This window comes from Salvelinus namaycush, chromosome 3 (genome assembly GCF_016432855.1).
Source record: "Salvelinus namaycush isolate Seneca chromosome 3, SaNama_1.0, whole genome shotgun sequence".
Taxonomy (NCBI): Eukaryota; Metazoa; Chordata; class Actinopteri; order Salmoniformes; family Salmonidae; genus Salvelinus; species Salvelinus namaycush.
The window spans coordinates 14,364,397-14,508,575 of NC_052309.1; the positions used below are offsets into that span (position 1 = coordinate 14,364,397).

At 43.0% G+C, this 144,179-nt stretch overlaps 2 protein-coding genes across 2 annotated transcripts; one reads left to right on the forward strand and one right to left on the reverse strand.

Annotated features, from left to right (window-relative positions):
• The first annotated feature begins 24,734 nt into the window (after positions 1-24,734).
• LOC120044812 (relaxin-3 receptor 1-like) lies at positions 24,735-25,991 on the forward strand. The gene has a single exon (XM_038989483.1). The coding sequence runs from the start codon at positions 24,735-24,737 to the stop codon at positions 25,989-25,991; it is 1,257 nt and encodes a 418-aa protein (XP_038845411.1).
• Positions 25,992-49,711: 23,720 nt separating this feature from the next.
• Positions 49,712-89,033, reverse strand: LOC120044813 (alpha-methylacyl-CoA racemase-like). The gene is made up of 8 exons (XM_038989484.1): positions 89,017-89,033; positions 88,056-88,072; positions 87,828-87,965; positions 76,630-76,790; positions 64,803-64,923; positions 57,245-57,421; positions 49,868-49,986; positions 49,712-49,717 (listed from the first exon to the last, which is right to left on the reverse strand). Exons 1-8 carry the CDS (start codon positions 89,031-89,033, stop codon positions 49,712-49,714), a joined length of 756 nt encoding a protein of 251 aa, XP_038845412.1.
• Between the last annotated feature and the right edge of the window lie 55,146 nt (positions 89,034-144,179).

Consider the following 144,179-nt stretch of genomic DNA (forward strand, 5'->3'; position numbering starts at 1 on the left):
ATATCGTAGTACTTCAAAAGGCTTGATGCACCCAGCCAGTCTCATTCCTTTTGCTGAACCACTAACAGATTCTATGACTGGTCACCTGCAGTTTGGCCAGGTCTCAAGTTCTCTCCTGACTGGCTCTGTGGTCAAGATGCAGCTATGGATTTCTGATTGGTGCCTAGGATGGAGCAGCCTGGATATAACCTGGTTTCTGGGAATGTGCTTGGCCATTAACCACAGACGGACTTACTGAGACAGAAAAACAGGGCTCTCACTTTTGTTGCTGTCGCCAAATAGGCTTAGACTAAAATGCTAACAATGTCTTCACAGACACAAAAAAATGCATGAGCTCTTCTCCTTTAGTATGACCTTGTATAGCTAGGAACTGTAAGACACCTGCTACTGTTTTTTGTTGTTTTTTCTTTACCGGTGAAACTTCTTTTTAGACATGGCTTGCTTCCTGATATAACAGTTTCCTTCATGCAATATTAAATGTGTTTAATACTAGACTGGGAGAGTACATTTACACCACCTGGGCCTGTCAATACATGTCTACAATAAATGATCCAGTTCCAATTTGGGTTTTGAAGGCGCTTGCATTTCATAACAGCCTCAGGTCAATGCAACACTGTCTAACCTGTATGAAACAGTTGCAACAGGATCTAGCCTAACCAGTAAGATAAAGTTGCAGCAACATAGGCTAACCTGTAACAGACTGGAGGTGTCAGGTGAGGACATGCCTTTAGAGGATTACTGTCTGGTCTGTCTCCTATTTCAAAACATAAAAAGATGCACTTGGGCCGTGAGAAACAGGGGGGCGGGGAGGAGGTGCAGAGGGAAGGGTAGCTGGGACTAGGATGTACTGTATGAACTATAAAGACACAGCTGGAAGCGCTGAGCAAGACTTTTTAATTACTGTAGACACAACTCCACTTAATTCCTGATCATTCTTGATCAAGTATGTTTGTTTATTCCATGTGTAACTCTGTGTTGTTTTGTGTCGCACTGCTTTGCTTTATCTTGGCCAGGTCACAGTTGTAAATGAGAACTTGTTCTCAACTAGCCTACCTGGTTAAATAAAGGTGAAATAAAAAATAAATGTAAATTAAATTAAAAATTCTCAGCTGAGTTGCTCATTAACTTGAATCCCTATTGCAGGTAGATCGTTGTAGATTAAAGGGATCCTGAAAGACTTTTAGCATTGATTTGACACTAACATTGTGGTAGTCCTTGGATAAAATAACTATTATATTACAAGGGCTATTTGGCAAATGGCTGTCTTCATAAAACTATTTATACTGGCATTCCAGATCTCCTTGTTTGTGAAAAGAATGAATGTCTGGCTCCGGAATGAATTCCACTGCAAGGTCAGGCTGACACATAGCCCTAAAATAATCAGGATATTTTGTTTCTATTGCTCTTGATGAGCTCTTTATAAAAAGCACATTATGTGGTATTGCTGAAAGCAAAATGAACGTGGTCTGTGGAGCTAGGTAATCCACAGTAATCCCACTACTACAGTATATGCGGAGGGTTTTCTAAGTCAATAGACATAATGACACATTGGGTATGGTATTGACTAAGGCTGTCCATCTATAGGCCACATAGAATATGTAAGGGCCAATAGCTCAACTTGAAAACCTCTAATGAGCCACTTCTCAAAACTAGTAAATTCATATGATGGGGTGAATTCTATGCAAAACCAGAATTCAACCAAAACATAATAAATCCATTATTAAAAGGCAGGTCTTCAACTGTTTTTTTCATGAATGAACACTTTGGAAAGTGCGTTTTAATGTATTCAGTCCAAGACTCTTCCACAACCGCCAATGACATGTTTTGCCGGGGAGAATGAGAGTAGACTATCGGATCACAGTTTAGGTCATTTTCTATCTACTAACACTAAGGCCACCAGTGGAAACAGTAAACTGTAGCCAATCTTGTGGACAGAAAATGATTTTTTTTAATAGCAAAGCAAGTGTGAGAAGTGGTTATGTGGGTGTGAACTATCAAAGTAGATGGTTACAGAGATACAGACGGACTGTTCCTAAGCAACCTAAATGTGAAAAACACCCACGGGTTGCAACTCCCACTGTTAAAATACATTAGTCAGCCATAAGCAATGGTTATGTTTTAAAACAACAGCATCAGATACAATACCCTGTTATTTGTGGAAATAATATTTGCATATAGTCTCTCACTTTTATCATTACAAGCTAATAAAGGTTTCTAGGTTTATAATCTACGTATGTCTTATCTTCCGTATGTCATATAGGCACATTAATAGTACTAAACACAGAGTACTTTTCCAATAGACAATCACACCCCAAAACTGCTTTGGGCATCTTGAAAACTCTAAGTATTCCAGTGACTCAGAAGGAATCTTCAACTCCTACATATTTCAGTGAAGGTATTCTGCCTCAAAAATCCGTCTGTCAATAACATTGGAACAGTTCTGAAATGTACATTGATTTATGAAATGTAATGTGTTCAAAGAAAACAAACTCTAGTTGCCTGACTTTTGGTTTATCCCCAGCTTCCAGATTAGGTACGTACTCATCCAAGATGACGGATGTACCCAATTTAAAGTGTTTAAATCACCCCCTTCATAGCCACACTTCCTCTCTGGCACTGATGCCGTCTGATTATAGTCTCTGTTTTAATTTTTTATTTAAACTTTATTTAAGTAGGCAACTATTTAACTGTGACTACTGATGAGTCACACTCAGTGGAAGTTAGTCACTCCCTGTAGGATCTTTAGGAAACACAGTCTGGAAAAGTCACTCCCAAATGATTCAGTCACAACTATGGAGCAACTACCCATGGAGGCTGTTACTGAAATAACTTTATGGCAGAGGGCTTCATTGCTATGACAGTCACAGAGCCATACGGATCGATGAATGAATGAAAACATTCTGTCAGGCAAGAACATACACCCACCACCGCAAAACCCCATTGTAAAGTAATGCATGTTCTTACATCGCTCTTCCTAAACTTTGCTTTAAAGCTCTTCATCTTAGGCCTGGTCCATACAGTTTCCCACTTGTCCAGGTGAGCCTCTGAAACAAAAAAAATGAGTTACACATCTTATACTTTTAATAAGTCTAACTGCTGAAAATTAAGTTAGTCTCTAAAGTGCAACAGGGAGAGGCAACATGTACAAACGTAACACTTTTCTCTGATTTCATGGTAACTTATTTGAGAGTTGGCCCTTGTTATTATGCATGTGTAACTGTGTAATATTAACCATTTGCAATATAAACGTGTCTTGCACTCATCCGCGCAATAGCCTACCCAGCACTAATGAATAAAAACAAACTATGGGACAGAACGTATAGGCTGATACAAAGTATCCATTGCGAGTCCCATGGCACGGTTTGAAGTTATTTTCAGGTGGTTACAGTAACGTTAGCCTGTAGCAATAGATGTATGTATATAATTGCTACAATTAGTGCACAACGTTCAACGGCAACATATTTTATTTTTACTCCGATACATTTGTATCATTCAACCACGCTTGCTCGTTAGCGAAAGATAGGAACAGCTAGCAAGCTAACAATTCAATCTAGCATCAACTTTGTAAATAATGTATGAACACACTGCACACTTACCCTTTAAAAGTTGGGACTCACAGTAATATTCTGTTCGACAGCCTAACGTTACAGAGTTGACTAAATTGTCAGTCGGTATAAATATATTATAATAGAATCGACAAACAGAAAAGGAATAGCTAGTGTCAACAAATAGCCCGCCTGGATAGGCTATGCTGGCTAGGTTCAGGCTGAATACATTAAAAGTTGGACTATTCAAGTGCCTATCGCTTTGCTCGGAAGACAGCTCACTCTGAGTGTTACTCGAGTTGAAATTGTGACGTCATTCCTCCCCCGTGACCAAATATTTCTGCATATTCCCAATCATGAATAAACATTTTGTAGGCTAAATGTGCAATTGAATTATAGTCTTGTGTTTATTGTAATATTTGACAACAATTACAACAGGTAAACACTGTTTACAACACCAACGTGACTGATCACACTTCTCTAATAGGTAGACAGCAATAGCATATACGCAAAAGCACACTACATTTCTGCGAATTCAATTTCTCCTAAAGGCTGCACCCCATAGGTATGCGCAAAAATAGCAACACTACTGTATAAGCTAGAAATAGACAGTGGTCTGCCCTTCTGTCTATTTTTCATATTTTCTTCAATGCAAATCTATTCTATCACTGTTAACATTAATTGTTTTACTTCTGAGATGGTTTCTGTCTGCTTTAATGCTCTGTCTATCCCATGTGACCATCTGTGATATCATCAGGCTCTTGATCTCTCAGCTCAGCACAATGGTTTACAATACTATACAAACATTTAGAAACCATACATCAGTGCAATCTAGCCTCACCAGATATATAGGCTATTTCATTGTAGACGTACAGCATTTGAATCATGCATGAAGCCATGTTACAAAGACATTTGGCTGGATTAATGAAACAACAAAAGCTGCCTCAGACAGTGGCAGCCTACATCTGTCCATCTAATCCACATTGCCATAAAGGATTTCACCAGCCTGGTTAGATTTTTGCACATTGCACATTTGCACATTTGTGGCCTGCTGGAGGTCATTTTGCAGGGCTCTGGCAGTGCTCCTCCTTGCACAAAGGCGGAGGTAGCGGTCCTGCTGCTGGGTTGTTGCCCTCCTACGGCCTCCTCCACGTCTCCTGATGTACTGGCCTGTCTCCTGGTAGCGCCTCCATGCTCTGGACACTACGCTGACAGACACAGCAAACCTTCTTGCCACAGCTCGCATTGATGTGCCATCCTGGATGAGCTGCACTACCTGAGCCACTTGTGTGGGTTGTAGACTCCGTCTCATGCTACCACTAGAGTGAAAGCACCGCCAGCATTCAAAAGTGACCAAAACATCAGCCAGGAAGCATAGGAACTGAGAAGTGGTCTGTGGTCACCACCTGCAGAACCACTCCTTTATTGGGGGTGTCTTGCTAATTGCCTATAATTTCCACCTTTTGTCTATTCCATTTGCACAACAGCATGTGAAATTTATTGTCAATCAGTGTTGCTTCCTAAGTGGACAGTTTGATTTCACAGAAGTGTGATTGACTTGGAGTTACATTGTGTTGTTTAAGTGTTCCCTTTATTTTTTTGAGCAGTGTATATAGGAACTCAGTTAGCTCTCAACTTACTGTTGATAGTTAGAACAGTAGACTAGTGCAAGGTTGGAATTTGGTTGTTCATCAGCAGTTTTTCTCTTGTTATGTCAGTCACTGACAGTCACTCAATAAGCTACAGTATGTCAGCTAACAATTTTAGATTGGTAAATTAGTCAAACCAGCTATCTAAACTTGTAGTAATCATGGACGAATACCAACTGGGCACGGAAGTCACGTGCACAGGGGACTTCCAGTTGGCTCCGATTGATTTTTGTCACTCTCACTCAGATATTTTCAATATGGCATTAGTCCTGGCAAAATGTGTAGAATTGCAAGAAATTAGCTGTAAAATTGCACATTTTTTCTCTCTCCCCCATGGCAAAATGAGTAGAATTGCATGAAATTTGTTATAAAACTGCAAAATGATCTCTCTGCCCCATGGAAAATTGTGTAGAACTGCAGAAAGCTTGCTTTAAAACTGCAACACTTTCTCTACGTCCCATGGCAAAAGGTGTAAAATTGTAAAATTGAAGGACATTTTCTTTAAAACATTTTTTTTTCTCTCTCTGTCATCAACAGGAGGGACACTAAAATGTTTTGCACGCAAGGTAGATCTCGCTCAGGGCCCGAAAAGGCTAGGGCCGGCCCTGCCTACAATACTGGGCTGGAACAAAAACATGCACACCCTATAGGTCTCAACACAACGACCAGTACTGAAGAACAGCCTCTCCCAGTCTGACCTCAACTTTGCCTCAGCATGTTGGATATTGAGCTAACTCTACCCTGGAGATTAAAGGAGCATCATTGCTCCAGTCTCATTCATGATGTAATAGCAGTGAAATATCATCCACTGAGAGTTTTATGGCAAGACTTTAGCAATTGACGAGGGGCATGAGCAAAAAGGGATTGAATAGTATCGGTCTACACCTTTTTTTCCATTCTGTTTGACTGTTAACAGAGATGGGCAATTACTGCACCAAAACCCTCCTTCTATGTGGGCTTTGTAGTCAGGACTGCATAATACCCGGAGTGAGATTGCATCAATGCTGCACGCTCTGCAGGGATTACACTGTTGGTGCTGTTACACTATGGGAAGTGCTTTCTATATATCTGTCCAGTAGATGGTGGTAATGCTCTGTAATTTCCTCTCTACTCATTCATCCCCACTATGGTTCTGAGATCGTGTAGGGGCATGTGGGCTGTAAAGTGCAAGATGCTCTGTCTCTAGAAATATATACACTCAGTGGACAGTTTATTAGGAACACTCATCTAATACCGGGTCAGACCCCCCATTGCCTCCAGAACAGCTACAGATACGCTGTGGCGTTCAAATGTTGCTCAATTGCTATCAAGGGACCTAATGTGTGCCAGGAAAAAATGCCCCACATCATTACACCACCGCCACCAGCCTGTACCGTTGACACCAGGCAGATTGGGGCCATGGACTCATGCTGCTTATGCCAAATCCTGACGCAACAGGAACTGGGATTTGTCGGACCAGGCATTGTTTTTCCACTCCTCAATTGTCCAGTGTTGGTGATCGCGTGCCCACTGGAGCAGCTTCTTGTTTTAAGCTGATAGGACTGGAACCCGGTGTGGTCGTCTGCTGCAATAGCCCACCCATGACAAAGACCAACGAGTTGTGTGTTCCGAGATGCCAGTCTGCACACCACTGTTGACCTGCGCTGTTATTTGCCTGTTTGTGGCTCACCTGTTAGCTTGCACGATACTTGCCATTCTCGTTTGACTTCTCTCATCAACGAGCTGTTTTTGCCCACAGGACAGCCTCTGACTGGATGTTTTTTTATTATCTATTATCGGTAAACCCTAGACACCCTTGTGTGTGAAAAGCCCAGGAGGCCGTCCATTTCTGAGATACTGAAACCGGCGCGCCTGGCACTGACGATCATATCACGCTCAAAGTCACTTCGGTCACCCGTTTTGCCCATGTTAACGTCCCATCTAACAGCAACTGAATGCCTCGATGCCTGTCTATCTGGCTATTAGATGGCCACTCTCTGGCCTCTCTTGGCCTAGAGATGAGATTGCTTGGCTCGGTCATAGTGGGGAGACTAAAAAGAAACTCCTAACTTGTAAAACGACTAAACAACATCTAAAACGGACCCTTACCTTAACCATAGCCTTAACCAAACCCCTAAACCTAACCTTAACCCTAAACCTAAACCTAACCCTAATCCTAACTTTAAATTAATTTGAACCAATTCGGTAATAAAATGTTGGTTTGCAGGTCAGGAGTGTCCGTATAGCCTTTTCTGTCATAGTGCCTGAACGCACCTTTAGGCTTCTACTTTTGGATTTAATAAACTGTCAGCTCTTACATTGATTGAAGCCTTTTCGGCGAGCATTACTTTGACATGACACATCCACAAAAAAGTATCTCATGACAGCACAGCAGTCATATTTCAACATTTTGTATGTTTATTTTGATATTTTCCACCAATTTCCACAGGTGTTTTGGGAATAAGATTTGTACTGAAAGTCCTGCTGCAGTCCTCCAGCAACGAGAATTCTGCTCCCATGAGTCTCTCTTCTCATTAATATTTTAGTCCTTTTCATCCATCCTTAGTCTGATGTTGGTGTTGTAATATTTGGAAATTCAAGAATACCACTATATTCGTTTTAGAAATAATGGTAGACCGAGAATAGTGCTATTGTTGGAGAAAATAAATCCTTCAAACTAGCTGCTTTTCTTGTTTTATGGATTTTGTAAATTATTAAGTGACAGGATCTGTTTTACTGCATAATGAAATATATTTTGCAAACAAAACAAAAGTTAAAAGTTATTATTGTGCTTGTCCTTGCTGTGGTCTTCGCTGTGCTGTGGTCTTTGCAGTTCATTCTTGCCCTGTGAATCTTCACATCTTTGCATAATGTCAATATGTGCTGTAGGCATCCAAAATCTGTGTGAACAAAGGCAGCGACTAGCATGTACAGCTCCCGGCCCAATGCTTAATGTTTACCTCACCTCATCCATGTAGCTTACCTAATGGAGCCTGCCTAAGTTTCAAGTCAGCTTGAGAATGCATTGAAAAGCCCACTGAAAAGCCCCTCTCTATTTTTCATTGAACCATGCATCCTCTAGAAAGAAAAATAAAACTGTCAGGAAAAAGTTGGCACCACTGTAGTTACACATTTGACCTTTCATGCAAAGTAGCTAGACCTCATGGCATCTGACTGGTTCAAAAGGTAATTCACCATGGAAAAATGCCCACACAGTATGCTGCAACAAAGTGGTAATCAATAGAGTTAGATCTATCAGTTCCCCCACACACCATACCTGGCAAGCGTCTGCCTTTGTTGTCTTGACTCTGTTGTGCCAGACTTTGAAAACTCTTTCACTTTCACTGTCTTGCCGTTTGTCTTGACTTACGTCTTCAGCTTTAAGAACAAAAATACCCCCCTACTGTTTAGCATCAGGTAATTATCTTGTGATGATGACATCCAGACTTTTTCTTTTAAAGGTAATATACTATACCACATCCTATGTCTGAAATGGATATTGGTGTATCTTGCGCTACATGATGCAAGCGTCCTCATGGCATCTTCAATAAACAAATACATCCAGACATCAACCTGAATAGAATTATTGATGCTGCATGTCCTACTAATGAGGCCCTAATGTGTCTGCAGTTGCTGTGATTAATTCAACTTGATCAACATGATGTTTTCTGTCTATGTTTTGTCACTGTAGGTGCCCGGCATATAGTACTCCTCTATGTCCACCCACTGTGTGTCTTTGCTGCTCGTCAGAGAGTGAGCTCCAAGGAGGGCTGTCACTGATTTCTTAGACTCCCCAAAGAAACTGCAATTCAAGACATAGTTTTTCTTGTTCACATTATGCAGTATACTTTCCTCTGAACTGGCCATTTCTAAATACTATAATCACACACAATATAAATGAAAGCAAAAAAACTATTATTTTTACAGTACGGTGTATGTATGGTGTCCTTGCCTGAACTCTGTAAATAAGATACTGTATTACCATGGTGTTAATACAGGCTATCAGTCAATTAACCTACCCCTTACAGTATCACCGCCTGGTACGGCAACTGCACCGCCAGCAACTGCAGGGCTCTCCAGAGGGTGGTGCGGTCTGCACAACGCATCACTGGGGGCACACTGCCTGCCCTCCAGGACACCTACAGCACCTGATGTCACAGGAAAGCCAAAAATATCATCAAGGACATTACCATCCGAGCCACGGCCTGTTCACCCCGCTACCATCCAGAAGGCGAGGTCAGTACAGGTGCATCAAAGCTGGGACTGAGAGACTGAAAAACAGCTTATATCTCAAGGCCATCAGACTGTTATATAGCCATCACTAGCCGGCTACCACCCATTTATTCAACCCTGCACCTTAGAGGCTGCTGCCCTACATACATAGACATGGAATCACTGGTCACTTTAATAATGGAACACTAGTCACTTCAATAATGTTTACATACTGCTTTACTCATTTCATATGTATATACTGTATTCTATTCTACTGTATTTTTGTCAATGCCACTCTGACATTGCTCATCCTCATACTTATACATTACTTAATTCCATTATTTTACTTTTATATTTGTGTGTATTGTTGTGAATTGTTAGATACTACTGCACTGTTGGAGCTAGCAACACAAGCATTTCGCTACACCCGCAATAACATCTGCTAAATACGTGTATGTGACCAACAAAATTGAATTTGATTTTATTTGAGCTGCTGTTAGGTCCCACTGGTCTTGGATCAGAGTCCCTCCACAAACGTGACTATATCGACCTGAAGGGACACCATCTTTATAGACCTCATTATAGACCTGAAGGGACACCATCCATGGCTTGGAGTGAGGCTTGACCTCATGTTCTCCCATGATGGTAACCTCAGAGCAAGCTGAGAGAAGACATCATCATCATCACAATGTGTCACAGTAGATACAGTACAGCACAGTGCTTTAGAGTAACACAACGTGACAGCCACGGACATATTGAAAGATGGACATAAAGGTAACTACTTGCTAATTTCCAAACAGAGGCAATCAAGAGGGTGGTTTGCACTAGTGTTCCCCAAAATGTATGATTCTGCTGAATCTCTCCATCCTGTGGCCTGGTAGAGCAGCCCACTGAGTCCATGGAAGAAGGCACCTTGTATGAGTGTTCAGCAGGAGGGGTGAGGGGGCTGAGATGAGATAGGGCTCTGCTTTTGCTGTGGTTATTTTTTTTCTCTTGTGGTTTTGATTTTCAAGTTTGGAAAATACAAACACATAGCCAATATGCTGTTCACACCACCTGCAGACAATGCCTTGGTTTTGACACCTTTGACTTGAAAGATGTTTTCTCAAGACTGTGTTTCTGGTCTCTTTCCAACTGTTACACCGCTTGCAAAATGTGTGAACTTGAGCTGGAGAAATGTGTCATGTGTTTTAGCACCTAAAGTATTTACAGTGCCCTCCGTAATTACTGGGACAGTGAAGCATTTTTTATTATTTTAGCTCTGTACTCCAGCATTTTGTATTTTAAATTATACAATGACTACAAGGTTAAACTGCAGTGTCAGCTTTACTTTGAGAGTATTTTCATGCATATTGTGTGAACTGTTTAGAAATTACAGAACTTTCTGTACATAGTCCCCCCATTTTAGGGGACAAAAAGTATTGTGGCAAATTCACTTATATGTTTTTTCAAGTATTCAAAAGTTTAGTATTTGGTCCCATATTCCTATATTCCCATAAATCAAGCTTGTGACTCTACAAACTTGTTGGATGTATTTACTGTTTGTTTTGGTTGTTTTCAGACTATTTTGTGCCCTTTAGAAATTAATGGTAAATAATGTATTGTGTCATTCTGGAGTCACTTTTATTGTAAATAAGAATAGAATATGTTTCTAAACACTTCTACATGAATGTGGATGCTGCCATGACTAGGGAAAGTCCTGAATGAATTGTGAAAAATGATGAGTGAGAAAGATACAGACGCACAAATACATAGATAACAACTTGTCAAGACGCTGACTACCAGACCTGTCCACGTGGTCACTTTTAAATGTTTCTAAACACTTCTACATTAATGTGAATGCTACCATGATTACGGATAGTCTTGAATGAATTGTGAATAATGATGAGTGAAAAAGTTAGACGCACAAATATCATACACCCCCCCCCAAAATGCTAACTTCCCCTGCTATTGCAATGGTGAAAGGTTAGCGTGTCTTGAAAGTATGATATTTGTGTGTCTGTAACTTTCTCAGTCTTAATTATTCACAATTAATTCAGGACTATCCATAATCACGGTAGCCTCCACATTAATGTAGAAGTGTTTAGAAACATAGTCTTTTTTAAATTTACAATAAAAGTTAAACCAAAAATGGCACAATACATTATTTACCATTATAAACTGGGTGGTTCAAGGTTGCATCGTGCCTAAGAACAGCCCTTAGCCTTGGCATATTGGCAATATACCACACCTTCTCTGGCCTTATTGCTTATTTATAAACTGGGTGGTTCGAGCCCTGAGTGCTGATTGGCTCACAGCCGTGGTATATGAGACTGTATACCATGGGTATGACAAAACATGTATTTTTACTGCTCTAATTACGTTACTAACCAGTTTATAATAGCAATAAGGCACCTCGGGGGTTTGTGATATATGGCCAATATACCACGGCTATGTCACATTCCTGACCTGTTTTCTTTTGTCTTGTATTTATTTAGTTGGTCAGGGCGTGAGTTGGGTGGGTTTGTCTATGTGTGATTTTCTATGTTGGGATGTTTGTGTTCGGCCGGGTATGATTCTCAATCAGAGGCAGCTGTCAATCGTTGTCCCTGATTGAGAATCATACTTAGGCAGCCTGGGTTTCACGTGTGTTTTGTGGGTGTTTGTTCTTGTGTCAGTGTTCCGCCACACAGGACTGTCACGGTAGTTATTTTGTATCGCATATTGTTGTTGTTAATTATTAAATCACTATGGAAACTAGCCACTCTGCGTATTGGTCCGATCCGTCTCGCCTCTCCTCGTCCGAGGAGGAGGATTACGACTGCCGTTACAGGCTAAGAGCTGTGTCCAGGCACTCCACGTTGCATCGTTCATAAGACCACCCCTTAGCCATATGCCACACCTCCTCGGGAATTATTGCCCTAATTATACCATGGCATTGTTGAATACTCCTTTCTGATTGCCATTCTAGAACATATTATTATTTCCCTATAACGCACAGTGTATTTGCATAGTAGAATTCAATGGCTATAGTTCATTTTTACATGTTTTGTTTGAGCTGCTTTTAAAATCAAAAGTCAAATTGAAAACAGTATTGGTATTGTTGAATTTGATTTTCATAATAGCAAGCTAGGACTGACGGTTTGGTAAGCCAAACTAGCAAGTCTATGGTTACCACGGCAACTACTGTAGCTATCTAGTAAACTTGCTAGCTACTTCAGTGGATGTTGAACACATTTCTACCAGCAACTGAACACATTTCTAGTGGCAAATGTGTTAAATTATAACCATGGTATAAAAGGGATAATCAACTCGGGGCTCTATGCGTTCTCTGGAAAATAATGCAACTCCGTGGAAGGTCAGTTACACACCTTCCACGTTTTTCATTATTTTCCAAGGAACAAACACATAGCCCCTCTTTGATTATCCCTTACTTAGTTTCTATTGCGAACCAAATCATCTGAAACACAACCAAAACAAACAGCAAAGGCATCCAACAAGTTTGTAGAGTCACAAGCTTGATTTAATCATTGAGTGCTTGGAATACGGGAAACAAATTCTAAAGTTATGAGTACTTTAATACACATAAGTGAATTTGTCCCAATACTTTTGATCCCCTAAAATGGGGGGACGATGTACAAAAAGTGTTGTAATTTCTAAACGGTTCACCGGATATGGATGAAAATACCCACAAATTAAAGCTGACAGTCTACACTTTAACCTCAGAGTCATTGTTTGATTTAAAATCCAAACTTTTGGAGTATAGAGCCTAAAGAAGAAAACATTATTCACTGTCCCAAAAATTACAGAGTGCAGTGTATGCAATGCATTCGGAAAGTATTCAGACCCCTTGACTTTTTCCACATTGTGTTACGTTACAGCCTTATTCTAAAAAAACTACACACACTACCCCATAGTGAAAAGAGAAAACAGGTTTGTAGAATTTTTTCCAAATTATTTCAAATAAAAACAGAAACACCTTATTTACATAAGTATTCAGACCCTTTGCTATGAGACTCGAAATTGAGCTCAGGTGCATCCTGTTTCCATTGATCATCCTTGAGATGTTTCTACAACTTGTTTGGAGTCCACCTGTGGTAAATCCAATTGATTGGACATGATTTGGAAAGACACACACCAGTCTATATAAGGTCCCACAGATGACAGTGCATGTCAGAACAAAAACCAAGCCATGAGGTTGAAGGAATTGTCCGTAGAGATCCTAGACAGGATTGTGTTGCATTACAGATCTGTAGAAGGGTAGCAAAACATTTCTGCAGCATTGAAGGTCCCCAAGAACACAGTGGCCTCCATCATTCTTAGTGGAAGAAGTTTGGAACCACCTAAACTCTTCCTAGAGGTGGCCGCCTGGCCAAACTAAGCAATCTGTGGAGAAGGGCCTTGGTCAGGGAGGTGACCAAGAACCCAATGATCACTCTGACAGAGTTCCTCTGTGGAGATGGGAGAATCTTCCAGAAGTACAACCATCTCTGCAGCACTTCACCAATCAGGCCTTTATGGTAGAGTGGCCAGATGGAAGTCACTCCTCAATAAAAGGCACGTGAAAGCGCGCTTGGAGTTTGCCAAAAGTCACCTAAAGACTCTCAGACCATGAGAAACAAGATTCTCTGGTCTGATGAAACCAAGATTGAACTCTTTGGCCTGAATGCCCAGCGTCACATCTGGAGGAAACCTGGCACCATCCCTACGGTGAAGCATGGTGGTGGCAGCATCATGCTGTGGGGATTTTTTTCAGTGGCAGGGACTGGAAGACTAGTCAGGATCGAGGGAAAGATGAGCGGAGTAAAGTATAGAGAGATGCTTGCTGAAAACCTGCTCCAGAGCGCTCAGGACCCCAGACTGGGGTGAAGGTTCACCTTCCAACACGACAACGACCATAAGCACACAGCCAAGACAACGCAGGAGTGGCTTCGGGACAAGTCTCTGAATGTCCTTGAGTGGCCCAGCCAGACCCCGGACTTGAACCCGATCGAAACATCTCTGGAGATACCTGAAAATAGCTGTACAGTGACGCTCCCCATCCAACTTGACAGAGCTTGAGAGGATCTGCAAGAAGAATGGGAGAAAATCCCCAAATACTGGTGTGCCAATTTTGTATCTTCCTACCCCAGAAGACTCGAGGCTGTTATTGCTGCCATAGGTGCTTCAACAAAGTACAGAGTAAAAGGTCTGAATACTTATGTAAATGTGATATTTCAGTTTTTATTTTTCATACATTTGTAAAAAATTCTAAAACCCAGTTTTTGCTTTGTCATTATGGGGTATTGTGTGTAGAAAACCATTTAATTCATTTTAGAATAAGGCTGTAACGTAACAAAATGTGAGGAAAGTCAAGGGGTCTGAATACTTTCCCAATGCACTGTCTCATTCAGACCAGACTCAAATTGAAATAGTGTAAATGATAAGTTGATAAAAGTTTGATTTAAGGTGGATCTTCTGAAACAACACTTGTCTAAGGCTGTAACTTAAGGTTTAACACTGTTGTTTTAATAAATGTAACAACATGTAATCTAAAATGTAATCTACGCAGTGCTGTAAAGTACTTAAGTAAAAATACTTAATTAACTTTGTCGCTGTTTTAGGCCTACCTCATACCTGCAGATTATACACATATTCATCTTTATACTTTCTGTGGTGATCTTTTAAACTTCAAGACACTTGTATTTTTGTTTCCCCATTAGTTCTATCATAGACAAGCAAACAGACAATTAATGGCCAGATTGTTCTTTATGCTGTGTCAGAGATGTACAGCACACCATCCAATCCGGTTCCTTGGTCACTCAAAGTTGACATCTAAGACATTGTCAACTCAACTGTCCTTGAAAATGTTTCCAGTTGTAGACACAGATATGGACTGTTTTGTTTTTGTGCAATAAGAAATATAATTTCTGTCCTATGTAGTCACGGGCACACACATACAAATCAAATCAAATGTATTTATATAGCCCTTCTTACATCAGCTGATATCTCAAAGTGCTGTACAGAAACCCAGCCTAAAACCCCAAACAGCAAGCAATGCAGGTGTAGAAGCACGGTGGCTAGGAAAAACTCCCTAGAAAGGGCAAAACCTAGGAAGAAACCTAGAGAGGAACCAGGCTATGAGGGGTGGCCAGTCCTCTTCTGGCTGTCCTGGGTGGAGATTATAACAGAACATGGCCAAGATGTTCATAAATTACCAGCATGGTCAAACACACACACACACACTTCATTGACGAGGAAAAGACTAAGCAACTACAGTTCAGTATGTCTTTGTTCTACTTTAACTACAGATGCTCCGGGTGTATGAACAATGGTTGGCGAAGAAACATCACTAGAGGAAATGTACTGCAGACAACCTTTATAAAAGATGAAGAATGTCAATTGCAACTTCTATAACTGTTGCAACTGCTTATGAACGATTGAAGGGGCCAAATGTTAGTTGCTGTTAGACACAAAAACATGTCAGATGACCTGGGACCAAGAAAACTGCCATATGACAAAGATAATAATAACTGAGGGGTGCTTATATTTGTCCTGTTACACACAAGTGTGTAATGGAAACATTTTCTTTGCATATTTCAACTCCCAGGGGCTCCATTGTACAGCACCCCTGGATCAATTAGGGTTAAGTGCCTTGCTCAAGGGCACAGCAACACATTTTTCAAATTGTCAGCTCCAGTATTTCAACCAGCGACCTTTCAGTTACTGGCCCAACGATCTAACCTCGAGGCTTCCTGCCACCAGTATAGAGTGTGAGGTTAACTGTTCAAACAAGGTATAGGGACTATGTGGTATGTATGAGTAACTTGTGGTCATCAACCCTCTTCCCAACTTCTGAGTTGAAGATGACAGACACATAGAAACTAAGAGTGTACAAAACATTCACAGTATCTTTCTCTCACTGTTTTATCTGATGACAATAACAGTACAACTAAAATCTCACGGGGAGGCTAGCTGGCATTATACCTCATAAGAAACTGATAGCAATACACCAATAGGCAGGTAGCCTAGTGGTTAGAGCATTGGGCCAGTAAGTGAAAGGTTGCTAGATTGAATCCCTGAGCTGACAAGGTCACATCTGTTGTGCTGCCCCTGAACAAGGCAGTTAACCCACTGCTCCTAGGCTAGTCATTGTAAATAAGAATTTGTTCTTAACTGACTTGCCAGGTTAAATAAAATATTTAAAAATAGTGTGGGGGGAAGTATATGCGATTTTTCCTAAGGAGAGAACAGGAAGGATAACAGTCCAAAGTTTGGAAGAAGAAGATAAGAGACACATTTGAATGCCCATGGGACACAGCTCCTTCTCTGACCGACCCTATTACCATGGCCATCCGTTAGCCTCGAGGTAAAAAAAAAAAAGAATAGTCTGAATGAATTGACCAGGCTGTCGATCAAGAGTCCTCGGGGGGTGGGGGTATTCTTTTTCTTTTTTTGTTGTTGAGAATACCAATTATTTTAATTGGTCCAGTATAAAAACTACTAAGCAGAATACAAATTGGCAGCTGAAGATGTTTCAGCTGAATATCTGTTTTCAAAGCAAGCTGCTGTTTTCAAAGCAAGCTGGAACAATTGAAGCAAGGTGACATATTTTAAGTTGCAATGCCTCAAGAGTATATGACATAGGTCGCCAGGTGACAGTGTCAGAAAATAATATTGCTGGATGTGAACAATTTTTAGAGGCCACATTCTCAAGAGGAGGCGATGGTAAATGATAACAAGCAGGCTTTCAAGTAAGACACCTACACAACACAATGTCCTTCAAACCCTTCTACTGGGATTGCTGTGTGAGTGTGTGTGTGTGTGTGTGTGTGTGTGTGTGTGTGTGTGTGTGTGTGTGTGTGTGTGTGTGTGTGTGTGTGTGTGTGTGTGTGTGTGTGTGTGTGTGTGTGTGTGTGTGTGTGTGGTGAACAATAATAATAATAAAAAAGCAATTATTGTAACCTGTGTTGTATCACCTGAAGTTAATTTAGGCTTTCTCTTCACTACTGCCAAATGCGTTACTTAATTGCTAACGAAATATTACAAATTGGGAAAAGTGAACAAAAATAAAAAATAATAGGAAAAGATCAAGCTAACTACCTCTAGGGTATAATTTTGCCATGGAAATATTATAGTTTAGATGTGAAATAGTAAATCAAACCTCACACACTGTATTTTGCCTCTAGGTAATTCATATTGTGTAAATTATTAATGTAGTTTTCTGTACTCACCTGAATAAAAACAGCAGAGAAAGCACTCTATTCAACTGAAAAAGTTATATTGCTTTTTCTCTTCTTCCAAGTCTCTCACTGAAAGTATTTTCAAAACATGGTGGTGTCCAACTGTCATCTTCCCAGGGCTCATATCTAGACCCATTGACTTGTGGTTGATTTTGCATAGCGAGTAGAGCAAAAGCACACTGGCAAATCTTCAATTTTACATATCAGCTGGGTGTCTCTCCACAACATGCTCTTAGATGTCCCTGTGTTCAGCGCTGTAGCAGAATTCACTGATTATTCTCACGCTGTCATGACATACTCTTGAATAAATAATGCAGTCTGAAGGATAAAAAACAAACTTGTTTGACATTTTTACTGCATTAGGCGCTAGTAACACAAGCACTTCGCTGCACCTGCTATAACATCTGCTAAACTATGAACACAACCAATAAACATTGATTTGATTTAAAGATGAAGGTACGATGTCATCTGAGAATTTAAGTGTTAAAGAGAGTGCAGCATAGAGGAACATGAGGTGATATAACAGAGACTAGGATCAAATTGTCATAAATGTAATACATAGTGTAAAGTTCTAAATCATATTCATGATAACCTTGGGTTGGCATTAGGACAGAACTCAATTTAAGTGTAACTGAACTTTATAATCTTTCACCTGAGGCATTTTTGTAAATGTTTGTATATAACGTACACTCAGGGATGGGGAGTAACAGATTACAAAAAAAGTAACTGTAATCCGTTACATTACCAGCAACAAATATTGTAATCAGATTACAGATACTTTTGAAAAACTAGATGATTACTTCAAGGATTACTTTTAAATTCAGAAAGGATGTCTGAGGAAAAAATCTTTGACACTTCTCTGTTTTCTCAATGACATTCAAATCAGCATTGAAAAAAAAGGGCAATTTTAAGTTTGTTCCACCTGAGCGAGTCTGACCACAAGTCATAGACCACTACGATGACACACCAAGTGTGTTTGATGGATCGCAGGAAAAGGCTTTTGTAGCCTACAGTCCAAGCTATGTCTTCCAATGGTACGACTGCTGTCAGCATCCAAAGATTATCCAACTTGAATAAATGCTTGGAGATAAGAATGAAAGCAGTGGTTTAGTCTACGGCGATACGGATATCACTTATTACTGATATCCAGTGGTGGATTTAGGTATAGGCGACATGGGCAGTCACCCGGGGCGGCATCTTGCCGGGGGCGGCACGTGGTGCCCGCACAAAAAAAAACGTAATGGTGACATTTTGCGCAATCGGTTTTCTATCGCTCAGGGAGCCATACAAGCTAGAACCGCAGCTGACTACATACAGTAGCGCACTGATGTGAATCACACTGCTAATCTCTCATTTAACTATTTGCGCCTTACTGATTGTGGTTGTTGTGGATGGCTGTTCACAAATCTAAATGTGTTTTTGAACACAATAATTGTTGAATTCAAGAAGTTTAAGCTGCTTGTCAATCATTGTTTTTGACACCAGTGGACAGCCAGTGAAAAAAATGGCTCTTGCAACAGCTGCATAGTGTGGTTCCAAGCCTATGGAATAAAAGTGGGACTTTTCATGCTCAATCTAATTCATGCTGATCGAAATACTAATAATCCATAGGCCTAATGGACTCATACTCAAACTTGCACACTTTTGATAGACTTAAAAGAGCAATCAGTAATTGCTACATACATTTTTAGACTTATAAATTATAGATATATATACATTTATTCTTGAAGAATATAACTTACATACTGTATATACCTCTTGAGCTTAGATCAACTGTCACACTACATGAGAACCCAAAATATAAGCTTGTTTTATTCCAATGTTTGTAAACATTACAAATGTAAACAAGCACTGTATAGCCTCATAACATGGTTAAAACAATACTTTTTATATCATGGATGGTCAGTCCTATTAATCTGAAAGTGGTTACATTTCTTCAGGCCCATCCCTCAGCTTTTTTACCGAAACAGAGGCGGGACAACCGTTTTGTTATTGTTTCATCTCTGGATTTGCCCTCTAAACAGCTGCATATTACCAAGATATCAAAGTGTCACCAACAAAAAGGTAAACAATAGGCCTCTAGCAAATGCAGCATTTGGCATTCTTTTTTCACATGTAAATAGCACTTTTCAGTAGTGCACAAAGCATGCCATTCCATGAGCGCAGCATTCATTTTTCAACTTGAATCAATGAGCCCAATCAGTCCTCCATGACAACCAAATCACAAACAACAGAGTAAGGATGGCTAATAAGTCCTTAGTTTTGGGGTCATGCTCATGTAAAACAATTTGGCTAATCTATACTTCCATATTTCCAAGTCCTATTCTTGAAGATCAAGGGGTATAACATTTATTGGAAGGACTGGAATATTGATAGACTTTGGATTTTAATGTAAAGATTAATCGTATTATTTAATCGTATTATTATATGTAGTAGAAAGCGATGGGTTAGAAGCAGCCTACTATACACAACCAACCCATAAAGTAAAATGTAACATCCATTTATGGCCAGCTATGTAAACTTTAACATTGATGTATCCTGCAATAGATGACATTCAATTGGTAACATACATTTTTGTCTTCTTCTAATGCCTCTTAAGGGGAAAGTAATGTAATTACATTACTGAGTTTGGGTAATCCAAAAGTTACGTTATTGATTACAATTTAGGACAGGTAACTAGTAACTGTAACAGATTACATTTAGAAAGTAACCTACCCAACCCTGTGTACACTTACAGTTTGTGTCACAGTAAAGGCCTTATGTCTCCACAGGTGACAAGGGGCTTTATGTAAGTAAGAGCGCCAAAGCCCTTATTCTGGGTCCTGTGATGTGAGACCCTCAATAAGTATTGTGGTAAAACAAGAAAATAAAAATGATGTCCTACTAAGCGGAATACAAATTGATTCGACTGAGTATGTGTATTAAAGCAAGCTAGTACAATTGAAGGAAAGTGACTTATTTTAAGTTGCAATGCCTCAAGAGTATGTGACAGAGGTTGCCAGGTGACAGTGATAGAAAGAGGATTGCTGGATGTGAACTATTGTTAGAGGCCATTCTGAAGAGGAGATGGTAAATGATAACAAACATGCCTTCAAGTGAGACACTCACACCTACACAATACACAAAGTGTGTGTGTGTGTGTGTGTGCGCGCGCGCGTACGTGCGTGCGTACGTGCGTGCGTGAGTGTGTGTGTGAGAAAGCAAGAGAGATGTGGGGGTCTTGATATGGCCTTTGGACATGTGTTTCTACCATCGAGGAGCAGGTATCATGCATGTTTTTCTCCCCGGGGCTAAATCAAAGCTTTTTATTCAGAGGTGAATATAATCACACTGTGTCGCTCAAAGGTTTTACCAGCAAAGCACAGTTCTCTGTTAACCCATAAGTTAACCTTTCGATTTCTTTTATTTGAAAAACAACTGCTTTCTTTTTCTTTCAACTCTTACTTTTCATCACTGCTCAAAGTACAACAGAAAGGACAAACCACCCATAGCCATGGGAAGTAGGGGTGCTGAGGGTGCTGCAGCACCCCCTGAAAAATCGTGATATTTAATATACACTGCTCAAAAAAATAAAGGGAACACTTAAACAACACAATGTAACTCCAAGTCAATCACACTTCTGTGAAATCAAACTGTCCACTTAGGAAGCAACACTGATTGACAATAAATTTCACATGCTGTTGTGCAAATGGAATAGACAAAAGGTGGAAATTATAGGCAATTAGCAAGACACCCCCAATAAAGGAATGGTTCTGCAGGTGGTGACCACAGACCACTTCTCAGTTCCTATGCTTCTTGGCTGATGTTTTGGTCACTTTTGAATGCTGGCGGTGCTTTCACTCTAGTGGTAGCATGAGACGGAGTCTACAACCCACACAAGTGGCTCAGGGAGTGCAGTTCATCCAGGATGGCACAACAATGCGAGCTGTGGCAAAAAGGTTTGCTGTGTCTGTCAGCGTAGTGTCCAGAGCATGGAGGCGCTACCAGGAGACAGGCCAGTACATCAGGAGACGTGGAGGAGGCCGTAGGAGGGCAACAACCCAGCAGCAGGACCGCTACCTCCGCCTTTGTGCAAGGAGGTGCACTGCCAGAGCCCTGCAAAATGACCTCCAGCAGGCCACAAATGTGCATGTGTCTGCTCAAACGGTCAGAAACAGACTCCATGAGGGTGGTATGAGGGCCCGACGTCCACAGGTGGGGGTTGTGCTTACAGCCCAACACCGTGCAGGGCGTTTGGCATTTGCCAGAGAACACCAAGATTGGCAAATTCGCCACTGGCGCCCTGTGCTCTTCACAGATGAAAGCAGGTTCACACTGAGCACATGAGCACATGTGACAGACGTGACAGAGTCTGGAGACGCCGTGGAGAACGTTCTGCTGCCTGCAACATCCTCCAGCATGACCGGTTTGGCGGTGGGTCAGTCATGGTGTGGGGTGGCATTTCTTTGTGGCGCCGCACAGCCCTCCATGTGCTCGCCAGAGGTAGCTTGACTGCCATTACGTACCGAGATGAGATCCTCAGACCCCTTGTGAGACCATATGCTGACACATGCACATTTGTGGCCTGCTGGAGGTCATTTTGCAGGGCTTTGGCAGGGCACCTCCTTGCACAAAGGCGGAGGTAGCGGTCCTGCTGCTGGGTTGTTGCCCTCCTACGGCCTCCTCCACGTCTCCTGATGTACTGGCCTGTCTCCTGGTAGCGCCTCCATGCTCTGGACACTACGCTGACAGACACAGCAAACCTTTTTGCCACAGCTCGCATTGATGTGCCATCCTGGATGAACTGCACTCCCTGAGCCACTTGTGTGGGTTGTAGACTCCGTCTCATGCTACCACTAGAGTGAAAGCACCGCCAGCATTCAAAAGTGACCAAAACATCAGCCAGGAAGCATAGGAACTGAGAAGTGGTCTGTGGTCACCACCTGCAGAACCATTCCTTTATTGGGGGTGTCTTGCTAATTGCCTATAATTTCCACCTTTTGTCTATTCCATTTGCACAACAGCATGTGAAATTTATTGTCAATCAGTGTTGCTTCCTAAGTAGACAGTTTTATTTCACAGAAGTGTGATTGACTTGGAGTTACATTGTGTTGTTTAAGTGTTCCCTTTATTTTTTTGAGCAGTGTATATACTGTGCATTCGGAGCGTGTTCTACAGTTTGTTAGATCACAGCCTTATTCTAAAATTGATTAAATGAATAATGAGGGTAAATGAGCAAGACAAAATACTTAAGTGCTTTTTAACGGGGTATGAATCAACTGTTTCCAGTGAGTATCAAGAATGGTCCACCACCCAAAGGACATCCAGCCAACTTGACACAACTGTGGAAAGCATTGGAGTCAACATGGGCCAGCATCCCTGTAGAACGCTTTGACACCTTGTCAATATTAGGAACGTGTTCCTAATGTTTGGTATACTCAGCGTATATAAATGGTTTGTATAGACAATATGGACAGATATGAATAGAAAAGGTGTGTACAGCAGTAGTTATATAGGATGAGCCATGACAGAATTCAGTATATTCATAAACAGTGGCTTAAACAGTATGTAAACATTATTAAAGTGACCAGTGTTCAATGACTCTATTTACAGTGCATTCAGGAAGTATTCAGACCCATTACATTTTTGCACATTTTGCTACATTACAGCCTTATTCTAAAATGGATTAAATCGTTTTTTTTTATTAATAAAAAAATGTCTAAGCAATCTACACACAATAGCCCATAATGACAAAGCGAAAACAGTTTTTTTGAAAATGTACGCCACGGCAAAATGTCTGTAATTCAATACATGCCATAGATAATTTAGCCTTCGTGTATCAACATTTTTTAAAACAAATTATTTAACAAAATATAGAATTTCGCCTGAATAACAAATTCATAAATGGCTAAAAAGACAGTCAAAAAATAAATAATAAGAATAAGGTTTTGAAGTGCCTGTCCTATATCTAGGAAATGTTTTGGTTTTCTTGGACACATATTTAACCCTTTATTTTGTTGGCACAAAATGACCTCCATATTTCCATTCCTTTGTATGGATTACCTTCAGAAGGAGAGTACCATCGTGTTCGTGAGAATCTCCCCTTTCCATGGTGGGGTCATATTAGTTTGTAGCTCAAACGGTTCATACGCTACAGACAGAAGTTGCCATATCAGCTTTACCGACTTCAGACGAGTCCCGAGACACGTGTTGGGGACGTAGAGCAGGGCGACGTGCCTGGTAAAACAGATGAGGATAAAGATAATTATTGTTTTATTATCTCACTTCATCAAATCAATCAATTACATTATATGTAGTAATCCCTTTTGCATCAACAGCTGTCAAAAAGGGGTTTACAGTTGATGATTGAGATAAAAAAAATATTTATAATCAAAATAAATGTATGTAATGTACTGTAAAGCCTAACTGGAAGGCATGGCTCTCTCACACAAGTGCAGATCACATTGCTGTGGAATTGAAGCCACAAACTTATGTTTACCTCATACGTTTTGCAGGTGATATGGAGCTCTCCAGGATTAATGGCAGAGTAATACAAGTATGGGTCTATGATATAATGCATGAGCTCAAATGGTTTATGACTCCCTTTTCGTTCCATTAAAGATGTACTGCAGCGGGGAGAAGAGATTTGGATAGATCCATTTGATTTGCATAGATCCATGTAAGCAAACTACCTAAAACCAGCACTGCGGACAGCGCCATAAGTGCACATGCGTAAAAAGGCACATTGTCCAATCCCTGCGGCGATGTTTAAATAAGACACGTCCCAGGTAGATCCTTTCTAGTCATACCCCACTTAACACTCAGAGGAAGGGTCCCTTAATTTCTTCATGATGATATAACCGTTCACACAATATTAATGCTTTTACGCATTATGTTTTATTGATAAAAAATGAATAATTTAGTTTTTTTATTCAAAACTTAATAATGGATACATGTATGAAAACACTTTTACTTTTATGTTAGTTGTCATCTGGGATCGGGATTCGACCATTTCAAAGCGGATTTGGCATCTAGCAGGTTGTTGTGTGTGTTTCAGCAAGACGCAACAAGAACACTACCCATAACATTGTGAGAGAGACCAAGCTGCAGCAGGTGCGTCTCAACACTTGGGATACCCATAACATCCACGGCAACTGTCAGGACATGAGATGGATTTTCTGAGCGGCAGCAGTGCAGGGCTGAGGTCAGAGATGCATGGGGAACAAACCGAGGAAGGTTCAGGATTATATCCTGTTGCTGACTTGAACTTCTCTTTCATGTTTAATGAAACGAACCAGTCCTTTGGAGAGTACGCTCACTTGTCTGATTTGGAGAAAAGTGATTTATTCGGGGATGGATCCGCCGTCCTGAGAATAATAATCTCTGTGATTTACTCTGTGGTCTGTACCTTGGGGTTGATAGGAAACATCCTTGTCTTATACCTCATGAAGTCTAAACAAGTATGGAAGAAATCGTCCATTAACCTTTTCGTGACGAGTTTAGCATTGACTGATTTCCAGTTTGTATTAACTCTTCCTTTTTGGGCAGTGGAGAACGCTTTGGACTTCACCTGGCTTTTTGGAAAAGCCATGTGCAAGATAGTGTCTTACGTGACAGCGATGAATATGTACGCAAGTGTGTTTTTCCTGACTGCTATGAGTGTGGCACGGTACTGGTCAGTTGCATCGGCTCTCAAGAGCAGGCGGCGCCGTCACCGCTGCTGCTCCGCGCGCTTTATGAGCATTGTCATATGGGTTGCTGCTATGTCCGCAGCTTTTCCCCATGCGGTGTTCTCCACAACGGCGACTGTCTCCAACGAGGAACTGTGCCTTGTTAAATTTCCAGACACTATTGACGCACAATTCTGTCTTGGACTTTACCATAGCCAAAAAGTACTGATCGGGTTTCTAATACCGTTGGGGATCATCTCCGTCTGCTACCTGCTGCTTTTGCGCTTCATCACATCCAGGAATGTGAACACCTCAAAGAGACGCTCCAAAGTGACAAAATCTGTGACTATAGTGGTTCTGTCATTCTTCCTCTGTTGGTTGCCGAACCAGGCACTAACGGCGTGGGGGATTCTCATAAAACTCAACGTTGTGCATTTCAGTTGGGCATATTACACCACGCAGGCATACGTATTCCCAGTGTCTGTCTGTTTGGCGCACTCTAACAGCTGTCTAAACCCCATATTGTATTGTCTAATGAGAAGAGAGTTCAGAAAGGCTTTGAAAAAACTTTTTGGGCAAATAACTTCTCCATCCGTGACCAACATGAGACCATTTACGGCGACGACCAAGCCAGAGCAAGACGAGCATGGACATGCGTTGGTACCGTTAAGTCCGGCAGAGCCAGCTTTGGTTTTCTATCCACCTGGTGTTGTCATTTACAATGGGAGAAACGATATGCTCCCGAACAGTACGTAGCCTGTCTTAATACATGCAGCCTACCAAGCTGTCAACGGTGCCAAGTCGATTTGTTTGGATGTATTAATGTGTTGATCGATTTATTTATTTATTAAATATGTATACATGTATTTATTTATTTCTATCAACACTATTTTTGTCAATTTTACGCATCAGTGAGAAGTGACATGCCCTGGACTGATTGAAGCCAAAACTTGCCTAGACAGATTCAGAAATGTGTTGTAGAGACCTTTTCCAATGCCAATCAATCGTGTTACAACTGAATTTCCTTCTTCGAAATGTGTTTCATAGATGCACATCATTCATGTGTAAAACCAGTCAGTCGGTTAATCTTATGTAAATTGTGGGCTTTAATGTCTATGTGTGGCACATCAAAATAAAGACCTGGATCATCTTGACATACACAGCTTGATAGATTACAACTGTGATGTGGTAAATAAATCTTACACATGCTCCTTGATTTTACATGACTTGCACTGCCTTTTTACAATTACTGTGATATATCTAACCGGTAGGGAATGTATTCAGTTGTGCAGAATCTATTTAAGTTGTGCAAAGATGTTATAAGAGTAATTGAAGTGGAAACAAACAGTGGGCTATCTTAGCCTCTTCTCTCCCCCCACATTTATTTGAATATTCTGTCCTTCAATGTCTTTCAATTTAGAGGTACAGTGTGTGAGATAGTTATTTCACATCACTTGTAATCATGACTATTATAAGAGCATACACCAGCAGTTAGTCCTTTATTCTGAGCTAATTGCTTCTTGGAAAAATTGGCATGCCAGAGGTGTGCAGTGACCTGTAAAGGTGCTTATGAAAGGTGGGGGGTTGACAGACACCTACTCACACCTACTCACTCGCACTGCAAGGGGCACATCATTGACAAAGACCCTCAGGGCAGACCGCATGACATACTGCATCTCTGTGGATGCATACCACGCGATAAACTGCACAATACATGCTTCTGTGTAAATCTCTTTCAGAGGAGTTAAACTTCTTAATTTTTATTAATTACATTTCGATTTATGTGCTTGTCAGAATTCATCTGGAGCCACTTGGTTCACGGAGAGTAATCAGGTTAAAAGCCTTGCCTAAGGGCACAACATTAGAATGCCTCATATGTTTTTATCAAGATCTTTTTGAGAACATCTACACCGGAAGAGAGGGAGGTGGAATGGAAATCATTGATCTGCACACAGTTCTGCCTTGCTCAGTAACATATACAGTTGAAGTCGGATGTCTACATACACTTAGGATGGAGTCATTAAAACTAGTTTTTCGGGGCCTCCCGGGTGGCGCAGTGGTCTAGGGCACTGCATCGCAGTGCTAACTGCGCCACCAGAGTCTCTGGGTTCGCGCCCAGGCTCTGTCGCAGCCGGCCGCGACCGGGAGGTCCGTGGGGCGACGCACAATTGGCATAGCGTCGTCCGGGTTAGGGAGGGTTTGGCCGGTAGGGATCGCGCTCCTCCTAGACGCTCCAGCGACTCCTGTGGCGGGCCGGGCGCAGTGCTCGCTAACCAAGGGGGCCAGGTAGACGGTGTTTCCTCCGACACATTGGTGCGGCTGGCTTCCGGGTTGGAGGCGCGCTGTGTTAAGAAGCAGTGCGGCTTGGTTGGGTTGTGCTTCGGAGGACGCATGGCTTTCGACCTTCGTCTCTCCCGAGCCCGTATGGGAGTTGTAGCGATGAGACAAGATAGTAATTACTAGCGATTGGATACCACGAAAATTGGGGAGAAAATGGGATAAAAAAAATAAATAAAAAATATATATATATATATATATATATAAAAACTATAGTTATGGCAAGTCGGTTAGGACATCTACTTTGTTCATGACACAAGTCATTTTTCCAACATTTCTTTAAAAGACAGATTATTTCACTTATAATTCACTGTATCACAATTCCAGTGGGTCAGGAGTTTACATACACTAAGTTGACTGTGCCTTTAGACAGCTTGGAAAATTGCAGAAAATGATGTCATGGCTTTAGAAGCTGCTGATAGGCTAATTGACATCATTTGAGTCAATTGGAGGTGTATCTGTGAATGTATTTCAAGGCCTACCTTCAAACTCAGTGCCTCTTTGCTTGACATCATAGGAAAATCAAAAGAAATTGTAAAATAAATAAAAATTGTAGACCTCCACAAGTCTGGTTCATCCTTGGGAGCAATTTCCAAACGCCTGAAGGTACCACGTTCATCTGTACAAACAATAGTACGCAAGTTTAAACACCATGGGACCATGCAGCCGTCATACCGCTCAGGAAGGAGACGGGTTTGGTCTCCTAGAGATAAACGTACTTTGGTGCGAAAAGTGCAAATCAGTCCCAGAACAACAGCAAAGGACCTTGTGAAGATGCTGATGGAAACAGCTACAAAAGTATCTATATCCACAGTAAAACAAGTCCTATATCGACACAACCTGAAAGGCCACTCAGCAAGGAAGAAGCCACTGCGCCATAACCGCCATAAAAAAGCCAGACCCACTGGGAATGTGACGAAGGAAATTTAAGCTGAAATAAATCATTATGTCTACTATTATTCTGACATTTCACATTCTTAAAATAAAGTGGTGATCCTAACTGACCTAAAACAGTTTTTTTTACTAGGATTAATTGTCAGGAATTGTGAAAACTGAGTTTAAATGTAGTTGGCTAAGGTGTACGTAAACTTCCGAATTCAACTGTATAATGCAGCATTTGAAGCCATTTACAAAACCCTTCAAAGGATTTAAAGAATAGAGGGAGACCAGATTAAAGGGTCTTCGTATTATCTGGCAACAGCTCTGGTGGACATTCCTGCAGTCAGCATGCCAGTTGCTCCCTCAAAACTTGAGACATCTGTGGCGTTGTGTTGTGTGACAGAATTGCACATTTTACAGTGGCCTTTTATTGTCCCCCAGCACAAGGTGCACCTGTGTAATGATCAATTAGCTTTTTGATATGTCACACCTGTCAGGTGGATGGATTATCTTGGCAAAGGAGAAATGCTCACTAACGGGGATGTAAACAAATGTGTGCACAATATTTGAGAGAAATAAGCTTTTGTGCATATGGAACTTTTCTGGAACCTTATATTTTAGCTCATGAAACATGGGACCAACACTTTACATGTTGCGTTTATATTTTTCTTCAGTGTAGTATTAGTTTGCTATGTCTGACAAGTAGTATGGAGCTGTGGCAAATAGTATTGTTTCTTCATCCTATGTCCTGTATTCTCAGTGAGTTGTGGGATTTGTTTTCCTCTGTTCAGAGAAATTAGTAATTGAAGATACTATGTTTATGTCCCATCCTACATCCTAATATTAAGGATAGTTCACCCAAATTACAAAATGACATATAAGTTTCCTTACGTGGCACAAGTCCAATGCAAGTGAATGGTACTGTACCTACTGTAAATTAGCATTTTCGTGCCTCATATCCAAATCATCTATAAGTAACACAATTGAGTTACACAATACATTTTTAAATACTTTTTGCTGATTTGTTTATGAAGCATGAACACAGTAATATACAGTGCATTTAGAAAGTATTCAGACCCCTTCCCTTTTTCCACATTGTTACATTACAGCCTTAATCTAAAATGGATACAATTATTTTTTTTCCCTCATCAATCTACACACAATGCCCCTTAATGGCAAAGCGAAAACAGGTTATGAATTTGAGCAAATTTATAAAAAATCTAAACAGAAATACCTTACTTACGTAAGTATTCAGACCCTTTGCTATGAGAGTCGAAATTTAGCTCAGGTGCATCCAGTTTCCATTGATCATCCTTGAGATGTTTCTACAACTTGATTGGAGTCCACCTGTGTTAAATTCAATTGATTGGACATGATTTGGAAAGGCACACATCTGTCTAAAACAGGATTGTGTCGAGGCATAGATCTGGGGAAGGGTACCAAAAACAATTCTGCAACATTGAAGGTCCCCAAGAACACAGTGGCCTCCATCATTCTTAAATGGAAGAAGTTTGGAACCACCAAGACTCTTCCGAGAACTGGACACCCGGCCAAACTGAGCAATCGGGGGAGAAGGGCCGTAGTCAGGGAGGTGACCAAGAACCTGATGGTCACTCTGAGAGATGTCCAGAGTTCCTGTGGAGATGGGAGAACCTTCCAGAAGGACAACCATCTCTGCAGCACTCCACTAATCAGGCCTTTATGGTATAGTGGCCAGACTGAAGCCACTCCTCATTAAAAGGCACATGACAGTCCGCTTGGAGTTTGCCAAAAGCCACCTAAAGGACTCTGACCTTAAGAAACAAGATTCTCTGGTCTGATGAAACCAAGATTGAACTCTTTGGCCTGAATGCCAAGTGTCACGACTGGAGGAAACCTGGCAGCATCCCTACGGTGAAGCATGGTGGTGGCACCATCAATCTGTGGGTATATTTTTCAGCGGCAGGGATTGGGAGACTAGTCAGGATTGAGGGAAAGATTAACAGAGGAAAGTACAGAGAGATCCTTGATGAAAACCTGCTCCCGGGCGCTCAGGACTTCAGACTGGGGCAAAGATTCACCTTCCAACAGGACTACGAGCCTAAGCACAGATCCAAGACAACGCAGGAGTTGCTTTGGGACAAGTCTCTGAATGTCCTTGAGTGGCCCAGCCAGAGCCCGGAATTGAACCCAATCAAACATCTCTGGAGAGACTTGAAAATAGCTGTGCAGCGACACTCCCCATCTAACCTGACAGAGCTTGAGAGGATCTGCAGAGAAGAATGGGAGAAACTCCCCAAATATAATTTAGGTGTGCCAAGCTTGTAGCGTCATATCCAAGAAGACTCGAGTCTGTAATCGCTGCCAAATGTGCTTCAACAAAGTACTGAGTAAAGGGTCTGAATACTTATGTAAATGTGATATTTAATCTTTCAATAAATTTGCTAAAATTTCTAAAAACCTGTTTTTGCTTTGTCATTATGGGGTATTGTGTGTAGATTGATGAGGGGGGAAAGTATTTAATCCATTTTAGAGTAAGGTTGTAACGTAACAAAATGTGGAAAAAGTCAAGGGTTCTGAATACCTTCCGAATGCACTGTATGTACAGTTGACTTGCGAAACAACATTTGAAACAGTGGCCAACAAAAGTATCCGATTGTCACCTAATAGAGGGAACACCACCATCTAGTGGTCAGAACCTGGTAATATCAGGATGTGGGGTGGGACATAAACCTAACAACTTCAATTACTAATTTCTCTAAACATCACCAAATTCACTGAGAATATGTTACATAGGGTGAAGAAACAATACTTTGAGCTGCAGCTCCATAATACTTGTCAGACATAGAGAACTGATACTATATACTGGTTGTTATGGTAGGATTGGCGTGGGGTGTCCGTGGGTGGCTTTTCATCATTTCTTTGGATTCCTAACCCATTCCTAACTCAACTTCCCGCCGAAGTTGGCTCCCCTGCCTGTTCGGGCAGTGCTCGGCGGTCGTCGTCACCGGCCTACTAGCCGCCACCGATCCCTTTTTCCTTTTCTGTTAGTTTAGTCTTATTAGTTGCACCTGTTCCTATTTGTTTTTTCTTGATTTTCTAGCCTATTTAAGCTTGTTAGGCCCGCTCTAGTTTGTGCGGGATTATTTTGTGTTCACGTTTAGTGTTGGCTGTGGTTTGGTGCTCCGGACCGTTTTTACCCTGTGTTTTGGGTTGGTCAGTGTTTTCCGCCCTGTGTTTGGGCATGACCGTTTGTGCCGGAATAAAAGTGCCTATTTTTCTTGAACCCTCTGCTCTCTGCACCTGACTCCTACCTTCCACTCCTATTTATCCGTGACAAAAATCATGTTGCAGGAATGCTAATCTATCTGTTTCTAACAGAAAGATTTCAGAACAGTCTGAGATGGTGGGTGTTGTCATGACGTTGGCCTGGGGGTAGGTTTATGACAGTCATAAATACCTCTTCCCCCCTTTTTCCTCTCCCTTTCCTCTTCCTCTCCCTGTGACATTAGAAAACCCCTTGGTTAACATAGAGATTCTGGGAACATCAGAAGTTGGGGGGAAATGAACTATATTCTGGTAATCCGACCAATTGAACATATGCGGTGGTACTTAAGGTATATTATGTCAGTTCGGTTGTCATCTGGCACATTCTCATCAATGATAGAATGACATAAACTCTACTGTAGAAAGTCTACACATTAGAGGTATTGGATTCACATGGAATTGTTGTTCAATTCAAATGTTTGAATATGAAATTATTTGTGAAGAGTTGAAATGTAATTTTAGCTTCCAAATGAGAGATTTGGGTTTTCATAAGTTTAGGGCTCTGTGAAGAGACATGGGTTATAAACTTTTCAGACACACCCTTCTCCCTCCACTATATAAGCCATTGACGAAAATGTAACTTCCTGTTCCGAGGATGTGAGGACGACGGTCCGATGTCAGAATGGTTCAGATAATAACTACAGAACGAAGCCAACATCATAGAAGGGATACCCCCCCTATAGAAGGGATACCTCCTAGACGTTGAGTTAGCAACAGCAGCTGCAAACGTAAATTAGGACAGACAGAGTATCCCGTCTACCACCCAACGACGTTACTACAACGTATTCAATTTACCAGCAGCAGCAGACACATTCTTCAAAGGACAAAGGACCCGGTTGGGCAACACGGCCTTCCATCTACCACCAACATATCGAAGCGCAGCTCAGAGTAAATATTTATTACATTTTCCTTTTCCAAACGGGCGGTAATTTAGAATGCATAAGATATTGTATTTTCGATAGCACAGCTTCGCCCTTTGTTCCTCAGTCTTCCCGCTCTTTCACTCAAACCCAGACCCTTTTCTTTTGTGTAACAAGCTGTCATATCTGTTCCGCCCGCTAGGGACGTTTTCCTTTATGACGTAATTTGTAATCAAGGTATGATTCATTCTATGTATATGTAATTCTGTGTGATTAGTTAGGTATTTAGTAAATAAATAATTAAACCCAATTTTGTATTGCTGATTCAACTTGTTAGCCAGGGTTCGTGAAGATAACCAAGAATTTACAACTTTCAGATGAGACTGAAATAAGGTGACGATTAATATTGACTGCTATTGATGTAAAATATTACTAGGTCTTTAAGAGTTTATTCGGAAGATAACAGCTCTATAAATATTATTTCGTGGTGCCCCACCTCTCTAGTTAATTACATTTACATGATTAGCTCAATCAGGTAATATTAATTATGGAGAAAGTATTTTATAGAATAGCATGTCATAACACTTAATCCGGCATAGCCAAAGACACGAAAGTGTTGAAATCTTCTTTCTTGTACTTTTTGAGCTGGGATGACCCATCTGCGTTAAAGTTAAAGGGTCAATCAGCAGTCGCCACATACATTTTTGGACTTATGAATTAATGATATGTACCCAAAGCCTCATGAGCTTTGTCCATCAGAACCCCAAATAACATCTTGTTTTATTTCAACATTTTTGGTCAGTCCTTGCATCCATAGCTCTGTCTATGAATTTGAGAATGGTTTAAATTTCTCCAGCCCCATCCTTCAGCTTTTTACCAAACCAGGGCCGGGGAGACGGCTTTGTTATTGTTTCTACAGCTGACTGCTGATTTAAGGAGAGGAAGACGTTGTCCTGTCTGTCTTATAATATAGGGTGATTCTATGCCAGCATGGCCTCAAGAACATTTTCACATAGAAAACTTCATGGGTAGGAAGGATGTTTGATATACTTTTTACATTTGTAACAAACAGGTTTTTTAGAAAATCATGATGAAATTAGCCATTTTAGGCCCTTTTTAGACCTATACATGTAAGACCCAATGATCCTTGAACCGTACATGATACAGACAGCACCTTCGTGTCATTAGACACCTAATAGTGTCCTCTAAAATATAGAGTATTGCTACATTCTGAAATACAATTTTACACATTCATTTGTTCAAAATTAAAAGTATTAATATTAACAGGGGTGCAACTTCCACTGGGGACGGGGGGCGGGGGACAGGGGATGGGGGGGACATGACCCTCCACATTCTAAAATTGCATTTTTGTCTCCCCCAGTTTTTTCATTGCACTGTGATACCAGAAGCGCCATTGGTGTGCTTTAGGACCATGCAGATGCGTCAGAGCAGTCGGGTAGGCTGTTTGGCGGTTTCAGCAGGCTGGATAGATTTAGTACCACGCGGACACCACAGAGCGTGCAGATAGGCTGCGTGAAGGCAAAGCTTCTGAAAGACACTGCAGCTGCTGTCGCTGTGTGTGTTGAGCATTTTCTCTTAGTTGTAAAAGCGAGCAGAGCAGAAACTGGCTACTCTTTATTTAACTGATGTAGCTGGCGAGGTAACTGCTGAACTAGTAGTGTAACTGACATGTAACTTTAGCTATGGTGATGTTTCATCCTTTCTCGACTGAAGTTCTGTCTGAAGAGAATGAACTAACTAGCTAGTTAGTAGCTACCACAGCCAGTGCAGCTCGAGCTGTCTGTCTGGTAGCAGTATCTAACAGCTGTGGTGTGTATGGAAATGTTTTGTATCCTTTTTGTCCCGTTTCAACAGAAGGCAATTAACTTGGCTAGTTTTCGTCAGTTGATGTACCATTAGAGCTAGCAATAAGTTGGCAAACATTAGCTAGCTATCTTACTAACTTTAGCTATTATTTTTGCCTCAATCACACTAGACCTGAATCAAACAATGCAACCAGCAGCCAAATGATTGAAGACCGATATTCTGACTTTTTTTGACAGCGCAATGTCAGTTTTTATTGGAATCAGTAAAGCAATGTAATGTTGTTGATCTTTCAGTTTCCCTAGCTAATTCCCTACTTTTCACACTGACACGGTATAAACAGCTCTACAGGCTATGCTGTCATGGTGCACAGTCAGTACATAACACTATTATCATCATGTCTTAGCAGGATCAGATGGTGACAGGTGTCCCAGCAGGGTCAGACAGCCAGGGAAGACCAGTCTACGGAGAACAGGTGAATTTTGCAGTGTATTATAACAATCAATGAATGCATAAAGTTCCTTCTTGAGTTGATGGGTGGGCTACAGTCTGGGATCTGGGAATAATGCTTATTTCAATTATAGAACCATTTATTCTATTATTGGATAAAACAATGTATAAATGTACACCAAGGTAATTCGTTGTCATGCCTCATTTGAGCAGGATCAGATGGTGACAGGGGTCTCATCAGGGCCAGGCAACCAGGCAAGACCAGTCTGTGACGTCGCTGAGGTGAACTTTTGCAGATACAACACTTTTTTCTCTCAGTGCAGAAAACACTGGACAAGCCAGAAACTTCAAAATTTGAAACTATTTTAAGGCAGTCTGACAAACCTCAAGTTGATTTCCGAACTGCATTTAAGGTTGATAGAGGCTTTCCCGATAACACAAAACATGTCAAACAAAAATGTGAGGAAGACCTGGGAGACACTATTGATGATGATGAGTGGATACAGATCTTTTTGAATGCCCAGTCATGTTCATATCATCTCAGACATAAATTACTGCAGATTAAGGCCATCTATAGAACATACTACAGTATCTGCCAGTGAAACTGAATATCATATCACTCAGAAATGTTCTTACGGGCTCTCGAGTGGCGCAGCGGTCTAAGGCACTGCATCTCAGTGCTTGAGGTGTCACTACAGACACCCTGGTTTGAATCCAGGCTGTTTCAAAACCAGCTGTGATTGGGAGTCCCATAGGGCACAATTGGCCCAGCTTCGTCCAGGTTTGGCCGGTGTAGGCCGTCATTGTAAATAAGAATTTGTTCTTAACTGACTTGCCTAGTTAAATAAAGGTTCAATAAAAAATTAAATAACATTTGTGGGCGATATGGCGTTGAACTCTGAGCTGTAGTCAATGACATGCATTCTCACATAAGTGTTCCTTTTGTCCATGTGGGAAAGGGCAGTGTGGAGTGCGATTGAGATTGCATCATCTGTGGTTCTGTTGGGGCGGTATGCGAATTGGGTCTAGGGTTCCGGGATGATGGTGTTGATGTTAGTCATAGCCAGTCTTTCAAAGTACTTCATGGCTACCGATGTGAGTGCTACGGGGAGGTAGTCATTTAGGCAGGTTACCTTCACTTTCTTGGGCACAGGGACTATGGTGGTCCACTTGAAACATGTAGGTATTACAGACTTGGTCAGGGAGAGTTTGAAAATGTCAGTGAAGACACTTGCAAGTTGGTCCGCACATGCTCTAAATACACATCCTGGTAATCCGTTGACCTGTTTAAAGGTCTTGCTCACATCGGCTACTGAGAGCGGGATCCCACAGTCATCCGGAACACCTGGTGCTCTCATGCATGCTTCGGTGTTGCTTGCCTCGAAGCGAGCATAAAAGCCATTCAGCTCATCTGCTAAGCCTGCGTCACTGGGCAGCTCATGGCTGTGTTTCCCTTTGTAGTCCAAAATATTTGCAAGCCCTGCCACATCTGACGAGCGTCGGAGCCGGTGTAGTAGGATTAAATCTTAATCTTGTATTGACGCTTTGCCTGTTTGATGGTTCAACTGAGGGCATATCAGGATTCCTTATAAGCATCTGGATTAGTGTCCCGGTCCTTGAAAACGATAGCTCTAGCCTTGAGCTCGTTGCGGATGTTGCCTTTAATCCATGGCTTCTGGTTGTGATATGTACGTACGTTTACTGTGGGGACGACGTTGTCAATGCACTTATTGATGAAGCCGGTGACTGAGGTGGTATACTCCTCAATGCCATTGGATGAATCCTGGAACATATTCCAGTCTGTGCTAGCAAAACATTCCAGTAGCGTAGCATCCGCGTCATCTCACCACTTCCGTATTGAGCAAGTCACTGATGCTTCCTGCTTTAGTTTTTGCTTGTAAGCAGGAATCAGTAGGGCGGTGGCATCATGGTGGTGGCATTGTCATGCTGGGGGGATGTTTTTTAGTGCCAGGGACTGGGAGACTAGTCAGGATCAAGGGAAAGATAAACGGAGCAAACTACAGAGAGATCCTAGATGAAAACCTGCTCCATAGTGCTGCTTCAGGACCGCGAAGGACCGTGAAGGCTGCTTCAGGACCTGCTTCAGGACCGTGAAGGTTCACCTTCCAACAGGACAACGACCTTAAGCACACAGCCAAGACAACGCAGGAGTTGCTTCGGGACATGTCTCTGAATGTCCTTGAGTGGCCCAGCCAGAGCCCGGACTTGAACACGATCGAACATCTCTGGAGAGACCTGAAAATAGCCATTCAGCGATGCTCCCCATCCAACCTGACAGAGCTTGAGAGGAACTGCAGAGAGGAAACTCCCTAAATACCCTAAATACTCCATAAATACAGGTATTCCAAGCTTGTAGTGTCATACCCAAGAAGACTCAAGGTTGTAATCACTGCCCAAGGTGCTTCAACAAAGTACTGAGTAAAGGGTCTGTTTTTTTTATACATTTGCAAAATATTCTCAACCTGTTTTTGCTTTGGCATTATGGAGTATTGTGTGTAGATTGAGGAAAAACTTTTTTTAAAGCTGTAACGTAACAAAATGTGGAAAAGTCAAGGGGTGTGAATACTTTCTGAACGCACTGTGTCTCTCTTTGGACCATTGTGAATAGTCTGTATCCATAATAAAGTGTATCATCACTGCGTGAGACATACATGTATGTGTTTAAATGTCTCTTTTGTGTTCGTACATACTGTATGTAGGATCTTAATTTGGTGGTGAGAATTGTCCTGCAGATGAGCTTCGGAAAATATATAAATTCACTGAAAACCCGCACTAACAAGTGGTAACCCATCATTCAGGGCAGAGCCCTACCTGTTTTGAGCCCCACCTGTTAGCTGAAAGAAATACATCTCTATTCTTTTGCTTGTTTTGCATGTTATCCTTTCAGTGATACCCATCCCGGATCCGGGAGCATCCTCATCAAAAAAGCTGACTAGCATAGCCTAGCCTAGCCTAACGGGACAGGGATATCATATAATATAATTTCATGAAATCACAAGTCCAATACAGCAAATGAAAGATAAACATCTTGTGAATCCAGCCATCATTTCCGATTTTTAAAATGTTTTACAGCGAAAACACAATATGTATTTATATTAGCTAACCACAATAGCCAAACACACAACGGCATGTTTTCACCATGTTTCCACCGCATAGGTAGCTTTCACAAAACACAGAAATAGAGATAAAATGAATCACTAACCTTGAACAACTTCATCAGATGACAGTCTGATAACATCATGTTATACAATACATTTATGTTTTGTTCGAAAATGTGCATATTTGAGGTATAAATCGTAGTTTTACATTGCAGCCACCATCACAAATAGCACCAAAGCAGCCAGAATAATTACAGAGAGCAACGTGAAATACAAAAATACTCATCATAAAACATTTATGAAAAATACATGGTGTACAGCAAATGAAAGATAAACATCTTGTGAATCCAGCCAATATTTCCAATTTTTTAAGTGTTTTACAGCGAAAACACATTATAGAATTATATTAGCTTACCACAATAGCCAAACACACAAAGCTATTTATTCACCGCCAACATAGCTTTCACAAAAAACAGCAATAGAGATAAAATGAATCACTAACCTTTGGACAACTTCATCAGATGCCAGTCTTATAACATCATGTTATACAATACATTTATGTTTTGTTCGAAAATGTGCATATTTATAGCTGACAATCGTGGTTATACATTGTGAATACGTAACAACAATTCACCAAAATCTCCTGAGATATTTTGGACAGTCACCTAATCTAACCAAAGAACTCATCATAAACTTGTTGTATGGCAAATGAAAGATACACTGGTTCTTAATGCAACCGCTGTGTTAGATTTTTAAAAATAACTTTACTACAACATACAGCATGCATTATTGTGAGACAGCGCTCACCTATTCTCCGCCGTGTCGGAGCCAACATATTACACAGAAATACGAAATAACATCATAAATATTCTCTTACCTTTGATGATCTTCCATCAGAATGTTGTGCAAGGAGTCCTAGGTCCAGAATAAATCGTTGTTTGGTTTTAGAATGTCCATTTCTTCTGTCGAATTAGCAACTTTGGCTAGCATTGTGGAGCGCACGTGTCCATCATCTCTTGGCGCATGGAACGAAAATTCCCAATAAACGTCGAATAAACTGGTCAAACTCGGTTGAAAATCCTACTTTATGATGTTCTTCCCATATGTATACAATAAAATCAGAGCCGGAGCAAATCGTAGTGTATACCGAACGCTTTTCAGAAGACAATGTGAGGTTCCCCGGCGCTCAGATGAAAACTGACAAAAGAGCAGACCTGTCACTCCAAAAGCTCTTATTCGGCCTCACATCAAGCTAGACACCCCATTCAACCTTCTACTGCCTGTTGACATCTAGTGGAAGGCGTATGAAGTGCATACAGATCCATAAATAAAAGCCAGTTGAATAGGCAGGCCCTGACACAGAGCCTCATTTTCAGAATTTTCACTTCCTGTATGGAAGTTTGCTGCCAAATGAGTTCTGTTTTACTCACAGATATAATTCAAACAGTTTTAGAAACTTCAGAGTGTTTTCTATCCAATAGTAATAATAATATGCATATTGTATGATCTAGAACAGAGTACGAGGCCGTTTAATTTGGGCACGATTTTTTCCAAAGTGAAAACAGCGCCCCCCTATTAAGAAGAAGTTATTTTGGCATTAATACATGTCACATATCAGTTTGCAAACAATAACAAAAATCATTGAGTTAGTAAAGGCGCATATGAACATGGTTTCCTTTTTGCTTTCTTGAGTAAGGCAGCTCCAAACTGCAGGTGTTTCAGCCTAGCTCAGTGCTTTCCGTGGTGGTGGGGCAGAAAATACGGAGCGTAAGGGTTGGTAATGTTCTCTAATTGCGCTCTGATTGGTTGGCTCAGTGTTCTGTCACTCATGGGGATGCTATGTCACTGCAAAATCTACAGGGAGAGCTCAAAAATTCAAACCCCTTGGGTGCTACCATAGAGTTAAATTAGAAGTGCCCATCCAAGAAGGCTCAGGGTCATTGGCCACAGATAAAATGAAGTCAAATCACGTTATATCTACCGTAGCTTTAATTGGACTGATCATGTCAACGTCATACATTCAAAATCTTAGCTAGCAAGCTAGACAAGCAGTCGTCTTCATGAATAACGTCGACAATCTACTGGAAAATGTTTTTTTTAAATTACAGAAATTCTATATAAAATGTATCGATGCTCTATGGCCATGGGACATTTACCATTACTCAACAAGTTGGAAATCGCAAATTCAACAATTTGTTTCTTTGGAAGGAATCAGTGGCTAACTGCAAGTGTTGCAAAGCAATCACTAGCCTTCTATTCAGTGGAGTGGGTGTGTGGTATAAGTTGGGTTTAAGGGTCTCTTTCCCAGGCTTAAAAGGATAAGCATTCAACACCATGGGCCAGAAAAGGTTGAATACATTGGCCATGCTGTCAATCCAGCATGACTTCTCCGCATTTAAAACTACTGGAAACTTGGAACTGGGAAATCTCAGAATTCAGTGAGTTCAAGACAACTGGGAACGAGCTCCAACTGGGGACATACATTTTGAATGGTCATCCAACTTTGAATTCCAAGTCGGGAACGCGGTCCTCTTTCTAGATCTCCGACCTGAAGATCACTGAAGTCATGATTCAACCATGTTTTTTTTAAACCCAGAGAATGCCAGACTTTGATGACAAAATTTGCCCACAAGGACCGCCGTTCCACCTTCCTGCTCAAGTGAGCACAGCAAGGTGAGTCCAAAAATGTCTTGTATGCTGCTGCATAAAATATACCAGGGAGATATGTATACTGTAGCAAAGAAAGTAATACTAAGTGTATGTTGTGTAGTAAAGTGTTAGAAGCCCATGTGCCTCACCCTAATGATCTTCCCCCCTCATCACTTAGCCTACTGTTTTGACTTGGTGTAACGGCAGCCTTCCCTCTCTTCACTAGAAGAGAGAGTGTAGCAGGGATCGGACCAACACGCAGCGTAGCCAGTGCTCAACATGTTTAATTAAACGAAAAAAAAGTGAACACTTACAACGATATAAAACAACAAAATGTGGCAAACCGAAACAGTCCTATCTGGTGCAGACAAAACACAGAGACAAGAAACAACCACCCACAATCCCCAACACAAAACAAGCCACCTATATATGATTCTCAATCAGGGACAACGATTGACAGCTGCCTCTGATTGAGAACCATATTAGGCTGGACACAGAAACAGACGAACTAGACACACAACATAGAATTCCCACCCAGCTCATGTCCTGACCAACACTAAACAAGCAAAACACATAAGAACTCTGGTCAGGACGTTACAGTACCCCCCTCCTGAGGTGCGGACTCCGAACGCACCCCTAAAACTCTCTGAGGAGGGTCTGGGTGGGCATCTGTCCGCGGTGGCGGCTCCGGCGCCGGACGAGGACACCACTCCACCACTGTCTTTGTCCCCCTCCTTAGCGTCCTTTGAGTGGCGACCCTCGCCCACGACCTTGGCCTAAGAATCCTCCCCAAGGCCCCCACATGATTTAGGAGGTAGCTCAGGACAGAGAGGTAGCTCAGGACAGAGAGGTAGCTCAGGACAGAGAGGTAGCTCAGGACAGAGAGGTAGCTCAGGACAGAGAGGTAGCTCAGGACAGAGGGGCAACTCCGGACAGAGAGGCAGCTCTGGACTAATGGCAGCTCCGGACTGAATGGCAGCTCCGGACTGAATGGCAGCTCCGGACTGAGTGGCAGCTCCGGACTGAGTGGCAGCTCCGGACTGAGTGGCAGCTCATGACTGTAGGGCAGCTCATGACTGTAGGGCAGCTCATGACTGTAGGGCAGCTCATGACTGTAGGGCAGCTCATGACTGTAGGGCAGCTCATGACTGTAGGGCAGCTCATGACTGGAAGGCAGCTCATGACTGGAAGGCAGCTCATGACTGGAGTGCAGCTCATGACTGGAAGGCAGCTCATGACTGGAGGGCAGCTCATGACTGGAGGGCAGCTCATGACTGGAGGGCAGCTCATGACTGGCGGGCAGCTCATGACTGGCTGGCAGCTCATGACTGGCGGGCAGCTCATGACTGGCGGGCAGCTCATGACTGGAGGGCAGCTCTTGACTGGCTGGCGGCTCTGGCAGCTCCTGACTGGCTGGCGGCTCTGGCAGCTCCTGACTGGCTGGCGGCTCTGGCGGCTCCTGACTGGCTGGCGGCTCTGGCGGCTCCTGACTGGCTGGCGGCTCTGGCGGCTCCTGACTGGCTGGCGGCTCTGGCGGCTCCTGACTGACGGACGGCTCTAGCGTCTCCTGACTGACGGACGGCTCTAGCGGCTCCTGACTGACGGACGGCTCTAATGGCTCGGGACAGACGGACGGCTCAGATGGCTCGTGGCAGACGGACGGCTCAGATGGCGCTGGGCAGACGGATGGCTCAGATGGCGCTGGGCAGACGGATGGCTCAGATGGCGCTGGGCAGACGGATGGCTCAGATGGCGCTGGGCAGACGGATGGCTCAGATGGCGCTGGGCAGACGGATGGCTGAGATGGCGCTGGGCAGACGGATGGCTCAGACGGCGCTGGGCAGACGGATGGCTCAGACGGCGCTGGGCAGACAGATGGCTCAGACGGCGCTGGGCAGACAGATGGCTCAGACGGCGCTGGGCAGACGGATGGCTCAGACGGCGCTGGGCAGACGGATGGCTCAGACGGTGCTGGGCAGACGAGCAGTGCAGGCAGCTCAGACGGCGCTGGGCAGACGAGCAGTGCAGGCGGCGTTGGGCAGGCAGGCAGTACAGACGGTGCTGGGCAGACGAGCAGTGAGCGGCGTTGGGCAGACGGCCGACTCTAACCTGCTGAGGCGCACAGTAGGCCTGGTGCGTGGTGCCGGAACTGGTGGTACCGGACTGGAGACACGCACCTTAAGGCTAGTGCGGGGAGCAGGAACAGGGCACACTGGACTCTCAAAGCGCACTATAGGCCTGGTGCGTGGTACCGGCACTGGTGGTACCGGGCTGAGGGCACGCACCTCAGGGCGAGTGCGGGGAGAAGGAACAGTGCGTACAGGGCTCTGGAGACGCACAGGAGGCTTGATGCGTGGTGCCGGAACTGGAGGTACTGGGCTGGAGACACGCACCACAGGGAGAGTGCGTGGAGGAGGAACAGGGCTCTGGAGACACACTGGAAGCCTGGTGCGTGGTGTAGGCACTGGTGGTACTGGGCTGGGGCGGGAAGGTGGCGCCGGATATACCAGACCGTGCAGGCGTACTGGCTCCCTTGAGCACCGAGCCTGCCCAACCTTACCTGGTTGAATGCTCCCCGTAAACCGTCCAGTGCGGGGAGGTGGAATAACCCGCACTGGGCTGTGTTGGCGAACCGGGGACACCATGCGTAAGGTTGGTGCCATGTACACCGGCCCGAGGAGACGTACTGGAGGCCAGATATGTAGAGCCGGCTTCATGGCACTTGGCTCAATGCTCAATCTAGCCCGGCCAGTGCGGGGAGGTGGAATAACCCGCACCGGGCTATGCACACGTACAGGAGACACCGTGCGCTCTTCCGCATAACACGGTGTCTGCCCGTACTCCCGCTCTCCACTGTAAGCATGGGAAGTGGGCGCAGGTCTCCTACCTGACTTCGCCACACTATCCTTTAGCCCCCCCCCCCCCCCCCCCAATACATTTTTGGGGTTTCTTCACGGGCTTCTTACCGCGGTGTCGTGCTAACCTCATTCGCCGGTATCCCTCTGCACATTGCTCCATCGAATCCCAGACGGGCTCCGGCACTCTCCCTGGGTCAACCTGTCTATTTCCTCCCAAGTGGTGTAACCCAGATCCGGCTCCTGCTGCCGAGCTAGCTCCTCGAAACGCCGCCTCTGCTTTTGCTGCCTCCAGCTCTGCTTTGGGGCGGCGATACTCCTCTGGCTCTGCCCAGGGTCCTTTTCCGTCCAGCTCGTCCTCCCATGTCCATTTCTCCTGGTCCCGCTGCTGCTGCTGCTGCCGCTGCTGCCCGTTGCTACGCTGCTTGGTCCGAGTTTGGTGGGTGGTTCTGTAACGGCAGCCTTCCCTCTCTTCACTAGAAGAGAGAGTGTAGCAGGGATCGGACCAACACGCAGCGTAGCCAGTGCTCAACATGTTTAATTAAACGAAAAAAAGTGAACACTTACAACGATATAAAACAACAAAATGTGGCAAACCGAAACAGTCCTATCTGGTGCAGACAAAACACAGAGACAAGAAACAACCACCCACAATCCCCAACACAAAACAAGCCACCTATATATTATTCTCAATCAGGGACAACGATTGACAGCTGCCTCTGATTGAGAACCATATTAGGCTGAACACAGAAACAGACAAACTAGACACACAACATAGAATGCCCACCCAGCTCACGTCCTGACCAACACTAAAACAAGCAAAACACATAAGCACTATGGTCAGGACGTGACAGTACCCCCCTCCTGAGGTGCGGACTCCGAACGCACCCCTAAAACTCAAGGGGAGGGTCTGGGTGGGCATCTGTCCGCGGTGGCGGCTCCGGCGCAGGACGAGGACACCACTCCACCATTGTCTTTGTCCCCCTCCTTAGCGTCCTTTGAGTGGCGACCCTCGCCCCCGACCCTGGTCTAGGAACCTTCACAAAGGTCCCCCCTAGATTTAGGAGTCAGCTCAGGACAGAGAGGTAGCTCAGGACAGAGAGGTAGCTCAGGACAGAGAGGTAGCTCAGGACAGAGGGGCAACTCCGGACTAATGGCAGCTCCGGACTGAGTGGCAGCTCCGGACTGAGTGGCAGCTCATGACTGAAGGGCAGCTCATGACTGGAGGGCAGCTCATGACTGGAGGGCAGCTCATGACTGTAGGGCAGCTCATGACTGGAGGGCAGCTCATGACTGGCTGGCGGCTCTGACAGCTCCTGACTGGTTGGCGGCTCTGGCAGCTCCTGACTGGCTGGCGGCTCTGGCAGCTCCTGACTGGCTGGCGGCTCTGGCAGCTCCTGACTGGCTGGCGGCTCTGGCAGCTCCTGACTGGCTGGCGGCTCTGGCAGCTCCTGACTGGCTGGCGGCTCTGGCAGCTCCTGACTGGCTGGCGGCTCTGGCAGCTCCTGACTGACTGACGGCTCTAATGGCTCGGGACAGACGGGCGGCTCTAATGGCTCGGGACAGACGGGCGGCTCTAATGGCTCGGGACAGACGGGCGGCTCTGACGGCTCGGGACAGACGGGCGGCTCAGATGGCGCTGGGCAGACGGATGGCTCAGATGGCGCAGGTCTCCTACCTGACTTCGCCACACTACCCTTTAGCCCCCCCCCCCCCCCCCCAATAAATCTTTGGGCTTGACTTACAGGCTTCCTACCGCATCGTCGTGCTGCCTCCATTCGCCGGTATCCCTCCTCACACTGCGCCAGAGAATCCCAGGCGGGCTCCGGCCTTCTCCCTGGGTCGATCGCCCACCTGTCGATCTCCTCCCACGTAGTGTAGTCCAAATTTTGCTCTTGCTTCCGTGCTGCCTCCTCATACCGCCGCCTCTCGGCTTTAGCTGCCTCCAGCTCTTCACGAGGGCGCCGATATTCTCCAGGTTGTGCCCATGGTCCTTTACCGTCCAGTATTTCCTCCCATGTCCAGAAATCCTGCGATCGCTGCTGCTGCTTTTTCCCACGCTGCTTGATCCTTGGTTGGTGGGTGATTCTGTAACGATTGTTCTCCTCCTCGTCTGAGGAGGAGCATGGATCGGACCAAAACGCAGCGTGTTGTGAAGACATGATGAATTTATTTAGACAAGACGAACACGAAGTACACTTGAGAAATTACAAAAACAATAAACGACGTAGACTGGACATGAGAACATGAGGACATGAGAACTTACATAACACGAAGAACGCACGAACAGGAACAGACTAAACAAACGAAACAGTCCCGTGTGGTACATACACAGACACGGAAGACAATCACCCACAAACAAACGGTGTGAACAGCCTACCTTAATATGGTTCTCAATCAGAGGAAACGTCAAACACCTGCCCCTGATTGAGAACCATATAAGGCTAATTAACAATGAAACTAAACATAGAAACAAACAACATAGACTGCCCACCCAGCTCACGTCCTGACCAACTAAACAAAGCTAAACAAAGGAAAATAAGGTCAGGAACGTGACAGTACATCAAGATTACTCTAGTGTAATGTCATGTTGGTATAAAGGGTCGGGAGACAGGCGCAGGAATGCGTAATAGGGGTTTTTATTTCCCAAATTACAGTGTGCCGTGTAAAGGCACGGGGACGAAGACCAAACAAACACGTATACAAAACACAGTGTAGAAACCCAAACAAAAGAGCGAGGAATACCTCAAATAAATACACAATCGCACAATGATTATCACACGGGACGAGACCCGTGATCATCTGCACAGTATACGTGGCACGAAAGCCAAAACAACATAGCACAGGTACTCACACGAACCATCGGACATTGGAACAATAATCGACAGGACAATGGTAAACCAAGGGCACACTTATACAATTACTAATCAAAGGGAATAGGGACGAGGTGTGCGTAGTGACAGTTCCGGAGGGATCCGTAACATGTGATCATGTTCTTCCTAATAAACACTGATGGCACTAAACACGGATGTCTTTCAAAGGATTTTACATTTCACAGGTGTGTGTAGTTTCATAGACAATCGCTTTGTGGTGTTGTCTAAAATACGATATTCATGGTTGCACGCTTCGTCACAATATTGTTTTGAACATTCATTTCAGGACTGATGCCTAGCTAATAATTCTACTCAATGCAGTCTCAATGTGTGCTGATGAAGATTTTGTCTAAAGTGCATTACAGTGGCTTGGAAACATGATGATATTTAAAAAGGCAAATAATTAGCAGGATACGTTTTTGCTATCATTGTGATATCGCCAGATTGACATTAAATGCAGTACAAATGTATCTATCTAGCTAAGATTGAGGGGCGAGTGCAGACATTTTTGCTAGCTAACGTTAGTATTGCTAACATTTACATATTAACTTTGCTAGTTCATGGCAACATTACCATCTCTCTAAAGTTAACTTGACCACGTCATAATGATGGAAAAATGATATTGTACTAATTATTTGTCTACTTTAGCAAAGTCATTGTGTTTCTAGGTCACTATGGTGTAAATTTGACGAAGCAGATCAGCCCCCATTCAGAAAGACTGAGCATCAACCCTCCGTCAGTCATCAATATGCTGCGGCATCTGTACAACGTTGATAACAATGGCAACGACGCGAGGTGCAACCCATGCATTGGTATGAAAGTCTGTTAATTATCTATGCATAGCCACTTTATCCCTACCTTCATGTACAAATGCTCTCAACTAACCTGTACCCCCACACATTGACTCAGTACCGGTACTCCCTGTATATAGCCTCGTTATTGTTATGTAATCTTACTGTGTTACTTTTTATTTTAAAAAATTGTTTATATAGCAAATATTTTTTAACTATATTTCTTGAACTGCATGGTTGGTTAAGGGCTTGTAAAGTAAGCATTTCACGTTAACTTCTTATGGCTGCAGGGGCAGTATTGAGTAGCTTGGATGAAAGGTGCACAGAGGTGCCCAGAGTAAACGGCCAACTCCTCAGTCATAGTTGCTAATATATGCATATTATTATTGGTATTGGATAGAAAACACTCTGGAGTTTCTAAAACTGTTTGAATGATGTCTGTGAGTATAACAGAACTCATATGGCAGGCAAAACCCTGAGAAAAAATCCAAACAGGAAGTGGAAATTCTGAGGCTGGTGGATTTTCAACCAAGATCCCATTCAAATCACAGCGAGATATGAATGAGTTTGCACTTCCTACGGCTTCCACTAGATGTCAACAGTCTGTAGAACTTTGTCTGATGACTCTACTGTGAAGGGGGGCCGAATGAGAGGAGAATTAGTCACGTCTGCCATGAGGTGACCCTTCTTTGACCATGCACGTTCACATGAGAGGGAGCTCCGTTCCATCGCTCATCTGAAGTCAATGTAATTCTCCGGTTGGAACGTTATTCAAGATTTATGTTAACAACATTCTAAAGATTGATTCAATACATTGTTTGACATGTTTCTACTGACTGTTACGGAACTTTTGGACATTTCATCAGGTTTTAGTGAACGCGCTTCGTGACTTTGGAATTGTTTACCAAGCGCGCTAATGACATAAATAACGGACATTATCGAACAAATCAAGCATTTATTGTGGACCTGGGATTGCTGGGAGTGCATTCTGATGAAGATCATCAAAGGTAAGGGAATATTTATCATGTAATTTCTGGTTTCTGTTGACTCCAACATGGCGGCTAATTTGACTATTGTTCTGAGCGCCGTCTCAGATTATTGCATGGTTTGCTTTTTCCGTAAAGTTTTTTTGATAATCTGACACAGCGGTTGCATTAAGGAGAGGTATATCTATAATTCCATGTGTATAACTTGTATTATCATCCACATTTATGATGAGTTTTTCTGTTGAATCGATGTGGCTATGCAAAATCACTGGATGTTTTTGGAACTAGTGAATGTAACGCGTCAATGTAACTCAGATTTTTTTATATAAATATGAACTTGTTCAAACAAAACATACATGTATTGTGTAACATGAAGTCCTATTAGTGTCATCTGATGAAGATCATCAAAGGTTAGTGATTAATTTTATCTCTATTTGTGCTTTTTGTGACTCCTATCTTTGGCTGGAAAAATGACTGTGTTTGTCTGTGATTTGGCCGTTTGTGGTGCTTTCGCTGAAAATCCTATTTGAAATCGGACACTTTGGTGGGATTAACAACAAGATTACCTTTAAAATGATATAAGACACATGTATGTTTGAGGAATTTTAATTATGAGATTTTTGTTGTTTGAATTTGGCACCCTGCACTTTCACTGGCTGTTGTCATATCGATCCGGGATTAGCGGGATTGCAGCCATAAGATTTTTTTTATTTTTTTTAGGTCTACACCTGTTGTATTCGGCGCATGTGACAAATTAAATTTGATTCGAAGTCAGGATTTCATACTGTACACTGTAAAACAAATACAAATAATAATATTCAAGGTTGTCAGAGCTGCTAGGAGTACTGGGTGGAGGAGTCAAGCGCAGAGAGCAGGGTTTCAAGAAAGTGGATTTATTTTCCAATTGACAGGGAAAACGATCATGCCCTAAACACACGGGCGCATGAAAAGACGAGTCCAAAAACACCGGACTAAACTGTCCCGAGAAAATAATAAAATCCACATCACAAATCCAACACCAAATAACAGATAAACAAGCCCGCACAAAAGCCAGCGGGCTACCTGCCCTTAAATAGCCTACCCACCAAACTAAACTCAAAACAGGTGCACCCAATCAGCCCAAACTAACAGAAACAAAAAGAAAAGAATCGATGGCAGCTAGTAGGCCGGTGACGACGACCGCCGAGCGCCGCCCGAACAGGAAGAGGCACCATCCTCGGCGGGATTCGTGACAAAGGTACAATTGTAATGCTACCAGCTGCAATAAGATTTTGAGTTTGCTCAACAAAACATTTTGTTGAGCAAACACACAACAAAAAGTTGGTGTGTGACATTTTTGTTGCGAAAACTCACAATCCTATTGCAGCTGGTGCCTTACAATTGTAAATTTAATCAACAACTTTCCCCCCCCACAGTGTAGAGAATGTCAGCCAGACTAGACTCCTTCCTGTGTCTATGACAGACCTCTTTGTTAGGTTGTTTGGAGCTGGATGTGACTGAATTGGCCTCCGTCAGGGCAGAGAATGAACGAGGCCGGCGTTCTGGCTCTAACTCTTTGGACATGGAACCATGCAGGGATCCATAGCCACCACTGCTACTGTGTGTGATGAGGAGGGCATTGGGGGGTAACAAGTCCAAACTACCGTCCTTGACCAGTGGTGTCTCTTTGATGCTGAAGAGATAGATGCACAATGAGGAATTACCGTCCAGGTCAGAGCAGAGAAGAAGTAGATGACCTGGTACTCTGACCCCAGCAGTCGGCCCAGGGACGAATGACCCCAGTCCATGGCTCCCACGAGGTACCCAAAGGCACCCCCTAGCCCTGCAACAGACAACAGGCACAATACCGATTGGTTATCAGGTCAGGTGATGGGTGCCCAAGGCCACCAGTCATAGCCCAGGTCCTGTGTGGCTCAGTTGGTAGAGCATGGCGCGGTTCCCACGGGGGACCAGTATGAAAATGTATGCACTCACTACTGTAAATTGCTCTGGATAAGAGTGTCTTGCAAATTAAACGTTCTCATAAATTACGCATTTTGTGTACCACGAATGTCACTGCACTACTCCCTGACTATAATATCAAAAACCCTCTCTAGAGCCATATATAGAGAAAGACATGGTAGGCTAGGTATGTAATGTATATATAGTATCACTGGCCCCCTCTAGGGAACTTTCAATAAATTCCCTGGTTTCCCAGAAATCCTGGTTGGAGAATTCGAGATTTCCTGTTTATTCCCTTCTTAATCTGAAAATCCTCCAACTGGGATTTCAGGAAAACCAGGGCATTTATTGAACGTTCCCGGAATTTTGCAACCCTAGCCCCCTCCTTCCATTATGGTAAACGGTATGGTATTACAGAGAAACTAGTACAACTTTATCCATTTTGTATCCATCCAAAGAAGCTGTTTAGAAAAAGTCACATCTGCATTACCATAAAAAATCAAATAAAAAGTCTCAAACAACCGGGCAACAGCATAAATTTCAGCAAATAATTGCCTGTTTCAAATAAACACAGAGTCTACATGAATTGTTTATAAGTTTACCATTAATTACCATGAATTTTTGAGGTTGTATGTTTGATTTGTAACATTAAATAATTGAGTAATGACAACAACAACAAAAAATGGTGGCAATCATCCGTTTTTATCGCCAGTAAGAAACTGCTAGCCAATGGCTGCTAACAGCTGAGAAAGTGAAAGGGGATACCTAGTCAGTTGTACAACTGGATGCATTCAACTGAAATGTGTCTTGAACCGCTAGCTACAGTTACTGCCAAGAATAAAAACAGTCAACAACTTTGGGAGTACAGACCCTTATAAATTGGCCGAAAATGCAGAGTCATAGATGAGAATAATTATTCTGTCAAGGAATTGAAGTTGTACAGTATTCTAATTTGATGGTTGGAGATACAGTGCGAGTTAGAATTAATGGATATAAAACCAAAACCATAAATCCCATTAACATTCCACATGCTCAAAAATAATACATTTCACTAATCTCTAAAAACATCTAGAGATGGAAACAACTCTAGTTCTAAAATAATAATCAATAGATACTTCAAAGCTCTTGGACATGGCCTTTTTCAACACAATATGAAATGTTCTGGTTTCTTTATTTGTATATTTCCATGCATTTATCCACTAATTGACTCAAGTAGTCACCACTAAATTCACAGGCTAATACATTTTTGTGAGTTGTGAGGGTAGTCAAAATGAAGGTCAAGGAATATTTTTTGTTCAGGCCGTGTGACTGCAAAGCTAATGAACAACACAAAAGACAAATATCATTACAACCATCCTCTCTGTATGAAGAAAACACACACACCTCCACATACCAGAGCTATGGTGACTAGCAGGTCATGTGCTTCCCCTCTCTCAATTCCAAACCATGACTATCTGCTGGATTAGGGCCTACTGTACACACGCACACCACCCTGTTCCAGAGTTGACAAGGTAAAAATCTGTCGATCTGCCCCTGAACAAGGCATTTAACCCACTGTTGTCTGATCACTGGACGTGCTACCTGCTGTTCTGAACTCTCTCTCTTCCGCACCTGCTGTCTCTAACTCTGAGTGATTGGCTATGAAAAGTCAACTGACATTTACTCCTGAGGTGCTGACCTGTTGCACCCTCTACAACCACTGTGATTATTATTATCTGATCCTGCTGGTCGCCTATGAAAGTTTGAACATCTTGGCCATGTTCTATTATAATCTCCACCCAGCACAGCCAGAAGAGGACTGGCCTCCCCTCATAGCCTGGTTCCTCTAGGTTTCTTCCTAGGTTCCGGACTTTCTAGGGAGTTTTTCCTAGCCACCGTGCCTCTACATCTGCATTGCTTGCTGTTTGAGTTTTTTGGCAGGGTTTCTGTACAGCACTTTTTTACATCAGCCGATGTCACAATTTGATTGATTGATTGATTGTTCTTAACTGACTTGCCTAGTTAAATAAAGGTTAAATATATATATATTTTTAATCATAATGCAAAACACACCATCATGATGATGCAAAATACACCATCATATGATGAAAAACACACACACACACACACCTCCACATACCAGAGCTATGGTAACTAGCAGGGCATGTGCTTCCCCTCTCTCAGTTCCAAACCATGACTGAGTATCTTCTGGATTAGGGCCTACTGTACACACGCACACCACCCTGTGCCGGCTTCCCTGCCTCTAGGTAGCCTAGAGGTTAGAGCGTTGGGCCAGTAATCGAAAGGTTGCTAAATCGAATCCCCGAGCTGACAAGGTAAAAATCTGTCGATCTGCCACTGACCAAAGCAGGTAATCCACTGTTCCTAGGTCGTCATTGTACATAAGAACTTGTTCTTAACTGACTTGCCTAGTTAAATGAAGGTTAAGTAAAAAATTTAAATATAAAAATCAACTGAGTCCACTTATTCGCTCGCTAGTACACTCAAATACCTCCTCACATGCTTGTTCACTGACTGACTGAGCAAGCTCTGAGGGTTGTCTGCATGTTACTAAATAGGCGCTTCAAACCTTAGAGCACATTGAAAGGTCTTTACATCACATTGAATGTGCACTCAGTGCTGAATGGGCAGATGATACAAAACACCCCATCATGATGATGCAAACCACCCCATCTGTTAGGCGGTGCGACACAGGGGAACCCAAGAGCAGACTCGGACGAGGAAACAGGGATGAATTAACCAAGGTATTTATTGTAACACAGTGAGATATGGAGTGCAGATCCGGGGAAGCTCGGATGAGTGGTAGGAAACTAGATGTGGAGGCTGAGGTTGGAGTGAGCTGGGTTGGAACAGGGTAAACAGGTCCAGAGAGGAATCCAATGGAGTGGTGGTGTGGTGAATCCAGAACAGGGTAGCAGGGTGGTGAGATGTGGAACAGGAGACAGGAGCCAGAGTGGCAAAACTGCAGTGAGAGGATAAAGAGCATCAGGTAGGGAAACAGACACAGCAGGGTAACAGGATCTTGAATAATCATAAATAGCTAGAATCATAAACTGACTTAGCAGAGATTACGATCTGGCAGAGTGGAAGTGGCAGGACTGAGTATTTGTAGAGGTCTTGATTATGGAACGGGTTACAGCTGGTGAGGATCCGCTCTGGCTCCAGCACACCTGTCTCCAACCACACAATCACAAACATACAGAAAGGGATGGGGAGAGAGAGAGTGTGTGTACTGGAGGAGTGGCTGCAGGTCAAGGAGACACCGGATGTCCACTAGGGGGTGTGGCAGGAGCAGATGTGACACCATCATGATGATGCAAAACACACCATCATGATGATTCAAAACACACCATCCTGATGATGCAAAACACACCATCCTGATGATTCAAAACACACCATCATGATTTCAGTTCATGAAAATAAATAGCCTGCCAGCTACTTAACCGTGTTGCCCAAAGCTAACATTATAAGCAGCCAGCTAGCTTCATCTGGCTAGTGACGCTCGACCGAACTGGGGTATGTGTTGTGGAGCTAGCCACAATAAGGGTTAGGCACAATAGTGAATTTGCAGTTTGCCTTCAAAATAAAAGTACCTCTTTGAAAGTGATGCAGAAGGTTACAATTGGTGGAATCAAGCCATATATAGACTAGATAATGTTAAACAAGGTTGGAATGTGAAGCAATGAAATGGGGCATCAGTCTACTCGGTGACACCCACAGAACACAACTGTGACGAGTTTACGCAAATATTAGCATTGTAGCTCTTATCGCGGGACTGTGACTGTGTGAAATCACCTCCCCAGTCAGTCTATTGTGTGTGTTGACATTCATATTGCACTGTACAGCTTTACCTAAGGATTGGGGATCAATGAAATGGGGTATCAGTCTATTCAATACCCAATATATTTTTTACCAACGTCCTCCTCAGAGTTCAGACTCCAAAACATCCACGTAGTATTGTTTTTCCTCTGGAATAGTGTTCAATACACTTGACAATAAATGTGGCTCAATTCACAGTTGTTTCAGAGTTCCGCAATAAGAGCTACGACGCTAATGTTCTCTGGGTGTCACTGAGTAGACTGATACCCCATGTCATTGATCCACATTGTCTAGCATTTTATGACCAGCACTGTAGGTGCGCGAGACAACTTTACATTTTTTTTACATTACATTTACATTTTAGTCATTTAGCAGACACTCTTATCCAGAGCGACTTACAGTAGAGTGCATACATTTTATTACAATTTTTTTTAATTTTCTTTTTTAATTTTATATTTTTTTTTAATCTTTTATTTCTTTTGATTTCAATTTTATTACTCTTTATTGTTTATATTTTTTTACTTTTATATGTTTTTTTTTTTTTTTTTTTTTTTTTTTACATACTGAGACAAGGATATCCCTACCGGCCAAACCCTCCCTAACCCGGACGACGCTATGCCAATTGTGCGTCGCCCCACGGACCTCCCGGTTGCGGCCGGCTGCGACAGAGCCTGGGCGCGAACCCAGCCCAGCCTGGGCGCGAACCCAGAGACTCTGGTGGCGCAGCTAGCACTGCGATGCAGTGCCCTAGACCACTGCGCCACCCAGGAGGCCCATTTACCAGCGTCATAGCACACGTATCGATGAATCGTTGTGACATGTGAAATGCGAGTGATTGTGTAATCAATGTGTAATAACTACATAAAAAATTTATGAACGCATTAAATTATTATAAGATGTGCAGTCATATTCAGGTCCTGATTGGTCAACAAGCTTATTTGACACGTCAAATAGTGTTATTTGACATGTATCTTTTTTGACATGCAAAGACCCAAACGGCGTTCCATACAAAACACACCATCATAAACTCAGCAAAAAAAGAAACGTCCCTTTTTCAGGACCCTGTCTTTCAAAGATATTTGGATTTTTATGAATTAACTTCACAGATCTTCATTGTAAAGGGTTTAAACTCTGTTTCCCATGCTTGTTCAATGACCCATAAACAATTAATGAACATGCACCTGTCGATAAGACACTAACAGCTTACAGACGGTAGGCAATTAAGGTCACAGTATTGAAAACTTAGGACACTAAAGAGGCCTTTCTACTGACTCTGAAAAACACCAAAAGAAAGATGCCCAGGGTCCCTGCTCATCTACGTGAACGTGCCTTAGGCATGCTGCAAGGAGGCATGACGACTGCAGATGTGGCCAGGGCAAAAAATTGCAATGTCCGTACTGTGAGACGCCTAAGACAGTGCTACAGGGTGACAGGACGGACAGCTGATCATCCTCGCAGTGGCAGACCACGTGTAACAACACCTGCACAGGATCGGTACATCCGAACATCACACCCGCGGGACAGGTACAGGATGGCTGAGAGAGGCTGGACTGAGGCAGGCAATCTCAATACCGTGCCTTACAGGGAAGACATCCTCCTCCCTCATGTGGTACCCTTACTGCAGGCTCATCCTGACATGACCCTCCAGCATGACAATGCCACCAGCCATACTGTTCGTTCTGTGCGTGATTTCCTGCAAGACAGGACTGTCAGTGTTCTGCCAAGGCCAGCAGAGAGCCCGGATCTCAATCCCATTGAGAACGTCTGGGACCTGTTGGATCGGAGGGTGAGGGCCAGGGCCATTCCCCCCAGAAATGTCCTGGGACTTGCAGGTGCCTTGGTGGAAGAGTGGGGTAACATCTCACAGCAAGAACTGGCACATCTGGTACAGTCCATGAGGAGGAGATGCACTGCAGTAATGCAGCTGGTGGCCACACCAGATTGTTATTTTTGATTTTGACCTCCCCCCTTTGTCCAGGGACACATTATTCAATTTCTGTTAGTCACATGTCTGTGGAACTTGTCCAGTTTATGTCTCAGTTGTTGAATCTTGTTATGTTCATACAAATATATACATGTTAAGTTTAATGAAAATAAACGTAGTTGACAGTACTTGTTTTTTTGCTGAGTTTATGATGCAAAACACACCGTCATAATGATGCAAAACACACCATCATGAGGATGCAAAAAACACCATCATGAGGATGCAAAACACACCATCATATGATACAAAACACACCATCATGATGCTGAAGTGACACTTTGCATCTTGAAAAGTTAACTGCTGACACGCGAAACATTTTGAGTGTGCACTAATGAAATAAAACACCAAAACATTTGAGTGGTACTTTTCTTTAACAATAAATAATCAAACTACACTGAACAAAAAAACACAACATCCAACCATTTCAAAGATTTTACTGAGTTACAGTTCATATAAGGAAATCAGTCAATTTAAAGAAATTCATTAGGCCCTAATCTACAGATTTCACATGACTGGGCAGGTGGCGCAGCCATGGGTGGGCTTGGGAGGGCATAGGCCCACCCACTTGGGAGCCAGGCCCACCCACTGCTGAGCCTGGCCCAGCCAATCAGAAGAGTTTTCCCCCACAAAAAGGGCTTCATTACAGACAGAAATACTCCTCAGTTTCATCAGCTGTCCGCGTGGCTGGTCTCAGACGATCCCGCAGGTGAAGAAGCCGGATGTGGAGGTCCTGGGCTGGCGTCGTTACACGTGCTCTGCGGTTGTGGGCCAGTTGGACATACTGCCAAATTTAAAAAAATGACATTGGAGGCAGCTTATGGTAGACACATTAAAATTAAGTTCTCTGACAACAGCTTTGGTGAACATTCCTGCAGTCAGCATGCTAATTGCATGCTCCCTTAACTCAATGCCACAGATGTCTCAAGTTTTATGTGACAAAACTACACATCTTAGAGTGGCCTTTTATTGCCCCCAGCACAAGGTGCACATGTGTAATGATCATGCTGTTTAAATCAGCTTCTTGATATGCCACACCTGTTAGGTGGATAGATTATCTTGGCAAAGGAGAAATGCTCACTAACAGGGATGTGGAGAAATGCTCACTAACAGGGATGTGAACAAATGTGTGCGCAAAAGCTGAGAGAAATACGATTTTTGTGCATATGAAACATGGTGCCAACATTTTACATGTTGTGTTTGTATTTTTGTTTAGTATAAATACATATCAAAGTAAACCTATATCAATCCAGACAGCATATATGTCAGCCAATCAACCCAACACCAGGTTCTGACAAAGTGGGAGGGAGGCTACTGCATGTCATCAGCCATTGCTTACCAGTGAGAAGGGTGTGGTAGTGCAGTCCTCTTTCTTTGTCTATGTACGAGCAGACATCAAAGACATAGGCCTTGACTGGCCCATCGATGAAGTTTGCTGCAAAGTCAAATAGCACCACTCCAAACATGACTATGATGATGGCCCATATCTTCTTCAGTGACCTATCCTGTACTAACGCTGCAAAAGAGGAGAAAGACAGGAGAATACCTCTTCATCTCAAGTTATGTGACAGATTACTCATTAATATCACTTTCAATAACTGAAATACTTCTGAATGCTCTGTGTTCGTTTTTGGTGGAGTATTGCAGCTGAATATTTTAAATTTGCCTTAGGAGGTACATCTTTCCCTCAGCAATTAGTTTGAAGACACAGAACAGTCTCAATTCGTAGGGGCATGGACTGTCGAAAGCGTTCCACAGGGATGCTGGCCTATGTTGACTCCAATGCTTCCTACAGTTGTGCCAAGTTGGCTGGATGTCCATTGGGTGGTGGACCATTCTTGAGCAGGGTTGCAGTTCTTGACACACTCAAACCGGTGCGCCTAGCACTTACTACCATACCCCATTCAAAGGCATTTTGTCTTGCCAATTCACTCTCTGAATGGCACACACACAATCCATGTCTCAATTGTCTCAAGGCTTAAAAATCCTTCTTTAACCCGTCTTCTCCCCTTCATCTACACTGATTGAAGTGGATTTAACAAGTGACATCAATAGGGGATCGTAGTTTTCACCTGGATTCACTGGGTCAGTCTACAGTATGTCATGGAAAGAGCAGGTGTTCCTAATGTGTTGTACCCTCAGTGTATATTACAGGGCTTCTGAGGTAAACAGTGAGTCAGTGGATTTGTTAACACCTTGATATCACGTAAATACATTTGATCATCATTATACTTACTGTTTCATCAAGAGCATGATTGGGGCTAATACAACCATTAATTTACCACATAGGAGGGAAGAGTTTGTTTTGAAACCACATGCATTATGTTGGAACAAAATGTAAAGGCCATTTTAAATTCCAAACTCCATTAGAAATAGTTTTCAATTTGCATTTCAATCTGAAAAACAACACATTGCCAGCATGACTGTCTGTCTGGCTAGAAAAACAACTCCTAATCAATTTTATGCTAATACCCCCCCATCTAACACTGCATAAATATTAGTATTAGTTGTCACAAGAGTTATTTAGTGTTCATGCTCATCAAAAATAAATACTGTAGCGAATCAGACTGTCATAATCATGTTGTGCACAGTAGAGCACAAATAAACGGAATAATATCCTTTATCTTGGGAGAGAAACAAATGTCTGACTGATTGCAATGGCAAAAAAACCTACACAGCGGTATTCAAGTTTAGGGGATTACAAATCACATAGTAAATCCCAGTTGGGTGTTGTGTTGAAGTCTTATTAGGAATGTCAGATGCATTGTGGCTTAGGTTTGATCTCAAAGAAATACAAGAACTTTCATCAAAGCTTAGTTTCATCCACTGTAGGAAAATCACAATATATTGTACTGTAGCTAACACATAACGGCCCAGTGGCATTATGATTATATCCCAGATCCCAATTTACTATATCACAGATCCCATTTTACAACAGTGTTGAAAAATGGTCCTTGCTATCTGGGATCATTGGTACGTCTCTACCCAATTTAAGTTGACATTTTAATTGGTTATGGTAAGTGTAAGGTTAGGGTTAGGATAAGGGTAGGGACATCCCAAGTATTAGGGTAGGGAAACCCAAGGATCCCAAATAGCACTAACTGTTGAAGAATGGAGATAATCATCTTAACAAAAGTACTGTAAATGGTCACACTTTTTATTGTAGTATTATTACAGAGAAGGTGAAATCCGGCATAACTGAAAACTATTTTGAGGATATCAACCAACAAAGTAGGCATTCCCTGAAAACAAAAAGGTTAGGTTGTCAGGTCTATGTACAATACTGTTGCAAAAGCAAATACAATCCCTGTCACGCCCTGACCTATGAGAGCCGTTTTATTTCTCTATTTGGTTAGGTCAGGGTGTGATGTGGGGTGGGCATTCTATGTTTTGTTTTCTATGTTTCTGTATTTCTATGTTTTGGCTGGGTATGGTTCTCAATCAGGGACAGCTGTCTATCGTTGTCTCTGATTGGGAATCATACTTAGGCAGCCTTTTTTCCCACCTAAGGTGTGGGTAGTTATCTTTGTTAGTGGCACTATGCCCTGTTTAGCTTCACGGTCGTTTCTTTGTTTTCTTGTTTTGTTGGCGACATTTACTCAAATAAAATAAAATGTACGCCCACCACGCTGCACCTTGGTCTCCTTCCGACGACGGCCGTGACAATCCCTTATCGAGTGAATGCATTTACAGTAGTATTCTACTTTAATATATACATTTCAATCCATAGGAACAGCTAAAATATTTAAAGTATTTGACATATGTACTTGACCCAGGTCTTACCAGCTTACCATACACCCTAATAAATGAAACAACCTCTTTTCAGAAATTCAGTCTATCTACATGGACGTGAAAATTAACAACGATATACAGTTTCTGAAAAGAAGTATGGGCCAAACATGTACGTCTCAGTATTGGCAGGTGTAAGGATATGCCATCTCTTGCATTCCTATTCTTTGCAGGTGTTGAGAGACTTCAGTTCCACTCAGGATTTTGTCCACATCTCAGTGAGGTGGTTTCTCTAATTGTTATTGTTCAAGGTCACTATTGAGCTTTCTGGAAAAATTGCTGAACATCTTGTGCAATCAACTGGGTGGAGGGAAACGGCGGAAATAACAGGAACATTTAACCTTCTGTCGAGACACGCTGAGGAAACCCTCTCATTACTTGTTATGAAACACATTAAACTGCCAGACAAACAGCACAGGCAAAATCCCAGAAGAAAACCTGGTTCAATCTGCTTTCCAACAAAATGCATCATATGGGTTGATTTATGTATTTTGTAAGTTACATACTGCATCGTGAAAACTTGATTGCTGACAAGCAAAACATTTTGGGACTTTGTCAACAATGAACTAGTGAAACAAATACCTAAAGATTGTTTTTGGGTGGAATTTTCCATTAAACAAAATATTTTTCTCTGAGAAAATGTATTAGTATAAAAAAAAATCGAAATGTTTTTAGCATACAAAATAGCTCAGTATTTGTATTATTTATTTTATACACAGTCTTTTTTGCTCAATAATTTCAGAGGTGACAGTGCATTTTCTATAAAACAGCCCATTAGGCGAAAGACATGGGAATATGAGCCCTGAAAGTATTTTGGTTTCTCATACCCAAGCTGCCCGACTCCATAACCACTATTAACAAAACAAAGACTAGTTCTAGAACAGTGTGTCTGTTAGCCATGGGCTCTCACCTGATAAGACTGCATCTCCATTGAGAAAACAAGGTTATTCAGTTTATAATACGTCATAATACTGTATTTCTCCTGACACTAGCTAGCTCGTCCTGCCAGTCATGTGAGACGTTGAGGCAATTCACAGAGTTTCTCATGGGAGCCTTGCCCGCCACCCCTCTCCTGTCCTCCTGCCGCCCCGTCAGAGGAACCTGAGGAGGCGTTAGAGGCACTCAACCCGGGGAGGCAGTCAGATGCTTAGAGTCAGACAGATTAAAAGGCCACATTCTCACCAGACCTTGAGTCCTTGGGACACTAACGTAGTCACATTGTGTTCCAGAGTTAAGCATACCAATGAGTGAGGCCTACATACTGTTAGCAGTTGATGTTACTCTTCAATAACAAAGACCCCAAAGCAAATCAGGGGGAGGAAAATAGGTTTACTCAAAGAGAACAAATCATGCGGTAGGTAGATGTTCATTCTCCCCTGTCCTCAGTGATTCTCTTCAGAGTGATTCTCTCCACAGAACAAAGGGACTTTATTACCCAGCCTTGCCTGTGGTTGACCAATTAGAAATCCTTGCAATAAAACTGGGCCAATGGCCAAATAACAAGTATCCTATTTCAGGTTCAATGTATAAACAATTTGGACCAATGAGAACTTGCCATGTATCTATAGTCCCGGACTGAAATCCTCCCATGTCTCTGACCCATTGATATTACAGAAAAAACATTTCCATTGACCGTTAGTACTCTATTGATCTCTCGTCCTCTGCGTTGTGCATTTATCTTCGAAATATTCTTACAATATGGTCACTTGTTTGAGGGGACAATAGATAGACTACTTTGAGGGGAGGAAGTGAACATTCTTAACTAACCATGAGGGACCACATTGATGAGTTATGCTAGAGGCATTTGAAAACAGTATAATTGTGAACTGTACTTCAAACAAACAGCCTCTACGGTCTTTGACTTACCTTTATGGATGAAGCGAACATTCTTATCAAGGTGGTTACAGTAAGAGACCAGCAATGCGTAGGAGTGATACCACCCGTCGGAAGACAATTCCATCAGGCTACAGTAGATTAATTATGCTAGTTGCACTTGAAACAGTGAGATTGTGTACAAACACACCATCTCTATGGTAATTTAGTTTCCTTTATACCCTGTTTGGCATGTCAAAACTGATAATGTGCAGGAAAAAAAATGTATTCAAGTTCAGTATTTACTCTGCAATTTTAGAATTATATTAAATGTCATGGTTTATAAGGTGGAAAGGCAAAGCAGTGGTAATCTTAATAGTAGTAGTTACATTATCCTCTATGAAGGATATGCTCAAAGCAGGGAATGTGAAATGGGATTCCGGAATTCCAACAGGTGGTTCCTAATCCAATGGAATCAGATTAGGAGGGAGGTGAGACTTTACATTATCCATCTCTAAGTAGCATTGTAAAAAAAAATGGGGGAAATTAAAAAATGTTCCCATCCATTGTAGATGAAAATCCGTAGTATATTATCGGTTTACAACTTGTTGATTGTTATATAGTTTATGCATGTAGCAATTATATTCCTGCCCTAAAGCTACAGTTTGGGGTGATAATGATATAATCAAATAGCATTATAGGCTCCAGAACATCATGCATTACATTGTTCTAACAGTAGTACTACACAGTTAAATAACCAAGAAACATACCCTTAAAGTATTTTAATACAAATTGTCAAAAAATATTATTAATAAAGGTGCCCATTCACCTTTAAAAAAGTATAGATAAAATACAGGCAGCTCAGTAAAAACCTGAGAATATCATATTAAGACAATTCAGAGGCACATTGACACAATCATGTAGAATCATCATTAACCGTAGGTCAATATTATGACTACTAGGAAAGAATACTTACAGTTAAGGGTCATCACTCTCTCCTCCTCCTTCTGTTTGCCCTTAGTCTCGTAATGACATATTGCCATTGCTATTAACCCAATTACAATTGAATGGTACAGTACAAACCCTTTATGAGTCAACAGGGCTTACAGTAGATGGAAGATGTTCTCATGAAAATTAATTAACTACTGAAGCAATTAGAGGAACACTATTACTACAAACATCTGTGAGCTAAATACAACAATAACAATTATATGAATTAATTGCAATTGCAGTGCAATCCATTCAAGGGATCCAAGTACTTCATGCTTGAGTAGCACCCATACCAGCAATGCATGGCGCACCATGTATCAAAGACGGTTGACTAACTGTTAAACACTGGAAGCGTATATTGAGAGCCGTAGGTGTTTTTCTTAACCTGTTTGGGCTGCAGGGGCAGTATTGAGTAGCCGGATAAAAGGTGCCCATTTCAAACGGCCTCGTACTCAATTCTTGCTCGTACAATATGCATATTATTATTACTATTGGATAGAAAACACTCTCTAGTTTCTAAAACCGTTTGAATTATATCTGTGAGTAAAACAGAACTCATTTTGCAGCAAACTTCCTGACAGGAAGTGGAAAATCTGAAATCGATGCTCTCTTCTAGGGGCTGCCTATAAAGGTCCTTGATATTTATTAGAATATATGCACTTCATACGTCTTCCATTAGATGTCGACAGGCAGTGAGAGAAGAAATTGAGTGTATAACTTGATCTGGGCTCGAATAAATGCTCTTTGTATGACGTGTCACCAGTTTCCTGTTTTCTGGAGAGCGCGTGAAGGGACCTGGGATTGCCTTCTGTACAGCTGTCGTTATAGACGACTAATATCTCCGGCTTTGATTTTATTTGATACATGTGACAATATCATCGTAAAGTATGTTTTTTCAATACAGTTTTATTAGATTATTGAAAATTTTTCGGGACGTTAGGCGTGTTGCGTTGTCTGCGTTTGTTCACGAAGGAGAGCTTAGCGCCACTTTGCTAGCTTTCCGTACTAATTGACTGGAGAAGAGGACATTCTAAATCCAAACAACGATTGTTCCCGACAAAGGACCCCTTGTACAACATTCTGATGAAAGATCATCAAAAGTAGGACCCATTTTATGATGTTATTTCATATATCTGTCGAACATGTTGTACTAGTAGGTTGCGGCCAGGTTTTGGGCACGCTCTCGCCATAACGTAAACTGCATATCGTAATGAAGTTATTTTTAGAATTCTAACACGGCGATTGCATTAAGAACTAGTGTATCTATCATTTCCTATACAACATGTATTTTTTAGTTATGTTTATGAATAGTTATTTGGTCAGAATACGTGAGTGCCAGAAAAATATCCGGACGTTGTGGGAAAAAGATGCTACGTTAGCACAATGTATAACCACTGATTTCAGCTCTAAATATGCACATTTTCGAACAAAACATAAGTGTATGTATAACCTGATGTTATAGGACTGTCATCTGATGAAGCTTATCAAGGTTAGTCAAAAATTATATATCTTTTGCTGGTTTCGTTACGATCGCTAACTTTTGCTGCTGGGGAATGGCTTGTGTTTCTGGCTATTGTGGTAAGCTAATATAATGCTATATTGTGTTTTCGCTGTAAAACACTTAAGAAATCGGAAATATTGGCTGGAATCACAAGATGCCTGTCTTTCATTTGCTGTACACCATGTATTTTTCAGAAATGTTTTATGATGAGTATTTAGGTATTTGACGTTGGTGTCTGTAATTACTCTGGCTGCTTCGGTGCCATTTCTGACGGTAGCTGTGATGGTAGCTGCAATGTAAAACTGATTTATAGCTCAAATATGCACATTTTTCGAACAAAACAGATTTATTGAATAACATGTTATAAGACTGTCATCTGATGAAGTTGTTTCTTGGTTAGTTTGGTTGGTTCTTGGTTAGTTAGGTTGGCTTTGTGCATGCTACCTGTGCTGTGAAAAATGTCTGTCCTTATTTGTATTTGGTGGTGAGCTAACATAAATATACGTGGTGTTTTCGCTGTAAAACATTTTAAAAATCGGACATGTTGGCTGGATTCACAAGATGTTTATCTTTCAAATGCTGTATTGGACTTGTTAATGTGTGAAAGTTAAATATTTCCAAAAAATATATTTTGAATTTCGCGCCCTGCACTTGAAGTGGCTGTTGTCATATTGTGCCCGGCTTCGGGCTTGCAGCCATATTAAGGGGGGGCAGTAGAAGGAGAAAGGCCTGGCTACAATTGTGCTTTGGCTGCGTTACACTCAATAATACCAGTTGAGAGCAACTGTCTCCTCTAGAACGGGACGTGTGTGTTTCCCTATGAAGGGGTCCCGGGCCAGGCAGGGATCAGCAGGGGTGCGGGACAGGACAGGTGCGTGGCTCGGGGTCACCTCTCGCTGGGCGTCCCTGTGGAAGGAGGCCCTCTCCTGGTTGTGGGGTGGGAGATCACCTCGTCAACAGAGAGAACGGGAGTCACACAGGCGTCCGTCCCATCGAACACTCGACCACACTCCTACCTGGGTCTTAGTGGCAGACTGCTAAGTGAAGATCTGCCTCAGCTCTGGCCAATCACAAATGCTCATCTGGGGAGGAAGATTGACAGCATCCAATCCCAGGCCTAAAAAAAGTGATATGCAAATGATAAGATATGAGGAACACAAATATATGTATGCAGTAGAGCTGGGGTGTCAAACTGGTAACTCTAATGAACTTATCCTTTGCAGCAAAGGTAACTCTGGGTCTTCCTTTCCTGTGGCAGTCTTCATAAGAGCCAGTTTCATCATAGCACTTGATGATTTTTGCACTTGAAGAAACTTTCAAAGTTCTTGAAATTTTCCGGATTGACTGACCTTCATGTCTTACAGTAATGATGGACTGTCATTTCTCTTTGCTTATTTGAGCTGTTATTGCCATAATATTACATTTACATTTACATTTAACTTCTTATGGCTGCAGCCCGACACCGGTACACTTATGACAACAGCCAGCTCAAAGTGCAGGGCGCGAAATTCAAAAGATATTTTTTTTAAATATTTAACTTTCACACATTAACAAGTCCAATACAGCATATGAAAGGTACACATCTTTTGAATCCAGCCAACATGTCCGATTTTTAAAATGTTTTACAGGGAAGACACAATATGTAAATCTATTAGCTAACCACGTTAGCAAAAGACACCACTTTTTTTTACTCCACCACTTTTTCACTCCATCAGTAGCTATCACAAATTCGTCCAAATAAAGATATAAATAGCCACTAACCAAGAAACAACTTCATCAGATGACAGTCTGATAACATATTTATTGTATAGCATATGTTTTGTTAGAAAAATGTGCATATTTCAGGTATAAATCATAGTTTACATTGCAGCTACAATCAGAAATTGCACCGAAAGCAGACAGAATAATTACAGACACCAACGCCAAATGACTAAATACTCATCATAAAACATTTCTGAAAAATACATAGTGTACAGCAATTGAAAGACAGGCATCTTGTGATTCCAGACAATATTTCCGATTTATCAAGTGTTTTACAGCGAAAACACAATAGAGCGTTATATTAGCTTACCACAATAGCCAAAAACACAAGCAATTTCCCAGTAGCAAAAGTTAGCGATCGTAACAAACAAGCAAAAGATATATAATTTTTGACTAACCTTGATTTTCTTCATCAGATGACAGTCCTATAACATCAGGTTATACATACACTTATGTTTTGTTCGAAAATGTGCATATTTAGAGCTGAAATCAGTGGTTACACATTGTGCTAACTTAGCTACTTTTTCCACAACGTCTAAACAGCAACGATATTTTTCTGACACGTTTTCTGACACACATATTCTGACCAAATAGCTATTCATAAACATAAGTAAAAAATACATGTTGTATAGGAAATGATAGATCCATTAGTTCTTAATGAAATCGCAGTGTTAGAATTCTAAAAAATAACTTCATTACGACATCCAGCTTCGGTATAGCTGAGTACCCCAAAGTTGGGCGCCCACGACTAATTCACATGCACGACAGATATATGAATTAGCATCATAAAATGTTTCTTACTTTTGGTGATCTTCCATCAGAATGTTGTAGAAGGTGTCCTTTGTCAAGAACAGTCGTTGTTTGGATTTAGAACGTTCATTTTCCCTCTCGATTTAGCACGCACACTAGCCAAGTGGCACAAAGCTCTCCAAGTCAACAAACGGAAGAGAACGGAACACGGCAAAACTCCCGAAAAATTTTCAATAATCTGATGAAACTATATTGAAAAAACATACTTTACGATGATATGGTCACATGTATCAAATAAAATCATAGCCGGAGATATTAGTCGTCCATAACGACAGCTAAACAGAAGGCAAATCCATGTCCCCTTTCGCGCGCTCCAGAAAACATAAAATGGACGGTCACGTCATACAAAGAGCTTTTATTCCACCTCAGACCAAGATAAACACGAAATTTCTTCTCTCACCGCCTCTTGACATCCAGGGGAAGGTGTATGAAGTGCACGTAGACTCTTACGTATCATGCCCATGTATAGGCAGGAAGTAGAACAGAGCATCGATTTCAGACTTTCCACTTCCTGGTCAGGAAATGTGCTGCAGAATGAGTTCTGTTTCACTCAGAGAAATAATTCAAACGGTTTTAGAAACTAGATAGTGTTTTCTATCCAATAGTAATAATAATATGCATATTGTACGAGCAAGAATTGAGTACGAGGCCGTTTGAAATGGGCACCTTTTATCTGGCTACTCAATACTCCCCCTGCAGCCCAAACAGGTTAAGTCATTTAGCAGACGCTCTTATCCAGAGCGACTTACAAATTGGTGCATTCACCTTATGATATCCAGTGGAACAACCACTTTACAATAGTGCATCTAACTCTTTTAAGGGGGGGGGGGGGGGGTTAGAAGGATTACTTTATCCTAATATGGACTTGGTCTTTTACCAAATAGGGCAATATTCTGTATACCAACTCTACCTTGTCACAACACAACTGATTGGCTCAAACGCATTAAGGATAGAAATTCCACAAATTAACTTTTAACAAGGCACACCTGTTAATTGAAATGCATTCCAGGTGACTACCTCTTGAAGCTGGTTGAGAGAATGCCAAGAGTGTGCAAAGCTGTCATCAAGGCAAAGGGTGGCTACTTTGAAGAATCTCAAATATATTTTATTTGTTTAACACTTTTTTTGGTTACTACATGATTCCATATATGTCACGCCCTGACCTTAGTATTCTATGTTTTCTGTATTATTTTGGTCAGGTCAAGGTGTGACGGGGGTGGATATGATTGTTTTGTATTGTCTAGGGTTTTTGTAGGTCTAGGTGTGTGTGTGTAGTCTAGGCATATGTAGGTCTATGGTGGCCAAGTTTGGTTCCCAATCAGAGGCAGCTGTTTATCGTTGTCTCTGATTGGGGATCCTATCGGGTTATTGTCTATGTGATGTTGCATGTCTGCACTCGTGTCATTTAGCGTTCACGTTCGTTTTGTTATTTTGTATAGTTTGTTCAGTCTTCTTATTTATTAAAAGGGAAGATGTATATTAATCACGCTGCGCCTTGGTCTCCTCTCTATGACGTTCGTGACAGTATAACCCACCATAACAGGACCAAGCAGCGTGAAAAGGAGGAAGAGCGCTTAATGGGGAAATGGACCTGGGAGGAGATATTAGATGGAGCAGGACCCTGCAACACAGCCGGGGGAGTATCGCCGTCCTAAGGAGGAGTTAGAGGCAGCGAAAGCGGAACGTCGATACTACGAGGAAAAATACCGGAGAATAGAGGAACGGCAACGATATGTAGGTACACGGCTAGCACGGCAGCCCCTTTTTTGGGGGGGAGCACACGAGGAGATTGGCTGAGTCAGGTAGGAGACCTGAGCCAACAACTCGTGCTTACCGTGGGGAGCGTGTAACTGGTCAGGCACCGTGTTATGCAGAGATGCGCACGGTGTCTCCAGTTCGCATTCTTAGCCCGGTGCGCTCTATTCCAGCTCCTCGCGTTTGCCGGGCTAGAATGGCCATCCAGCCAGGACATATTGAGCCAGCTCTATGTTCTGGATCTCCAATGCGTCTCCACGGTCCCATGTATCCTGTTCCTCCTCCCAGCACTCGCCCTGAGGTGCGTGTCCTCAGCCCGGTACCACCAGTTCCGGCACCACGCACCAGGCCTCCAGTGCGCCTCCGGAGTCCAGTACGTCCTGTTCCTCCTCCCCGCACTCGCCCTGAGGTGCATGTCCCCAGCCCGGTACCTCCAGTGATGATCCATGGCAAGAAGCCTCCAGTGGTCCATGGCACGAAGCCTCCAGTGATGATCCATGGCAAGAAGCCTCCAGTGATGATCCATGGCACGAAGCCTCCAGTGATGATCCAAGGCACGAAGCCTCCAGTGAGGATCCATGGCACGAAGCCTCCTGTGATGATCCATGGCACGAAGCATCCTGTGATGATCCATGGCACGAAGCATCCTGTGATGATCCATGGCAAGAAGCCTCCAGTGATGATCCATGGCACGAAGCCTCCAGGGATGATCCATGGCAAGAAGACTCCAGTGATGATCCATGGCACGAAGCCTCTGTCCGGAGTCCGGAGTCACCCTCCTGTCCGGAGCTGCCAGAGTCGCCCTCCTGTCCGGAGTCGCCCTCCTGTCCGGAGCTGCTAGCGACGGTCCCCAGCCCGGGGCCTCCAGCGACGGTCCCCAGCCCGGGGTCTCCAGCGACGGTCCCCAGCCCAGAACATCCGGCGATGATCCACGCAGCGAGGGTCCCCAGCCCAGGGCCTACGACGAGGATCCGCAGTCCAGAGCCTCCGGTGATGATCCACGGGTCAGTGCTACAATGCTACTTGTGCCACAGTGCTACAGTGCTACTTCTTTACACTGGGACTCAGTGTAAATAAGGGGGGCGGCGTCCAGATCCAGAGCCGCCACCGAGGGTAGATGCCCACCCGGACCCTCCCCTATAAATTCAGGTTTGCGGTCGGGAGTCCGCACCTTTGGGGGGGGGGGGTACTGTCACGCCCTGACCTTAGTATTCTATGTTTTCTGTATTATTTTGGTCAGGTCAGGGTGTGACGAGGGTGGATATGATTGTTTTGTATTGTCTAGGGTTTTTGTATGTCTAGGTGTGTGTGTGTAGTCTAGGCATATGTAGGTCTATGGTGGCCTAGATTGGTTCCCAATCAGAGGCAGCTGTTTATCGTTGTCTCTGATTGGGGATCCTATTTAGGTTGCCATTTTCCAGTTTGGTTTGTGGGTTATTGTCTATGTGATGTTGCATGTCTGCACTCGTGTCATTTAGCGTTCACGTTCGTTTTGTTATTTTGTATAGTTTGTTCAGTCTTCTTATTTATTAAAAGGAAAGATGTATATTAATCACGCTGCGCCTTGGTCTCCTCTCTACGACGTTCGTGACAATATGTGTTATTTCATAGTTTTTATGTCTTCACTATTATTCTACAATGCAGAAAATAGTAAAAATAAAGAAAAACCCTAGAATGAATAGTTGTGTCCAAACTTTTGACTGGTACTGTATGTCTCGTGTCTGAGCCATTGAATTGCGATTCCACTTTGTCTCTGTACTGACGGTTTGCCTGTTTATTACATTACGGAGGGCATAACTGCACTGTTTGTATTTGACCATATTTCCAGTCACCTTACCGTGGTAGTTCACGCTTTCAGTTTTGCGTAAATGCTGCCATCTATCAACGTTTTTGGTTTGGGTAGGTTTTAATAGTGGGAACAACATTCCCTATACACTTCCTGAGGAACTCAGTCACCGTATCAGTGCATACGTCAATGTTATTCTCAGAGGCAACCCAGAACATATCCCAGTCCACGTGATCAGAACAATCTTGAAGGATGGATTCCGATTGGTCAGACCAGCATTGAATAGACCTCAGCATGGGTACTTCCTGTTTGAAAAAAAGGAGTGAGTTTCTGTACGTTATCACAATCTCACCATGAGTAGTTAATCATGAAACATACTCCACCGCCTTTCTTCTTCCCGGAGAGTTCTTTATTCCTGTCCGCACGACGTACTGAGAACCCAGTTGGCTGTATGGACGGGGACAGTATATCCGGAGGGAGCCATGATTTCATGAAACAGAGTATGTTACTGTCCCTGTCTCTCTGGAAGAAGATCCTCACCCTGAGCTCGTCTACTTTATTGTCCAGGGACTGAACATTAGCGAGTAATATACTCGGAAGCGGTGGATGATGTGCAGCCTCTTAAGTCGGACTAGAAGTCCACTCCGAATACCTCTTCTCCGCCGGCGGCGTCTTGGAGCAGACTCTGGGATAAGTTAAATTGCCTTGGGGGTACGAACAAAGGATCCAATTTGGGAAAGTCGTATCTGGTCAGAATGCTGGTGAGTTACTGTCGCTCTGATATCCAAAAAATATTTCCAGATGTATGTAATAACACAAAAAAAGTTCTGGGCTAATAATGTAAGAAGAAAAAAATATATATATAATATATACTGCGAAGTTGCTTAGCAGCTAGAAGCAGAGCTGCCATGTCTGTCGGCGCCATCTTCTTCATTACATATGAAGGCGTCCTACGCCCGAAACGTAAGCCTGTTTGTTTGTCCCGTGAATAAAACCCAGATCAATGCAGGCACAGAGTTCTCCTTTTTCTTTCTTTTCCTGGATAGTCTCCCATTGACGTGTTCTGGGGTAAGGAATGTTTTATGAATGAGTAATTAACCAAAATGGTTAATCTGACAAAAAGACAGAATTAACACAAGTTTAGAGTTTGCTTCTTCAATGTAACTAGTATACTGCAGATAATATCCACGGTCATCTGGTCAGAATGCTGGTGAGTTACTGTCGCTCTGATATCCAAAAAATATTTCCAGATGTATGTAATAACACAAAAAAAGTTCTGGGCTAATAATGTAAGAAGAAAAATATATATATATAATATATACTGCGAAGTTGCTTAGCAGCTAGAAGCAGAGCTGCCATGTCTGTCGGCGCCATCTTCTTCATTACATATGAAGGCGTCCTACGCCTGAAACGTAAGCCTGTTTGTTTGTCCCGTGAATAAAACCCAGATCAATGCAGGCACAGAGTTCTCCTTTTTCTTTCTTTTCCTGGATAGTCTCCCATTGACGTGTTCTGGGGTAAGGAATGTTTTATGAATGAGTAATTAACCAAAATGGTTAATCTGACAAAAAGACAGAATTAACACAAGTTTAGAGTTTGCTTCTTCAATGTAACTAGTATACTGCAGATAATAATGCAATAGAGCCACTGGCCCTAGCCTAGAATAAGTAACCATTTTAGGAAATAAAACTGCCATCTCAGTTGTGAAATCAGTTTGGGAAGACAAACTATGTCTGCATAAAAATAATATTATTGCATTAAGGATTTCAACAATCACAGCTGTGCTCATATTTGCCTGGTTTTGATTGGCTGTGGCGTTAGGTAAAGGACATCTTCTAAGATGATTGCCATTAAAAAAAATGTCAGGGCTAATTACTGACGGGTCGTTCGCGAACAAGTCGGCTCAAAGAGCCGGCTCTTGTAGGTGAACGTTGGGAGCCGGCTCACATTTCAGAGAGCCGTATCTATTAATTAAATATAAAAAAATTAAGATATGATTAATCAACAGACTTAAATGAATATAATTAACAAATTCAAAGAACAAAAAAATAAATTAAATAATATAGGCCTAAATGCTCAAGCGCACACATACGTTCTGACTGTCTGCTCAGACTAACAGCCTCACCTGTTGTTCCTGTCAATCAGACACGCAGTGTCAACCAATGAACCAAAGATGCGTGAGGAAGGGCCGAGCCAACTCACTCACAGTCACACACTTAGCAACTGAGGAGAGAGAGGAAGGACAGCTATGAAAACAACAGCTGGAAAATGAGTCAGAAGCACAGTAGCATTTGGATGTATTTTAATAATGTAGACAATGTTAGAGCACAGTGTAGAATTTGCCAAAATAAAATCTCATATAAAGCCGGTTCAACGCACAACCTACACCGACGTATGCGAACTGTGCACCCAACTGTGAAGCTAGCTGTAGCGGAGCTTCGAGAAACTAGCGGGCTTGCTAGTGATAGTGGTGGAGCCAGCACCTCCACACGTGGGGATGTATCCACTCAGTCAAGTAGGCCTACTCCACGACCCACAGCAACGCAGTCTTCTATGGACCAGTTTATGCCAAAGTCTATGTCTGCAGAAAAACAAGCCCAAATTGATATTGCATTGGCTAAAAGGATTGCCACCGATTTCCAGTCATTGGAGGACAGAGGTTTTAGAAGTATTAGCAATAGTCTAAATCCAATGTACACAATTCCAAGTAGGAAAACCCTTTCAAAATCACTTATTCCACAACTGTACGAGAGCACACAGGCTTCAGTGTGGGAAAGAGTCCAAAAAGATTCTGCAGTTTGCCTTACCACTGACTGCTGGTCATCAAGGGTAACCACTTCTTACATGTCGGTTACATGTCACTTCATTGATGTTAGCCTTCAGTGACGCCAGAGTGATTGATGAGGCTCTTCAAAGAATAACCTCAGCAGCAGGGAGGGACAGTCCCATCAGTCAGCTGGCTCAGGCACCAGGGCAACAGGAAGAAGAGGGATCAGATGGAGCAGAAGCACCAGCAGTAGTGCCACAAACGTCTGCTGTTTGGATGCTGTTTGACGAGAGAGCAGCTGGGGATGCAGCACGAAGGAATCCCTCAGCAGATGCCATTATGGAGGTCCGATCCTATTTGGAGGAGCCCCTATTTATTTTTCTTTGTTATGGTGCAATATTCAATTATGCTGTTCAGATTGTATTCGTTTTGAATGGTTAGATTTAATATGCACTTTGTTCATATAGATTAAAAAGTTATACTTTAAATGCAAATGTTTAATAGCATTCTTTTTCATAACAAACCAATGCATTTTTAAATACATTGTGGTTAAGGTAGAGTATGATTTAACCTCTAATTCCTCCCAAACCCGGATCCGGGAGCACCCCCATCAGTAAAAAAGCTGACTAGCATAGCCTAGCATAGCGTCACAAGTAAATACTAGCATCTAAATATCATTAAATCACAAGTCCAAGACACCAGATGAAAGATACACATCTTGTGAATCCAGCCATCATTTCTGATTTTTAAAATGTTTTACAGGGAAGACACAATATGTAAATCTATTAGCTAACCACGTTAGCAAAAGACACCACTATTCTTACTCCATCAGTTTTTTACTCCATCAGTAGCTATCACAAATTCGACCAAATAAAGATATAAATAGCCACTAACCAAGAAACAACTTCATCAGATGACAGTCTGATAACATATTTATTGTATAGCATATGTTTTGTTAGAAAAATTTGCATATTTCAGGTATAAATCATAGTTTACCATTGCAGCCACCATCACAACTCTCACCAAAGCGACTAGAATAACTACAGAGACCATCGTGTATTACCTAATTACTCATCATAAAACATTTCTTAAAAATACACAGCGTACAGCAAATGAAAGACACAGATCTTGTGAATCCAGCCAATATTTCAGATTTTCTAAGTGTTTTACAGCGAAAACACAATATAGCGTTATATTAGCTTACCACAATAGCAAACATCACAACAGCATTGATTCAAGCCAAAAATAGCGATAACGTATAAACCACCAAAATATATTAATTTTTTCACTAACCTTCTCAGAATTCTTCAGATGACAGTCCTATAACATCATATTACACAATGCATATAGAGTTTGTTCGAAAATGTGCATATTTAGCGGCACAAATCGTGGTTATACAATGTGATTAGTGGCCAAAACTTCAAGCAATCTGTCCGGCGCCATCTTGGAGAGGCACCTAATCTAATCGAAAACTATTCATAAACTTGACTAAAAAATACAGATTGGACAGCAAATGAAAGATAAATTAGTTCTTAATGCAATCGCTGTGTTATATTTTTAAAATTAACGTTACTGCGCAATACAGCGTGCGCTAAAGCGAGACCGCACCGAAATTCATGGCGGAATTATTATTTGACATTTGTCAACATAAATACGAATTAACAGCATAAAGACTGCTTACTATTTGCTGAGCTTCCATCAGAATCTTGGGCAAGGTGTCCTTTCTCCAGAACAATCGTCTTTTGGTTGAAAGATGTCCTCTTCTCCTGTCGAAATAGCCGCTAACGTTAGCTATGTGCCGGAAAGGTGTCCAACTCCTGATAGCGCGTCACAAAGAAATCCCAGAAAATCGCAATAAACTGATATAAACTGCTATAAGTCGGTTTAAATTAACTACCTTATGATGTCTTTAACAACTATAACAAATAAAAACATGACCGGAGATATAGAACTGCTAAAACGAAAGCTTTGCAGGAGGCCATTGTGATGTCCCTGCTGCGCCAGGCGCCCCGTTGAAAAGAACGGTACTTCCGTTCCACGGTCTTATATAGGGCCCCAGATTGCGCAATCCACTCCATTCAAATTCTCCCCGCTTACTGACATCTAGAGGAAGGCGTATGCAGTGCATGTAGCCCGATGGCTTACATGGGGACTTATAAACTGACCTCAGAACAGGGACCTCGATTTCTGAAATCTCACTCCCTGACAGGAAATGTGCTGCAGAATGAGTTCTGTTTCACTCAGAGAAATAATTCAAACGGTTTTAGAAACTAGAGAGTGTTTTCTATCCAATAGTAATAATAATATGCATATTGTACGAGCAAGAATTGAGTACGAGGCAGTTTAATTTGGGAACGAATTTTTACAAAGTCGAAATGGCGCCCCCCTAGTGTCAAGAGGTTTTAATTTAATAATTTTATTATAATTGTTTTAACACTAATCATAGTCAAACTATTGCAAACTGTTTGACTTGAAAAAATACAACACATATTTTTTTTAAAGAGACGTTTGGGAGCCAAAAAAGCCGTCTCTTTTTGGTGAGCTGGGCCGAATGAGCAGGCTCACTAAAAAGAGCCGGAATGCCCATCACTAGGGCTAATTGCCTTGCCAACCAACAATGTGACTGTTTTGGCCCGTCACCGAGGCAGTTATCAGCAGATTACGTGTACTTCTTACTGACAAAAGAGCAGTCATCTACATCACAGGCATGAATAAGAAGTAGCCGACTGCATACCTAAGGTTTGCATACCAACATATGTAGTTTACATAAATTATTTACTCAGTGAGATTGGAATGGTAAGACATGACGTGGTTATTAAATCCTTGAATATGGCAGCTACAATATTATGATTCTTCCCATAACTAAAACCGTGATTTCTTTTGCATTTGCAGATCTCTTCACAGCATGGTATTAACCTTAAAATTGTGATCTCTATCTTTGGAAAAGTGCCCACAATCCCTGGAGTAAAAAGAAAGTACAAGCCTTAAGCAAAACGTAATGTTGTTTACAGCGATCATGGAGGGGAGGTTAATATATTCATTGAAAAATAAAAATGGGGCTTCAGGCGGCATAGCGTCTAGGGCTCTAACAACATATAAAATATGACAGTGAGCTGCGGCAAAAGTCAATAAAACCAAACCTTAAGCACATCCTACATCCCACCTAATCTACGTACTAGACTTGACTGGCATTTATTAAAGACATGCTCTGTTTTTTTGGCAACTAAAAAATACTTTTTTTAACATACCGCTTTTGGCTGGATTTGTAGCCAATGTGTAGTTCATACATGCATAATCTATGAGCAGAATGAATGACATACCTCAATTAGCCATGAAATCCCTAGTTTAAAAGCGACTGTTTTCATGAAGCTGTGCCACACTATTTTTCCTATATTTCTCCCCACGTGGGCCAGCACCCTAGCAAATGAAGTTCAGGTTTCAGGAGCAGAGAAAAAAGTTTGGAAGTTTCTGTTGTTGTTGAGGGCCCTGGTTCAGAGTCTTCTTCTATTAAATAAACATTATATCCTACGGCCTTCTTTAGGCAAAAAACAATATGCTGCAATGTACAAACCAGTATGTGTATCATCTTATGATATGCATTGTACAGATGTACCTGGAGCTACAGAGCATTATTTCACTATTGCTCTTTAGAAAGCATTTACTGTAGGTGTACTGAGAACAGCACTGTGGGTGTAGAAGTGGACTGAGGGTCGTGATCTGCTCAGACCTCAACTGGGCTGATCTCATTCTCACCATGCTGGCATCAATGACATGCCCTCTGCCCAACCTGGTCCTCTCCAGCAGGACCAGGACCACCCCGAAGGCACACGTCAGACCCTCGCCCGCAAAGTCTGCCACCAGGTTCAGAGGAGGGTAGGGCTTCTCATGGCTCCGGCCCAGCATGGACAACAAGACTGACACAGGAGGAGGGGAATACACGGAACGGAGTAAGCGAGGCAGAATTGGAGGGAGATTCCTTTATGTCTGTATGGACAATGGTACAGTACATAGAAAGGATGCTGTAAATGATCTAAAATAAACATCTAGTCTAACAGAAAGTCATTAGCTACGTAATAAACCATAGTCATTGAATTTATAGCCTTCAATTATATTCCAGATGATAATTGAAATATGATACATTATTAATAACAATAGGTTTGAATTAGCTTGAGTTCAAAAGAAGTGTCATTCCACCAATAAAGTGCCATTTGGGCAATGTAAATGACCCTCCCCCCAAAAAACGTTATTTCACCAAATGTTTACATTCTGTCATAAAGAGCACATAGAAACATGGCTATAGTAAGTGGCAATTAAAGTAACAGGGTGTCACGATCGTCGTAGTGAGGAGACCAAGGCGCAGCGTGATGATAATACATCTTCTTTTTAATAACGAAGAAGACTGAACAAACTATACAAAATAACAAAACGAACGTGAACGCTAAATGACACGAGTGCAGACATGCAACATCACATAGACAACATAGAACACCAGACATAGAATGCCCACCCCAACTCACGCCCTGACCAAACCAAAATAGAGACATAAAAAAGGAACTAAGGTCAGGGCGTGACACAGGGTTGAAGTTTTCATCTTAAATCCACCATAACTCCCATTGTGACAGGGGGAATGGAGGGGCAATTGAATGCAAGCTTCCCAAAAAAATGTATTCTTAAAACATTTCTAGCCTATCTATCTATAGTTAACAGGGTTGATGTGTTATGCTTAACCTGCTCAGTTTTCCACCACAAAACAAAACAATTTCATTTTTCTTTTGCACATATAATTTCACAATTTTCAAACCAGAGTTCAGTTCACTTAACAGGTTAGACCTTAAAATAAGAGGAAATGTAAATGAATCACTAATCACGCAAAATAAATTACTGTCTTCAGAAATGACTTTGTCAAAGCAACAAAGTAACTAGGGCTTTACAACGATGGTGAAATTACATTTTTGGGTTAAGTGGGCTAAAAATCGGATTAATTGAATTTCCCTCGTGTTCCATATTAAAGGGCACTTCATTACCCCTTGACTTATTCCACATTTTATTGTGTTACAGCTAAAATTCTCTCACCCATCTTTTCACAATACCCAATACTGACAAAATGAAAACATGTTTTTTGAAATGTTTGATTTACAGAAATATCTATTCACCACCTTGAGTAAATACTTTGTAGAAGCACCTTTGGCCGAAATTACAGCTGTGAGTTTTTCTGGGTAAGTCTAACAGTTTCCATAACTAGATTGTGCAACATTTGTCCATTATAATTTTTTCTTCAAGCTATGTCAAATTGGTTGTTGTACATTGATAGACAACCATTTTCAGGTCTTGCCATAGATTTTCAAGTAGATTTAAGACAAAACTCTAACTAGGCCACTCAGAAACATTCACTGTCTTCTTGGTAAGCAACTCCAGTGTAGATTTGGTCTCATGTTTTAGGTTAGTGTCCTGCTGAAAGGTGAATTCCTCTCCCAGTGTCTGGTGGAAAGCAGACAAACAGGTTTTCCTCTAGGATTTTGCCAGTGCTTATCTCCATTCTGTCACACCCTGGCCTTAGTTATCTTTGTTTTCATTTATTATTTTAGTTAGGTCAGGGTGTGACATGGTGAATGTATGTGTTTTTGTAGTGTCTAGGGTGGTTGTAAGGTTAGGGGGTTTATTAGAGTAGTTGGGTTTATGTTTAGTATAGTAGTCTAGCTGTGTCTATGGTTGCCTGAAGGGTTCTCAATCAGAGACAGATGTCATTAATTGTCTCTGATTGGGAGCCATATTTAAGGCAGCCATAGGCACTAGGTTTTTGTGGGTAATTGTCTATGTCTATGTCTATGTGTAGTGGTTGTGTCAGCACTATCTGGATTTATAGCTTCACGGTCGTCTGTTTGTTGTTTTGTTTCATTTTTCTTCTTAAAATAAAGAGAAGATGTATTTTTCACGCGCTGCGCCTTGGTCCTCTCTCTCTCCCTTTGACGATCGTGACAGAATTACCCACCAAACCCGGATCAAGCAGCGTGACAAGCGGCAACAGGATCAAGGCATCAAGGATTCATGGACATGGGAGGAGATATTAGATGGAAAGGGACCTTGGGCACAACCGGGAGAATATCGCCTCCCTCGTGAAGAGCTGGAGGCAGCGAAAGCCGAGAGGAGGCGATATGAGGAGGCAGCACGGAGGCAAGGCTGGAAGCCCGTGAGTACTACCCAAAAATTTCTTGGGGGGGGGCTAAGAGGTAGTGGGCCGAGGGCAGGTAGGAGACCTGCGCCCACTTCCCAGGCTAACCGTGGAGAGCGGGAGTACGGGCGGACACCGTGTTACGCAATAGAGCGCACGGTGTCTCCTGTACGTGTTCATAGCCCGGTGCGGGTTATTCCACCTCCCCGCACTGGTAGGGCTAGATTGGGCATTGAGCCAGGTGCCATGATGCCGGCTCAACGCGTCTGGTCTCCAGTGCGTCTCCTCGGGCCGGCATACATGGCACCAGCCTTACGCATGGTGTCCCCGGTTCGCCTACATAGCCCGGTGCGGGTTATTCCACCTCCCCGCACTGGTCGGGCGACGGGGAGCATTCAACCAGGTAAGGTTGGGCAGGCTCGGTGTTCAAGGGAACCAGTACGCCTGCACGGTCCGGTATTTCCGGCGCCACCTCCCCGCCCCAGTCCAGTTCCACCAGTGCCTACACCACGTAACAGGCTTCCAGTGTGTCTCCAGAGCCCTGTTCCTCCTCCACGCACTCGTCCTATGGTGCGTGTCTCCAGCCCGGTACCACCAATTCCGGCACCACGCACCAAGCCTCCTGTGCGTCTCCAGAGTCCTGTGCATCCTGTTGCTGCTCCCCGCACTAGCCCTGAGATGCGTGTCCCCAGCCCGGTACCACCAGTTCCGGCACCACGCACTAGGCCTAATGTGCGTCCCCAGGGTCCAGTATGCCCTGTTCCTTCTCCCCGCACTAGCCTGAAGGTGCGTGTCCTTAGCCCGGTGCCTCCAGTTCCGGCACCACGCACCAGGCCTACAGTGCGCCTCATCCGGCCAGAGCCATCCGTCTGCCCAGTGCCATCTGAGCCATCCGTCTCCCCACCGCCATCTGAGCCATCCGTCTCCCCAGCGCCATCTGAGCCATCCGTCTCCCCAGCGCCGTCTGAGCCATCCGTCTGCCCCGAGCCATTAGAGCCGCCCGTCTGTCCCGAGCCGTCAGAGCCGTTAGTCAGTCAGGAGCCGCTAGAGCCATTCGTCAGTCAGGATCTGCCAGAGCCGCCAACCAGACAGGATCTGCCAGAGCCGCCAACCAGACAGGATCTGCCAGAGCCGCCAACCAGACAGGATCTGCCAGAGCCGCCAACCAGACAGGATCTGCCAGAGCCGTCAGCCAGCCATGAGCAGCCAGATCCGTCAGCCAGCCATGAGCAGCCAGATCCGTCAGCCAGCCATGAGCAGCCAGATCCGTCAGCCAGCCATGAGCAGCCAGATCCGTCAGCCAGCCATGAGCAGCCAGATCCGTCAGCCAGCCATGAGCCGTACAGCCAGGATCCGCCAGAGCCGTCCAGCCAGGATCCGCCAGAGCCGTCATCCAGCCAGGATCCGTTCCTCAGTCCGGAGCTGCCGTCCCTCAGTCCGGAGCTGCCCCTTATCCTGGTGCTGTCCCTTATCCTGGTGCTGCCCCTTATCCTGGTGCTGCCCCTTATCCTGGTGCTGCCCCTTAGTCCGGTGCTGCCCCTTAGTCCGGTGCTGCCCCTTAGTCCGGTGCTGCCCCTTAGTCCGGTGCTGCCCCTTAGTCCGGTGCTGCCCCTTAATCCAGTGGGGTTAAGTTGGCGGGTGGTCAGTTGGAGGAGGCTACGAAAGCGGGTAGTGACTATGGTGGGGTGGGGACCACGACCAGTACCAGAGCCGCCACCGTGGACAGACGCCCACCCAGACCCTCCCCTAGACTTTATGCTGGTGCGCCCGGAGTTCGCACCTTAAGGGGGGGGTTATGTCACACCCTGGCCTTAGTTATCTTTGTTTTCATTTATTATTTTAGTTAGGTCAGGGTGTGACATGGTGAATGTATGTGTTTTTGTAGTGTCTAGGGTGGTTGTAAGGTTAGGGGGTTTATTAGAGTAGTTGGGTTTATGTTTAGTATAGTAGTCTAGCTGTGTCTATGGTTGCCTGAAGGGTTCTCAATCAGAGACAGATGTCATTAATTGTCTCTGATTGGGAGCCATATTTAAGGCAGCCATAGGCACTAGGTTTTTGTGGGTAATTGTCTATGTCTATGTCTATGTGTAGTGGTTGTGTCAGCACTATCTGGATTTATAGCTTCACGGTCGTCTGTTTGTTGTTTTGTTTCATTTTTCTTCTTAAAATAAAGAGAAGATGTATTTTTCACGCGCTGCGCCTTGGTCCTCTCTCTCTCCCTTCGACGATCGTGACACATTCAGTTTTTTTCATCCTGAAACACTCCCCAGTCCTTAACAATTACAAGCATACCCATAACATGATGCAGCCACCACTATGCTTGAAAATATGTAGAGTAGTACTCAGTTGTAAAGACACGTTGGGTCCTTGAAAAGCGCTATATAAGTCCCATGTATTATTATTCTGTAATGTGTTGCATTAGATTTGTCCCAAACATAACACTTTGTATTTAGGACCAAAAGTGAATTGCTTTGCCACAATTTTTGCAGTTACTTTAGTGGCTTTAGTGCAGGATGAATGTTTTGGAATATTTTTATTCTGTACAGGCTTCCTTCTTTTCCCTCCGTCATTTAGGTTAGTATTGTGGAGTAACTATACAGTTGTTGATCCATCCTCAGTTTTCTCCTATCACGGCCATTAAACTCTGTAACTGTTTTAAAGTCACCATTGGCCTCATCGTGAAATCCCTGAGCCATTTCCTTCCTCTCCGGCAACTGAGTTAGGAAGGATGCCTGTATCTTGTCGTGAGTGTGTGTAATGATACACCCTCCAAAGTGTAATTAATAACTTCACCATTCTCAAATGAATATTCAATGCCTGCTTTATTTTTACCCATCTACCAATAGGTGCCCTTCTTTGCGAGGCATTTCTGAAACTTCTTTGGTCTTTGTGGTTGAATCTGTGTTTGAAACTCGCTGCTCGACTGAGGTACCTTACATACAGTCGTATGAAAAAGTTTGGGCACCCCTGACAATTTCCATGATTTCCATTTATAAATAATTGGGTGTTTGGATCAGCAATTTCATTTTGATCTATCAAATAACTGATGGACACAGTAATATTTCAGTAGTGAAATGAGGTTTATTGGATTAACAGAAAATGTGCAATATGCATCAAAACAAAATTAGACAGGTGCATAAATCTGGGCACCCCAATAGAAAAATCACATCAATATTTAGTAGAGCCTCCTTTTGCTAAAATAACAGCCTGTTAGACGCTTCCCATAGCCTCTAATGAGTGTCTGGATTCTGGATGAAGGTATTTTGGACAATTCCTCCTTACAAAACATCTCCAGTTCAGTTAGGTTTGATGGTTGCCGAGCATGGACAGCCCGCTTCAAATCATCCCACAGATTCTCAATGATATTCAGGTCTGGGGACTGGGATGGCCATTCCAGAACATTGTACTTGTTCCTCTGCATAAATGCCCGGGTAGATTTTGAGCAGTGTTTTGGGTCGTTGTCTTGTTGAAATATCCAGCGCCGGCGTAACTTCAACTTTGTGACTGATTCTTCAACATTATTCCCAAGAATCTTCTGATATTGAGTGGAATCCATGCGACCCTCAACTTTAACAAGATTCCCAGTACCGGCACTGGCCACACAGCCCCACAGCATGATGGAACCCCCACCAAATTTTACTGTGGGTAGCAAGTGTTTTTCTTGGAACGCTGTGTTCTTTTGCCGCCATGCATAACGTCCCTTGTTATGACCAAATAACTCAATCTTTGTTTCATCAGTCCACAGCACCTTATTCCAAAATGAAGCTGGCTTGTCCAAATGTGCGTTTGCATACCTCAAGCGACTCTGTTTGTGGAGTGTGTGCAGAAAAGGCTTCTTCCGCATCACTCTCCCATACAGCTTCTCCTTGTGCAAAGTGCGCTGAATTGTTGAACGATGCACAGTGACACCATCTGCAGCAAGATGATGTTGTAGGTCTTTGGAGGTGGTCTGTGGGCTGTTTTTGACCGTTCTCACCATCCTTCGCCTTTGCCTCTCCGATATTTTACTTGGCCTGCCACTTCTGGCCTTAACAAGAACTGTGCCTGTGGTCTTCCATTTCCTCACTATGTTCCTCACAGTGGACACTGACAGCTTACATCTCTGCGATAGCTTTTTGTAGCCTTCCTCTAAACCAGGGGTGTCAAAGTCAAATGGACGGAGGGCCAAATAAAAAATTTAGCTACAAGCCGAGGGCCGGACTGTTCGAATGTTCATTGAAAAATGTTTAAATGACGCATATAGTCTAGTGAACCTAATTGAACCTACTGAAAACCTAACAAATATATTCCAATATGATCAGATAAATAAAGCAATATTTTCTTATGGCTCTGTCAGTAATCTTTAATTTTCAACAGACACAAAAGACAAATTTCCTTTATATAAAAATCCCCATAACATGAACATTAAATGAAAGAAACCGGTATTCAAGGCACCATCAGTAGCCTATATTTTCTATTTTAGCAAAAGTGGGCTAAATTTACTTCAAAGAAAAAAACAATAATAGCAATTTTCTATCATCCACTCAACTGAAATATTTTTAAAATATAATTGGATTGAAATACAATAAAATAAAGTGCAAAAATCTATTAATCAAAAACAACACTTTGTTTAAGGAGAAGTAACATGCAGTGAAAACAAATATTAAACTTTAACTTTTAAACTTGAACTGAGTAAAAACTCTAAATATGTGATTGCACAGTAATGTTCACTTGTTTGAGGTTGAGGGTGATACTTGGTGGTGTCCCATCTTTTCCACAAGTTCATCAATGTTCGGGGTAAGGCTCTGAGCTGAGGAAATCCTCAGAATTGAGTGGAGGTGTTCAGCAGTAAGTCGACTTCTGTGTGATGTTTTGTTCAGGTTCATCAAAGAAAACAGTTGTTCACACAGGTATGTGCTGCCAAACATAGACAACGTTTGAGCAGCCTGGATGCGCAGCTGGGGCATTGTGTCGGGGAGGAAACGGGCGAACTCCGCAGCACCCACTGCCGCATATTTTGCCCTCAGTGCATCATTGCATTGGAGGTCAATCAACTCCATTTGGAGGTTTGGTGGTGAGCTTTCCACGTCAACAGCAAATGGGTTACCGAGCAGTTCCAACCTGCTTTTTTGTGCTTCAAAGTCAGCAAATCGGCGTCGAAAGTCAGCGGCAAGCATACCTATTTTATCAGCCAACTGTGCGCTCGGGAACGCACTGGTAGAGAGCTTCTCTTTCATGGTCTGGCAGCTGGGAAAGTGGCTCAAATTTTCTTTCCGCATCTGCGTCTCCCACAGAGTCAGTTTGGTTTTAAATGCCTTCACTGTACTGTACATATCAGAGATGACATGATCCCGACCCTGCAGCTGCAAGTTCATTGCATTCAGATGACTCGTAATGTCACACAGAAAAGCCATTTCACACAGAAACATTTCGTCTCGGAGTTGTGTTGTGTCTTTCCCTTTGCTGTCCAAGAACAGACAAATCTCCTCACGAAGCTCGAAACATCTTTGAAGCACCTTTCCCTGGCTTAGCCATCGCACCTCTGTGTGATAAGGCAAATCACCATGCTCCGTTTCTAACTCCGTCAGAAATGCCTTGAACTGGCGGTGATTCAAACCTTTGGCTCTGATAAAGTTAACTGTGCGCGTGATGATGCTCATTACATGCTCCATTTTCAAGGCTTTACCGCACAACGCTTCCTGGTGTATGATACAATGATAAGCTGTCAGCTCACCTGTCGCGTTTTCCTCTTGCATCTTTTCCCGTATCTTCGCCACCAGTCCGCTCCTGTGTCCACACATCGCAGGTGCTCCGTCGGTTGTCAAACCCACGAGTTTTTCCCAAGGCAGCTCCATCTCATTTACACATCTTGACACCTCTTCATACAAATCATGCCCCGTAGTTGTGCCATGCATAGGACGTAAAGCCAAAAACTCCTCTGTCACGCTTAGGCTGGAGTCCACTCCGCGGATGAAAATTGACAACTGGGCAATGTCAGAAATGTCGGTGCTCTCATCCACAGCCAAGGAATATGCAATGAAATCTTTTCCCTTTTTCACAAGCTGCTCTTTTAGATTGATGGACAACTGGTCTACTCTCTCGGCAATGGTGTTTCTGCTCAGACTCACATTTAAAAAGAGTTGCCTTTTTTCTGGGCAAACTTCGTCACAAACTTTAATCATGCAGTTTTTGATGAAATCCCCCTCCGTAAATGGCCGGGCTGATTTAGCGATCTCTTCTGCCAAAATAAAACTGGCCTTGACAGCAGCCTGGCCTTGTGATTTGGCTTTTTTGAACAGAGCCTGTCGAGATTCCTCTGCCTTTTGTAGCCTTTGTTCCATGTCCATATTCTTGTTTTTGTCCGCGTGTTTCGTTTCATAATGTCGTCTCAGATTATACTCTTTCAGTACCGCCACACTTTCTCCACACAGAAGACACACAGGTTTTCCAGCTACCTCCGTGAACATATACTCCGACTCCCACCTTGTTTGAAACCCCCGGTTCTCAGTGTCCACCTTCCGTTTTGCCATTTTTGATGGGTATCTGAAAGTTAATTTTACTGTGATGCTGACGACTGCTGTGCCAATAAATATTGAAATGAAGCAGCCTACTGCTCGGTGCGTCACCGTTGCATTGTGGGAAATGTAGTATTGGTGCGTGTAAAAGATCTGCGGGCTGCCGGCTTGCTGCGGTCTGCGGGCCGGTTCTAATAATAAATCAAGATCATCCCAGGGGCCGTAAAAAACCTTCTCGCGGGCCGGATGTGGCCCGCGGGCCTTGACTCTGACATATGTGCTCTAAACCATAATGTTGAACAATCTTTGTTTTCAGGTCATTTGAGAGTTGTTTTGAGGCCCCCATGTTGCCACTCTTCAGGGGAGAGTCAAAGAGAACAACAACTTGCAATTGGCCACCTTAAATACCTTTTCTCATGATTGGATGCACTTGTCTATGAAGTTCAATGCTTAATGAGCTCACCAAACCAATTGTGTGTTCCAATTAATCAGTGCTAAGTAGTTACAGGTATTCAAATCAACAGAATGACAAGGGTGCCCACATTTATGCATAGCCTATTTTTCACATCTGATTTAATTTCATACAACTTAATATTGCTACACTAAAAATCTTTGTCTGAACAATACCCCAGTACTCAGCTTTTATTAGAAAATGAATGGCATGCCACTGTGATCATTTTCTGTGACGACAGAGTAAATTATTATGCAGCCTCAGAGGGGTGCCCAAACTTTTTCATACGACTGTATAATTGTACGTGTGGAGTACAGCAATGATGTAGTCATTCAAAAATCATGTTAAACATTAAACACTATTATTGCACACAGAGTGAGTCCATGCAACATATTATGTGACACATTTTTACCCCTTCACTTTTTCCACATTTTGTTACGTTACAGCCTTATTCTAAAATTGAGTAACTAAACACATTTTCCTCATCAATCTACATACAATGCCGCAGAATGACGAAGTGAAAACAGGTTTTTAGAAATTTTAGCATAAAGCATTCAGCCCTCTGCTATGAGACTCAAAATAGAGCTCAGGCGCATCCTGTTTCCATTGATCATCCTTGAGCTGTTTCTACAACTTGATTGGAGTCCACCTGTGGTAAATCCAAATGATTGGACATGATTTGGAAATGCACACACCTGTCTATATAAAAGGTCCCACAGATCACAGTGTTAATCAGAGCAAAAACCAAGCCATGAGGTCAAAGGAATTATCCATAGAGCGCTGAGACAGGATTGTGTCGAGGCACGGATCTGGGGAAGGGTACCAAAACATTTCTGCAGGTGTCCAATAACACAGTGGCCTCCATCCATTTAATTTCACCTTTATTTAACCAGGTAGGCAAGTTGAGAACAAGTTCTCATTTACAATTGTGACATGGCCAATATAAAGCAAAGCAGTTCAACACATACAACAACACAGAGTTACACATGGAGTAAAACAAACATACAGTCAATAATACAATAGAAAAATAAGTCTATATACAATGTGAGCAAATGAGGTGAGATAAGGGAGGTAAAGGCAAAAAAGGCCATGGTGGCGAAGTAAATACAATATAGCAAGTAAAACACTGGAATGGTAGATTTGCAGTGGAAGAATGTGCAAAGTAGAGATAGAAATAATGGGGTGCAAAGGAGCAAAATAAATAAATAAATAAATACAGTAGGGGGAGAGGTAGTTATTTGGGCTAAATTATAGATGGGCTATGTACAGGTGCAGTAATCTGTGAGCTGCTCTGCAGCTGGTGCTTAAAGCTAGTGAGGGAGATAAGTGTTTCCAGTTTCAGAGATTTTTGTAGTTCGTTCCAGTTTTGAAACACCAAGACTCTTCCTAGAGCTGAGCAATCAGGGGAGAAGGGGTTCAATACTTATTGACTCAAGACATTAACTTTTCATTTATAATTAATTTGTAAATATATATATTTTTTAAAGCAATTTAATCCATTTTAAATTCAGGCTGTAACGACAAAATGTGGAAAAAGTAATGGGGTGTGAATACTTTCTGAAGGCACTGTAACAGGCTTTTAAAATTCAATATTGGTACACAAGTTCTACTAAAAATATCAGAGGGACGCAAAAAGGTACTCTATTCGTGGAACGACCCAGATGGTTGCCATCGAGACTATTCAATTATTACAGAGCTATCAATCGTAAGTAATATGCCATTGAATGGTCTGTTTTTCCTATATTTGATTTTCAACTGAAGCCGTTCCACATCTTATGTCACTGATGGAAAGTCAAGAGAAATAATACGAGTTTTATTACAGTGAAGTTGTTTCCACCTGACATGACGAGGTAGTTGATGTCATGGCCAGCAGCCTTGGCTCCACTCAAGCCGTAGCCAGTGAGGCATGAGTAGATCAGACGAGGGTTCTCCTTCAGTAACTCCTCTGGACCCATGCCCAGCTTCTCCATAACTCCTACACAGAAACACAGTTAATGGAGAGGAACAGACTTTAGATACATTCAAAAAAGGAATACAAGTACTGAGAAGCAACATGAAAGTGTACCATTAGTCAGGTGCGACCTATTCAGAACCAAACATCCACACCACATGCCCAGAAACAGAAGACAATGCATCACTAAGCATCTAAAGCCTCTTGCAAACAACTACCGTCAGAGTCATGTAGTTGAGGTTGGGCCAGGGACACTGTATATTTCTATAGACCCTGCACTCATAACCATCAAATAGACAGACCACTGCAAACCCTGGGAAAAAATGTTTTTTCAATACAGCCACCAGCTAACTGGGAAAGTAACTTCAGCTAACCAAGCAGTCTCCATATAAACCCTTTCTCAGACTCAAAACAACCGAGATGCAGAAAGCTTAGCCTTTTTTAGGCCAAAGGAGGAGAGAAACTTAATTAATTGGAACCCGGCACAGTAGTAGACCAGAAGAGTGCAATTGATTTCACTCTGGGTTTAATTGCAGGGTTGGGTAATTGCCGCTTTGACACAAATTATAGGGAAATCAGTGGACTACATTCGTTATTGGACAACGATGATTCAGAAAAAAATGCAAAGGCTTTCTACACAAAAATAAAGAGCTAAGTTTGCTCCCTTGATTAGCAGGGAGGACTCTGATTCCAAGGTCAAAAAAAGTAGATGGACGGTCACGTGATGTTACATCCCCTGAACCAGGAATGAGTATTCAATCTATTGCTCTTCCTGTTAGACTCTTTAGGTACCCATCACTCTGGCTGACTGTCCCTCATGCCCTGTGTCTACAGCGTTAGTGGATTCCGACGCCGGGGGTAACTTTATGGATCAGACCCTTGTCTCTGCTCTCAATATTTCTACCTACCCGCTCTTCTCTCCTTTTCCAGTTCAAGGTCTCGACTGTCGGCCTCTAGGATCCGGAACCATCACACACATCACCCAACCACTCACCCTCACCGTGGAGCCCAATCACCAGGAAAACATCCCCTTCATTCACCGGTGCACCAGTTCACAAGATCATCCTCAGCCTACCTTGGCTTCAGCGCCATAACCCTACCATCTCATGGTCGAGGATGAGAATCACCGACTGGTCACCTGAATGCCCGGAAGACCTGCTTTCCTGTCCCCTGTGGTTCCACGTCGGTTGAGAGTCCTGTGGTTGCCCTCCAGCCCAACATCACGGAGGAATATCAGGATCTAAGGGAGGTATTCTCCAAGACCCGCGCTACCGGTTTCCCTCCTCATCACCCCTGGGACTGTGCCATTGACCTGTTTTCCGGTGCTGCACCTCTGCGCAGACGCATCTACCCTCCACCCAGGCCATGGAGGACTACATTCAACAGGCGCTCCAACAGGGTTTCATCCGCAGGTCCACGTCCCCTGCTTCGGCTGGTTTCTTCTTCGTGGCCAAGAGGGAGGAAGGATTACGCCCTTGTATCGATTACCGTGGTCTCAATGACATCACCACGAAGTATTGGTACCCTCTCCCGCTGGTGCCGTCAGCCATCGAGCAGCTCCACGGGGCCCGGTTCTTCAACAAACTGTAGGCACTCCGCAGGTCCAATCTCATTCGCATCCGGGAGGGGGATGAGTGGAAGACGGCGTTCAGCACGATGTCTGGTCACTACAAGTACTTGGTTATGCCCTTTGGCTTAGCCAATGCTCCGTCAGTGTTCCAGGCATTCGTCAACGAGGTGTTCAGGGACATGCTCGGATATCAGCTGATTGTGTAATTCGATGACATCCTGATCTTCTTGACCAACCTGGAGAATCACATCACTCACGTTCGAGCAGTCCTGAAATGCCTCTTGGCTAACCACCTGTTCGTCAAGGCGGAGAAGTGTCAATTCCAGAGGGCTGTCTCCTTCTTGGGCTACCAAATCAGCCCGCAGGGAGTGAGGATGGAGGACAAGAAGGAAGATGCGGTAAAGTCATGGCTAGTCCCAACCACCATCAAGGGGTTACAACGTTTTTTGCGATCTTCCAACTTTTACCGCCGCTTCATCAGGAACTTAGGTGCCGTCGCCGCCCCTCACCTCCCTCCTCAAGGGTGGGCCTCGTAGGTCGGTTTGGTCTCAGCGAGGCCTTTCGTCTAAAGGGGCGTTTCACCTACCCAGATCCCACGCTACCTTTTGTGGTTAACGCAGACGCATCGGAGGTGGGTGTGGGGCCAGTTTTGTCACAAAGACAGGGGGACCCACAAAAATTGTATCATTGTGCTTTCTTCTCCAAGAAACTGTCCCCCGCAGAGAGGAATTACGACATCTGGAGCTCTTTGTGGTGAAGTTGGCATTAGAGGAGTGGAGACACTGGCTCGAGGGTGCCAAGGAACCATTTGTCATCCTCACTGACCATCGGAACCTTGAGTACATACTCCTTGCACGCTTCACGTGCAAGGAGACTGAATCCGCGCCAAGCCAGGTGGGCCCTCTTCTTCACCAGGTTCGACTTCAGGCTGACCTATTGCCCAGGTTCTAAGAACATCAAGGCCGATGCCCTGTCTCGTATCTACGATTCGGGAGAGGCTCCTGTCCAGAAGGCACCAATAGTCCCATCCTCCCGAGTCGTCGGTCCAGCTGTTTGGGACGTAGATGTGGACATCTGCCAGGCTCTAGAGAGGGAGCCCACACCCCAGAATTGTCCTCCCGTGCGCATCTACGTTCCCACAGGGATATGGGATCGGCTGCTGACCTGGGCACACAGCTGTCATCGCTGTACATCCAGGTATTTCTCGCACCATCCATTCCATCACTGAGAAGTACTGGTGGCCCACCTTGGTGCAGGATGTTACGCGGTATGTCATCTCCTGTTCCGTGTGTGCTCAAACCAAGTCCCCCCGGAATGCTCCAGCAGGGAAGCTCCTGCCGCTTCACGTGCCTCAGCGACCTTGGTCCCATCTCTCCATTGACCGTTACTGATCTTCCCCCTTCTGATGGTTTCACCACCATTCTGGTGGTAGTGAATAGATTCTCCAAGTCATGTCATTTAATCCCTCTTTCTGGTCTTCCCACTCCTCTCCAGGTCACTGAGGCACTCTTCCAGCAGGTCTTCTTGCATTATGGCCTTCCGGAGGACATCAACACCCAATTTACATCCCGAGTATGGAGGGCCTTCTTGGAGAAGCTTGGGGTCACGGTTAGCCTCACATCCGGGTATCGGCCTCAGTCTAACGAGCAGGTGGAGAGGATGAATCAGGAGCTGGGGAGGTTCCTGAGGCGTCAATGTCAGGACCGGCAGGGTGAGTGGGCACGTTTCCTTCCTTGGGCAGAGTACGCCAAGAACTCTCCACATCACACCTCCACTAGGTTGACCCCCTTCCAGTGTGTGTTGGGTTTCTAGCCGGCCCTGGGCCAGACCACGGCTCCTGTGGTAGATGAGTGGTTCCGGCTTGCGGAGGAGGTGTGGAACAATGTGCACGTGAGACTCCAGCGCGCCGTCCATCATCAGAAGGAGCAGGCAGACTGTCACCGCAGTGAGACCCCTGGTTTCCATCCTGGGGATCGCATCTGGCTCTCAACCAGGAACCTCCCACTCCACCTGCCCTGCAAGAAACTGAGCCCCCGGTTTGTGGGGCCGTTCAAGGTTCTCTGGAGGGTCAATGAGGTGACATACAGGTTACAATTACCCAGTCACTACCATATCTCACCCTCTTTTCATATCTCCCTGTCCCCTAGCTGATGCTGTCCCCCACAACACACCCCCACCGCCCCTGGACATTGAGGGTAGCCCAGTGTACAAGCTGTTAAGGAGCCTTTGGACCTAGACTTGGTACTCCAGTACCGCTTGCTGTGCGGTAGCAGAGAGAACAGTCTATGACTAGGGTGGCTGGAGTCTTTGACAAGTTTTAGGGCCTTCCTCTGACACCGCCTGGTATAGAGGTCCTGGATGGCAGGATGCTTGGCTCCAGTGATGTACTGGCTTGGGGGGTAGAAGCTGTTAAGGAGCTTTTGGACCTAGACTTGGCAATCCAGTACCGCTTGCTGTGCGGTAGCAGAGAGAACAGTCTATGACTAGGGTGGCTGGCGTCTTTGATAATTTTTAGGGCCTTCCTCTGACACCGCCTGGTATAGAGGTCCTGGATGGCAGGATGCTTGGCTCCAGTGATATGTGTTCATTGTCCGTAGCTTATGCCTGCCCATACCATAACCCAACCACCACCGTGGGGCACTCTGTTCACAACACTGACATCAGCAAACCGCTTACCCACAAGACTCCATATATGTGGTCTGCGGTTGTGAGGCCGGTTGGACATGCTGCCAAATTCTCTAAAACGACGTAGGAGGCTGCTTATGGCAGAGAAATTAACATAACATTTTCATTCCTGCAGTCAGGAGCTGAGACATCTGTGGCATTGTGCTGTTGATATGCCACACCTGTCAGGTTGATGGATTGACTTGGCGAAGAGAAATGCTCACTAACTGGGATGTAAACAATTTTTGCACAAAATTAAAGAAATAAGCTTTTAGTGCGCATGGAAAAAATCTCAGATATTTTATTTTATGCTCATGAAACATGGGATCAACACTTTACATGTTGCATTTCTATTTTTGTTCAGTGTATAAATGCCTCATGAGCTTAGTTCAAATGTCATACCAATCAGAACCCAAAAGATAAGCTTGTTGTACTCCAATGTTTGTAAACAAAGTAAATGTAAACATGGTTAAAACTATAATTTTGATATCATGGATGGTCAGTCCTTCCATCCGGTGGCTCTGTCTATGAATTTGAGACAGGTTACATTTCTCCAGCCCTATCCCTTAGCTTTTTACTGAAACAAGGAGGAGGACACTTACTGCCGATTGCCGCTTTAAAGCAAATTACCTGCAATTCTACACATTTTATCATGGGGATGACAGGAAATATGCAGTTTTATAGCTCATTTCCTGCAATTCTACACATTTTGCCATGGCTTATGTTATGTCCTTATGCTATCTGAGTGACTCAAACATAACAAAATAAAGGGTAGCCCCATGCCACCATTTTTACTGCAACCGCCAACCATAGGAAGATTCAGGAGCCGGCTCTCAATGAGTGTAGACAGCCTGCTGCTGCCTGCTGACGCTCTGCTAATCATCAAATGGGGTGGGAAGGAGAGGAGGTAGGAACACACATGGGTAACTGGGGGGCCTACATTTATTGAATAAATGTGACTGGTCAATTGTGTGAGTCGGTGGCTGGCCCCAAGCCCATAGAGGGCCCTTTGAGGCAAAAAATAAAAATATACAACCACAGGAACCCACTTTCAATGTTCAAAATACACCAGAGAGCATAATTTAGCCACAGAGGATCAATAGTTAAAAAAGAAAAAAAGAACTGTGGATTAAATATTATCTCAAGCACATACAGGTAACTGCCTGTATGTGCTTGAGATAATATTTAATAAATGAAACACCAACATAGTGACTTATATGGGTGTTTGGCCACCACAAGCTGTCAGAACAGCTTCAATGCTCCTCGACATAGATTCTACACGTGGACCTAAACAATGCCAGGAAAATACACCCCTCAACATCATTTGTATTCATCATTTACTCAAGTTTTTCCTTTATTTTGTCAGTTATTGGTATGCCTACAGTCGGGAAGGCTGCAGTTTGGGCAGCACGTGCACAAATATAGGGCACTGATGTTGGGCGATTAGGCCTGGTTCATAGTCGGCATTCCAATTCATCCCAAAGGTGTTTGACGGGGTTGAGGTCAGGGCTCTGTGCAGGCCAGTCAAGTTCTTCCACACCAATCTCAAAAAAAGAAATCTGTATGGACCTCGCTTTGTGCATGGGGGCTTTGTCATGCCGAAACAGGAAAGGGCCTTCCCCAAACTGTTGCCACAAAGTGGGAAGCACAGAATTGTCTAGAATGTCATTGTATGCTGTAGCATTAAGATTTCCCTTCACTGGAACAAAGAGGTCTAGCGCAAACCATGAAAAACAGCCCCAGACCATTATTCCTCCTCCACCAAACTTTACAGTTGGCACTATGCAGTCGGGCAGGTAGCATAGGAGACACACTGATGTTGATACAAGGTTTTCTAAAATCTAAACATAATCAATGACTGCTGCTTCGTAGGCTAAATTATCTTTTGGCATTCTATGTAGAGAAATAGCGATGTGTCAATGTATAAAGTATTAAATTGTGTTCTCTTAACTCTATTTCATAGAAACACCTACCATTGCTAAACAACAACAAACAATGAACAAAATATTTCTGACAATATTACTTCCTGATGACGTCCAACTCCTGATGGTGGTGCATGGGAATTGAAGTCTAAAGAATATTGTTCGTCACTAGTTACCACAACGTCAAACCCCGCCCATTTCTACAATTTATCTTCTTAAATTCTGATTTTAAATCTAACCCTAAACTTAACCCCAACCTTAATCACACTGCTAACTTTATGCCTAAAAACAAAAATGAGCTTTTTGATCTTAATTTATGATTTTTTACAATAGGCCTATAGACTATTTTTACTTTGTGGCTGTGGTAACTAGTGGAAACCGATAATATCAGTGCCTTGGAACTGTTTGTGTTCAGGGGCACAACCTGAAGATTTCCTGCTGTTCAATAATAATTGCAATTGCTCATTATAGGCTACATGTTAATTCTTGAAGAATATCTGAATAATGTTTAGTAAAAATTCCTTACCCTATCCCATACTAGGCTGTATTTCCCCAGCGCCATCAATCAAGTTACCAAACAAAGTGGTAGTGTCAGGCTGTTGAAATTACACATAGTGCCTTTAAGAATTTAGCCATATACAAATTGCCACCCATTTTAAAACAGTGAGTCACCATAAACAATGCTTACCAGTAGATAGCGACAAAGTTTTAGTCAACCACTTATGGCTTGGATCCTATTTAAGATGTCAAAGATGACATGCTAAATCTTTTAACATCTCAAGCTTGACATTTCTTTGACATTGCATTGATGTATACATTATGCCATCATAATTTGTGAACACAACATTTTCTGTCATCAATAAAATGTCACCAAAACAGGCTACAGCATTTGTATCACACACTCATAAATCAATCCCAGTGGGCATACGACGTGATTTAGATGTCTTTTACGGGCTGAAATCTGGTCGGGACGTCATATAACCAGATTAAGACGTCTTCTTTATGATGTCTTTTTGAATCATGAAAAATACATCTTATTTTGGTTCATAACTGTTTTTTGGAGTACTAACGATAGATGGAAAGTGTTTTTTCTGTAATAGGGGATTAATGATCAATTGTTCAGAGACATGGGAGGAATTTCAGTCCGGGACTCATAGCTACATGGCAAGTTCTCTTTGGTCCAAATTGTTTATACATTGACCCTGAAATAGGATACTTGTTATTTGGCCATTGGCCCAGTTTTATTGCAAGGAATTCTAATTGGTCAACCACAGGCTAGGGTTGGGTTATAAAGTACACCCTGTCCCTTTGTTCTGTGGAGAGAATGACTGACTACAATGACTGGACAGGGGAGAATGAACATCTACCCCTCTGCATAACATATTTGAAAAAAACAATTTTCCTCCCCCTGATTTGCTTTGGGGTCTGTGTCATTGAAGAGTAAAGTCAACTGCAAACACGTCAGTGACTGGATGCATGGCATCTACAGCAGTGCTTGGCCACCCACTCAGGGGGACCAGTGACATATTCCGGCACATCCCAGGGAAAGGAGAGATCAGAACCACCCCTCCTGAAATCCATACTAATTTACAGTAAGTTGTGTGCAAAAAATTTTGATACTTTGATCTTCAATGTGTATTGCTTCCTACTAACCAGCATTGTAAGAGCAAGGTTTGTACTTGCTGTGCTGATGATCATAAAAGTTCTCTGCATCAGGTCTCACTAAGACTGGATTCCCCAAGAGACATGCTATTCAGCTGCTCAAGATTCTGATCTTAAACTCTTAGAAGAAAATGTGGTATCTAGAACCTGAAAGGGTTCATCGGCTGTCCCAATAGGTGAACCCTTTGAAGAACCATTTTTGTGGTTCCCAAGAGGGTTCTCATATTGGGACAGCCAAAGAAACCTTTTTTCTAAGAGTGTAGTGTAAGTAGTTCCAATTGAAATAGCACCGCTTCTAATAATATATAATTGCAAAGCAAATCAAATCCAATCCTATCCTATCTCACCTTTTTTTCCAGGTGCAAAACCCTTGTCCTGATTCTTCTCCAACACGGCTCAGGGGCATATTTGGGGACTTTTCAGAGGGCCCGCAACACTTCATGACACTTACTGTAAGCATAAAACATTTAAATTAACGATTGGCATAATGTGGGCATGCAGGATACGACATAACAGTAACGTGCAGTAAAATATATTTAACAGTCAGAATCTACTAAAAGTGGTATCAAAGGCATGTTTGCTCCTCTGTCCCTTCATATTGAAGTGGGACATTCATTAATTGGTAATCAATCTGAAACATTAAGAAAGAGGCTGTAACGGTTTTCCTCCTCCTCTTCGTCCGAAGAGGAGGAGTAGGGATTTGACCAAAACGCAGCGTTGTGATACGACATGAATATTTATTTAAACAAGACGAAAACTAAACAAACTTGAGAATTTACAAAATAACAAAACCGATGTAGACAGACCTAAAACATGAGAACTTACATATAACATGAAGAACGCACGAACAGGTACAGACTACAACTAACGAACGAACAAACGAAACAGTCCCGTGTGGTGCACAGACACAGACACGGAAGACAATCACCCACAAACAAACAGTGTGAACAGCCAACCTATATATGGTTCTCAATCAGAGGAAAACGTCAAACACCTGTCCCTGATTGAGAACCATATAAGGCTAATTACAAGTGACCTAAACATAGAAACACAAAACATAGAATGCCCACCCCAACTCACGCCCTGACCAACTAAACACATACAAAAATAACATAAAACAGGTCAGGAACGTGACAGAACCCCCCCCTCAAGGTGCGAACTCCGGACACACCACCAAAAGTCTAGGGGAGGGTCTGGGTGGGCATCTGTCCACGGTGGCGGCTCAGGCTCTGGGCGTGGTTCCCATCCCACCATAATAAATCCCCGCTTCTTTATCCCCCTCACAATGACCACCCTCCAAATAACCCCACCTAAATTAAGGGGCATCACCAGGATAAGGAGCAGCACCGGAATGAGGGGCAACACCGGAATGAGGGGCAACACCAGAATGAGGGGCAACACCAGAATGAGGGGCAACACCAGAATGAGGGGCAACACCAGAATGAGGGGCAACACCAGAATGACTGGCTCTGGCGGATCCTGGCTGGCTGGCTCTGGCGGATCCTGGCTGGCTGGCTCTGGCGGATCCTGGCTGGCTGGCTCTGGCGGATCCTGGCTGGCTGGCTCTGGCGGATCCTGGCTGGCTGGCTCTGGCGGATCCTGGCTGGCTGGCTCTGGCGGATCCTGGCTGGATGATGGCTTAATGCTGGATGACGGCTCTGGCTGGTCATGGCTCGCTGACGGCTCTGGCTGGTCATGGCTCGCTGACGGCTCTGGCTGGTCATGGCTCGCTGACGGCTCTGGCTGGTCATGGCTCGCTGACGGCTCTGGCTGGTCATGGCTCGCTGACGGCTCTGGCTGATCCTGTCTGGCGGAAGGCTCTGGCTGATCCTGTCTGGCGGAAGGCTCTGGCGGCTCCTGTCTGGCGGAAGGCTCTAGCGGCTCCTGTCTGGCGGAAGGCTCTAGCGGCTCCTGTCTGGCGGAAGGCTCTAGCGGCTCCTGTCTGGCGGACGGCTCTGTAGGCTCATGGCAGACCGGCGGCTTTGAAGGCTCAGTACCGACGGGCGGCTTTGAAGGCTCAATACAGACAGGCAGTCCATGCGGCGCTTGGCAGATGGACAGTTCAGACGGCGTTGGGCAGACGGACAGTTCAGGCGCCGCTGGGCAGACGGCAGACTCAGGCCGGCTGAGACGCACTGTAGGCCTGGTGCGTGGTACCGGAACTGGAGGTACCGGGCTAAGGACACGCACCATCAGGCTAGTGCGGGGAGCAGGAACAGGGCACACTGGACTCTCAAGGCGTACTATAGGCCTGGTGCGTGGTACCGGGACTGGTGGTACCGGGCTGAGGGCACGCACATCAGGGCGAGTACGGGGAGAAGGAACAGTGCGTACAGGGCTCTGGAGACGCACATGAGGCTTGGTGCGTGGTGCCGGAACTGGTGGTACCGGACTAGAGACACGCACCTCAAGGCTAGTGCGGGGAGCAGGAACAGGGCACACTGGACTCTCGATGCGCACTATAGGCCTGGTGCGTGGTACCGGCACTGGTGGTACCGGGCTGAGGGCACGCACCTCAGGGCGAGTGCGGGGAGAAGGAACAGTGCGTACAGGGCTCTGGAGACGCACTTGAGGCTTGGTGCGTGGTGCCGGAACTGGTGGTACCGGACTGGAGACACGCACCTCAAGGCTAGTGCGTGGAGGAGGAACAGGGCTCTGGAGACGCACTGGAAACCTGGTGCGTGGTGTAGGCACTGGTGGTACTGGGCTGGAGCGGGGAGGTGGCGCCGGAAATATCGGACCGTGCAGGCGTACTGGCTCCCTTGAGCACTGAGCCTGCCCAACCTTACCTGGTTGTATGCTCCCCGTCGCCCGACTAGTGCAGGGAGGTGGAATAACCCGCACCGGGCTATGTAGGCGAACCGGGGACACCATGCGTAAGGCTGGTGCCATGTAAGCCGGCCCGAGGAGACGCACTGGTGGCCAGATGTGTAGAGCCGGCTTCATGACATCCGGCTCAACGCTCAATCTAGCCCGGCCGATACGTGGAGCTGGAATGTACCGAACCGGGCTATGCACACGTACAGGAGACACCATGCGCTCTACTGCGTAACACGGTGTCTGCCCGTACTCTCGCTCTCCACGGTAAGTACAGGGAGTGGGCGCAGGTCTCCTACCTGACTTCGCCACTCTCCCTTTAAGCCCCCCCCCCCAAGAAATTTTTGGGGTTTACTCACAGGCTTTTCGGGTCTCCAGCCACGTCTCCTTGCTGCCTCCTCAAACCACCGCTCCTGGGCTTTAGCTGCCTCCCTCTCTTCAACAGCGGCGATATTCCCCTGTCTGAGCCCAGGGTCCTTTTCCGTCCAATATTTCCTCCCATGTCCACGAGTCCTGGTTTCTTTGTTGCGCTCTCCCACGCCGCTTGGTCTTTGGTTGGTGGGTGATTCTGTAACGGTTTTCCTCCTCCTCTTCGTCCGAAGAGGAGGAGTAGGGATTTGACCAAAACGCAGCGTTGTGATACGACATGAATATTTATTTAAACAAGACGAAAACTAAACAAACTTAAGAATTTACAAAATAACAAAACCGATGTAGACAGACCTAAAACATGAGAACTTACATATAACATGAAGAACGCACGAACAGGTACAGACTACAACTAACGAACGAACAAACGAAACAGTCCCGTGTGGTGCACGTGCACAGACACAGACACGGAAGATAATCACCCACAAACAAACAGTGTGAACAGCCAACCTATATATGGTTCTCAATCAGAGGAAAACGTCAAACACCTGTCCCTGATTGAGAACCATATAAGGCTAATTACAAGTGACCTAAACATAGAAACACAAAACATAGAATGCCCACCCCAACTCACGCCCTGACCAACTAAACACATACAAAAATAACATAAAACAGGTCAGGAACGTGACAGAGGCTTTTAAAATTTGACAGTTGGATAATGAAAATGTTTAACACCTCTCTAAATGGTAATGTTTTGCTTAATAATAATACATGATGTAATATTCTAACAACTTTTTATAAACACACCGCTCCATAATCCTGAGGACATTGTCCGGGACAGAGGTTCTCCAATTGAGGACAGCTTGGCAGTCTTAAAAGAAGAAAGTTATATACAAACATGTAAGTATCTGTAAAGAGGCAAAGAAATATTATATTGTTCAAAAGTTGTCTGTCATATTATTCCTGCCACAAACAGTGTTAGAAATGGGTATACTTCGCAAATCTCTTCCTCTTCTCTACAACTGTGCACGTGTGTGAGTTTTAGTGAACAACAGGGAGAACGAGCAAAAGAGAAATGGGAGAAACTTTACATGACTCAAATGAGGTGTCTGAATCAGGACAAGGGTCTTGCACCTGGAAAAAAGTCAAGTTAAATAGGATTTGTTTTGCTTTACAAATCATTATGATCAAGTTGCTCTTTGTTGAAGACATCTCTATGCTATAACGATGAACAGAGCAAAGTACAGAGAAATCCTTGATGACAACCAGCTCCAGAGTACTCAGGTTCACCTTCCAACAGGACAATGACCCTAAGCACACAGCCAAGACACCACAGGAGTGGGGTCGGGACAAGTCTCTGAATGTCCTTGAGTGGCCCAGCCAGAGCCCGGACTTGATCACGATCGAACATCTCTGGAGAGATGAAAATAGCTGTGCACCAACACTCCCTATCCAACTTGACAGCGCATGAGAGAATCTGCAGAGAAGAATGGGAAAAACGCCCCAAATACAGGTTTGCCAAGCTTGTAGCGTCATTCCAAGATGACTCAAGGCTGTAACCGCTGCCAAAGGTGCTTCAATAAAGTACTGAGTAAAGGGTCTGAATACTTATGAAAATGTGATTTCAGTTATTTTTATAAATTAGCAAACATTTCTAAAACCCTGTTTTTGCTTCGTCATTATGGGGAATTGTGTGTAAATTAATGAGAAGAAAAAACAATTTAATACATTTTAGAATAAGGCTGTAACCTAACAAAATGTGGAAAAAGTCAAGGGGTCTGAATACTTTCCGAAGGCACTGTAACTGCCACAAAATTCTTTAACCTCTCTGGGATTTGTGGGACGCTAGCGTCCCACCTCGACAACAGCCAGTGAAATTGCAGGGCGCCAAATTCAAACAACAGAAATCTCATAATTAAAATTCCTCAAACATACAAGTATTACACACCATTTTAAAGATACACTTCTTGTTAATCCAACCACAGTGTCCGATTTCAAAAAGCCTTTACGGCGAAAGCACACCATGCGATTATGTAAGGACAGCGCCTAGCCACAAAAACCATACAGACATTTTCCAGCCAAGGAGAGGGCTCACAAAAGTCCGAAATAGCGATTAAATTAATCACTAACCTTTGATGTCGGCGGCAAGGGTCCCCGCACTAGAGGCGCCACCTAAGTGGGCCAAGCCAGAGGTGGAGCGGGGTCTACGTCCCGCACCAGAGGAGAAATGCCCACCCAGACCCTCCCCTATAGGTTCAGGTTTTGCGGCCGCAGTCCGCACCTTTGGGGGGGGGGGCACTGTCACGCCCTGACTTAGAGAGCTTTTTATGTCTCTATTTTGGTTTGGTCAGGGTGTGATTTGGGTGGGCATTCTATGTTCATTTTTCTATGTTTTGGTATTTCTTTGTTTTGGCCGGGTATGGTTCTCAATCAGGGACAGCTGTCTATTGTTGTCTCTGATTGGGAACCATACTTAGGTAGCATTTTCCCCACCTGTGTTTTGTGGGTAGTTGTTTTCTGTTTAGTGTTCTGCACCTGACAGTACTGTTTCGGTTTCGTTTCTCACTTTGTTTATTTTGTTCGAGTGTTTGTTGATTTAATAAATATCATGAACACTTACCACGCTGCGCTTTGGTCCGATGCTCCTTCATGCAACGACGACCGTTACAATAGTGGTAACAATTATGAGCAACTGGTCTTATGGCGGTCAGAAAAATACATTATAACATGGTCAGTAAAAAAAAAAAAAAGTGACCATAATAAGACGTCATGAAAATATGTATTTTCAACCAGGTTTTTTACACTGGTCAGATGGTGGTCAGAAAAAGACATCCTATTCTGATCAGTAAAAATACGTTGTTTTTTTTAAACTTCATTTTTCAACCAGTTTACGTACCAGAATAAGACGTCAACAAAAATATTTCTTACTGACATCTTTTTAACCAGGTTTTGCCCACTGGGACTACTCCACTTTGAATCACTGTAATGGTGCAATTGTCTTATACTGTATGCAATAGGTTCATGGCCCACAAACACTATGAAACACTATGCACATGTTTATATAGATTGTTTATATTAATTGAGAGGAATTTTTACTGAACATACATAGTAAAATCATTGAAAATGTTGCGTATATGAGTCACAGTTAAAGAAATCAGTCAAATGAAATAAATAAATTAGGCCCTAATCTATAAATTTCACATGACTGAGCAGGGGCGCAAAACTTGGGAGCCAAGCCCACCCACTGGGAAGCCAGCCCCAGCCAATCAGAATTAGTTTTTCCCCACAAAAGGGCTTTATTACAGACAGAAATACTCCTCAGTGTCATCACTTGTCCAGGTGGCAGGTCTCAAACAATCCCACAGGTGAAGAAGCTGGATGTGGAGGTCCTGGGCTGGCGTGGTTACACGTGGTCTGCGGTTGTGAGGCCAGTTGGACGTATTGCCAAATTCTATAAAAACGATGTTGGTAAAGAAATGAACATTCAATTCTCTGAAAACAGCTCTGATAGACATTCCTGCAGTCAGCATGCCAATTGCACGCTCCCTCAACTTGAGACATCTGTGGCATTGTGTTGTGTGAATTTTAGAGTGACCTTTTATTGTTTCCAGCTCAAGGTTCACCTGTGTAATGATAATGCTGTTCATCACTTTCTTGATTTGCCACACCTGTCAGGTGGATGGATTATCTTACAAAGGAGAAATGTTTAATAACAGGGGTGTAAACAAACTTGTGCACAGAATTTGAGAGAAATAAGCTTTTTGTACATATGGAAGATTCTGGGATCATTTGTTTCAGTACATGGGACCAACACTTTGCATGTTGCGTTTATATTTTTGTTCAGTATAGATAACTGGTTTAATCAGATTAAAAATAAAAAAAACTGTTAACACATTTTTCATGACGTAAAAAAGACGAAGACGTCTTAATTTGGTTAGACGTCCCGACCAGATTTCAACCAGTAAAATACGTCTTTATCACGTCGTATTCCCACTGGGTTATGTGTTGCTATACACTACATGACTAAATGTATGTGGACACCAGCTCGAATATTTAATTCCAAAATCATGGGCATTAATAATATGGAGTTGGTCCCCCCCTTTGCTGCTATTACAGCCTCCATTCTTCTGGGAAGGCTTTCCACTAGATGTTGGAACATTGCTACAGGGACATGCTTCCATTCAGCCGCAAGAGCATTAGTGAGGTTGGGCACTGATGCTGGGCGATTAGGCCTGGCTTGCAGTCGGCATTCCAATTTGTGTGGAAGGACTGGCATTCCAGGCCAGTCCTTCCACACCGATCTTGACAAACCATTTCTGTATGGACCTCGCGTTGTGCACGGGGGCATTGTCATGCAGAAACAGGAAAGGGCCTTCCCCAAACTGTTGCCACAAAGTTGGAGGCACAGAATGGTCTAAAATGTAATTGTATGCTGTAGCGTTAAAATATCTTCACTGGAACTAAGAGGCCTAGCCCGAACCATGAAAAACAGCCCCAGACCATTCAAATCAAATCAAATGTATTTATAAAGCCCTTCTTACATCAGCTGATATCTCAAAGTGCTGTACAGAAACCCAGCCTGAAACCCCAAACAGCAAGCAATGCAGGTGTAGAAGCGCGGTGGCTAGGAAAAACTCCCTAGGAAGGCCAGAACCTAGGAAGAAACCTAGAGAGGAACCAGGCTATGAGGAATGACCAGTCCTCTTTTGGCTGTGCCGGGAAGACCATTATTCCTCCTCGACAAAAATGTACAGTTGACACTATGCAGTTGGGTAGTTAACGTTCTCCTGGCATCTGTCAAACCCAGATTCTTCTGTCGGACTGCCAGATGGGGAGGCGTGATTCATCACTCCAGAGAATACGTTTCCACTGCTTCAGAGTCCAATGGCGGCGAGCTTTACATCACTCCAGCCCGTGATTGGCATTGCACATGGTGATCTTAGGCTTGTGAAGAGTGAAGAGTCAACTCCGGGATGCGGGCCTTCTAGGCAGAGTTGCAAACAGAAAGCCATATCTCAGACTGGCCAATAAAAAGAAAAGATTAAGATGGGCAAAAAAACACAGACACTGGACAGAGGAACTCTGCCTAGAAGGCCAGCATCCCGGAGTCACCTCTACACTGTTGACGTTGAGACTGGTGTTTTGCGGGTACTATTTAATGAAGATGCCAGTTGAGGAATTGGGAGACGTCGGTTTCTCAAACTAGACACTCGAATGTACTTGTCCTCTTGCTCAGTTGTGCACCGGGGCCTCCCACTCCTCTTTCTATTATGGTTAGAGCCAGTTTGAGCTGTGAAGGGAGTAGTACACAGTGTTGTACGAGATCTTCAGTTTCTTGGCAATTTCTTGCATGGAATAGCCTTCATTTCGCAGAACAAGAATAGACTGACGAGTTTCAGAAGAAAGGTCTTGGTTTCTGGCCATTTTGAGCCTGTAATCGAACCCACAAATGCTGATGCTCCAGATACTCAACTAGTCTAAAGAAGGCCAGCATTATTGCTTCTTTAATCAGAACAACCATTTTCAGCTGTGCTAAAGTAATTGCAAAAGGGTTTTCTAATGATCAATTAGCCTATTAAAATGATAAACTTGGATTAGCTAACAACATGCCATTGGAACACAGGAGTGATGGTTGCTGATAATGGGCCCCTGTACACCTACTGTAACAGGTGTCGTCGGAAGGAAGAGACCAAGGCGCAGCGTTCTTAGAGTTCCACATAATTTAATCACGAAGTGAAACTAAAACAGGACAAAACAATAAAGAATACAACGACCGAACAGCTTCGATGTGCAAACTCCCTGCACACAAACAAAGAACAAGATCCCACACAGAAAGAGGGAAAAGGGCAGCCTAAGTATGATCCCCAATCAGAGACAACGATAGACATCTGCCTCTGATTGGGAACCACACTCGGCCAGAAACAAAGAAATACAAAACCTAGAAATACAGAACATAGAATGCCCACCCAAATCACACCCTGACCAAAACAAAATAGAGACATAAAAAGGATCTCTAAGGTCAGGGCGTGACACCTACGTAGATATTCCATAAAAATAGCGGTTTTCCAGCTACAATAGTCATTTACAACATTGACCATTTCTACACTGTATTTCTGATCAATTTGATGTTATTTTAATGGACAAAAAAAATATTGAATAATAAAAAAAGTGCTTTCTTTCAAAAACAAGGACTTTTCTAAGTCACCCCCAACATTTGAACGGTAGTGTACATTCTCCAAATTCGCTGTTGCCTTTGCATAAATCTACAACTGATGCAATGAAATTCAAAATCAAATTGGAGACATGTTCCTTTCCGATAACTTGCTCAGATTTTTCTTTGTGTCATGTGGGATACTGACACTTTGTGAATCATCAAATGCATGCACAGATTACATAGCTGCATAGTTGTGTGGTATCAAGACAACCATCTCCTTGTAATCAATTTAGGTGGTTTACCATACAGATTAGATAGGATGTTTGTTTTTGTTCCTTTCTTGTAGCATATCAGATATTTCAGACAATCCACGCTTTGTGTTTTCCTTCTACAATTTCATTGAAATGACAGGGGGAAAAAACATTGATTCAACCAATATGTGCCCAGTGGGAAGATCCTATACTGCAGAGTGTTGCACTCAATATTACATAGTGTTTTATTTCAATGCTATATTTTGTCAAATGGTCAGTTCATTTGTGTTTCTTATTAATTACTGACCCTGAAGGCCTAATCACCCTGAGTCCAATTTTGTTGCAATAATTTTAATATACCCAGCTAACACAATGGTCTGGGAACCATATGTTTCTTAAAGCTTGGTGAGAGCATGGTTGTCCTATGTTTTTTTTGCATAGAACCTTCCAATAAGGTTTCCTCATGGTTCATTTTAAAAGAATGTTCTCAAATTGTTCAGAGAACATTTTAAAAAAAATGTTCTGCAGGAATTTCGGAATTTCAGCATAATGTTCAGGGTTCCTCATAGTTCTATTTACAGTCATGTTCTCAGAACATTAAGGAAACTTTCCATAAAAAAAACATGAACATTCAAACATTCTAGGAATGCTACACTGAATAAAAATATAAACTCAACATTCAACAATTTCAAAGATTTTACTGAGTTAGTTCATAAGGCAATCAGTCAATGTAAATACATTCATTTGGCCCGATCTATGGATTTCACATGACTGAATACAGATATGCATCTGTTGATCACAGATACCATAAAACATATATATTTTTAAAGGTAGCGGCGTGGATTAGAAAACCAGTCAGTATCTGGCTCATGCCGCACAACACATCTCCTTCGCATAGAGTTGATCAGGCTGTTGACTGTGGCATGTTGTCCCACTCTTCAATGGCTGTGCGAAATTGCTGGACATTGGCGGGAACTAGAACATGTTGTACATGTTGATCCAGAGCATCCCAAACAGGCTCAATGGGTGACATGTCTGGTGAGTATGCAGGCCATGGAAGAACTGGGTAATGTCCAGCTTCCAGGAATTGTGTACAGATTCTCGCGACATGGAGCTGTGCATTATCATGCTGAAACACGAGCTGATGGTAGTGGATGAATGGCACAACAATGGGCCTTAGGATCTCGTGACGGTATCTCTGTACATTCAAAACCCCATCGATAAAATACAATTGTATTTGTTGTCCGTAGCTTCTGCCTGCCCATACCATAACCCTAGCATGGGGCACTTTGTTCACAACATTGACAGTCTGCCATCTGTCCGGTACACTTCAAACTGGGATTCATCCGGGAAGAGCAGACTTCTCCAGCATGCCAGTGGTCATCTAAAGTGAGCATTTGCCCACTCAAGTTAGTTACGATGCTGAACTGCAGTCAGGTCAAGACCCTGGTGAGGACGATAAGCACACAGATGAGCTTCTCTGACATGGTTTGACAGTTTGTGTAAAATTCTTCAGTTGTTCAAACCCACAGTTTCATCAGCTGTCAAGGTGGCTGGTCTAGACGATTCCGCAAGTGAAGAAGCCTGATGTGGAGGTCCCGAGCTGGCATGGTTACACGTGATATGCAGTTGAGGCTGGTTGGACGTACTGCCAAAATCTCTAAAATGACGTTGGAGGCAGCTTATGGTAGACATATTAACATTAAATTCTCTGGCAACAGCTCTGGTGATATTCCTGCAATCAGCATGCCGGTTGCATGCTCCCTCAAAACTGGAGACATCTGTAGCATTGTGTTGCGTGAAAAAAATTGCATATTTTAGAATGGCCTTTTATTGTCTCCAGCACAAGGTGCACCTGTGTAATGATCATGCTGTTTAATCAGCTTCTTGACATGCCACACTTGTCAGCTGGATGGATTATCTTGGCAAAGGATAAATGCTCACTAACAGGGATGCAAACATTTGTGCACAACATTTGAGAGAAATAAGCTTTTTGTGCATATGGAACATTTCTGGGATCTTATGTTTCAGCTCATGAAACATGGGACCAACACTTTACATGTTGCGTTTATATTTCTGTTCAGTATATTTAAAAACATACATTCCATTCTCAGCATCAACAAATCTCTCTATCCTTTATCTTGTTAAGTGTGTTCAGGTGTGTTGGCCGCACCCACTAACTGAACTCATCTGATCTTAATTAGTGCTTGTTTAATTTGAAATAGGGTCAGTTTATGTAGACTAAAATAAACAGCTTTGTTTGAGTTAAAACCATCTTTGCTAGCTCCAACCTGGTGGCACAGTGGACTAATTCCATGGATAGTACTGTAGATTCAAATCTAACTAAAGCCATGCCACAAAAAAAAGGTGTTTGCATGATTAATGCCTAAACAAATTCATTTCCATGTATCCTGTCTGTGGTTGGATTTAAAAACAGTTAATTTAAGCTATCGGTGTTATTAAAAGTCTTACTGAAACATGTTCTCAGAACATTATTTAATTATCTTCAAATAACAATCATTTTGGTTCTCAGAACATTAATAATGCCTCCCAGGGAAACTTTCAGGGAACCATAGAAAAATGTTCTCAAAACCTTCTGTAAACTAAAAATGTACATTCCCAGAACAGGGGACATTTTCACTTCCATTTTAACTGCCAGGAAACATATGGCTTCGTTCACAGAACCAATGGTCAACCAAAACGTACATTCCCACAACTTCTAAGGAGTCAAATGTGCTAGCTGGGTATTCAAACGATTTAATTAAGCTACATCAGAATATATTTCAAGATTGACCCAGTGTTATAAAAAATAGCAGACTTCAGTTTATTCCAATGTTGATGTTTTGTAGACTGCCATTCTTAATTGGAGTCAATGACTGAGGGATGCGTTTGAACAGATGAACAGAAACTCATGGAACTGTCGCTAATTCACTTTTTGTCCTCCAACACTCCCTTATGACAACACACATATTCCCATCACAGGTGGCCATTGGCACCTTAAGACTGGAATGGAATCAAATACTGCACATCAAACACATGGTTTCCAGGTGTTTGATACCATTCTCTGTTTATCATATATGCACAGTCACTTTACCAATACATATGTACATACTACCTCAATTGGCCCAACCAACCAGTGCTCCCGCACATTGGCTAACCGTGCTATCTGCATTGTGTCCCGCCACCCACCACCCGCCAACCCCTCTTTACGCTACTGCTAGTCTCTGTTCATCATATATGCGCATAGTCACTTTAACCATATCTACATGTACATACTACCTCAATCAGCCTGACTAACCAGTGTCTGTATGTAGCCTCGCTACTTTTATAGCCTCGCTAGTGTACATAGCCTCGCTACTGTTTTTCAGTGTCTTTTTACTGTTGTTTTTATTTCTTTACTTACCTATTGTTCACCTAATAACTTTTTTTGCACTGTTGGTTAGAGCCTGTAAGTAAGCATTTCACTGTAAGGTCTACACTTGTTGTATTCAGCGCACGTGACAAATAAACTTTGATTTGATTTCACTTGAGCCATTCCGGCCATTATTATGAGCCATTCTCCCCTCAGCAGCCTCCACTGGTACCCATGTCAAAAGGAGGAAACTTGTTCGCCATGACAACATATTATATAGCAATTTTAAATCTTGTTTTTAAGCAGACAGTTTAAGGAAACTTGTGTTTTAATGTAGACATAATCTCTCCCTCGTGTTAAAACCTGAATTTAAAAACAAATTACATTTACATTTTGTGTTCCTGGCCTAACCCCAATACCCCATAATATCAAAGCGGCATTTTTACAAATTAATATAAAACTTAAATGTTTCAGGCAATCAGTATTAAACCCCTTTGTTATGGAAAGACTAAATTAGTTTAGGAGTAAAAGTGCTTAAGTCACAAAATAAGTTGCATGGACTCACTCTGTGTGCAATAGTCTTTAACATGATTTTTGAATGCCTACTTCATCTCTGTACCCCATATAATTATCTGTAAGGTCCCTCAGTCGAACAGTGTATTTCAAACAAAGACCAGGGAGGCTTTCCAATGCCACGCAAAGGGCACCTACAGAGGCTTGCGAAAGTATTCACCACCCTTGGCATTTTTCCTATTTTGTTGCCTTACAACCTGGAATTAAAAACATTTATTGGGGGGTTTGAATCATTTGATTTACACAACATGCCTACCACTTTGAAGATGCAAAATATTTTATGGTGAAACAAAACAAAAAAAGAGAACTTGAGCGTGCATAACTATTCATCCCTCTCCCCCAAGTCAATACTTTGTAGAGCCACCTTTGTCAGCAATTACAGCTGTAAGTCTCTTGGGGGTATGTCTCTATAAGCTTGGCACATCTAGCCACTGGGATTTTTGCACATTCAAGACAAAACTGCTCCAGCTCTTTCAAGTTGGATGGGTTCCGCTGGTGTACAGCAATCTTTAAGTCATACCACAAATTCTCTGGATTGAGGTCTGGGCTTTGACTAGGCCATCCCAAGACATTTAAATGTTTCCCCTTAAACCATTCGAGTGTTGCTTTAGCAGTATGCTTAGGGTCATTGTCCTGCTGGAAGGTGAACCTCCATCCCAGTCTCAAATTTCTGGAAGACTGAAACAGGTTTCCCTCAAGAATTTCCCTGTATTTAGCGCCATCCATAATGATATTAAGTGTTTTTTGAAAATAAATATCATGAACACTTTCCACGCTGTGCTTTGGTCCTGTCACGGTTTTCTAAAGTAGAACCCAGAAGCAGACCAGGACAAGGAGAGTAGGATGAAGGTGAGTATTTATTTACAAGTTTAAACGTAGAGGTAGAAAGATCCAGGTGGCGGAGCGGGCAGCGGAGGTGAGTTGATGGGAGTGAATAGGCAGATCCAAGGGAGTAACAGAAGCCACCGACGACCAGGCAGGAATGGGGTGAGTGTTCCGGGTGAATGACTGTAGACAGAACAAACGGAGGTAAGTTCAAGGCAAGCAAGACGTACAAAACAAACTCTATCAAACTGGAGGCTGATACGCTGGCACAACATACTGTTCATGGCTAACGATCCGGCAGGGAATGGATGTCATGTCAGAGCTTATGAAGTGGAGAGGTGATGATCAGGACCAGGTGTGCAGATAGCTGATGGGATACAGGTGCGGGTAATCAGAGATCTCCCAACTAGCTACGTCGCCCGGCAACCAGACAGGGTGCGTTCCAGGACACCGGAAAAACACTCCAGGACAGAACACAGGCAAAAACAGACTCAGGAAGCGGGATTCGTGACAGGTCCACTCCTTTCGACGAGAGCCGTTACACCCACTTAGCCCCAAAATGTAATTTCACCATCGTTGTAAAGACCTAGTTACTTTGTTGCTTTCAGTCATTTCTGAAAATTGTTATTTATTTCACAGTGGTTGAATAATTAAAGTGGTATGATTACTTTCTGAAGGCACTGGCAACAAACCGTTATTTATATAACAAACTGCTTTTGTGCCTATAGTTTAGATACTCTGTAATTGTGAAGTTAAGCAGCATCAAACCTTCATATTATATTATGTTACATGTCAAGTGATTTGATGTTTTCCTCTGCGCTCTCACAGCAACAATGGGAAATCCAGTCAATCATTTAAAATAGTGTTCACCGCTTTGATCTCACTGTGCTTTACTGACTGGATAAAATGCAATGAATAAACATGATGATTGATGTCATTATGGTACTATTAGTGGTAATGAAGGGCTTTTAAAGCCTCGCAGAGGCCGGGGTGAAAATAGATTAAATTCATAGTTTTTTTATACTACAAAAATTACAGTGTAGACTACTCTGCTGTCACTGACAAACAGATCAATAAAAACAATGTTGCCTGATCCATATAATCGTCCTACGAAAAGGGGCGACATAAATACAATATGACATCAGTGGCGATTTCAGAATGTAAATCTTGGTGGGGCAAAAACAAAAAAAGTGGGATGGATGCCAACTAAGCCACTACACAACACTAAACAACACATTAATTGCACTATAGCGGTGACAAACGATGCCCACAAACTGTTAGGGCCTACATAAAGCTGTCCCAAAATCTTTCCACTGCTACACCTGGCTATCAACTGAGCCTTGTCTGGCAGCGAAACAGTTCATTCAGCCTCATTTACTGCCTTTAAAAAAACATAGCTGATATGGCTGACTTGCTTAATTTACTGCTCCAGCGTTCCGCCAGCGGAACTCCTCCCACATTCCACTGAAAAGGCAGAGCGCGAAATTCATAATATATTTTTTAGAAATATTTAACTTTCACACATTAACAAGTCCAATACAGCAAATGAAAGGTACACATCTTGTGAATCCAGCCAACATGTCCGATTTTTAAAATGTTTTACAGCGAAAACAGCACGTATATTTATGTTAGCTCACCACCAAATACAAAAAAGGACAGACATTTTTCACAGCACAGGTAGCATGCACAAAGCCAACCTAACTAACCAAGAACCAACCAAACTAACCAACAAACAACTTCATCAGATGACAGTCTTATAACATGTTATTCAATAAATCTATGTTTTGTTCGAAAAATGTGCATATTTCAGGTATAAATCATAGTTTACATTGCAGCTACAATCAGAAATTGCACCGAAAGCAGACAGAATAATTACAGACACCAACGCCAAATACCTAAATACTCATCATAAACCATTTCTGAAAAATACATAGTGTACAGCAAATGAAAGACAGGCATCTTGTGATTCCAGCCAATATTTCCGATTTATTAAGTGTTTTACAGCTAAAACACAATATAGCGTTATATTAGCTTACCACAATAGCCAGAAACACAAGCCATTTCCCAGCAGCAAAAGTTAGCGATCGTAACAAACCAGTAAAAGATATATAATTTTTGACTAACCTTGATATTCTTCATCAGATGACAGTCCTATAACATCAGGTTATACATACACTTATGTTTTGTTCGAAAATGTGCATATTTAGAGCTGAAATCAGTGGTTATACATTGTGCTAACGTAGCTATTTTGTCCCACAACGTCCGGATTTTTTTCGGACACTTTTTCTGACACACATATTCTGACCAAATAGCTATTCATAAACATAACTAAAAAATACATGTTGTATAGGAAATGATAGATACACTAGTTCTTAATGCAATCGCTGTGTTAGAATTCTAAAAATAACTTCATTACCACATAAGGCTTACGTTATGTCGACCGAGTGCCCAAAACCTGGGCGCAAAACTAATAGTACACAGTTCGACAGATATATGAAATAACATCATAAAATGGGTCCTACTTTTGCTGATCTTCCATCAGAATGTTGTACAAGGTGTCCTTTGTCAAGAACCATCGTTGTTTGGATTTAGAACGTCCATTTTCCCTCTTGAATTAGCAAGCGCACTAGCCAAGTGGCGCGAAGCTCTCCTTTCTGAACAAAGGCACACAACGCAACACGCCTAACGTCCCGAATAAATTTCAAAAATCTAATAAAACTATATTGAAAAAACATACTTTACGATGATATTGTCACATGTATCAAATAAAATCAAAGCCGGAGATAGTAGTCGCCTATAACGACAGCTATTCAGAAGGCAAATCCAGGTCCAACTTCGCGCCTTCCTGAAAACATGAAATGGGTGACACGTCATTCCAAGAGGACGTATTCCATCTCAGACCAAGATAAACACTCCATTTCTTCTCTCACTGCATCTTGACATCCAGGGGAAGGTGTATGACGTGCATGTATACTAATAGGTATCATGCCCATTTATAGGCAGGACCCAGAAGAGAGCATCGATTTCAGATTTTCCACTTCCTGGTCAGGAAGTTTGTGCCAAATGAGTTCTGTTTCACTCACAGATATAATTCAAACGGTTTTAGAAACTAGAGAGTGTTTTCTATCCAATAGTAATAATATTATGCATATTGTACGAGCAAGAATTGAGTACGAGGCCGTTTAAATTGGGCACGTTTTTCCACCAAAGTGACAACAGCGCCCTCTGTCCTCATCAGGTTTTAAACAAATGTGGTTTCTAATGACAATTGAGGTTTACAAACTATGGCATAATGTAACGTGTACGTCGGGACGCAAGTACAGGGAGTGAATCATTTAATAAATAAATTAACATAGACCAAAACAAGAAAAGCATACAGACATGAAACATGAACCAGGTCAATAACACCTGGGGAAAGAACCTAAGGGAGTGACAGATATAGAGAAGGTAATCAGGAAGGTGATGGAGTCCAGGTGAGTCTGATGAGGCGCTGGTGCGCGTAACGATGGTGACAGGTGTGCGTAGCGACCTCGAGCGCTGGAGAGGGAGTATACGTGACACATAAGGTGATGACAAGCGGATTAGAGTCAAACCGTAATTTCGATTAAAACATTAATAAGTGAGCTAGGACGGACATAGTCAATATAACTATTTGATTAGCACTTTTGAAATGTACAGCGACAGAATTCAGAACATGGGCCGTTCTTACAGTGTTCCCCTGTCCACCAAGTCAGTAGGATACATAAAGGGGGCATATAAGCAGACTATGAAAGCTCTTACAATATTCAATGATTAAATTTCTCTAAAACAGGTTATAAGCTACATGTGCACCACCAAGTCAGAACAGTTGGCGAAATTAAGAGGGGTAAATTGACCAAATTATTAGGGTGAAGCACATGGGCTACTAACATCTTACTACACAACATACACTTAGTATTACTTTCTTAGCTACAGTATATATATCTCCCTGGCATATTACATCATTTATGCAGCAGCATACAATACATTTTTGGACTCACCTTGTTGTGCTGTGCTCACTTGAACAGGAAGATGGCGTCGGTCCTTCATGGGAAAATTTTGTCAAAACAACTGTGAACTTGGAAAAAAACATGGTCGAATCATGATGACGTCATTGATCTTCAGGTCATAGCTCTAGAAAGAGGCCAGATTTACAATTCCAAGTTTGATGACCGTTCAAACATATTTTCCCAGTCGGAGCTCATTTATTCCCGTCTTGCCAGTTGTTTTGAACTCACTGAAGTCAAGTTTTTCGCAGTTCCCAGTTGTTTTGAGTGTGGCACAAATCATGCTTCATTGACAGCATGGCCAATGTTGAATGTTTATCATTTTAAACTTGGAAAAGAGCCCCTTAATCCCAGATTTGGGTAACACAGCCACTCCACTGAATAGCAGGCTAGTGATTGCTTAGCAATGCTTGCAGTTAGCCACTATCACTGATTCCTTCCAAACCACTTATTGTTGAATTTGCAATTTCCAACTTGCTGTGTAATGTTCATGTCCAATGGCCGGTTCATTATTTCTCTTCATATGACAAGGATTAAAAAGGAGTTGGAAGTAGATTGTTGACTTGATTCATGATGATGACTGCTAGCTAAGATTTTGAAAGTATGATGTTGACATGATCAGTCCAATCAAAGCTATATAACGTGATTTGACGTGATTTTATCTGTGGCCAATGACTTTGAGCCTTCTTGGATGGGCACTTCTAATGTAACTCTATGGCAGCACCCAATGGGCTATATTTTTCTAACTCTACCCTTAGACTTTGCGGTGACGTAGCGTCCCCATGAGTGACAGAACACTGAGCCAATCACGGCAAAACACTCTGTATTTTCTGCTGCCTTGCCCCACCACAGAAGGCACTGAGCTAGGCTGAAACACCTGCATTTTGAAGCGGCCTTTCTCAAGAAAACTAAAAAGAGACCATGTTTGTATGCGGCTTTATTAACTCAATTATATATATATTTTTTTTTTTACATTGTTTGCAAACTGATATGTGACACGTATTAATGCCAAAATAACATGCAAAACCGTTTTGTTTTTGTTGCCAAAACTGCCCCACCTGCCCTGAATGACGGTTTGCCACTGTATGATGTCCATCTAACCTGGAGGAAGAAATTATTGTCCAAAAACAAACAAAAGTGGCACTGACCTAATGATAAAGACAGTGAATATGGACACTCATCGGGGATATGGCCAATGTTCTCCGCTGGTGCCAATAAGATAGGCTATAGTTTGCTCAATTTAGTTAAGAAAAAGACAGATTGGAGTCTTTTCATTATCATCTCTTCACAGCAATAGCCATTTGCTCTCCAAACAGTTTTTCTGCTAATGTATTTTTGTGACATGCCTGGCTGGGTCTCTCTGCTTTTCACTGACAGTCGCAACTCAACAATCGTCTACTTGGTATTTACAACACGCCCTGCGCAAATTGTGGGCCCTTCAGACTGTAGGCTATGCGATTTAAAACAACACACAGTTTTTTTTTTTTTACAGAAGCTAATGAATGATCCTCTGTGCCCAAATCATGCTTTCTGGTATAGTAGCCTATTTTGAATGATTTTATTTATTTCGGTATTGACATGAGTAAGCTAATTAGGCTATATTATTTGGGGAATTTAATTATATTTACTTCAGAGAAAGCTGAGCTTCCCCTAGCCTATATGGACATGCCGCCGATGCCTTTTAATGTGGCATAAACACAGCCAGTCATGATGTTTTCATCTGATTGTCAAACAATCAACAACAAGCGCTCCTGTAGGCGACCTGTGCACATTCATCCACTCACAATATAATTTCAGCATCCTAACCCCAACAGTGCAATGTGCACCCGCAATTTGATGAATGGAAAGAAAACACCTACATGTATTGAAATTACATTCTGCGATTGTCATAAGTCTACACTGAATTGATGCATCAACTGTTGCCCAAGCACTCCTCGGTCTCGGCCACTCATCTGTCTCGGCCACTCATCTCTGCCTTGTCTGCAAGCATCTCGGCCACTCATCTCCACCTTGAAAAAATGTGTTCTCCTCAAACCACAAATGTAATTTGGTGTGTATACCACCCGGTTTCCAGTCAATTCGCAAATGTTTCATGCGGCTGATGTGCGGTAATGTTAAGTAATGGTGTAATTGCCTATAGTTTTTGGGCATGATTTATTAATTGTGATGGGCAGACGTTTTAACGGTATGGCGTACCCACACTATTTATTTTGCCGGAAAGCCATACCAGGCCGTACCGCCTTACTTTCACACCTGCGGGGAGGATACAACCGTTTGTTTTACTTTAAAACATCTTCGATTTACAGCTACTGTTGGGGCAAACTAGTCAACTTACAAAAGCATTGTGCCCTGCCTTTTGTTTGGTTCTATGCTGGTGCCTTTTAAATTCAAATCTGTACTCTTTGTGGAACTCTAATTAAGACATACACCACATTATTACTTGTCTTCTACTGCTGCTGATTTCACAGGGTGATGAGTCAGCGTGTGTTGTGTTTTTAGGGAGTAATTCTGTGCTCATCTGAGAACCTCCAGCTGTGTTAGAGTCATTAAAATCAAACTGGTGCTTATACATAGCAGGCTTCATTTGAGTGTCTTTTTTTCTTTATGTCTTGGTTTGAAAAAAAATAAGCACACAAAAGGGAACTGCCAGGGCTGTCATATCCCTAACGATCGGATGTGTCACACCCTGATCTGTTTCACCTGTCTTTGTGATTGTCTCCACCCCCCTCCAGGTGTCACCCATCTTCCCCATTATCCCCTGTGTACTAATACCTGTGTTCTCTGTTTGTCTGTTGCCAGTTCGTCTTGTTTGTCAAGCCAACCAGCGTACCTCAATTGGGCCGACCAACCAGTGCTCCCACACATTGGCTAACTGGGCATTGTGTCCCACCACCCACCACCCGCCAACCCCTCTTTACGCTACTGCTACTCTCTGTTCATCATATATTGAGTATCCAAGATGGCGTAGCAGTCAGACGTCTTTGTCTTTGTCTTATCTCGTCCCATGTATATATCTTTTAATATATTTCCTTCGCATTCTTTTTTATATTTTTCCTAAACCTCAACCTCAAAATACTCTCCCGCAACCCGCCTCACCCAATGTGGTGTGGATCTGTTTTTTTCTAAAGTATTTCTATTTACCCCAGAACTGGAATTCCCTCAACTGAAGTTAGCTTGCTAACTAGCTACCAGCTATCAGCTATCAGTCAGCTAACTACTGCTAGTGGTCATCAGCTGACCTTTAGCTCAGAAAGCTCTCGCCGGTTCGTACAACGCGTTTCAAACCAGAGTATACGGACCTATTTTTCTCTCCATATCCCAGGATTCCTACTGCAAACTCTGAACCTTTTCACCTGGATCATTGCAGCTAGCTAACCGCAACCCGGGTTGACTTCTCCTGGCTAACGTTTCCGTCCCGGAGCAAGCACCAACTAGCCTGTAGCTAGCCCATGCTAGACCCATCTCCCGGCTAGGGCTCCTGGGCTACTCCTGAAGCCCACTCCTCGGCTACACTATCTGGACCCCTTCTACTGCCGGTACGGGGCACGGAACCCAGCCGATCCTTCACGACTGGAATACCGACATAATCTGCCCGAGGATCCCAACAGGCCCCTCAGGCGCAACGTCCCCCGAAAGGCCCATTCTGCTAACCTCGGCCTGCTAGCTATCTAGAGCATATTGGACTGTTAGCTGATCCATCGGCCAGTTTCTTGGACCACTATACCAATTTTGCCAATTGGACTTGGACCCCTCTGCTACTTGGAACCGTACTAATTCCACGACTGGTCTATCGACGTCAACGCACGTGGAAGAAAACAGACTTTCCCCCATCGCGACGTCCCTCTAAGGCCCTTATGCTAGCTTGCTAGCCCCGGCCTGCTAACTGTCTGAATCGCCGTGTCCCCAGCCAGCCCAACCACTCACTGGACCCATACAATCACTTGGCTACGCATGCCTCTCCCTAATATCAATATGCCTTGTCCATTATTGTCCTGGTTAGTGATTACTGTCTTATTTCACTGTAGAGCCTCTAGCCCTGCTCAACATGCCTTAACCTCTACATCACCAGAGGAACTGAGGAGAAGTAGGATAAGGGTACGGCTAAAGGCTATAAGAACTGGCCGTCTAGCACGTTCAGAACAGAGAGTAAAGGGAGCAGGTTTCTGAGCACTACAGCATAGATTCAAGGCATAATGTACAGACAAAGGTATGGTAGGAAGAGAGTACATTGGAGGTAAACCTAGGCATTGAGCAATGATGAGAGAGATATAGTCTCTAGAGACGTTTCAACCAGGTGATGTCATCGCATATGTGGGAGGTGGAACAACATGGTTGAGGACAGAGGGCGTTGTTGTCACTTTGGGGGAAAAACGTGCCCAATTTAAACGGCCTCGTACTCAATTCTTGCTCGTACAATATGCATATTATTATTACTATTGGATAGAAAACACTCTCTAGTTTCTAAAACCGTTTGAATTATATCTGTGAGTGAAACAGAACTCATTTGGCACAAACTTCCTGACCAGGAAGTGGAAAATCTGAAATCGATGCTCTCATCTGGGTCCTGCCTATAAATGGGCATGATACCTATTAGTATACATGCACGTCATACACCTTCCCCTGGATGTCAAGATGCAGTGAGAGAAGAAATGGAGTGTTTATCTTGGTCTGAGATGGAATACGTCCTCTTGGAATGACGTGTCACCCGTTTCATGTTTTCAGGAAGGCGCGAAGTTGGACCTGGATTTGCCTTCTGAATAGCTGTCGTTATAGGCGACTACTATCTCCGGCTTTGATTTTATTTGATACATGTGACAATATCATCGTAAAGTATGTTTTTTCAATATAGTTTTATTAGATTTTTGAAATTTATTCGGGACGTTAGGCGTGTTGCGTTGTGTGCCTTTGTTCAGAAAGGAGAGCTTCGCGCCACTTGGCCAGTGTGCTTGCTAATTCAAGAGGGAAAAACGATGTTCTAAATCCAAACAACGACTGTTCTGGACAAAGGACCCCTTGTCCAACATTCTGATGGAAGATCACCAAAAGTAGGACCCATTTTGTGATGCTATTTCATATATCTGTCGAACTGTGTACTATTAGTTTTGCGCCCAGGTTTTGGCCACTCTCTCGCTATAACATAAGCCTTATGTGGTAATGAAGTTATTTTTAGAATTCTAACACTGCGATTGCATTAAGAACTAGTGTATCTATCATTTCCTATACAACATGTATTTTTTTGTAATGTTTATGAATAGCTATTTGGTCAGAATAGGTGAGAGTCTAATAGAAATATCCGCACATTCTGGGAAAAAGAAGCTACGTTAGCATAATGGATAACCACTGATTTCAGCTCTAAATATGCACATTTTCGAACAAAACATAAGTGTATGTATAACCTGATGTTATAGGACTGTCATCTGAGGAAGGTTTATGAAGGTTAGTGAAAATTAATATCTTTTGCTGGTTTATTCGCTAACGCTAACGTGCCTATTGCTATCGCTAACGTGCCTTGATGAATGAATGCGGTAGTGTGGTAGGCTATTGTAGTAAGCTAATATAATGCTATATTGTGTTTTCGCTGTAAAACACTTAAAAAATCTGAAATATTGGCTGGATTCACAAGATGTTTGTCTTTCATTTGCTGTACACGATGCATTTTTCAGAAATGTTTTATGATGAGTATTTAGGTATTCCACGTTGGTCTCTATAATTACTCTGGCTGCTTCGGTGCTATTTTTGACGGTAGCTGTGATGGTAGCTGCAATGTAAAACTGATTTATACCTCAAATATGCACATTTTTTGAACAAAACATAGATTTATTGTGTAACATGTTATAAGACTGTCATCTGATGAAGTTGTTTGTTGGTTAGTTTGGTTGGTTCTTGGTTAGTTAGGTTGGCTTTGTGCATGCTACCTGTGCTGTGAAAAATGTCTGTCCTTTTTTGTATTTGGTGGTGAGCTAACATAAATATACGTGCTGTTTTCGCTGTAAAACATTTAAAAAATCGGACATGTTGGCTGGATTCACAAGATGTGTACCTTTCATTTGCTGTATTGGACTTGTTAATGTGTGAAAGTTAAATATTTCAAAAAAATATATTTTGAATTTCGCGCTCTGCCTTTTCAGTGGAATGTGGGAGGAGTTCCGCTGGCGGAACGCTGGAGCAGTAAAGGTTAATCCAGGACCTGCAGTGCCTAGCTCCACTCCTACTCCCCAGGTGCTCTCATTTGTTGACTTCTGTAAACGTAAAAGCCTTGGTTTCATGCATGTTCATTTTATTGCTATTTCTGACTTTCATGACTAATCTACTTGGCTGCTAACTGTTTGTAATGTTTTGTGTGCTGAGAGCTGTCCTCAGATAATCGCATGGTTTGCTTTCGCCGTAAAGCATTTTTTAAATCTGACACGGCGGCTGGATTAAAAACAAGTTAAGCTTAATTTTGATGTATTGCTCTTGTGATTTCATGAAAGTTAAATATTTATAGTAATTTAATTTGAATATTGGCGCTCTGCAATTTCACCGGAAGTTGTCGAGATGGGACGCTAGCGTCCCACTGATCCATAAGAAGTTAATTGGAAGCCTACCCCCTAAATTTGATTTATTCACTGCTTTAGCACATTCTGCCAACCCGGAGGTCTTCGCCGTGTCTGAATCCTGGCTTAGGAAAACCACCAAAAACCCTGAAATTTCCATCCCTAACTATAACATTTTCCGCCAAGGTAGAACTGCCAAAAAGGCCGGTGTTGCAATCTACTGCAGAGATAGCCTGCAGAGTTCTATCTTACTATCCAGGTCTGTACCAAAACAATTAGAGCTTATACTTCTAAAAATTCACCTTTCCAGAAACAAGTCTCTCACCGTTGCCGCTTGCTATAGACCACCCTCTGCCCCCAGCTGTGCCCTGAACACCATACGTGAATTGATTGCCCCCCATTTATCTTCTGAGCTCGTGCTGCTAGGTTACCTAAACTGGGACATGCTTACCACCCCGGCCATCCTACAATCTAAGCTTTATGCCTTCAATCTCATACAAATGATCAATGAACCTACCAGGTACAACCCCAAATCCGTAAACACGGCACACTCATAGATATCATCCTAACTAACTCACCCTCCAAATACACCTCTGCTGTTTTCAACCAAGATCTCAGCGATCACTGCCTCATTGCCTGCATCCGTAATGGGTCTGCGGTCAAACGATCACCCCTCATCACTGTCAAACGCTCCCTAAAACACTTCAGCGAACAGGCCTTTCTAATCGACCTGGCCGGGGTATCCTGGAATGACATTGACCTCATCCCGTCAGTAGAGGATGCCTGGTTATTCTTTAAAAGTGCCTTCCTCACCATCTTAAACAAGCATGCTCCATTCAAAAAATGTAGAACCAGGAATAGATATAGCCCTTGGTTCACTCCAGACCTGTCTGCCCTTGACCAGCACAAACACATCCTGTGGCGTTCTGCATTAGCATTGAATAGCCCCCGTGATATGCAACTTTTCAGATATGCAACTTTTCAGGGAAGTTAGGAACCAATATACACAGGCAGTTAGGAAACCTAAGGCTAGCTTTTTCAAACAGAAGTTTGCATCCTGTAGTACAAACTCAAAAAAGTTCTGGGACACTGTAAAGTCCATGGAGAATAAGAGCACCTCCTCCCAGCTGCCCACTGCACTGAGGCTAGGAAACACTGTTACCACCGATAAATCCACAATAATTGAGAATTTCAAAAAGCATTTTTCTACGGCCGGCCATGCTTTCCACCTGGCTACCCCTACCCCTGTCAACAGCCCTGCACTCCCCACAGCAACTCGCCCAAACCTCCCCCACTTCTCCTTCACTCAAATCCAGATAGCTGATGTTCTGAAAGAGCTGCAAAATCTCGACCCCTACAAATCAGCCGGGCTAGACAATCTGGACTCTCTCTTTCTAAATTATCTGCCGAAATTGTTGCAACCCCTATTACTAGCCTGTTCAACCTCTCTATCGTATTGTCTGAGATTCCCATAGATTGGAAAGCTGCCGCGGTCATCCCCCTCTTCAAAGGGGGAGACACTCCAGACCCAAACTGCTACAGACCTATATCTATTCTACCCTGCCTTTCTAAGGTCTTTGAAAGTCAAGTTAACAAACAGATCACCGACCATTTCAAAACTCACCATAAGTTCTCCGCTATGAATCTGATTCCGCTATGCAATCTGAGCCACGCTCAAGGTCCTAAACGATATCATAACCGCCATCGATAAGAAACATTACTGTGCAGCCGCATTCATCGACCTGGTCAAGGTTTTTGACTCTGTCATTCACCACCTTCTTATTGGCAGACTCAACAGCCTTGGTTTCTTAAATGATTGCCTCGCTTGGTTCACCAACTACTTCTCTGATAGAGTTCAGTATGTCAAATCGGAGGGCCTGTTGTCCGGACCTCTGGCAGCCTCTATGGGGGTGCCACAGGGTTCAATTCTCGGGCCGACTCTCTTCTCTGTATACACCAATGTTGTCGCTCTTACTGCTGGTGATTCTTTGATCCACCTCTATGCAAACAACACCATTCTGTATACCTCTGGCCCTTCTTTGGACACTGTGTTAACTTCACTAGGGTAGGGGGCAGCATTCGGAATTTTGGATGAAAAGCATGCCCAAATTAAACTGCCTGCTACTCAGGCCCAGAAGATATGATATGCATATAATTAGTGGATTTGGATAGAAAACACTCTAAAGTTTCCAAAACAGTTAAAATAATGTCTGTGAGTATAACTGAACTGATATGGCAGGCAAAACCAGAGGAAAATCTAACCAGGAAGTACTATTATTTTGAAAGGCTGTTTTTCCATTGAAAGCCTATCCACCATACAAAGACTTAGGACCCAGTTCACGAGCTCTGTGGCTTCCTCTACATGTGGCCAGTCTTTAGGCATTTTTTCAGGCTTTTACTCTGAAAAATGAGGGAGATACCGCACTTTCAATCAGTGGCCAGTGGAAATGTCCATTTATCAGCCATGCGCCTGATCGGGAACACGCCTTTCTTGTTTTTCCTTTCCTATTGACCAAGCTTTTGTCCGGTTGAAATATGATTGATTATTTATGACAAAAACAACCGGAGGGTTGATTTTAAACATCGTTTGGCATGTTTCTACTAACTTTTATTTCACTTTTTTTTTTACTTTTCGTCTGGTAGGGGGCAGCAGCATTCGGAATTTTGGATGAAATGCATGCCCAAATTAAACTGCCTGCTTCTCGGGCCCAGAAGATATGATATGCATATAACTGGTAGATTTGGATAGAAAACACTCTAAAGTTTCCGAAATTGTTAAAATAGTGTCTGTGAGTATAACAGAACTGATTTGGCAGGCGAAAACCTGAGAAAAATCCATTCAGGAAGTAGTTTTTTTTGGTTTTGTAGTCTTCTATTCAATGCCATTACAGTATCCATTGACTTAGGACTCAAATTGCAGTTTCTATACCTTCCACTAGATGTCAACAGTCTTTAGAAATTGTTTCAGGCTTGTATTCTGAAAAATGAAGAAGTAAGAGCAGTCTGAATGAGTGAACCCTAAAGTGTCACAGAGCTTTTTCATGCGCACGACCGAGAGAGTGCGTTTCTTGTTTACCTTTTAAATTGACAACGTTATTGTCCGGTTGAAATATTATCGATTATTTAGGCTAAAAACAACCTGAGGTTTGAATATAAACATCGTTTGACATGTTTCTATGAACTTTACGGATACAATTTGGATTTTTTTTGACTTCCTGTTTTGACTGCGTATGAGCCTGTCGATTACTGAAGAAAACACATGAACAAAATGGAGGTTTTTGGATATAAAGAGACTTTATCGAACAAAAGGAACATTTATTGAGTAAATTAATGTCTGCTGAGTGCAACCATATGAAGATCATCAAAGGTAAGGGATTCATTTTATCTCTATTTCTGACATGTGTAACTGTTCTACTTGACTGGCTACTGTTTGTAATGATTTGTCTAGTGGGCTATGTTCTCAAATAATCGTAAGGTATGCTTTCGCCGTAAAGCATTTTTTAAATCTGACACCGTGGTTGGATTCACAAGAAGGTAATCTTTGAACCTATGTAAAATATGTTTTGTTTTCTGAATTTTTATAATGAGTATTTCTGTATTTGAATTTGGCGCCCAGCAGTTTCACTGGCTGTTGAAGAGGTGGGACGCTACCGTCTCACGTGCCCAAGAGAGGTTAAGCATTCGGATTACTGGACAAAACGCGCAAACAAAAAGGAGGTATTTGGTCATAAAGAGGGACATTATCGAACAAAACGAACATTTATTGTCGAACATGGAGACCTGGGAGTGCCACCAGATGAAGATCATCAAAGGTAAGTGATTCATTTTAATGCTATTTCTGACTTTTGTGACACTCTCCTTGGCTGGAAAATGGCTGTATGGGTTTCTGTGGCTAGGTGCAGACCTAACATAATCGCAAAGTGTGCTTTCTCCGTAAAGCCTTTTTGAAATCTGACACAGCGGTTGCATTAAGGAGAAGTTTATCTTTATTCGTATGTTTAACACTTGTATCTTTTATCAATGTTTATGATGAGTATTTCTGTAATTTGATGTGGCTCTCTGCACTTTCACCGAATGTTTGTTTGAGACAATGCATTTCTGACCATAACGCGCCAATGTAAACTGAGATTTTTGGATATAAATATGAACTTTATCGAACAAAACATACATGTATTGTGTAACATGAAGTTCTATGAGTGCCATCTGATGAAGATCATCAAAGGTTAGTGATTAATTGAATCGCTATTTCTGACTTGTGAGCCTTCTCCTTGGCTGGAAAATGGCTGTATGGTTTTCTGTGACTAGGTGCTGACCTAACATAATCGCATGGTGTGCTTTCGCAGTAAAGCCTTTCTGAAATCGGACACTGTGGTTGGATTTACAAGAAGTGTATCTTTAAAATAGTAGATAATACTTGTATGTTTGAGGAATTTTAATTATGAGTTTTCTGTTGTTTTGAATTTGGCGCCCTGCTAGCATCCCACTTGTACCAGAGAGGTTAACTAACCTCCAGACGAGCTTCAATGCCATACAACTCTCCTTCCGTGACCTCCAACTGCTCAAAAATGCAAGTAAAACTAAATGCATGCTCTTCAACCGACCGCTGCCCGCACCTGCCCGCCTGTCCAGCATTACTACTCTGGACGGTTCTGACTACCGATCCTCGACTTCGGCGATGTCATTTACAAAACAGCCTCCAACACTCTACTCAACAAATTGGATGCAGTCTATCACAATGCCATCCATTTTGTCACCAAAGCCCCATATACTACCCACCACTGCAATCTGTATGGTCTCGTTGGCTGGCCCTCGCTTCATACTCGTTCCCCAACCCACTGGCTACAGGTCATCTACAAGTCTCTGCTAGGTAAAGCCCGCCTTATCTCAGCTCACTGGTCACCATAGCAGCACCCACTCATAGCACGCGCTCCAGCAGGTATATCTCACTGGTCACTCCCAAAGCCAATTCCTCCTTTGGTCACCTTTCCTCCCAGTTCTCTGCTGCCAATGACTGGAACGAACTGCAAAAATCGCTGAAGCTGGAGACTCATATCTCCCTCACTAGCTTTAAGCACCAGCTGTCAGAGCAGCTCACAGATCACTGCACCTGTACATAGCCCATCTGTAAACAGCCCACCTATCTACCTCATCCCCATACTGTATTTATTTATTGATGTTGTTCCTTTGCACCCCAGTATCTCTACTTGCACATTCATCTTTTGCACATCTACCATTCCAGTGTTTAATTGCTATATTGTAATTACTTCGCCACCATGGCCTATTTATTGCCTTACCTCTCTTATCCTACCTTATTTGCACATGCTGTATATAGATTTTTTTACTGTATTATTGATTGTATGTTTGTTTATTCCATGTGTAACTTTGTGTTGTTGTATGTGTCGAACTGGTTTGCTTTGTCTTGGCCAGGAGAACTTGTTCTCAACTAGCCTACCTGTTGAAATAAATAAAATAAAAATATATGCATAGTCAACCATATCTACATGTACATACTACCTCAATCAGCCTGACTAACCGGTGTCTGTATGTAGCCTTGCTACTTTTATAGCCTCGCTACTGTTATTTTTCACTGACTTTTTACTGTTGTTTTGTTTCTTTACTTTACCTATTGTTCACCTAATACCTTTTTTTGCACTATTGGTTAGAGCCTGTAAGTAAGCATTTCACTGTAAGGTGTACACTTGTTGTATTCGGCGCACGTGACAAATAAACTTTGATTTGATTTTGTGTCAGCTCCTGCTTTTCCCCAGTCACTTTCGTCTCGTCCTCCTGGTTTTTGACCCTTGCCTGTCCTGACCCTGTACCCACCCGCCTGACCACTCTGCCTGCCCCTGACCCTGAGCCTGCTTGCCGTCCTGTACCTTTGCCCGTCTCTGGATTACCGACCTCTGCCTGACCTGACCCTGAGCCTGCCTGCCGTCCTGTTCCATTACCCTTGTTGCTGTAATAAACATTGTTACTTCAACACGGTCTGCATCTGGGTATTACCTTGATTCCTGATAGTACGAACTGGCCCTGACTGACCCAGCAGACCCGGGCCAGCTGCACAACGCCATCTACACCCAGGGAGCCACCATTGGTATGCATGAGGAATTGCTTCGTGGCCTTGTGGAGGGGGTCCAAACATTGGCTGAAAGCCATGACCAGGCGTTGGACAGCTTGGAAGAGAAATTCCACGGGTTGGCTGGGAGGCTGCCTACCACGGTGGTAACCCCACAGCTCCTCAGCGACTCAGCTGCTAGCAGCGCCGTCTCATCGGTCACTCCACCTTCTCGGGTGCCCCGCTGACCTCCTCTGGAACGCTTCTATGGAGAGCCGAGCACCTGTCGGGCGTTCGTAGCTCAATGTGCTCTCGTCTTCGAGTTTCAGATCCTCCTTCCCCTCGGATCGCTCCAAGATAGGCTACCTCATCACGCGGATGATCAGGAGGGCTCTCACCTGGGCTACTGCCATGTGGGAGCATCAGCCGGCCATATGCACTAGTCTGGAGGGGTTCGTGGGAGAAGTGAGGAAGGTCTTTGATGCCCCGTTCTCTGGGCGAAAGACCGCCCGGAAGCAAATCCAGAGGCCTGATAACCGGAATGTTCATTCCTGACGCCGACTCCTCCAGGCTTGCCTGCCACCTGGGCTCCCGTCAGACCCTGTCCTTTGTGCGACAGAACTTTTGGTGTTCTACTATGGTTCCTGACTAGTCCGCATTTGTTGCCGCTTGCACGATGTGTGCACAGAACAAGACTCATCAGCAAGCTCTGGCTGGTCTCCTCCAACCTCTGCCTGTCCCCCACCGTCCCTAGTCTCACATCATCCTGGACTTTGTCACGGGTCTTCCCCCGTCTGATGGCAACACCGCCATCCTGACCGTGGTGGATCGGTTTTCCAAAGCCGCCCACTTCATTCCTCTCCTCAAACTACCCTCTGCAAAGGAGACATCCCAGCTTATGGTGCAGCACGTCTTCCGGGTTCCATGGACTGCCCGTGGACATGGTCTCCGACTTGGTTCCTTAGTTCTCGTCCCAGTTCTGGAAGGAGTTCTGCACCCTCATTGGGTCGTCGGCCAGCCTGTCCTCCGGGTTCCAACCTCAGTCCAACGGCCAGTCAGAGCGAGTCAACCAGGACCTCAAAACTACTCTGCGCTGCCTGGTCTCTGCCAGCCCCACCACCTGGAGCCAGCAGCTTGTGTGGGTCGAATACGCCCTCAACACCCTTCCCTGCTCTGCCACGGGCCTATCTCCATTTCAGTGTTCCCTGGGGTATCAGCCCCTCCGGGTGGAGTCTCGCCAACTGTCCCCCCGGTTTATCTGCCCTTTCCCCATCTCCAAGATCTTTAGCCCCTCTGCTGTCGGCCCGTACCCTTCGTATTCATCCTACATTCCATGTGTCTAGAATTAAGCCCGTGTCTCACAGCCCTTAGTCTTCTATTTCCAGGCCCACCCCTCCTCTCCGTGTTGTTGATGGCCATCCAGCGTAAACGGTGAGACACATCCTGATGGTTTGACCACGGGGCAGGGGTTTCCAGTACCTGGTTGACTGGGAGGGTTATGGCCCAGAGGAGAGACATCCTGGACCTAGCCCTCATCGCCGACTTCCACCGTTGGCACTCCGGTCAACCAGGTATGGCCCAGGTAGGACGCCAGCACCCCTAGAAGGGGGGGTACTGTCACACCCTGATCTGTTTCACGTGTCTGTGACCCTTCTCCAGGTGTCGCCCATCTTCCCCATTATCCCCTGTGTATTTATACCTGTGTTCTCTGTTTGTCTGTTGCCAGTTCATTTAGTTTGTCAAGCTAACCAGCATTTTTGTGTCAGCTCCTGCTTTCCCCGAGTCTGTTTTTTCTCATCCTCCTGGTTTTTGACCCTTGTCTGTCCTGACCCTGTACCTACCCGCCTGACCACTGTCTGCTCCTGAGCCTGCCTGCCGTCCTGTACCTTTGGTCCACCTCTGGATACCCAACCTCTGCCTGACCTGACCCTGCCTCCCATACTGTTCCTATGCCCCTGTTTCTGTAATAAACATTGTTACTTTGACACGGTCTGCATCTGGGTCTTGCCTTGATTCCTGATAGGATCAGCGCAGGAGGGAGTGAAACAGAACCTCAAGGTTTCTAAAGACATGCACTACTGCAGGGATGTAACTTAATTCAAAGACCAACCCAGTGTCATAACTTGAGAGTGAAATGTATACATGCTGTGGATACACGTGACAGCTTCCCAATTTGTTTCCATTTGTTATATATATTATGTGCTTGTGTCATATCATGATATGTCTGCAGTACATGTCTACATCAGTCATTTGTAACCGGTTTTCATCAAGAATCTCTCTGTACTTTGCTCCGTTCATCTTTCCCTCGATCCTGACTAGTCCTCCAGTCCCTGCCGTTGAAAAACATCCCCACAGCATGATGCTGCCACCACCATGCTTCAACGTAGGGATGGTGCCAGGTTTCCTTCAGACGTGACGCTTGGCATTCAAGCCAAAGAGTAAAATCTTGGCTTCATCAGACCAGAGCTTGGAGATTTTGGCAAACTCCAAGCAGGCTGTCATGTGCCTTTTACTGAGGACTGGCTTCCGTCTGGCACTCTACCAATCAAGCCTGATTGGTGGAGTGCTGCAGAGATGGTTGTCCTTCTGGAAAGAACTCTGGAGCTCTGTTAGCGTGATCATCGGGTTCTTAGTCATCTCCCTGACCAAGGCCCTTCTCCCCCAATTGCACAGTTTGCTGGGTGGCAAGCTCAAGGAAGAGTCTTGGTGGTTCAAAACTTCTTCCATTTAAGATTGATGGAGGACACTGTGTTCTTGGGAACCTTCAATGCTGCAGACATTTGTTGGTATCCTTCCCCAGATCTGTGCCTCGACACAATCCTGTCTCGGAGCTCTACGTACAATTAATTCAACCTCCTGGCTTGGTTTTTGCTCTGACATGCACCTTCAACTGTGGGACCTTTAAATAGACTGGTATGTGCCTTTTCAAATCATGTCCAATCAATTGAATTTACCACAGGTGGACTCCAATCAAGTTGTAGAAACATCTCAAGGATGATCAATGGATGCAGAACGCACCTTAGCTCAATTTTGAGTCTCATCGCAAAGGGTCTGAATACTTATGTCAATATGATATTTCTGTTTTATTTTAATGCATTTGCAAACATTTCTAAAAACCTTTTTTTGTTTTGTCATGATGGGGTATTGTGTGTGATGATGAGGATTCATTTTTTATTTAATCCATTTAAGAATAAGGCTGTAACACAACAAAATGTGGAAAAAGTCAAGGGGTCTGAATGCATCCGGAAAGTATTCAGACCCCTTGACTTGTCTATATATAAGGTCCCACAGTTGACAATGTATGTCAGAGCAAAAACTCATCCACGAGGTTGGGGGAATAGTCTATAGATCATTATGGGGTATTATGTGTAGATTGATGACGGAAAAAAACTATTTAATACATTTTAGAAAAAGGCTTTTAGGTAACAAAACATGGAAAGAGTCAAGAGGTCTGAATACTTTCCGATTGCACTGTACAATATACTGTGTATATACATGTCAAATATATTTGCCCACTACATACTCACCTAGTTATATCTTTACAATAGTGTTTATTTAAAGCACCCCGGAATCGTTACATGATTATAAAAAATTCCTGAAAGGACAGCTCTGATTTTCTGTTCCACAATTTGAGTTGTCATTTCCCAAATAATCCATCTAAATCTTTCATAAAACCCCCTCTCTATCTATCACTGGTTTAAAAAATCTGACATTTCAGTCCATTGGTATATTTGCTCCAGGTTGTAGCCATAAGCATAAAGCAGCTGTCAAATGCAATAAGCTTTGATTGAGTCCTCAGGTCCCCTAAACATTACCCAGAGCAACAAAATAGAGTGGCTTAAAACAACAGGTGAATAAAACGGACTTGTTGTTGATACTAGACCATAATATAAAATAATATAACTTGAATTCAATCTAAATCAAGGTTTTGGATTCAATCAAATGTGTGGAGCATGAAAAATCCTGAATTGTTGGATTGATAAAGGCAAACCTTTCACTTGCATTTATAGAATCATGCAGTGACAGTCCTTGTGACCTGCTGTTATTCAATAAAACTTACACTGAGTGTACAAAACATTATGAACACCTGCTCTTTCCATGACATTGACTGACCAGATGAATCCAGGTGAAAAGGTCAACATGGGACAGCATCCCTGTGGAAGAACTTTGAAACTTTGTAGAGTCCATGCCCCGACGAATTGAGGCTATTCTGAGGGCAAAAGGGGGTGCAACTGAATACTAGGTAGGTGTTCTTAATATTTTGTGCACTCAATGTATATACAGTGCCTTGCAAAAGTATTCACCCCCTTGGTGTTTTTACTATTTTGTTGCATTACAACCTGTAATTTAAATTGATTTTTATTTGGATTTCATGTAATAGACATACACAAAACAGTCCAAATTGGTGAAGTGAAATGAAAAAAATAACTTGTTTCAATTTTTTTTTAATTCAAATAACAGAAAAGTGGTGCGTGCATATGTATTCACCCCATTTGCTATGAAGCCCCTAAAAAAGATCTGGTGCAACCAATTACCTTCAGACGTTACGATATTAATTTTATAAAGTCCAACTGTGTGCAATCTGTGTCACATGATCTGTCACATGATCTCCGTATATATATCCCTGTTCTGAAAGGCCCCAGAGTCTGCAACACCACTAAGCAAGGGGAACCACCAAGCAAGCGGCACCATGAAAACCAAGGAGCTCTCCAAACAAGTCAGGGACAAAGTTGCGGAGAAGTACAGATCAGGGTTGGGTTATAAAAAAATATCAGAAACCTTGAACATCCCACGGAGCTCCATTTTAAATCCATTATTAAAAAATGGAAAGAATATGGCACCACAACAAACCTGCCAAGAGAGGGCTGCCCACCAAAACTCATGGACCAGGCAAGGAGGGCATTAATCAGAGGCAACAAAGAGACCAAAGATAACCCTGAAGGAGCTGCAAAGCTCCACATCAGAGATTGGAGTATCTGTCCATAGGACCACTTTAAGCCGTACACTCCACAGAGCTGGGCTCGGAAGAGTGGCCAGAAAAAAGCCATTGCTTAAAGAAAAAATAAGCAAACACGTTTGGTGTTCGCCAAAAGGCATGTGGGAGACTCCCCAAACGTATGGAAGAACATACTCTGGTAAAATGAGACTAAAATTGAGCTTTTTGGCCATCAAGGAAAATGCTATGTCTGTCACAAACCCAACACCTCTCATCACCCGAGAACACCATCCCCACAGTGAAGCATGGGGGTGGCAGCATCATGTTGTGGGGAGGTTTTTCATCAGCAGGGACTGGGAAATTGGTCAGAATTGAAGGAATGATGGATGGTGCTAAATACAGGGAATTCTTGAGGGAAACCTGTTTCAGTCTTCCAGAGATTTGAGACTGGGACGGAGGTTCACCTTCCAGTAGGACAATAACCCTAAGCATACTGCTAAAGCAACACTCGGGTGGTTTAAGGGGGAACATTTAAATGTCTTGGAAGCCCAGACCTCAATCCAATTGAGAATCTGTGGTATGACTTAAAGATTGCTGTACACCAGCAGGAACCCATCCAACTTGAAGGAGCTGGAGCAGTTTTGCCTTGAAGAATGGGTAAAAATCCCAGTGGCTAGATGTGCCAATCTTATGGAAACATATCCCAAGAGACTTGCAGTTGTAATTGCTGCGAAAGGTGTCTCTACAAAGTATTGACTTTGGGAAGGTGAACAGTTATGCACGCTCAAGTTTTCAGTTTTTTGTCTTATTTCTTGTTTGTTTCACAATAAAAAAATAGTTTATCTTAAAAGTGGTAGGCATGTTGTGTAAATTAAATGATTCAAACCCCCCCAAATAAATGTTTTAAATTCCAGGTTGTAAGGCAACAAAATAGGAAAAATGCCAAGGGGGGTGAATACGTACAGGACGCAGACCGTCCTGTACGTGTCGGTTCAATAACACTGAGAATTGTGCCCACTGCAGGGATGTGTTCCTATCAATTAATTGAGGATCACCTCTACTGTTCATTGTCCAGAACACTGCCCTACAAAGGCAAAACGAAGTAACTACATTGTGTTTTACAGCAAAATATGGATTCAAAGTATTTTTCTGTCAAGACACAGCAATTTCCAATATTTCATGATATATTCTGATCATCCTGCTTATTCTTGTGCCAGGAAACTAAATATCACATTAATCAGATAAAATACACTATATATACAAAAGTAAGTGAACACCCCTTCAAATTAGTGGTTTCGACTATTTCAAGGTGTATTAAAATTGAGCACACAGACATGAAATCTCCATACACAAACATTGGCAGTAGAATGGCCTTACTGAAGACCACAGCGACTTTCAACGTGGCACCGTCATAGGATTCCACCTTTCCAACAAGTTTCTGTCTTCTGTCAATCTTCTGTCCTCAGTTGCAACACTCACTACCGAGTTCCAAACTGCTTCTGGAAGCTACGTCAGCACAATAACTGTTCGTCGGGAGCTTCATGAAATGGGTTTTCACGGCTGGAGTGGTGTAAAGTTCGCCGCAATTGGACTCTGGAGCAGTGGAAACGCGTTCTCTGGAGTGATGAATCACACTTCACCATCTGGCAGTCCGAAGGAAGAGTCTGGGTTTGGCGGATGCCAGAAGAACGCTACCTGCCACAAGGCATAGTGCCAACTGTAAAGTTTGGTAGAGGAGGAATATTGGTCTGGGGCTGTTTTTCATGGTTCGGGCTAGGCCCCTTAATTCCAGTGAAGAGAAATCTTAACGCTACAGCATACAATTACATTTTAGACGATTCTGTGCTTCCCACTTTGTGGCAACAGTTTGGGGAAGGCCCTTTCCTGTTTCAGGATGACAATGCCCCTGTGCACAAAGCAAGGTCCATAGAGAAATGGTTTGTCAAGATCGGTGTGGAAGGACTGGCCTGTACAGAGCCCTGACCTCAACCACATCGATCACCTTTGGGATAACTTGGAACGCCGACTGCAAGCCAGGCCTAATCGCCCAACATCAGTGCTCAACCTCACAAATGCTCTTGTGGCTGAATGGAAGCAAGTCCCTGTAGCAATGTTCCAACATCTAGTGGAAAGCCTTCCCAGAAGAATGGAGGCTGTTATAGCAGCAAAGGGGGACCAACTCCATATTAATGCCCATGATTTTGGAATGAGATGATTGACGAGCAGGTGTCCACATACTTTTGATAATGTAGTGTACCTGGCCATTACAACAGATCAAAGATTTCTGACCAAATTCGTAGTTACTGCGTTTTGCCTTTGTAGGGCAGTACAGTAGCCCTGTAAGACAGAAAATCTTTCCCTATAAAACAGTGTTGATAGATCAATCGTCTGTCTGTCCCTTTCTTCTCTATCTTTGATCATGGTCTAAGTTGGCAGACAGGCATGCTATCAAACAGATAAGTGGTTGGCATCTAGGGTCCAAGGATGAGGATAAGAGACTACAGAGGCCTTGATGGAAGAAGACATTAAACAGGACTTAGAATAACTGTGCATCAGGTAAACCTGTTCTAAAGATTCAATATACTATCTTGTTTGATCAAATATTACTGGAGTGCTTGTAAGTCCTCTAATATTTGATCATATATTTAGGCGCAACCAGAATGTGTCTTTCATTTTAGATTATGCATAGTCTGATGTGATGACAGATGCATGTTGTTATTAATAACCCATATCTACATTTTTGTTTCACAGTAGAGTAACTGTCAATAGTTCCAGCAGACTTCCTCAATTAACTGTCACAGGCTAATCATGTCAAATTACCGTAAAAGGTGGATCTTTTCTCTCTCAATGCCACTGAATCAATTAAACCTAATGACAAACGACCTACTCTCTACAGTTGGATTACACCTGCTGTATAGGTAGTGGTGAAACTGTCTTTCTGTGAAGACTGTGCACTCTATTTTCAAAGATTGGAATTATATCAGTTTTTTCTAAAAACATTTGTTTATTGATATATTTTTGTGTGTGTGTGTTTGTGCATGCATGTGTGATAAGAGAGGAGGGGTTGGATGTGAGTTGGTAATGAAGTCTGCAAGGATGGTTGTGATGCTCATGATGCTGTCATACCTGCCAGTCATTGGCGAGGAGGATGGTTTTATAACAGCCATTAAAATACCATAAAGCTGAAGGATCCCCAGCTGCTCGACCCTCATCCCCAACCCCCGACAGTGCTGTAATTGAATGCTGGCTGCTGGCAATACACTAAAAGAACACAGTTACAAGTCAAGCCTCAGTAATTGCAGAATTCTTTTTTTTTTACTGCCACCCACGTAATATAATGTTTATGAGGCCAAAGTTGTCAGCTGAGGGTAAATATTCTTATACATTTTGTTTTCCACACCAATATTACATTCTATAGCAGAACTGAAGTTGTCAAGGGGACGGCAGCATGTCAGATCACATCAGTTCCATAATCAGTGCAGAAACATTTGCTGTCATGGCCAACTGCTGGGTGACTAATTAATTTGATGTCAGTCCATGTCCATGAATCTGATCTGGTAATTATCTGGAAGCATGGTAAATACTTTGCAGCTCTGGGTAGAAAAGTTGACACAGACAGGTTTACATGGAATCACATTCACCTTATGAGAGCCAGTTACATCATAGCGCTTGATGGTTTTTGCTACTGCTCAAAGTTCTTGAAATTTTCCGCATTGGATGACCTTCATGTCTTAAAGTAACGATAGACTTTAATTTCTCCTTGCTTATTTGAGCTGTTCTTGCCATAATATGTACTTGGTCTTTTACCAAATAGGGCTATCTTCTGTATATCACCCCTATCTTGTCACAACACAACTGGTTGGCTCAAACGCATTAAGAAGGAAAGAAATTCCACAAATTCACTTTGAACAAGGCACACCTGTTAATTGAAATGCATTCCACCTCATGAAGCTGGTTGAGAGAATGCCAAGAGTGTGCAAAGCTGTCATCAAGACAAAGGGTGGCTACTTTGAAGAATCTCAAATATAAAATATGTTTTTATTTGGTTAACACTTTTTTGGTTACTACTTGATTCCATATGTGTTATTTCATAGTTTTGATGTCTTCAATATTATTCTGCAATGTAGAAAATAGTAAAAAATAAAGACAAATCCTTGAATGAGTAGGTGTCCAAACTTTTGACTGGTACTGTATGTAAATAAGGTATTTCAGATTTTTATTTTGAATATATTGGCAACATTTTGTAAAAACCTGTTTTCACTTTATTATGGGTTGTTGTGTGTATATTGATGAGGAAAAACATTATTTAATCCAGTCTGGAATAAGGCTGTAACGTAACAAAATGTGGAAAAAGTCAAGGGTTCTGAATATTTTCCAAATGCACTCACTGCTCATGAGTCCTGAGTAAAATAGTGTCCTAATGGAGTGTGTGTACTAGTGTCGCAAGGTACTATAGTGCATGTCGTTAAAATGGAACAGGTCTCTCCATGGATGCATCTTTTAAAGGACATCAAACAAATTAAAGATGACACAATACCATTTCAAAGCAAAGTAGCACTCCTGGGACATTCATTTGGGTTCACCTTCCCGAAGTGCATTCGTAAATCAGACCCTCAGACAAGGACAGAGAAGCAGGTAGAACTGGTAATGACATTAGTACTGAAACAGCTAAACACCATCAACTATATGCCAATGATTACACTTCCCACGGCACTGTCATAACAGTATATGAAAACAACAGATGAAATAGGATTATGCATATTTCTTCAAATGTAACCACATTGTTTCATGCTGATTGCTCATAATTTTGGGGGTAAATGAGTTGAGCTTCCACCAGCACCAGGTTTAATCCTCAGCTGGATGTGAAACCATTGGATACTAAGGCAGCAGCAGCCAATTATGCCAGTCCACCTGAGAGGTGATCACAGGGAAGGGACATCCTAAAGTCTATCTGCCAGACATGGACTACCTCGTCTTCTGTAAGAGATGGAGCCCTTTGAGGTTGTTGTATAGATGGAAGGTGCACTGGACTGGAGACTTATAAAAGGAGATGAATTACACACATCCAGGCGTCACATGGCACAGTCATGCAATAAGAAGAAATGTCTGCTTACTATTTTTTGCTAATCACTGACAAGACTCTAAAATGAAGAGTTTAATGTGAATCATGAGCATATGAAATGCTGCCTGTATACATGACTTACATGAATGAAGATAGTCAGTCTAAGGAACACTTGGGGCGGCAGGTACCCTAGTGGTTAAGAGTGTTGGGCCAGTAACTGAAAGTGTGCTGGTTCAAATCCCCAAGCTGACTAAGTGAAATATCTGCCAATGTTCCCTTGAGCAAGGCACTTAACACCAATTTCTCCTGTAAATCACTCTGGATAAGAGTGTCTGCTAAATGACTAAAATGTAACACTGCTACCTGTTTATTCACATGAGGTGTTTCTTAAAGTTTGTACACTAGATGGCAGTATGTACAGTTGAAGTCGGAAGTTTAGCCAAATACATTTAAACTCAGTTTTTCACAATTCCTGACATTTAATCTTAGTAAAAATTCCCTGTCTTAGGTCAGTTGGGATCACCACTTTATTTTAAGAATGTGAAATAATAATAGAATAATAGAAGAATAGGTCAGAATAATAGTAGAGAGAATGATTTATTTCAGCTTTTATTTTTTTCATCACATTCCCAGTGGGTCAGAAGTTTACATACACTCAATTAGTATTTGATAGCATTGCCTTTAAATTGTTTAACTTGGGTCAAAGGCTTCGGGTAGCCTTCCACAAGCTTCCCACAATAAGTTGGGTGAATTTTGGCCCATTCCTCCTGACAGAGCTGGTCAGGAGGAATGGGAGGAATGTCAGGAGGAATGGGCCAAAATTCACCCAACTTATTGTGGGAAGCTTGTGGAAGGCTACCCGAAGCCTTTGGCCCAAGTTAAACAATTTAAAGGCAATGCTATCAAATACTAATTGAGTGAGTCAGGTTTGTAGGCCTCCTTGCTCGCACACACTTTTTCAGTTGTGCCCACAAATTTTCTATAGGATTGAGGTCAGGGCTTTGTGATGGCCACTCTAATACCTTGACTTTGTTGACCTTAAGCCATTTTGCCACAACTTTGGAAGTATGCTTGGGGTCATTGTCCATTTGGAAATCCCATTTGCGACCAAGCTTTAACTTCCTGACTGATGTCTTGAGATGTTGCTTCAATATATCCACATCATTTTCATTCCTCATGATGCCATCTATTTTGCGAAGTGCACCAGTCCCTCCTGCAGCAAAGAACCCCGACAACCCCCGTGCTTCACGGTTGGGATGGTGTTCTTCGGCTTGCAAGCTTCACCCTTTTTCCTCCAAACATAACGATGGTCATTATGGCCAAACAGTTCTATTTTTGTTTCATCAGACCAGAGGACATTTCTCCAAAAAGTAAGATCTTTGTCTCCAAGTGCAGTTGCAAACCGTAGTCTGGCTTTTTTTATGGCGGTTTTGGAGCAGTGGCTTCTTCCTTGTTGATCGGCCTTTCAGGTTATGTCGATATAGGACCGTTTTACTGTGGATACAGATGCTTTTGTACCTGTTTCCTCCAGAGTCTTCACAAGGTCCTTTGTTGTTGTTCTGGGATTGATTTGCACTTTTCGCACCAAACTACGTTCATCTCTAGGAGACAGAACGCGTCTCCTTCCTGAGCGGTATGACGGCTGCGTGGTCCCATGGTGTTTATACTTGCGTACTCTTGTTTGGACAGATGAAAGAGGTACCTTCAGGCGTTTGGAAATTGCTCCCAAGGATGAACCAGACTTGTGGAGGTCTACCCTTTTTTTCTGAGGTCTTGGCTGATTTCTTTTGATTTTCCCATGATGTCAAGTTTGAAGGTAGGCTTTGAAATAAATCCAAAGGTACACCTCCAATTGACTCAAATGATGTCAATTAGCCTATCAGAAGCTTCTAAAGCCATGACATAATTTTCTGGAATTTTCCAAGCTGATTAATTAAAGGCACAGTCAACTTAGTGTATGTAAACTTCTGACCCCCTGGAATTGTGATACAGTGAGTTATAAGTGAAATAATCTGTCTGTTAACAATTGTTGGAAAAATGACTTGTGTCATGCACAAAGTAGATGTCCTAACGGACTTGCCAAAACTATAGTTTGTAAGCAAGACATTTGTGGAGTGGTTGAAAAACGAGTTTTAATGACTCCAACCTAAGTATATGTAAACTTCCGACTTCAACTGTAGCTCTGTAAATGTTACAAAGTGAATATTGATGGGGTAACAAAAGATGGTATCTTATTGTATATATGTAACCCCTTCCCAATGAGTTAGTGGTGTAGCATGCTTAAAAATAGATTATTAGGCCCTCCCAAGTGGCACAGCAGTCTAAGGCACTGTAGTGTTTGAGGTGTCACCACAGACCCGGGTTCACTCCCGGGCTGTGTCGCAGCTGGCTATGATTGGGGGACTCATGAGGCGGCGCACAATTGGCCCAGCATTGTCCGGGTTAGGGGAGGGTTTTGCCGACCGGGATGTCTTGTCCCATCGAGCTCTATCGACTCCTTGTGGCTGGCGTGGAACATGCACGCTGACACAGTCGCCAGTTGTACAGTGTTTTCTCCAATACATTGGTGTGGCTGGCTTCTGGGTAAAGCGATCAGTGCGGCTTGGCAGGGTCGTGTTTCAGAGGATGCATACCTCTCCCGAGTCTGTACGGGAGTTGCAGCGATGGGACAAAACTGTAAGTACCAATTGGGGAGAAAAAGGGGAAAAAGTACAACAACAAAAAAGACCTCTGGACTATCATGCTAAGACCACTCTAATATTTAAGGAAGTGTCGAGGTTCTGCTCCCTAAGATAGAATACCTCATGATAAGCTGTAGTCCATACTATTTACCAAGAGAGTTTTCATCTAAACTCAGCAAAAAAAGAAACGTCCCTTTTTCAGGACCCTGTCTTTCAAAGATAATTAGTAAAAATCCAAATAACTTCACAGATCTTCGTTGTAAAGGGTTTAAACACTGTTTCTCATGCTTGTTCAATGAACCATAAACAATTAATGAACATGCACCTGTGGAACAGTCGTTAAGACACTAACAGCTTAAGGCAATTAAGGTCACAGTTATGAAAACTTAGGACACTAAAGAGGCCTTTCTACTGACTCTGAAAAACACCAAAAGAAAGATGCCCAGGGTCCCTGCTCATCTGCGTGAACGTGCCTTATGCATGCTGCAAGGAGGCATGAGGACTGCAGATGTGGCCAGGGCAATACATTGCAATGTCCGTACTGTGAGACGCCTAAGACAGCGCTACAGGGAGACAGGACGGACAGCTGATCGTCCTCGCAGTGGCAGACCACGTGGCAGACCACGAGTTCATAAACCAGGTCAGAGTCCAAACAGTACCAGGCGATAGGCAGGCTCGAGGTCAGGACAGGCAGGGGTTCAGTGAACAGGTCCGAGTCCAAACAGTACAGGGGGATAGGCAGGCTCGAGGTCAGAACAGGCAGAGTGGTCAGGCAGGCGGATTCGGCGTCAGGACAGGCAAGGGTCAAAACCAGGAGGGCTAGGAAAAAACAGAGTCTGGGAAAAATTGGAGCTAGGAGAAACGCTGGTTGACTTGGCAAAACAAGACGAACTGGCACAGAGAGACAGAGAACACAGGGATACTTGCAACGGGTACTATTGGAGAAAAACAGGAGACACCTGGAGGTGGGTGGAGACAATTACAAAGACAGGTGAAACAGATCAGGGTGTGACAGATACGGGGTCACAGATACCTTTATAAAACAAAGGTAGGGGCATGGATCAGAAAACCAATCAGTATCTGGTGTGACCACCATTTGCCTCATGCAACACGATACATCTCCTTTGCATAAAGTTAATAAGACTGTTGATTGTGGCCTGTGGAATGTTGTCCCACTCCTCTTCAATGGCTGTGCGAATTTGCTGGATATTAGCGGGAACTGGAACACGTTGTCGTACATGTCAATCCAGAGCATCCCAATTTTTTCCCAAGATGGCGTAGCAGTTGGACGTCTGTTTTGTCTTGTCTTGTCTTGTCCCGTCCCATGTATATATCTATTTCTTCATATATATTTGTTATATTATTAATCTCAATTTACATCTACCAACTCTTGCTCGTTTGCACCCCGGTATCGCTACTTGCCTCTATGGCCTATTTATTGCCTTACCTACCTACTCTTCTACATTTGCACACACTGTACTTGGATTTTTCTATTGTGTTATTGACTATACGTTTATTTATGTGTAACTCTGTGTTGTTGTTTTTCTCGCACTGCTTTGCTTTATCTTGGCCAGGTCGCAGTTGTAAATGAGAACTTGTTCTCAACTGGCCTACCTGGTTAAATAAAGGTGAAATACATTTTTTAAATTCTTTTAAAAATGGGTGACATGTCTTGTGAGCATGAAGGTCATGGAAGAACTTGGCCATTTTCAGCTTCCAGGAATTGTGTATAGATCCTTGCGACATGGGGCCGTGCATTATCATGCTGAAACATGAGGAGACGGCAGTGGATGAATGGCACGACAATGGGCCTCAGGATCTAGTCACAGTATATCTGTGCATTCAAATTGCCATTGATAAAATGCAATTGTGTTAGTGGTCCATAGCTTATGCCTGCCCATACCATAACACCACCACCACCATGGGGCACTCTGTTCACAACCTTGACATCAGCAAACCGCTCATCCACACAACATCATGCGCATTGTCTGCCATCTACAGTTGAAACCGGGATTAATCTGTGAAGAGCACACTTCTCCAGCAGGCCAGTGGTCATCAAATGTGAGCATTTTCCCACTGAAGTCGGGTACGATGCCAAACTGCAATCAGGTCAAGACCCTGGTGAAAACGATGAGCACGCAGATGAGCTTCCCTGAGACTGTTTCTGACAGTTTGTACATAAATGATTCTGTTGGACGTACTATCAAATTCTCTAAACCGATGTTGAAGGTGGCTTATGGTAGAGAAATGAACATTACATTTTTTGGCAACAGCTCTGGTGGACATTCCTGCAGTCAGCATGCCAATTCCATGCTCCTGTGATGGAACATTTTATGTTGGTGCTTTTCTATTTACCAATTTCTATGTTCTATGTTTGTGCTTTTCTATAAACCAATTTCTGTGTTCATGCAAGTGACTGATTGAACGAATCCTCATTATCAGTGTCTGCAATTTTGGCAGTACGCCCAGAACCTTGCTTAGAGAAAGGGATATCTCAGTTTCAAGGTTTCAGCTGAGAGAAGAAGCCTTGTGAGGTATTGGTCTGTCACATGCATGACCCTGTACTGGTCGGTCACACGAATGAAGCAAACGTTAATAATGAATTAATTAATTATGAATAAGCTAAATCATGCAAAAATGACTTGTCAGTATATAAGGGAACTAATGGGACTGCCCTTTTAGATCTCCTGACAGACATTCACTGTGGTGCATCAAGTTTGTTGGAACATATCCAGCACGCTGACAAACAATTATTAATTTAAGATTGACTTTGAGTGTCCCTGTGAAACAATTTCTACAACATCCCCTTAAAACATGAAGCACCTATGGCATTTACATGTTGTCAACAATCTAAGCCAACCCCATCTGTTTTGCCCCATAGTTGCACACCCCTTGGTTTTGTTGCTAAACAACCAACTTGTCTATATGGAAGTGGTCCGATGAAGCGGATGCTAAGGTACAGGATTGTTTCACTAGCACAGACTTGAATATGTTCTGGGATTAATACAATGTCATTGAGGCATTTACTACATCAGTCCCCAGCTTCATGAATACGTGTATCGACGACGTTGTCCCCACAGTGACTGTACGTACATATCCACACACCTGTATTTGGGGAGTTTCTCCCGTTCCTCTCCACAGATACTCTCAAGCTCTGTCAGGTTGGATGGGGGTGCCTTTTACTGAGGAGTGGCTTCTGTCTGGCCACTCTAACATAAAGGCCTTATTGGTGTAGTACTGCAGAGATGGTTGTCGTTCTGGAAGGTTCTCCCATCTCCACAGTGCAACTCTGGACCTCTGTCAGAGTGACCATCGGGTTCTTGGTCACCTCCCTGACCAAGGCCCTTCTCCCCCGATTGCTCAGTTTTGCCAGGCGGTGAGCTCTAGGAAGAGTCTTGGTGGTTTAAAACTTCGTCCATTGAAGAATAATGGAGGCCATTGTGTTCTTGGGAACCTTCAATGCTGCAGACATTTGTTGGTATCCTTCCCCAGATCTGTGCCTCGACACAATCCTGTCTCGGAGCTCTACGTACAATTAATTCGACCTCCTGGCTTGGTTTTTGCTCTGACATGCACTGTCAACTGTGGGACCTTTATATAGACTGGTATGTGCCTTTTCAAATCATGTCCAATCAATTGAATTTACCACAGGTGGACTCCAATCAAGTTGTAGAAACATCTCAAGGATGATCAATGGAAACAGGATGTACCTGAGCTCAATTTTGAGTCTCATCGCAAAGGGTCTGAATACTTATGTAAATATGTTTTTTTTAATTTTATCTAAAACGTTTTTTCACTTAATCATTTTGGGGTGTAGATTGATAAGGAAAATGTTTTATTTAATACATTTAGAATAAGGCTTTAATGTAACAAAATGTGGAAAAAGTCAAGGGGTTTATTGTTGTATTATTTCTTTCTCTGCATTGATTGTAATGGCCCTTAACAAACTATAGTTTTGGCAAGTCGGTTAGGACTTCTACTTTGTGCATGACACAAGTAATTTTTCCAACAATTGTTTGGTTACTAGTTTTGAGTCGGTTGATCCACTTCCATCTCTGACACGTGGAAGCCGAAGGGGGGGAAAGGGAATGGGTGCACTCCACATCATATACGTGCTGGCCATGGGGGTCCGGGCGCACCCGGCCAAAGTTGTAGACCCCATGGTTGCCCACTTGTAGATTAACCCATTGGTTGGGTTAAAGACTGTCCGTCCGTAGGTCGAGGGATGGAAAGGGTTAGGGTTAAAGTTAGGTTTAGGTTAAGGTTAAGGTTAGGGTTAAGGTTAGGTATGGGGTTTAGAGTGGTTAAGGTTAGGGTTAAGGTTAGGTTTAGGGTTTAGAGTGGTTAGGTTTAGGGTTAAGGTTAGGTATAGGTTTTAGAATGGTTGAGGTTAGGGTTAAGGTTAGGTTTAGGGTTAGAGTGGTTAGGTTTAGGGTTAAGGTTAGGGTTAGGTATAGGTTTTAGAATGGTTAAGGTTAGGGTTAAGGTTAGGGTAAGGGTTAGGTTAGGTAGGTCTGTCAACTCGACGTAGGATCAGGCAAAAGCCCTTGAGTTGCGTACCTTATGCAGGTCCGGCCCTCGGTTGTTTGCCATGTGTCCCTGTCGAGTGGTATAGTCATGATGTCTGGGTCCGCTTGTCAATGGATGTGGAAAGCATAGTGCAACCTAGGAGTTACTCCCCATCGGATCCTTCTTTTTTTGGCTCCACGTTGTCTATGTATTTACTTCCGTGTTCGTCAGTCTTTTGGTCCTGGATGTTTTCAATCATGTGTATAATTAGG

Excerpts from the sequence above, each read along its gene's own strand:
- LOC120044813 (XM_038989484.1), bottom strand. Across the intron at positions 76,791-87,827 it reads CAACTACCTCGTCATGTCAG|TCTTGTTGTCCATGCTGGGC; the intron begins GTGGAAACAACT and ends CTCCTGTGTCAG. Across the intron at positions 49,987-57,244 it reads CTACCACACCCTTCTCACTG|GGCTAGGGGGTGCCTTTGGG; the intron begins GTAAGCAATGGC and ends TGTCTGTTGCAG.
- LOC120044812 (XM_038989483.1), top strand. The coding sequence starts at position 24,735 with ATGGATTTTCTGAGCGGCAGCAGTGCAGGGCTGAGGTCAGAGATGCAT.